The 144,179-nt window shown below is 35.2% G+C and overlaps 3 protein-coding genes and 1 non-coding gene across 4 annotated transcripts; 2 read left to right on the forward strand and 2 right to left on the reverse strand.

Moving 5' to 3' along the window:
* The first annotated feature begins 5,107 nt into the window (after nt 1-5,107).
* Trnav-aac (transfer RNA valine (anticodon AAC)) lies at nt 5,108-5,180 on the forward strand. The gene has a single exon. It is a non-coding gene; the product is annotated as a tRNA-Val (tRNA).
* Nucleotides 5,181-7,711: 2,531 nt separating this feature from the next.
* On the reverse strand, nt 7,712-59,029 carry LOC132554467 (glutamyl aminopeptidase-like). The gene is made up of 21 exons (XM_060218785.1): nt 58,131-59,029; nt 25,326-25,435; nt 24,669-24,838; nt 19,034-19,154; nt 18,378-18,532; nt 17,405-17,518; nt 16,332-16,469; nt 15,496-15,561; nt 14,873-14,938; nt 14,270-14,433; nt 13,752-13,840; nt 12,976-13,100; nt 12,304-12,359; nt 11,752-11,899; nt 11,346-11,419; nt 11,041-11,145; nt 10,114-10,281; nt 9,842-9,982; nt 9,271-9,352; nt 8,333-8,406; nt 7,712-7,909 (listed from the first exon to the last, which is right to left on the reverse strand). The coding sequence occupies exons 1-21, from the start codon at nt 58,961-58,963 to the stop codon at nt 7,831-7,833; spliced, it is 3,078 nt and encodes a 1,025-aa protein (XP_060074768.1). The 5' UTR covers nt 58,964-59,029; the 3' UTR covers nt 7,712-7,830.
* Nucleotides 59,030-102,682: 43,653 nt separating this feature from the next.
* LOC132554469 (uncharacterized) lies at nt 102,683-109,802 on the forward strand. Its single transcript, XM_060218787.1, has 6 exons — nt 102,683-102,770; nt 103,539-103,634; nt 105,573-105,662; nt 105,988-106,116; nt 106,233-106,541; nt 107,014-109,802. Exons 1-6 carry the CDS (start codon nt 102,719-102,721, stop codon nt 107,316-107,318), a joined length of 981 nt encoding a protein of 326 aa, XP_060074770.1. The 5' UTR covers nt 102,683-102,718; the 3' UTR covers nt 107,319-109,802.
* A 4,555-nt stretch (nt 109,803-114,357) lies between these two features.
* On the reverse strand, nt 114,358-118,293 carry LOC132554452 (sterile alpha motif domain-containing protein 9-like). Its single transcript, XM_060218769.1, has one exon. The coding sequence runs from the start codon at nt 118,291-118,293 to the stop codon at nt 114,358-114,360; it is 3,936 nt and encodes a 1,311-aa protein (XP_060074752.1).
* Between the last annotated feature and the right edge of the window lie 25,886 nt (nt 118,294-144,179).

The following is a 144,179-nucleotide window of genomic DNA, read 5'->3' on the forward strand; positions in this document are numbered from 1 at the left end:
CGTCACCTTCATCTTATAATACAACCAGTAGAAGGTTAGAGTGTGACGTCACCTTCATCTTATAACACAACCAGTAGAAGGTTAGAGTGTGACGTCACCTTCATCTTATAACACAACCAGTAGAAGATTAGAGTGTGACGTCACCTTCATCTTATAACACATTCATCTTATAACACAACCAGTAGAAGATTAGTGTGATGTTTCGATGACTACATGGTCACCTTCATCTTATAACACAACCAGTAGAAGATTAGAGTGTGACGTTTCTGTGACTACATGGTCACCTTCATCTTATAACACAACCAGTAGAAGATAAGAGTGTGATGTTTCGATGACTACACGGTAACCTTCATCTTATAACACAACCAGTAGAAGATTAGAGTGTGATGTCACGATGACAACACTGTCACCTTCATCTTATAACACAACCAGTAGAAGATTAGAGTGTGACGTTTCGATGACTACACGGTCACCTTCATCTTATAATACAACCAGTAGAAGATTAGAGTGTGACGTTTCGATGACTACACGGTCACCTTCATCTTATAATACAATCAGTAGAAGATTAGAGTGTGACGTTTTGATGACTACACGGTCACCTTCATCTTATAACACAACCAGTAGAAGATTAGAGTGTGACGTTTTGATGACTACACGGTCACCTTCATCTTATAACACAACCAGTAGAAGATTAGAGTGTGACGTTTTGATGACTACAGGATCATCTTCATCTTATAACACAACCAGTAGAAGATTAGAGTGTGACGTTCTGATGACTACAGGATCACCTTCATCTTATAACACAACCAGTAGAAGATTAGAGTGTGACGTTTCTGTGACTACACGGTCACCTTCATCTTATAACACAACCAGTAGAAGATTAGAGTGTGACGTTTCGATGACTACACGGTCACCTTCATCTTATAATACAACCAGTAGAAGATTAGAGTGTGACGTTTTGATGACTACACGGTCACCTTCATCTTATAATACAACCAGTAGAAGATTAGAGTGTGACGTTTCGATGACTACACGGTCACCTTCATCTTATAACACAACCAGTAGAAGATTAGAGTGACGTTTTGATGACTACACGATCACCTTCATCTTATAACACAACCAGTAGAAGATTAGAGTGACGTTTTGATGACTACACGATCACCTTCATCTTATAATACAACCAGTAGAAGATTAGAGTGTGACGTTTCGATGACTACACGGTCACCTTCATCTTATAACACAACCAGTAGAAGATTAGAGTGTGACAATGACTACACGGTCACCTTCATCTTATAACACAACCAGTAGAAGATTAGAGTGTGACGTTTCGATGACTACACGGTCACCTTCATCTTATAACACAACCAGTAGAAGATTAGAGTGTGACGTTTCGATGTCTACACGATCACCTTCATCTTATAACACAACCAGTAGAAGATTAGAGTGTGACGTTTCGATGACTACACGGTCACCTTCATCTTATAATACAACCAGTAGAAGATTAGAGTGTGACGTTTCGATGACTACACGGTCACCTACATCTTACAACACAACCAGTAGAAGGTTAGAGTGTGACGTTTCTATGACTACATGGTCACCTTCATCTTATAACACAACCAGTAGAAGATTAGAGTGTGATGTCACGATGACAACACTGTCACCTTCATCTTATAACACAACCAGTAGAAGATTAGAGTGTGACGTTTCGATGACTACACGGTCACCTTCATCTTATAACACAACCAGTAGAAGATTAGAGTGTGACGTTTTGATGACTACAGGATCATCTTCATCTTATAATACAATCAGTAGAAGATTAGAGTGTGACGTTTTGATGACTACACGGCCACCTTCATCTTAAAAAACAACCAGTAGAAGATTAGAGTGTGACGTTTTGATGACTACAGGATCACCTTCATCTTATAACACAACCAGTAGAAGATTAGAGTGTGACGTTTCTGTGACTACATGGTCACCTTCATCTTATAACACAACCAGTAGAAGATTAGAGTGTGACGTTTCGATGACTACACGGTCACCATATCTTATAATACAACCAGTAGAAGATTAGAGTGTGACGTTTTGATGACTACACGATCACCTTCATCTTATAACACAATCAGTAGAAGATTAGAGTGTGACGTTTTGATGACTACAGGATCATCTTCATCTTATAATACAATCAGTAGAAGATTAGAGTGTGACGTTTTGATGACTACACGGCCACCTTCATCTTACAACACAACCAGTAGAAGATTAGAGTGTGACGTTTTGATGACTACAGGATCATCTTCATCTTATAACACAACCAGTAGAAGATTAGAGTGTGACGTTTTTATGACTACACGGTCACCTTCATCTTACAACATAACCAGTAGAAGATTAGAGTGTGACGTTTTGATGACTACACGATCACCTTCATCTTATAACACAACCAGTAGAAGATTAGAGTGTGACGTTTCGATAACTACACGATCACCTTCATCTTATAATACAACCAGTAGAAGATTAGAGTGACGTTTTGATGACTACACGGTCACCTTTATCAGACAAATGACCAGTGTGGAGCTTACTTGCACTGACGTACGTAGTGTACGAGATGGTACGGAATCGACCAACTATAATCCTATGTACACTCAAGCAGAAAATAGTGTGACGAGATGGTAAACAGATTATAGACCAAAATAATACACCATATGGTAACAATGTACTGTAGTCAAATCGGCTACTCTTTGTTTAACACTTGGTCTTAGATATGCGAGAGTCTGTGACCCTCTCATCCCTATCAAGTATTGGCCTACTGCGGCGTTTCCAGACGGCTTCCTTAACCAATCGTCTGAAATGATTGTTTTTCCGGCCGATTATTTTGGATTTTTCCCAGTCAATGATATGCATTTGCTGTGTGGAATGATCTGTAGGTACAGATTTATTGATCTGGAACTGTAACCGATAAATACTTTAATAGAACCGTCTTCTTTCTTTACTATGAGGGTGTCAAGGAATGACATAACGCCATCGATTTCTTCCTCGCAGATAAGTTTTATGCTGTTGGTGGTATCTACGGAAATAATACACTCATTCAAATCTTTGGTGTATAATGTATAATAAGGTTACTGTTTTGATAATGACACGTACAAACATCATATCAAAAGATAACATTTGTTCTGTTTTACATTTTAAAAAGCAATTTATTATTGGACATGATCTTGCACGTGCAAGATGTTTTATCACGCTGCAGGTAGGTTGATATGTAACATATACCGAATGAGGTACGATACTGGCGAGCCGTGCTGTATGTTTATAATTGAGATATTTTGAAGAGGCGTGTGTTAGACTCAATTTCAAAGCGCACATTATATATACATTATGATATGTGATACTATGAGGAAAAAGAAATGCAACGATGATTGCAATGTTTTAACCCATATGAACATATAGTTATAAGCATCACCATTATAGAGGTCATCTGGCCCCACTTGTATAAAACATCTCAACTTGAGATTTCCTCAAGCCCAGATTTTCCTCTGGTCTTCTTAAAAGTTAATAAAAATACTCGTATTTGTTGTTGCGACCTATCATAGAAATTCATTTCGTGAACAAGTAACCCGAACTTTAATGCAGTCGTAATACTGGGTTAAATTAGTCCGTATCAGTATTCTGAATATGTTTGAATAATATTTCAATAGATGACCCATATCGGGCCACAAAAATGCCGCAGATTCTCGAATTAACCGGGGATTTTTGTGTAAAAATAGAAGAAAGTTTTTCACACATAGCTATTCTACAAATCCAAGTTGTGACACTTACTGAAGTTGTCACCGCATGCCATCCTATAAAGGATATTTGCAGATGTAAGATCAGCTTCGGTTGGCGAACTTATAGAAGGACGACGGATAAGGTAACATCTGGCCATTTCTGGATAGTCACATAAGTTCTGCTCTCTATTTAAGATGGCTCGTTAGATGTCGTCCCAAAGATCGATGAGTTCTTTGTTATCTACATACTCTCATTTCCACTTTTCAAACTTTTTGAAAAACGAACAAAACAGATTGTTTCGCCATGTATGATATTGCCATATATCTTAATGGTTACTCTCGTGTTTTATATCACCGACTTTCTTACCTTCAGCACTGTTGTTTGTAAGTTAAAACTCTTCATTTGTGGGACTGTTATCCTTTGAATTTTTTTATTCAAATATCTCTGGTTTCCTTTCCTAAGGAATAACATTTATCTTTATTTTGAAATGTTACTGGTTTGCTTGATGTCAATTAAATGTAAGATAAGGTGTCCTGCTGGGGGCATTTGACAGTAGTACACAACCATACACTCCATACATCGCGTACAATTGGAGGCAGTCCTTCAATGACAATATCACTTCTTCAATGCTGAACTGCGGAACGTTACATGATGTCGTTCGGAACTTACACACTTTTAATGTTAACATAGATGTGTTGTTAATCGTGAAATAAATATAGCACAATATTAAGCTGATGAAGTTGACAAAAAACTTAATATTTCGGCTTTTATTATTTGGCTTCTACGCAATCATTAAAATAAGTGAAACATCGTTACACGAACAAAAAACAGCAGAATGTTTTGGACATACACCGTGGAAACGTCTGATTACTTCTAGATTTTACGGACAGTTATTGACATTTCCTGTAAACACGATGTTTCTCTCTATAGTTGTGAACGGCTGTCTATTGATCTGATAAATAAACCACGTGGTCTGCTAGCTGCTGGAACATGATACTGTACATATGTATAGCATTACCTTATAACTTACAAACAAACGATTTGTCGAGTTGTAGACATAAAGCCGGTATGTTATCAAGTTTTATCGGAACTAATATAGGTCATTTGGCCTGATGGATTACTATGACCGAATACTTATCAAGAAAGTTGGAGCATTGTTACACAGCAAGTTCGATTTAACAATCATCAAATCTGACGACAGCTGAATGGCTCTATCGTATATAATCCTTATTTGTATTACATGGTGCTATTCTTTTCTGTGTTTTTTTGTAAAATCCTTACTTTCGGTTTACATACATAATACACATCACCTTAATGCAGATGATGTTGTATTCCATAGTGACGTAAGTAAGGTTCCGTGGTGTAGTGGTTATCACGTCTGCTTAACACGCAGAAGGTCACGAGTTCGAAACTCGTCGGAACCTTGGTTATTTTTTTGGCACCATAACGACTGTTTCGACTAGCTATGATATAGATTTTTTTCTGTTCATTGTTTTTTTTTGTGTTTTTGTACACAGGTTGCGTTTTTGACAGTTAACGCGTTTAGCAAACTATGATGATTTGCCTTTTTCATATGCAAACATATACTGGTGTGTAGTTTTTGACACAAATGTCTCAATATGCATTTGTCTAGATATCAGAGCTACGTCATCCTAGATACAAAATGTGACAAGTTATATGTAATTTACACATTTAAAATGTTAATAATGTTATATATATATGACAAAGCATTCAATATATGTCCTTTATATACAATTGTTTTGAATGTTGTCCAGATCTTGAATGTATGAGAATTGTCACATAACGTAAGTTGACCTCTTAGGGGTCAAATGGATGTTTATATTCCGGAAATAATACAGAACGTGATATTTTGTTGTGTTTTATTGATTACTTTGATAACACAAACAAGTAGTACAAAACGTTAAACTTTACATAATATGATATTTGTTTACATGATCTTGCCATATTTAATATATAAACAAAATATACATATAACTTTGCACTTAACAGCCACAACGTATTTAACAACAAATGTATTCACAAAGCTTAGGGCGACAGCCCTGTCTCTTGAATCATTATTAATTTAGACCGGATAACATAATATAACTCTAAAATGATAATTCTTTTATAAATTACATGTTTGTTTAAATTGTTGTATACATATATACACTTTTATTAATAACGTAATGATACCGATTCATCAAAATGGTTTCCTCAACATAAACTTCATATTGAATCGAAATCATATTTAATGACAAAGTGGAGACATACTTCACATGAACATATAACAAATATGAAATAAAAGTTACAAAAAATAGACAATCTGACAAGTTAGTCCGATTGTATTATTTTTTTGCTGGTGTTTATATCTGATTCTAATACGGCTAGCCTAACACAACAGAAGAAAATAGCAAGAAATGTGGACATTTAGCTAAATATAGATTTACTTAGTATCATGTTTTTACGATCGAAATCCCTTTATTGGCGCATGACACATTTAAGTCCACGTGAAATAAAATAAGACAATGTCGGGAAATCCCTCCACATCCTAGAATATTAAATGTCTGTTTTCGTCAGACTTGACTGATCAGCCAGACTACAACCATGATCACATGCAGGTCTATAGTTTTGACATATTGAGTCCTTTCTCGACAGCAATACCAGGTTGGTTGAAAAAATTGTGAAATGACATATCATAAACAAATGTGACGTTACAAATCAATATTGTTATTAGCTTCCATGAATTTTAAACAAGTTACTGAAATTGGATAAATCTTAATTCAAGTTTGACCTTAAAATTATTTCTTTATTATATAAATAAGTGATTAAGATAATGAAACTATAGATTAGACAATACATGGATTATATTTCCGCATTGATCAAGTCAATGTTACGTTAAATTAACATCAACATTACAGTTTCTGTGAATATCACCTTATATAAGTTTCATACACATATCAAATGTATTTACATCAACCTGTACATAAAGAAAGTAAAATAGATGTTATAATGTTGGCAGAGAGGTTTCCTGTTTCCGGAAATGGCACCTGGTTATATAAAATATTGTTTTCTTATTAGTTGTAACACTTTGCTCGGCATGAAATTAAATGCCGGTTTTCTCCCCGTCTCAGATTCTTGCCAATAAGATAAAAACGATATAACAGAAAAATACATTTATGTTTAATTACATTTCATAAACAAATCCAAGCCATGAGGAGACGGTGTCATCCATATTATCAGATATGATTCTGGTTATATTATAAGTGTAACATTTCCCGAGACATGGACCAAACTTTTCAAACTTCGGAGTCCTTATTGTACATACTGAATGGGGAATTAAAAAAAACTTAAAACGATAACATTTTTTTAACAAAATAATTAAAAGGAATGAAAAACAAACATGGTGCTAATATCCAAAACAACTTTTTGTACATCTAAAAAACGACGTGATAGATATCACTATACAGTAAAAATTCACTCGGAATACAGTAAGATGATGGGGACAGCTGTATGTCGGGAACATACTGAAATTATTAAAATCATTTTAACACGAAAATTCATATCAATGAATATGCGTTTGTGAATTGTTCCTGAACTGAATAAAAATTGCCGGAGTTACCAATGTTTTAAGTAAACAAATAAAGATGTTCAACATTGTACGTATGATGTATTACTGTGAAGCTTATTCTTATTACACTAAGTGTTTCACAAAATATATTCACATACACGTAAGAATATAGCTAATAAGGTATGCTACGTCACAAACGATAAATCAATATACTGTATATCCTCTCTAGAACATCGTATTTATCAATGTATACATTACAGTGTTTTTACCACATTTATTTACACTGACTTACAATAATCATATGAATATATTAATATATTTTATATCTATTTTTTATATTTCATAATAGTTAGATCAATTACATAGTAATTTATATCAATCGGTATGACTTATCTGTAATAAACAAAATATACAACATTATATTATGTACAATTGTTTCTGTTTTGTGACTTTTAATTATATAATAAAAATAAATTTAAATATGATTATATACCTATGTGTGTTATTTATAGCATTCCGACCACGTGAAGACGCAGCCAATCCGATATTGTCTGGTAGTTTGCCTTCATCCATTTGATGTTTCCTCTGAAATAAAAAAAATGGTTTATTTTTATCGATAGAAACAGAAGCAACAACATCCGCCATATAAACCTCGGTCAAATAAGTAATTGAAATAAGACACTTCACATGTAAGAGTTGCTTCCCTTGAAATGGTTAGGCCGTGATATGCCGTTATTATTGACAATACAAGCATGCAGTGCAAATACTATGCATGTTATCAATCTATCAGCTGATGCCATTTATAGACCCATAAAACAGCTGTGACACTATTTTGAAAAAAAACAGATATGTTACAGTCAAGATTTATATGTATTCATAGGGAAAATTATTTTTGAATGTATATAAAAGGTTAATATTATCAAAAGTGTGCTTGATGTAACAATGACTTGAGAAAAATAACCCACATATTTTCAAAAGAATAATAAATCAAATTTAAGATGTTGTAACCTTATCAACTCTAACGAGTTCCTCGTTTCTCTAAATGCTACTGCAGGCATCTTTGCGCTGAATAACGTCGCCAGCTGAAATATTAATTTTAGATAGTTAAACCAACATTTAGTCATTCCATTCGCGGGATCAATGGCAGTCCTATTTCAATTTTATATACAAACTGATTTAAACTTTTGGAATATGAAAACAAATATATAAACCGAGGCCTTTAGTAATTAAAGATATATATGTACTGCAAAATCATAAGTTTTCGTGGGATATTTATTTTCATTGATTTGGTCTGTATTCCTAATCCACGAATTCATATATCCAAGACCTGTTGCAACTTGTACAATTATGTTTATATGGCTTTATTTATCCACCAAATATATTGTCTACGAAATTGTTTTTTTTTCATATCGCAAAAATCTAGCCCACGAAAATATGTGATTTTACGGTATATCATGTAAATGAAAGACATGCGCGTTACCGTTGTGCTGTTCGACTTGCCTAGTTGTTATCATCATAATTTTTCAAAAATCCAAAAGTTGAAGATGAAATCGATAAAAATATTATAAGCATACTTAAAACTGAATAATTGAAAACATCCAAAGTGATAAAATTATACGATCTGTTATTTGAATACAAATATGACTGTTTGCAGATATTTGGGAAATAGGTGACAAAACATGCTAAACATTTAAATCATGACTGCAGCGAATTACTTGTTGCTGGATGTGGAACAGCGATACAATATCTTGACCTGATGAAAATTCGCAGTTAATCTACCCTGTACTTTTCAAGGAATGTGAAACGATAAAAATTCTACGTTTCCTTGATTTTGACTACAAATGCATCCATTGATATTGTAGTAATACATCGGTATCGTTTTTCGTTAAATGACCATACTTCCACGTTTCTATCTATCAAACTGACATCTGACAAAAAAGTTGTACCTGGTCCAATTCGAATTCCGTGTTGACAAATTGAGTCACTTCCGCAATTGTTTCTCTTAAAAGAAAACCATCCGCTCCGAATCTAAAAATTCAAATTACCAAACAACAATAAAATAAAAGATCAGGGATATAGAGTGTTGTCATTAAATTGATCATAATTTTAGACTAGCATTTACATTGCCATTGGAAACCAAAAGCACGTGTCGTCTTATAAATAACACAACATGTATATTTATATATCCAAACTTGTCAAATGTACATGTATATTTTTGCACTTTTCAATACTAGTTTACATGTAAAACCAGATGTCATTGTCTCGTATATCTTTTGATTTTGGAGCTCACAAACGGAAATGTCATTAATTTCTGACTATCGCATACGTTGCACCGGTGAAGTGTATGTAGACCATCCTCGTTCGTGACGTCATGACATTTACGGTCCGTTTATTATCACGAACAAATTCCAGTTTAGTACAAAATATTCTATATTTGGATGTATGTTGTAGCATTTAATTACTGACGAATATCTTCAATAAAACATCGATTTTCCACGTGATACAAAGACGACTTACTGTTCATTGAGCTGTTCCCATTTATTCATAAGAAGATGAAGTGCAATCATACGTCCCAGCGGGTTCTTGGCGAAGTAGCTCACAACCAATCGTACGTCTTGTCGCTTTATTTTTGTCTCGTCAAAAATCCAATTTGCATATCTGCAAGATGGAAAACGGAAGACGGAATGAAAAATATATCGCAAGACAGACATTACAAGGTAAAATATTGTTCAATATAAACACTAAATCAATTGCTAGTTATTCTCAAACCATCAGTAGATGATGTTTACCTCCATAGCAGCCAAGGCTTTTGCGTCTGCGCAAGCGCCTCCATAAGCATTTGCCGTTCCGCTGCGACGTTCGAGACCTGTGAACGATTCCAAACATGATCCCATTCTTCAACACTACCCTCCCGTACACCCACCGAGTAGATCGTCAGGGAGAAGTGAGACGGAGGTCTGAAATGTAGACATGAAATGTCTTTGTATTCCATAAATGTTTTAAATTTTTAAATGATTGCTAATACATTAGTATAACCAAACTCAATATTTATTGTTTCTCCGTTGATTGACTATAGAAAAAAGTGCGCACATGTCATGCCTTACCCAAATTTCAATTAACACAGAACTATGTTTGCAAAGTTCAAACAAATATATCTCTATCAAAGTATGAAAGGACGGTATTACAAAAACATAGGCAAGTTGGTTCTGTTGACAGAGTTGGCCATTTTATAGAGGCTGGTAGATTTTGGCGTTGATAATATATAAAAGATCCCTATATTAAAACAGAGTTTTAGTCATCTTTATACTGAAAAAAGCATAAAAAAGGAACATAGGTGTTTATGACTAAATTTAGTATGATGTCGTGGTGTACCTTTAACAAACAGTATAATGAAATATCACACAACGATTAAAGCGCTCACAAATTTTTAGAATATTTGAGATATTCCATTTACTTGTGGGTCTTTTATACAATCTTCGAGATAGCAAGCGGTAGGATAAGCTGGAGTTCTTAAGATTTACAACAACCTGCATGTAACATCTAAACTGATTCCAATTACACGTGACGTTCTTACCAAATATATAGAAATACTAAATTAATAGAATTATGGGGCTAGTGCAAAATTTAGGCCCTTAGCATTACTTAAATAAAGTTTACCTGGCTATAAGGACCAGTTATGATCACCATGGTAACCTTTATACATTATATATACTCACTGAACTCCATCTTCCTTCCACTGCCGGAACTTCTCCTTGGCGTAGTCTATAGCCTTGGTGACACCTACGTCACAGGCTGTAGTTAGTATGACCTCTCGGAGGTACCTAGTTGAGGATATAAACTCAATCAAAACATGTTTCCTTCTATTTTGTTTGTATATAAAATGATTCGGTCTAGAAAATTGATTTGACCGATATGTACAACTTTGCCCCGCTTAGGTTTACACCATTTCTTCACATTTCTATCTCAAACATGCATTTGCTTTTCATTCGATGATTGGTAATTATTAATAAAGCATTCATACTTCTCAGGCAAGATTCCGCCTGGTGACGTCCCGACCTTGTCATATACCGGGGCCACAAGGTCATGCAAGTATTGCTGAAAAAGGATATCAAAAACATTTTTTGTACAATATTAATCTGAATTGAAGGTAGTTTTCCTAACTTTATTTTTATAATCAACTGTGTGGGTTAATTATTGCAATTTATGTTCTTTCTCCACGCATAGATAAACTTGAGATTGAAAAATCTCAAAACTCTAATTTAAGATCGGGGATTCTTTTATTTCTATCGCATTAAGGACATGCATTCTTTCAGTTAATATTTGTATAAAAAGGTAAAACTCGTATCTTTATCTATATCAAATTCTAAAATTTAAAGATTACAATATCTTCCTCTTTCCTTTATAGATAAAGCAATAATTGAACTTACACGTAAAAGTATGTACGCTCCCTGCTTTGATAGCATGCCTTTGATGAACCTGATAGACTCAAGCATAGCCTCCCAAGGGACGTAACGCTCCTCCTTATTTAGATATGTCGTCATATTGAATGCCACGTCATAATCCAGTAGCTTGGCCCTAGTGCCAAAGGGAAACATATAACTCATTTTACTTAATGCATAGAAAGAAAATGAAGGTCTAAGTTCATGTAAGTAATAACCTCTATATCATATTACGGAATTCACATTGAACTGATTAATGAAAGTATTATATTTTTGTTTGATGAAATATTCATGCAATGAACGCCACAGTCTTTTATTTAAATGCTAGAAGATTTATATTAAAATGGTCGATGTTTAGTCGAAGTGTTATTTGGCTTGAATGCCACGGAGTAATTTTTCTTTGCAATAACGTTATCTCTATACATAATCACAGTCTTCAAATGCATGTACATGTAAAAACAAAATTGTAAATTAAGCTCTAAATAGGTAAAATCCTGATATACACTGTTAGGTTATAAATATGAGAACGAGCTGTTATACCTTGCTAAGTTGAAGGCATCACCGATCAACCCCGCTCTGTTTGCTTCAGCAAAAACCTGCACAAAAATTTCATTAAATAAAATGATATAATGTCATGTTCATCATGACCAATGGTCGTGAAATTAGACCTTAATGGTATTTCGATATTGTCCGTTTCTACAGTCATATACATTTTAATCAAATACCTCGACAATGCTGTATATGTCTATAATTCTACCCGTATTCTTTTCGACTGAACAGTGTTTCATTTTACATCAAAAACATTTGCTTGAGTAAAGGGACGTTACTCTTTGAAGTTTAAAAATACTCTATATTAACTGTTAATGCTATTCCTTACTTGTACCGCTTGTTTGCAATTATCTACAAAACAATGTTTTGATAGTTTACCATTCTCAGACACACCTCTAGAGTATTGATATAAATTACTATTTTGTAAAAAGTGTAATGTTTCCTCGTTTTACCGACAAAGTACCCAGCACTTTATTATTGAATCCTATACTGGGTAGGTAGAAGTCAAAGACAAATGAACGAATCTTGATATGTTTGTATATTGGTTAACGTCCTGTTAAGATTTTTATTGGCTGCGCTATAATTTTGATAGTGCGGAACTGATGCTGACTATATAGTTCTTCACATCGAAATGATATTAAAATAAGAGAAATTGTTTATTACCGTGTGATCTTCGTTAAGTTGTTCAGCCAGAGATCGCCACATGCTGAGCTCGTAATTAACCCGATAGAAACCAATGTAATCCACGTTACCCAGAATCCACTGATTTTCACCTTTCGGTATCCGCGCTAAAACAGTAACAAATGATTCCTTTTGTCAAGAATAAATGCTAATAGTTGTTATTGTGTTCCTGAATCTTATTCAGACATAGTATTACACAGTATCATGATAATATTATTCCCTCTTATCCTCTTCCGTCAATATCACGGTTAGTGTATTTCAATATTCTTTCTCAGTGAACCAATAGGACAAGAAATTGTTACCATTTTTAGAATCACATATAAACTTTATACATTTTACAAAATTAGCAAAACAAGCTTTGAGCTGATATTGATCAATCTTGTTGGACCTGATGGAAGCAAGCGGAGGTTGTACAGTATCTTCTCTCGTACATTGATGTCTCTTTTATACTGTAAGTATATTTCATAAATCCCCCTCCATCCACTAATGCTTAAATGTATATCTCCTTTTAATGCTAATTTGAATACTTCCATTGTAGATGATCAACATTGTTCTCATACGTGTAATAATCCAAATCAAATCTTCAAATATAGGTCCCGGAATTGAATTACCAGTGGCCAAAGCAACGGAGAGATTTAAAACCCCTCGCACACGTTTACAATATTTCAATCTTCAAATTACAAAATTATCCAACAATAATTTAATTACTACGTGTGATTTGACATTTAATCACTTAATTAATGAAAAATCGTTTTTACCTGAATCCATGTTCAACCATACTATCTTCCGGTTGTTAATATCTGGTTCCGCTTCAGTTACGTAAGTAAACGGAATATGCCATTTGTACCTGAAAAGTACATGACATTTTCATGGTCATGTTCATTAACGTTGTCGTCCGAGGGGCACCATAAATACATATTTTAAACACTTTTATTCATACATTGACACTGTCATGATGTCTTTGTTATAGTTCGTGCCAAAAATATTTCTGATAAACGATTGTATAAAAGACGGATAACCGACTTATTTTCGTTCTTAAACGTAAATCATGCTATTCGACAGAGACAATTTGCAACAAGAATTAGACTACGAAACGACAGTGTTAAGATAGAATGAATAACACAAAATAAGCCATACCTTAAATTGATTTGATAAAACTGAATAGCCAAGCGCAATTGAAACGTGGCCATAGACGATTGTTGCTGAAGGCAGTCATATTCAAAATAGAACCATTTGTAAAATAGCTGAAATGAGAATCAAAACATTCAATACTTACTCATATGGACTTGGATCGCCCATGCTGGAGTTGCCATCGAGAAGGAAACGGTCCTGGTCAAGAATATAATGATCGCCGTCAGATCTGAGGGTCACCACGGGATACCCCATTTGTCGTGTCCACGTATCCATAATCTCGCCTATCACGAATTTGTTCTCAACAGCCTGTAAAACGGGACGTCACAGTGAATGTAGCCACTAGGAATCACTGAACGAGCTTTTCCAACGCAGGTAAAATATACGAGATTTCAGACCCTTTACATGTTTTACCTATCATTACGATTTAACGGACTCCGGTTTTTCTTTTAACTGAGTGAAATCATATCCACGCGTGTCATTACAACAAGAGCACAATCTTTTCTATACAATAATAAATCCAATATTCCAATTTCAAGTGTTTCTGTTATTATATTGCCTTCATTATATTGATCTTCGGTTTGAGTTAAAATATTGTAAGGCATTGTTTTATGTTGGTTCTAAATATTTAAAGTGTTAGAGTGCCTCCTCTTGATAAATTACTTCCTGACCTTCTTACTTTATACGTGTAGATGGGTTAGAGTAGCATATAGAATTGTCGAGTTACAAACAATACCAGCTAACTCACCTCGGAGAATGTCTGCCACAGCTGTTCCATAACGGCATTCTTGAATTTGTACCTTGTTACATACACCTGTATAAGTAAAACAGCAAACGGTATAAAAGCTATAGCCTGGAAGATAATACGTGTCTCCATGACAACCGTTTCTAGGTAAAATATATGTCCTTTGTACAAATACATAATTAAAATTACAGTATCGATTATTCCTTAAACGACTTTTAATTGTCTCTGTTATTCATATTTTTAATGTTGCGATATGTTTTTGTCATGGAAATCAGCTACTGAAACGATGTTCTTTTTCATGCTCTTCCTTCTCATTTTCCGTAGTAATTTTACAAATGGAGACTTTATTGCTCAGCTAATGTCAATGAACCCAAACAAATAGTCTCAAAAAATACTTTCAAGGTTAATCTAGCTTTATCTTAGTGGATCCTCCATTGGAAAGCTATGTTACATTGGCATCGAAAATCTTCCTGTTAAAATTACAAAAATGAAGACTTCGAGTCAATATCTAATATGAATCATGACTACCTATCGCACAAAAAACCAGTGAAGTGATTACACTAAACGTATGTTTAGACAAGAAGATCAATCTTACTTAACCCATAGAACACTACAATATAACATACCTGTAAACCGGTTCTGAACTCTTCCCATCCAACAAAGCCCAGCAACATTCTTAAGACCGCCATTCCCTAGAAATTTGATTGATTATATAAGAAAATAATTTTTATAATTAGTGTGTCTGTTTGTGCATTGATTGAGATGAAGTAAACAATTTAAAACACATTCAATATGAATTAGTCGTTAAATATTTCAGTATAATAATTTTACATTATTCCTATGAGTGAAAAATTAAGAGACCACGCAAATGATGCCAGCATTTTAAAGAAAGTCTTTGCCGTTCGACCGAATAGGGAAAAAAGTGTACACCTAAATGCCTTTCACCCATACACAGTACAACACTGCATAGTAAGCGTTATTTTTTCGTTGATTTATGACTATAAACAAAAATTAAGAATGCAAACATAGCGAATAATACTTAAGATAAATGAGCTGTGCATATATAGGATCTAAAATGATTTTTTTTATTTCTTTATTGGACTTTTGTGAGCACAAATTAAAACATGGGGATGAATTATTTTTAAATCGCAAACTAAACAGAAAACATCTTTCCGATAGAAGTTTATCACATATCTGAGAAGAGGTACATTTGGCATGTTTTAAAGTCAAATGAGCATAACAAAATCCAAATTATTTTTGCGCCATTTTCAATTCTTTACGTAACGTCATTTTCCATGTTATCTCAATCGGTTTATGACTGAAATGGCTAATGAAAAACATGTTTTACGGCAAGCAAGAAAGGTTTCACTCTCGAAATTAGGACTTGTATTCAATCAAAATTGAAAGTGCCGTTTATATGATTCTCATTCTGAATCAATATTTATCAAACGTTACAATTTACCTTACTATAGGAAATGGCATCAAATGATTGTGTGATATCATCAGGTGTAAGAATAGGTGTTGAAACAGGATGTGACGTAGTAAGAGCATCCCGAACCATGACTGGAAACACTTCCTTCACAACTACATGCAGAGTAAACTATAAAGAAAAGAATTTTATCTCTAATGTTAAGACATTCAATATATCAATAAAATCTTTAAAATATAGCGGAAAATTGTTGTAAGTAATGCTATTAAGTGATTTAATGATTTTGTCCTTTGAGACAAAGCAAATCACCATTATAAAACTAAATATAAAAAGGAAAATATCCGTGTTCATTGAAATTGTGTATTGATTTGCGCGGAACAACATGTTAGTCTTGACAATAAACTCGGGATATTGCGTAATACTAATGGACACTTTGATTAGTAAACCAATCCGTTAAATGTACCATTCATGAAATGTGTTTCATTCTGCTGACCATGGAAATGTCCAAACAATTACATAAACCACTTACAAATCAGGTATCGCACTAAACTCTACTTTCTATTTATAGTTGATTCAACATATATTCCATTTTTATGTTGCAAAGATTAGTTTTAAATCTAGCTCTCATGAATACGAATGATGACACATGTCGCCACTTAGTACTAACTTGATTAATAAGAATGGATTCGTGAAACTTCACTTGTAGCACTGAATGGTCTGTAGTTTCTTCTTAATATCAGTTTATTCACGGAATTAAGAAGTAACGTCTTTTGAACTATCAATTTCTATACTATAACTGACATGTTGCTTGCTAAGCTGTCGTAAATGACATACATATACAAACCAGAACAAAATCGGTAGCTATACACTTACAGTATATTGGACTTCATATATCAGCATTGTTTTGTAAGCTAAATGACTTCCAGCAACCGGAAGACAGTACAAACTGTGCGATGACTGAAATTAATATTCTACATAAATATATAATAGGTTTTCATATCCAAAAGTATCGCCTTAAAAACCTTCAGAAGGGGTATAATATGCATCTTGTCATGTACACATGGTAGGCTACTGATATAACTTGTGCGAAACTATGCCATACTAACCACTTCCCATTCCGGAAACACGTGATCCATGGCGAAGTACATCAGCAGACTCGCGAATCCTTCATTCAACCAGAGATCATCCCACCACCTCATGGTTACCATGTTACCGAACCACTGATAAAGTGAAAATAGTAATCATCGGTCAATATCCTTTCCTAGGTTTATATAACCAGGTATTGACCTCCATAAGAGTCAATAACTGATAGCCATCATCATTTCACTGTCAATTTTGTTTAATGGATTCAAATCTTCGTGATTTTGTCAAACATTTGAAGAAAATGGATTCATTTTTCAGAGAGATTATTAAACGGATTTTTGTTTATATATTTTTTTCATTTTATCATCTTTTCTATTTCAATACATCATCAAAAAACATCCTTTGAAAACAACAACCTTTACAGTTATCTCTTAGAAACAGTGATCTTTTATGTCAAGGCCGTCAAAACTTGTGAGAGTTAAAAGGTTGTTCATGGTAATGGCATCAATACAGGACACATATGAAAGTCTCCGAGGTTTGTCGTAACCTATATGCCACATTATATTTCATTTGAGTAGTGACATGGTACAGATTATACATATTTACTTGACGTTGTTCTGAAATCATCAGATACAACCGAGCTTAATTAAATTATTAAAAGTGCACTTTCCCATATAATTTTGATGGTTTTTTTCGATACCTTTCGATTTTTCCTCAGTCGCCTGCTAGGCTTCAAACGTTAGGCGAATTATTGAGAACTGCCATTGTAAATATCAACATCATTGTCCACGACGCGAAAGAACGTATATCATCGGAACATTAAATAATGATACAACAATTGTGTCCTCGATTATCCAGTCTGTGTCAAATAACAAACATAGTCATACTCTTGGTTTTGATTTGCGAGTCTCCGGAATGTGACTTATAAACAGCGATAATAGATCTCAGTCACAGAGAAACAGTTGTAGAAAACATTTATATTGATATACTGCGTACCGTGTGTGCGATCTCATGTGCAATGATCAATGTAACCATCAACTGATTCTCACTAGAAGAGACATCCGGGTCAAACAAAAGGGCAGTCTCACGATAAATCACGAGACCCCAGTTCTCCATAGCACCTCCGCTAAAATCAGGCACGGCTACATGATCTAGAAAGAGAACAGAAAGGACACGCTAAAAATACAGTCTCTGAAAGGAAAATATGGTCTCCGTAATATACGTTAGATAATCTTTTCAATAATGATTATTATTTATTAGAAGAGACATATCATTCGAAAATGCATTAAAATATTGATATAACAATTTTACATAGTTCTCCTCCAGATATATAAAACTGCCAAATTATAATGAAAACAAATTGTGCATTAAACCAGAAAACGTTAACTTGTTAAGACAGATTGGTAAAATTATATGATTTCATCAACCGTGTTAATGAATGTTTTGGCTAAAATCCTGTCAAAATAGCATTTATTCATAGTAAAATTAGACATTTGTTACTGTGTATTTCGTTAGGTATTAGTGATTAATAGATAAATAATTTCTCTGGAACCAATAAAAATATTTGTTATATTCAGTGCTGTGATCCTAATACGTGCCAATTTACTGTTTGGACAAAATCTGATTGGCCAATCAAAAATGTCGTTACTAACCGGCCTTCGGTACGACGTCTGTGATCTGGAAGTAGTTGGTAAAGTAATCGTACAGCTGTATTCCAATATCGAGAGCATAAAGCGTCTGGTTTATCTTGTTCGGCTGGGACCAGATCCGTAACTGAAACAATATCACATGAATGTTTAAAACTTAGGATCAATGTCAATAACAGTTTTTGTTAGTCAGTTATCAAACCATAACGCAATGACGTCATAAAATATTAATCGAGCTGGCAGAGCAGTAGAAAGCCTGAGGGAAACGAAGACACCCCAAGGACAATACTGTCCAACCTTTCTATCATTAAGCAAAAATGTTACCGAAGTAATTTGACAAATTTTGTTTAGAAAATAATCTAATCTAATCACATCAAATATATGTTTTCATACAAGAAGTTTACGAAGTCAAAGGAAGTTGATGTGAAAATATCATATGAACTAACCTGACTGCAGATATGATATGAGCTTCTATATACAAAAATAAACTGTGTGAAACCTTATTATCTCGAAGTCGATGGGACCTTAGGAAACTTCGAGTTATCCGATTATCCGATCTAATGATATAGAATGTTAAATGTGAAGTTTTGAAGGACTGACGAAATACATTGTACTTCGAATTATATAGGGTCTTCGAGACCGAAAAAAAGAGGTCTTACTGTAGTTCTATATCTTATGTAAACAAAATATATTATTTACAAAATAGTCTGTAGATTTCTTCCCATAATTTATTTAGGAACAGATAGACGTATTTAAGCTTAGGACGATAAAAAACGACGCCAATAGGTTCTTAGCTGGTAATATCCCTCCGTTAGCATTTACTTTGGTTTTATAAGAGTGAAATACTACTTAAAGCCTCCCTATGTATGTGAGGTGAGGGCATGTGATGAAACTGTATTTTTGGCGAAAATGCAATACATACAATACAAGTCTTATGATAGTTTGGAATAGAAATCGACTTTATAGTGTAATCATACGGAAGTATACTGCTGACAGCCATCTCCTTCCCAACACCATATCCGAACGCATTGATAGTAAGGAAGAACCATTGAATATCATTGACTCAAGTTAGATAATATAGCATTGTTTTATTGCCTACAGACACGTTTCCGCTGCTGTATTAGATCCTTATTATGAAAATGACACGAAAACGATCTTCACGTCATTAATTTATTCTGCAAATGCTAATGACGAATATATAAGTTAGATGTGACAGAATGGCTGCTAGCAATTATGATTTGTTTTTACGGTTGCTTTCAAAAGAAGAGATCTATCTCTAATCTGAAGTTATTTATAAACTATTGTATATATTTATTTTGTTTTAAATCTAATCAAACATGGAAAAATAAGTTAAACAAAGGATATTTAATGAGTTTGTAGCAAAAAGCCATCAGAAATTTACTACATGAACCCGTGCACATTTTACAGTCAATATTCGGATAGTTTTCAAATATAGCAGAATGACCTTTGTCTTCAGATTCTTGAATTTAGCTTTTTTCTCTCTGTCCAGTATTTCAGACCACGGAAATGATTGATGATTGTTGGGAAAAGGTCAGGGACTGCCAGTCATTCTTCATACGTCAGAACTTATATCAATGTATGCATGCTTGGTCGATATTTGTCTCAGGAGAGCTCCGAAAATGCTCTACTGACGCATAATTTCCTATTAGATATGTCGGTTAATTACGTAATACTATTGAACGATGAAATCCTGGTTAAAATCGATCTATATTCTATTTCATTAAGCAATATGGAGCTGGATGTGTCTGATGCTCGTTTCTTTACCTATTGGTTCTGTTGTTATTTTCAGTGTTCTCTTTTGAGAACAGGACACTGGACAACTGGTTACTTGGAGTGACCAGGATTTACATGGTAGGCGTTGTGGTGTTATCCGATAGAGCAGAAGGCGTTTACTCTTCCGGAACACCTGGTTTTATTTTCCCTGTACATTGTTTCCCGTAAAAACATTTTTTGTTGTTTAAATTTTGCCTTGATTTTATTGAATTTGAGTTCGGAATATGGCTCTGTTCACATATTAGTATTTTCTTTTTGTTATAAAATACGACAAGGGATGATCAATTTCTGTTCCTAACTTTAATTAAAGAAATGTCTGCACATTATAGAAAAAAGATGACAATTTCTTGTGGAGAAGCGATAATGGTCATCACATTGCGGTCCAAATATAATAGAATTTCGCGCACTACTGATATAAGGAATCGCTGCAACAATGAAACATGTGGAGTGTTGTGATACTGTGAATACATAGATACCAAACCTACTGAGCGGTACAAAAGATACAGCATTGCTTTAGGACGAGTTGCAATATACTGGACGGACAAGGAAAACCCAATACTCCGCCCTATAAAGTGGTGGGGACATAAATGATATATTGCCTTGAACGATCAAATATACTTTTAACAAACAACGGGTTATATTGTGCATTATCAAATTTCAATTATCAGATCCATGATTCGCAGTTGTTTAGCCTGGACGAAACAATGTCGGTCTGTTTTCCGCATCACGGAGTCAATTGATTACATGTTTGTTTGCATTGGCGGAAAGTGTTATGACCTTCATGCATGTGAGGGAGCTGTGACGTTGCCTATATCAATTACCGTTCTGTAAGCGGGGGAGGTTGTTCCAGTCTGTATACGTTCATTACAACAGATGTATATCTGTCTGCTACACATGTATACTTCTGAATCTACGGCCATTACATTAAATACTGTACAACTATACCAGCCCCTCGTGGTTAAAAGTGATGTTAGCTTAACCCTCCTGTTTATGCATTGTTAGGGTTATAACCACACAATGATATATTTATGTCGAATCGTTTATCTCCTTTTATTGTTAAATAAAGTATACACAGATGTAACATTTCAAATAATAGACGTTTTTATAAGACAATCAGCAATAGGCAGAGGTTTCGTACTGATAACAAAATTTAGACTTTATTTTAGCAACATATTCAGGGAAATGCTAAAGAGAATGTTCAATTTCGTTTCAAAATATATTGTATAAAAAAGATATGGAACAAATTATGTAGACATTTACATATTAAACGTTCGAATATGTAATCTTTTTTATCATATTGCAGCATGACTGTTTTAATTCGTTTCAATGACTATTAAAACTAGATATATGTTTATAAGTTTCAGCTGGGTTATCTTCTTACTGTCAAAACATCTTCTGCATTTTGCGTTCAACATAGACTTATCAGTTTAAAAGATATCTTTCAACAGTAATGAATGGCGTATAAAGATCATTCGGATCTCTCTAGTTTATTCATAACAGGCTTGCTCAGGCATATCTTGTCCATTTCAGACTCTAGTGATGTTAGCAATCATAATATTTATATACAGTGTCTCGATAAACCTGCCTTATATAAATATTACTGCCGAAATCAAATAAAAAAGATAATCTCAAACTTCCGCTTTCAAATTTCGAGATGTTCGGGATGTATCAATGGAAAGTTCAGGCACTACATATTTCAAGCATGAAACGTACCGAGACTCTTTAAACGGCTATCAAATACTATACTGAGAGGAAAAAGAAACGCAATTAGCAGAAAGTTGATACTGTAAATTAAATCCTTGACGTACACCCTTGAAACTTGACAAATGTGTGCATTTGAGTTAGGTCCCTATGGTACCGTATTAAAATCACTGATGCATAACTAAACTGCGCACGCCGCTTGTACAAAAGAATAAGAGACAAAACCACGATATCTCAAACCCAGTATAAAGGATAGGTTCAAAATTTGTGTGTGCGAATCTACAGACACATCTGTCTTGATTTCCCACATTTTAAGCATAAACAGTTCACCGTAAAAAATGTCACGACTGTCCGAAGTTGACAGGGGTCGTGCCATTGCACTTCTTATGCAAGGTACCCCGCAAAATCAGGTCGCTAATCAATTTGGAGTCCATCCATCGAAATTTGCCGTCTCATCCAAAGACTACAGGCCCCGGAAGGGTTGCAGACCGTCCCCGAAGCAGACGCAAGCGCTTTCTGACGGCCACGGAAACAGCAAGGAACACTCTTTACCGGGCAGACGGCCGACGTCGTGTTTATAGACGTACCCACGTGCGCTATGCATATGCTTGCGTGATAGAGAATGACCGCTTCGGAGGAGGATCGGTCATGGTATGGGATGGGATTGCACATGGTATCAAGACTCCTCTGGTCGTTATTCAGGGAAATCTCTCGGCCGTCCGCCATAGAGATAGCTGCATATTGTTCCTCTAGTACAGCAGCGTCAACTGACGTTTCAGCAGGACAACCCCCGGCCGTATGTAGCGAGGGTTTGCCGTGGTTATCTCGCAGCAAACAATGTCCCCACCCTAGACTGGCCACATACAGCCCTGACCTCTCCCCAATAGAACATTTATGGGACAAGTTGGACAGAAAGATAAGACTTAGGCCGAATCCTCCAATCAACGTCGCTCAGATGGCGTTGGCGCTGGATGAGGAATGGTATCGTATACCAATGAGGAGGGTTAATACCCCGATCAATTCAATGCACAAAAGAGTTCGTGCAGTTACTGCAGCTCGCGGGGGGCACACACGATATTGATGGGTCCTGAACGCACTTCATTTGGAGTGGGGTACTCTTGAATCAACGTCAAATTTGAAAGGTTTACTTAACGTACACGAATGAAATTCTCGTAGATGACAGAGTGGTCAACTATCTTCCAGAGACATCATAATAACATTCTAAAACCCTTTTCTATTTCCCGTAGTTGACCTGGACATTCCTATTTGCGTTTCTTTTTCCTCTCAGCATATATTCGTTCTGGTAAGTCCTATAGTAATTACAGACAAAATGAGTGTGAATATATAATATATTCCGAATATATTTGCAAATGTACATTTAAATACCAACTTCATAGAACTAGAAATGTACCAACGAAATCCCAGGAGATGCATCTGGAGTCTTAAGTTGAGATTTAGGAAAACGGGGGAGTAGTGTAATAGGAATGGGTTTGTGTGACTTGTATATAGTGTTAAATGCGGTCTCTGTCACTCGGCTGACGTAGGGTGCTTCTTTGGCTCAGTTGGTAGAACTGGTCGATAATCACGCCAGAGATCTGGGATTGATTCCTGGTCGGAGCAATCGAGAGAAATTTGAATATTCCCTATCCTTTGACAGAAGTAATTGTACTTTGCATTCTTATGACCAATATAACACATCTAAATTTACATATAACTATGTTTTTTCTCACAACTACTTAATTAAGGAAACATGTTGTTTTATATGATATCAATGCGAACATTTTATCAATAAGTCTGAACATGACATTATAGTGTCATCATACTGGAATGTATCGACATGTATGTACATGACATTATATTGTCATCACACTCGAATGTATCGATAAGTCTGCACATGACATCATAGTGTCATCACACTGGAATGTATCGGGTAGTATGTGCATGAAATTATAGTGTCATCACACTGGAATGTATTGATAAATATGAACATTATAGGCGTACAGTCTGGAAAGGCGTAATCTGGAGACGTTAGCAAGACACACTCATAAAAACAATGAAGTAATTGCTTATGAAATCGATGATCTATTTTCTAATGTGACCCTTACCCACATAACAAATCCTGGTGTAAGTCCAATAATAATCTTACCTGATAATTCCCATCAAGGATGGCCTCTTTGTACACGAAGTCGGACACCACAATAGCCAGTAAATAGGTCGACATAATCGGAGTTTCATGGAAGTTTACTCGCAGCCATCCCGGTTCTGTCGAAAGGTATTGTTCCGACTCCACTGGCATGTTGCTAAGGGCAGTGTAACCTACCGAAAACCAACATCGCGAAAGTAACGGAATTGTATAGAACTTTGCATGTCGAAAGGATGGAAGAGACGAGAGGTATTGGATATGCTTAACATAAGTAGGATGTGAAAAATTTAAAGGAGAGGAATCATCATGGTTGAAATAAACGGTTTGAAAGTTTGTTTTGTAATTATGATGAAACACATTTGAAGCCGTTCATGTCTTTTAGTCGCGCGACACTTTTATACCCAATTTTCTTGGGTAAAATCGATACAGTATCTGTTAAGTTAAAATAATAAAAGATAGTGAACATTAACCATTTGTATTATTCACGGCTGAAAAACATATATTTTTTTGACAAATCGGTTTCTTAACAAAGACAGATTCTTAATGCCAAAGTTTATCTTTTAATGGGTTATTGAATCAGAAGTTTCCTAAAAACAAATTTTGTGTCATGTCTTTGTCAAGATATCGGAATAAACAGAAAAAAATAGTATAGAATCAAACCTTCCTCGTGTTGTATGGTTAGTTTGAAAGTGGCTTTCATATCGGGTTCGTCAAAACAAGGGAACACTTTACGAGCGTCGGTGGACTGTAGCTGTGTGGCTGCCAAGTATCTGTAAATATAGATATTTAATCAAATATTAAATTCAGTCCTCCAGAATATCAACCTTAAGATAACACAATGAAAATGTAAGTAGTGAATTATATGTTTTAGTTTTGTTTTTATATTGTTTAACGTCATATCAACAACAATGGTCATTTCAGTGCACTTTCCCGGTGTATGTGAGTTAGGTGCACGTGTTGAATGCGTGTGATAAGTGTCCTTGTGATAGTTCTGCCACACTGAAGTATGTACTCTACAGAAGACCTCCAGACCGACACCCAGCCTAGTTATAATACAGTGACAACGGGTGAAGGAGTCGCTATTCCAATACAATAATGAGCGTTAAAAGACTGGTATGTGTCGGTAAGTGGGCAGAACACAAACACGTCCGTATAGTAACGAACGTTCAACTTTTGGTTAAACTTGAAAATGAGAGAAAAGATATCGTATTCCAAAACTTATATCCTCCTAAATGTATCACTCAGTAGGGCAATAGTGAACATTTTATTGCATACTTTGATGACTGTGATATACCATGTCCTCGGGACGAAATCTAAAGCCCTTTCATCATGGGCAAACGTTATACGATATTACTGAAAGAAGGCAATATTTAGGAATCTCTAAGTGGTTGTTTGGGTAGAGGCAATGAGTAGATACAAATATCAAGTCTTGTTTCCTCTTACGACCGTGTAAATAAGACAGCAGGTACCGACGCAAGACCTGCAGAAAGGTCTTATCGTAGAAAACATTCGGTATAGATAAGTGCAAAACATATATGTAAGTTAGTTTCTATGTTGTTAAACACTCATAGAAACGTGTGTTAAACGACAGCCCTTTTCCCCCAATCCGATAAAATGTTCACTGCTGGTTTCATGTATATCAGAAAAGGATTAGTTATTTAACATGGTTATGTCCTGTTTGGTGATAGATTTTACTGGTCTAATTTTCTGATACTACGAGTCAATTTTCACATAATTTTCTTAAATGGCATTTTAAGTAAATTTCTATCAGAAGATTGAAAACATCGATGAATTAAGAACAAGGGTAACATTCAAACTGTATATGAATTAAGAATTTCAAAAGATGTTTCTTCCCTTCAAATATCTGCAATATCGTCAGATCATAATAATTAAACATGTTTTATTGAATTGTTGACTTTAAATAACATTTTGTACACCTATATATACAGTTTCACCTCTCTGTATGTGTTAGCAACATACAACTTTGTTTGTATTGTATCATATCACATTCATCAATGTGTCATGTTTACATACCGTAGTAGGAATAACAATTCAGTTCAAATTAATCGGGTCACACTTATAAAAAATCTACATAAAAATATTCTTCTATTTTTTCATCTATATATAATATATGATAATCAAAATTAATTTAAAACGAAAAGACTAATTAATAACTGAGCATTTAAACCCGTCCGTTAAATACGCTTTATTTCTCTATAATAATCAATGTGAAAAAAATCACTCCCATGCATATCTTTTTAATACATTGAAATCCGTGCCTTTTTCATTGTTATTGCGCAAGTGCCCCATTCAGGTCTGCCAGATTTACTTTCCCTCTACGTCACCCCGTCGTAACCTTGGCAGGCCCGGGGGCCAAACATGATCCAATCTGTGAGATTTCTATTCAACTACGGTATCTTTAGGATTAGTCCATGTCCTTAATAAAAGTCCCATACAAAACAAAAACAAAACAAAAAACAAAAAAAAATCATGTTTGAAATATGAAGTGTACCAAAAACTCTTTATTAAACATTAATTTCCAAATACTTTCTTGGCCACTAGTATCCTTTTTCGACCAGGTGGTATCTCATTTCTGTTCCAATTACAACCGAATATGATATTATGCAAAATATCGACTGACTTTAATCCTATAGCAGCTTGATGAGGTCAACCTACTTTTTTTGATAATATGACAATATCGACCGAGGCTGTAGTTTGAGATCAATGTTTAAATTCTGATTTCGTTTTATTCTGTATAAGATAGCATCCATTGTAATCATTAGTATTATGTTGTTCATGTCAAACTGTATATCGGTTTATTAGTAAAAAAAATTAGTTAGAATGATGCAACAGTGTATCCTGTTTAAAGGACATGAATTACAGCAGGCTCACTATTAGATAGAAACAGCAGACATTCACCTTTGATCGACAGATATATTAAATCCAAAATCAGACGTGATAATGAGATTTGTTATTCTAATTTTGAAAATATACTTTATCTGGGTTATCTCCTCTTCACAGCAAGACACAGTTATCTCCCCTGATAAGAAGAGTTGTCTAATCTTGCCTTGTCATTTAGTAGGTACAAGATGTATAGAGTTGGACACGTGTTATCAAACAGATAGAAATATCCCACTATTTCCAAGTGAATGTGTAATAAGTTATCTGTGAAGGCAAGGAGCTAAATATATCAACGAATACAAAATAAATAATAGCCTGTCAGACAACAGTGACGTCAGCTGTGTCCTGAAATCGTACATTATAAACTCGTATCAAGTCAAGTGTTGATAAGAACAAAATTTAACAGTCGGAAGTAGGGGTAGATAACTGCAATCTACTTTGCATTTTGATATATTACACCATCTTGTACTTTAACGATGTTTAAGTAACTTTTTTCAAAGATAAGTAAATTTTATTTGTTTTATACAAACAAACACAATGTATCAATGTTTTATACAAACAAACACATTGTATCAATGTTTTATACAAACAAACACATTGTATCAATGTTTTATACAAACAAACACATTGTATCAATGTTTTATACAAACAAACACATTGTATCAATGTTTTATACAAACAAACACATTGTAACAATGTTTTATACAAACAAACACAATGTATCAATGCTTTATACAAACAAACACATTGTATCAATGTTTTATACAAACAAACACATTGTATCAATGTTTTATACAAACAAACACATTCATGTAATTATTTTAATCTGACACTCATGCTTTCACATACATTTAACTGTCCCGAAGTATACACTTTAAACAATTTACAAATCAAAACAGAAAATAAGCATTTTATGTATTTTACAACAATTGCAAAAAAAAACTTTCACCTCTTTTTGAATTTGATAAAAGCGCGCGAGAGGCCTCACAATAGGAGGAAACCGGAGTACCCGGGAAAAAAACCCAAATAGTTGGGCAGGTGACTCCACACCTTTTCACGTCTGATCAGGGGATCGAACTCCGGAAGCCTAGGTTAAAGGCATGTACGTTACCACTACGTCACTCGATCACCCATTTACAAATAACAAATATCACTGCTTTAACCCGTTCCATGTTTTGCGATTTTCGCCATTCGGTTTCTGTATTTCAACATTAGCCCTAAAAAGATGAAACAGCCGTATGTTCCACAAAAATGCCGCGAAGCCGTAAGATAATTGTTCACATGTTTACCTGAATGCTATGAAAAGCAACACATTTACCGTTAGAGATTGAGCACTAGCTTACACTGCGTGCCATACTGTAAATGGGAATTTCACGAGAACTCGTTATCGCGAGAATGGAAAAGAAAAACAGCAAAAAAAAAAAAAAAAAATGAATGAATTAATAAATAAATGAAGAAGAATTAAAAACAAACACACACGTTGAAAATAAAACGTACAAACCTTTTGTCCCAACCCGTGGTAGAGCCATAAATATATATGTACCATAAAAACAAAACACACAAGCAAATAAAAAAAAAAAAAAAAAAAAAAAAAATAAAATAAAAAAACAACCCAAAATCAAATTCCACCGACAAACAAAATAAAACCCGTGAATAATGCTGACGTTTCAGTATATACATTTCGCTTTCAACACACCATCCATCAATACATTCCGACTTTGAAACAATACAAATAAGAAACAAGACAAAATAAAATGTAAGAACGTCATTGCTAGATTTTCCACATAATATACATAATACAAGGTCACATTCAAAACTGAATGAATATTTCACGTCTCTATTAAATCCCACTTTCAATGTATGCAAATTTTGCCTCGTACTTAACTCAAACATGAGGTGGGTTCCCAGGACGGCATATGAACGGCTTCAGAATTGCTAGAAATATGCGAAATCCTGATAGGTAGTAACATTTAAAACATTATATTCTCTCAGGTGACTTTAAGACTCGCGTGCTATAAATACAAAGTAAATATATATATCTATCTATTTCGTCATCTAGGTAATTTTGTACGAAGCTGCGGCTGTTCTATTTTAAACGAATTAGAACGACCTTTTTAGAAAGCAATGACCTTCCACGGATAAGTGGTAAAGACAATATCAGATCTGCAGACAGATATTAGAATTCTGTGTGTAATTCGCTTGTGAGATTTGAGGAAATTGTATTACTTTGAGTTTATAAAACCATTACAATAGTTATTTATTCAATAAAACTCTTATGCAACCCTTATCTTCAACAAACAATTCTATTCTGTTTAGCTAATGTATCAGGTGATGCGAACTGACAGTAATTCTGAAATACATTTCAAATTTTCTTTCAAAGGTTTCAGGATAATTTTGTTATTTTGAGTAAACATATCATGTCTATGAAATTATGAAACTACAGTGCGAGCCGTGGTGTGTCATGATGGATTCGAGTATGCATTTGCAAACTACACATTTAGTCTACGAACTTTGGAAATATCTTTTCGTTTTATTAATTGTCGGTACTTTTATCACTATAATTGCCATGCCATTTTGAATATATATATGGAACAAATTCATCTTTCAATTTTAAAAAGTTTTGCCAAATCACTGCTTCAGGTATAAAGATAAGCATTAACTATCGAACCTCCGTTGCCTGTGGGGCGGGGCCAAAAAGGGATTTTTTCCTAGTTCTTTAAAATCCTATCTCTTCCGAACGAATAAATGAGTAACTCCCAAATTTTGTCTGAAGCATTTTTAGGTGACAGCAAATCAATTTGGTATATACATTTGGTCTTGGACCCCTCATGCGAGAGGGGCGGAACCCAATAGCGGCCAATATGGTGGTTTCTTTTAAATCCGGCTTTTCGCGTAAAAATTAATTGATATCGGCCAAATTTGGTCTGAAGTTTCCTTAGGTGATAGGCATTAGGTCTGAGCCAAAAGGGGAAATATATTTTTTGAAATCCTTCTTCTCCTGTAGTAATGAATGGTTATTGTCTAAATTTGGTCTGAAACATTCTTGAGTAAAGAAGAATCAATCGTGCGTATTCATTTTGGTCTTGGCGCCCTGGGACGAGAAGGGCGGGACCCAATACGGACAAATAGAGTAAATTCTATAAAATGCTACTCCTCCTGTGGGAATGAATGGACATAACCCATATTTTGTCTTAAGGATAATGGAGAATCTATCTTGTACGGATGTAGGTCTCGGACCCCTGGGGCTTGAGTGACGGGGTCCAACACGTGTAATAAAAAAGACACTCCCTTTGTAGGAACGTTTGGATTTTGCCTAAATTTCGTCTGACGCAGTCCTGGTGGAAGAGGAACCATTTGTATAAATCTTCGTTCTCAGTTCCCAGGGGATAGAGGTGCAGGGTCCAAAAGGAGAAATTTTTGTATGTGTTTATAATCCCTTCGAATCCCCGGCCGGCTAGGTGAAAGGCGAGTGCGTTACCACTGCGCCACCCGACCAACCAAGTTTGTGTAAGGATTGGTTCATCCTTCGAGCAGGGACCCAAAAGGGGGAATTTTGCTCTAAAATCCTACTCCCTCTAATGCATGAAATAAATGGATTTTGTCCAAATCTGGTCTGAAGTATTTTTGGATGAAGGAGAATACGCTCTGTATAAACTGCAACCCGTCTACCCAGGGTGGGAGTGGTGGGCACAATTGGAGAAACGTTAGTTCTTCAAACTCCTTCTTCCATACAATGTTGCTGTTTTGTCTAAAGTGTTTTTATGAATAGTGAATCTTTTGACAACAAAGGCAGGACCCAACAGGGCATTACCTCAGAAATTGTTTGTCATCTTTGGAATTCTTTGTCAAATGGTTGAATAGCTCAATTAACCAGGTGAGCGATTCAGGCCACTTTGGCCTCTTGCTTATCATGTATGATTTTTGAAATTCGGTATTGTTTACGAGAAACAAGTAGAACTTTTTTACCAGAACATCATATATACATAAACTGCATTTAACTTATCAGACTTCGCCAAACATGAAAGTTGGCAATATTGCACCACAGCATGAGCACACATACCATGGAAAACCCGTATCGCAAATTAACCCGGAAAAGAATATAGCGTAATATTCTTCCAACACCGAAATCGATATACTTCTGTTTAAATCCGACACGTGCGAAATGCTAAACGGTTGTCTAAGGATTTGATTGGATAATGAATAACATTGTGTCTTACCAGAAACCACACGCATCTTCGAGGGAGATATCATTAATCAGTAATGACACAGCTAACACGAAAAATAATGAGACCTCCCTCTGCTATTTTCTGACGCAGGACCATGCTTGAGTTTTATTTATCCTAACCGATTGCCCACATGTATCTAGAACGAAATGTCCCTTGGAGAACGTGCTGTGATGGCGCGTGCCAGAAACGTAGCTAATCCATTTACTTTTATGTCACAAAGACAGAACGAAAACATAAATCAAATTAAATAACGTAGTAATGGCCTTGAAAGATCAAATGAAGGAGAGATGAGGGACAAAAACAGTAAACAAGAATATCACAGTAAAGAACGATATTTTACCTATCCATATCACAAACGAATACATATTTGTATCAAAATCAATATATATATATATGGAAATTAACCAATAATTATCTTTTAAAATATGTTAATGTATATACTGAAAATATATTTTGAAAAAAAGTGGAAGAGAATCGACACATAAAGCCGATAAACACATCATGAAATGATTACATAACTATTCCAAAACATGCTCAGTCAAGATGACACACGGAGAACAAGTGCTAAACCTACTGAAGACAAAAAAAGGAGTTAAATCGTTAGATCGGTCGAAAACTGATAGATAACGTGTTTTAAGCAAGATTAAAAGGGAACAACTCTTTGAATGAGACCATACACCGATTTTTTATTCTTAAAAATAATTTGGAAAAAAATGGAACGCCATACCGATTAGTTAAATGCTTACAATACTGTACTGTGACGAAAAAGATATTTATAAAAATAAAACAAACAAGCAACAACAAGTCATTTGTGTTTCTGCATTAATGCATCGAGTGCATCTTTTAAAAATTAAAACTGGCATTTTCGCGAAAAAAATATGCTTATCAGAGGGCATAATTTTGTCCGTATATCGTCTGTAATGCACATATAGAGATTAAAGAATTTGATTTCCACCAATACTTCATCGTAATGACTTGAACCATAATAACACAGTTTTATTGTTGGGCCATGTATCCTACAGACACGTGTAACACAGGGTCTGACTGTTGATTTGATTTCTTCCTTATAGAACTGCTGTCATACTAGATAATAAAAATAATCCAAATAATGGCAACATCATGCTGACGACTAAAAGGATCGCAATATCAACGATGATATCTTATAGCCACATTCATAACGATAGAAATTTCTCTTTTTCCTGTCGTGTCCTTAATTCGAAAATGACAGTAGATAGTCCCGAGATCGCAGTAATGACCAGCGTCATAGAAGCATAAATATGTCTGACTACTGGGTACGTGTCCGGTGTCCGATACGCAAATTGCCTTTGTTATTCAAATACACCTCGTAAAACATAATCTTGTCTTACAATAGACGCTTTCGTTCCGCCATTTACGATCGTATGTTATTCCGATAAATGCTATCAACTTCAAGCACCTGAGTGAATTAGATGTATGGAGCACATTGATAATGGTTCGAATTCTCGTTGACAAATTACGTTGTATTATCTCGTTTTAGTCATTATAAAATGGAACCCTTTATCTTTATAGCTGTTTTTATTCCGACGTCAAATATACGAGTATTATGTTATATATTTCCAGCAAGGGAGACAATCGTCATTAAAATAATAACAAGGTCACCTTGTAGACGATATTATATTTACTACTTCCCGAGTTCCCGACGGATATTTCTGTATAACTAAGAAACTTGTATATATCTGTTAGCCATGAATAAACTAGACTGTTCCGACCGGTAGGATATTTTGGGGGCATATCTATATCTTTTAAGTGTAAACTGCATGATGAAAAGGATATGTGGCAAAAACAATTATCGTTTTGTTTCCCATCAATAATTATATCAATGTAATTTCAGCATGTTAATTGGTCTCACGTGAGGATGTCTTATTTTTATGACCATTTCTTGTTTGCAAATATCTTCCTAAAGTGCCATAAACCTTATCGTCAAATGGCATGAAATATTCGAAACTTGGAATTCCATTTAGTGTACATTCCAATAAAAACACATTTAAAACACACTGGAACAATATATTATGTGGATATGTTGGTGAACACAATACACACTTTGAGTATTTTGTTGTATACAATATATTCGTTATAATGCTTTTGCTGTTCACATTGATCATCTCTAGGTTTTAGATGTACTTTAAGCAATACTTTCGTACAGAGATTTCTACAAATCAACCCCTACCCTTCACATTTATCACTCTGAGCAGGACACTTCACGTTGAGAAGTAAGAGTTTAGCAAGTACATAACTCGACATTTCTGACTTCTGACGCGCCAATTCGGCACCTGTTACCCAACCTCGTATTAGGGCGGTCGATGGTGGTCTGAACTCTCACATCTACTTCTCAATCAACAGGTGTATTTCTCTAGAGATAAACAAGTCTTATATATGTCTGATAATTTATTTACACAGTTTCTGTAACTGTCCTTTTCATTCCATTTTTATTTCCCCTTTTTGTCCGTCTGGTGCTGCAGAATGTCCATCGTTCACATTCTGTTGGTTTTATGTAATGTACTATGCGTCTGAAATTAAAATTCCTGAGTACATATGTAAGAATCCACTGATTTGGGGATTGGCCCACGTCATACGGCATTTCATTAATATCTGGAATCTAACTAGGTTTAATGGAACGCGATATAGCGAGACCACGAGACCGCGAAGTGAGGCGACGATACCCGACAGCAAGACCTTAACCGTAACCATACTCACTTCGCGGTATCGCGTCTCGCAATATCGCGTTCTATTAAACAATGCGATATTACGATGCCCTAAATCAGCCATCGTAGGAACCAAACATAGATTTACGTATAGCTGGTCATCTTCAGGGGTAAGATTTTCGCAGTTTTCTATTAAAACGGTCGAATTAGATATAAGAGTTTTTGCTTAGTGATTATTATTCAACATGTCAACTATGTTAGTATAAATGTATATCTATACCACTGGGATCACAAACTATAAACGGTTCTCTGTGTCTAGGTATAAGTTCTGGTATTACTGTTGGTCCCGTTGTTGTATATCGTGTTCTTCTTTGACAATGTGACATTACTCACTTAGATTGACCAAAATTTACATGGCCAGTGTCGTAAATAATGCAGAAGACGCTTACTCTTCCGGAACACATAGTCTTATATTCCCTGCACTTTCAATGAGTCTACTTGTACTTTCCTATGTACATATTGTGCTCTATTTTCATCGAAATTGTGTTTGAATTGAGACTCCATTAACATGTGATTATTTTCTTTTCAGTCCGGTTGACAGAATTATTCGATGTTTTGAGGATCAAATTTCTAAAAATAAAAAAAAGACGGGCAGATCTTAAGAATGATGTTTATTGACACGAGAAACACAGAACCTCTCAGGTCAACCTGGCAGTATTATCAGATTGTATAAAATGTACAAATACAATATCATTTAGCAATACTTACCCTTCCAAATTACCTCGTTCAATACTCCTGATATAACTGTTCCGGGGTCGAAGCGTATTGTCTCATACTTTTTATCCAAGTTCCATCGCATTTTAGTTAGAAATTTACTTAATGTAGTTTTATAAGATATACTCAATCATCAATCGACATTTTTACTTTTTTTTATAAAAATCTGTTTAGCTCCGAGTTTTGATAGTACAGTGAGCTTGGACTATAATTTTTTTTCTTATGGAGGGGTTGAAATGAAACAATTAGTTTTAGTTACTTCATATGTACGTTACTCAAAAACTACAACAAAGAATTTAAAATTGACGTTTAAACATTTGTGGTTGTTACATAATAAGGGATACCTATGTGACAGTGATTCTTTGTCGAATTAAGAAGCCATTGCTATCAAATGTCAACTATAAGAATCACTAAGATGGCGTGTGACCATAGAAAACTTTCGGTGAGCATAGTAACAAAGTTGTGCACAACAAATTCAAGTCTATTCCTTATCGACCCTTTTTATAAATCTTCACGTTCATGCTATCTCACTGAGATAAAGCAGGTATTTCGGATAACAGAGACTTTCTCTGACCTAGAAAATAACAATAAAATTACATTAATCCACTCACCTCCTCAACAACACTTAAGTAGTATCATATTTCGACTCGTCCGGCCTCCTGGAAGTTAGGATATCAATACTGGAAGAAGAACTAACCATTTATCTTCAGACTTCCGTTGCCAATACACTAGAGGTCAAGCCGCTAGACATAAAATAAACATGATTTTGTACACAGACAAAATCTTAATTTTCGGGTTAAAGAGGAAGTGTTTGTTTTAAATTATCATTTCAAAGATACCTTCGAATGCAATAAATAAAAAAAATATACAATTTTATAAATAATGTAAATTTCATCACAAATTTTTCACCTCAAATTTGTCTTTCATCCTAAATAGCTTTCCCAATTATTTTTGTTGTACATATGGTACAGTTTACTGTGACCGGCTGAGATATCCTGCTGGGGCCTGTGGCAATGTATTTCAGTGTGATAACACTACAACTCAATCTTCAGCACCGCGCTATCACTAGGAGGCTTACATGGACATATCGGAGCCTCGCGATAGTACTAACCTCGCATTGATATAGAGATCGTTGTTAATTAGCCATATACGTTTAAGAAATATAATGAATATTTAACAAGCTAAAGAAACTCATGGTTCATTATACAGCTGTAAGAAAATAAACTAACATAATATGAATGTGTGAAAATGATAAATACAAGATATGTAACAATAATAATTTCATTTCCAACTTTTATCGAAAAAGTTACACATATGCACACAATTGGCCTTTTTCATAGTGCTTGCGTAAACAACAAAATTGTGTTTTTGACCTGGTGACCCTTCATATAGTATAGGGACTGTGTTGCCCTAGTACCATTGTTCGTTAGATTGTAATATTCTACTCCATCCAAATTAAGCCGACCCAGCACAGATCGATGAAGGGGGAGGGTCTAATGAAGAATAGTTTAGACATTGAAATAATCAGTGTTGGTAAAGCATCTTATTTCACTATCTTTTAAAAAAACCAAAGTTGTAATTAAGCTTTCAGCTTTTGAAAAATGCCTCCTTGATTACCACCTATGATTTCGTGCTTGTCGTGATTTCTGAACGGCTGATTGTATTTTTCGGTGTAAGCGCAACATACAAAAAAGGAATGCGTCAAACGTTCCATGCTGAATTGCCATCCCTCAATTTCGTACGCGTTTATTTTTTTGCAGGAGAGGTATTGTAGGAAAACCTTTGTCATTTGAATAAAAACGTATTTGTGAAATCCTATTTCTGAAAGTATTGAAGTCAAGGAAAAACATAAATAGTCACTACCTGATGCCCAATACCTTTGTCATATAAGATTTGTTAACAAAATTGTTCGAAATTGAAATTGAACCGTGCTCTTTTGATGCGCATGTCAATTTATGAAGAAGCCAAATGGTGATTTCATTTGGGGCGTACTACGTCATATCCGATATTTCCATAGGGAACAATTTTCGCGACTTACGCAAAAATACCACATCCGCATAGAAACGGGCTGATGAAGGTGCAAACCACGCCATTGTATAATGTGCCTCTCATCGAGGTGGTATATTTTTAGTTGGGTACATAATAACTCTCTACTATTATAAATTAGGAGAAGTTCGTCACTTACAGATAACTCCTGAAATAATATTTCAGTTTTAATATTTCCCCGTTTTTAAGCTATTGTCAAGAACTTAGTTATAGAAGTATCACCCCTAACGGTTCTCTAGTGCATTCTTCTTCCCGGAACTAATCTTTCTTGACATTGATTCGGGTCGACGCGTGTTATTACCACTCGCTGTTACTTTTGCCAAGTAAGTCTGATTCATCCCAGTGCTACCACACCGAACCTAGTACTAACACGCGTTAGAAGTGCTCATGTTAGAATATTCTCTATCTGATTTCGTTCATATCAAGTTATAAATACCATTCCCTTCGTCATTCTATACAAAAACAAAGGGTCAGGTACGAATTATATTACATTTTGGTTTGATAAAACGGACGTTTGTCCGCATCACTGCAATCTAACTTGGATGAGCGATTCTTTCAGCAAACATTGAAACTATTACGGAAGTTTCAAATTTTAAAAAGATGGAAATTTTGAGACGTAGTATATATTGATGACCGATTGTCCTTAGATTCTCGATAGTCATTATTTATTAATAATGCAATGTTGTTTTCATAAACAAAACTGATTACATATTCTATATGTTTGATGACCTATAGCTGTAGTAATGACACAAATGTCCCCTCTGGCAACAGAAGTTACATTTCAAACGGTTAGTGTTAATGGCTTTGTGGTGGGACGTACACGTTAATCAAGAAAATTACCATTTAATCCTGTCTGTGTAGAATTAAGGCAATATTTTAAAAATAAATTTTTAATTCTTATTTTTCATTTTTTTAAAAGTTACGTCGGCAGATTTTCTAAATATTCTCTTGAGTTAATCAAGGCCTCTCATCGTTTTTGCGATTATTCAAACTAAAGTTCAAAAAGATAAATTGTTAAAAATCTAGCAAATATCCATAACTAGATAATGAAACCAAGACATGACCTTAAATTGTTATAGTACAACTACAAACTCGTTCTATCTCCGTATCCGTTAAAGGGTAAAGGAATGAAAACGACGTTATGACGGGAAAACGGACAAAGGGGCGTAAAAATGGACAGTGAGTAAATGATATTAATCATCCCTGTTATTTATTTTGTAAATTGTATTAGGCAGTTAATTTACAACAAGTTGAAATTGGCAAGTTCTATTGAATTTTTATGAGTTTTACATTCTAATAATCTTCAATCGAAGTGTATATTAGGTTTGAAGCATCATCTAATTTTCTTCCATTTACCGATTATAAGTCTGTATACTCTGGGGATACAGTAGAGTGTGAGAATCGCACCTGTTGGTCCCAATTTATGATTCGTAAAGAAGACTAATTTTTGTTTTAATCTGAACTTTCTTCTCCTGGAATATTGTCCTAATGTTTCACGTGCGACCTTTTCTTTGCCTCTCTGAGGAAAGCTTTGGGTATTGTTTGTCTTTAAGAATTGAAGTGAATACTCGATTGTCCGTTGTCAGTTTAATGTACCTCCATCAGTACAAGTCAGTGTGATAACACTATAAAATCGGCTTCACTTTCCCACAATAAAACAAGGCAGCTTTAACGAATATATCATAGCCTCCCTACATACACATTCAACGCCTTCCTTAAATGCGCCTAGAATTATATAGGCCGTTCAGTGATATAAAACCAAACCAATATAAACTCTATTTGGAATCGATCACGTGTCAAAAGCGACTCAATTGCCACACCCCTCGGGGAAATAACATTTTCAATGACATTAAAAAATCTACAGTTTCTGGTTTGTGTAGTGCAATTTTGTTCTTTTTGAAATTTATATTCATTGTTTTCTTCTTTGGAAAATCAATACAACAGATATGTATAGGTAATGTTTCGCGTATATATATATATACATTTCATATTATGACGAAATCCCAAAACAATTTTGTTGAAATAACATATAACGATTATTCATAATTCACATGCCCCTCGATATGAATATATATATCCTCATAAATACACTAGTATAGAATTAAAAAAGATTTTTTTTTTTTTCTTTTCCAAATACATTTTATTATTCATTTTTGTATTGGCGTCTTCGGTAATGCAACAAGCACCGGAGCAGTATATGGTTTTAGAAACTCCAGCTCCACGAAAGTTGACAATGACGTTGATGCCATATGTGCTGTTTGGGTTCAGTACATGTAGGAATCCTTATTAGGAACATACAGTTAATACAGGACTGCTTTTAGCAACGGACTTGAAATTCCCAAAAAAACTATTTAATATTATCATAACCAGTGCCCATATCGTTTTGAATTGACCACGGCTAAATTAAAGAGCATTGTCATTTTCTGGTAAAGCAACACTACGATTGCTATATAAACATAATTCATTTATAAGTTTTAGTGGAATATTTTCAGCGCGAAAAGCGCTAGAATAGAAATACCACCCAAATGTGTACGTTAACAGTTAAAACTGTCCTCGTTTATATATAGAAACCTCTTAATATCACACGTCTGGTTTAAACACGTAGACAACAAAATTCGATATACTGCGTGGTTATTTTCATTATACTGTCAGCAAAGCATTTTTTTTGTTTCGTTAAATTCTTCTTTTATCTGTCCGTAACGATATACCTATTATCCCTCCTATAACGGGAACATTTCGCTGGCTTGTATGCTAGCACCATAATGAAGTTTGTATATATAATAAGTGTGTCATAAAAACAAAGACAATGGACGAGTGTATATTGTTCTCCTGACAAAGGTTTACTAGCAAGCATTTACGGTCAACCCATAAAAAACGCAATACATTAACTTTAGTGTCTACGATTTTTCTTTCCTTCTACTTTCATTATCGAGAAAATAATAAATTTGCCTCATTTATAAACCACATGTGTATGTCGTTAAATACAATCTGCGCATGCGCAATCTATCAACCTGATTTAATTTCCGGTCGACTCGATAACGATGAAACGCAGTATGTTTCCGTACAGTTGTAATGTTGATTGGTTTTATCTATTACAGTCAACAATAACTATACCATTTTGTATATTATGGTCGTTGTCACTCTAACACTTCCATAAGGCATGGAGAAAAACCGGAAACCGGAAAGAGCACAGTATATATTTTCAGTCAACGCTATGAAAATCCGTACATTGAATTATAGTTATCACATAATGTTTACCCCAAATTTCATATATATGTATATGTATCTAATTCATTTAAATTCTGAACTTCAATGTTAATGGAACCGTATAGAGAATATTCTCTCATCCTACTGAATCAACAGCTCAACGGTACGAATAGATGTCACTTACTTCCTGGTTCTACCGCCAATTTCATACAAACAACACTCGGATGGTACAGGAACTCTGCATTGTACTGCATATATATGGGTTACATTTATGCTTGACTCGGAGATTGTTTTAAACTCAGTTGTAACTGGTTTGATTTTCATGGAATGGAAAGGGAACAGCAGGCCGGGAAACGTATTCGATGCCAGACATTGATCTATTCGAAAAACCTGATTTGTTTTTCATTTATGTGTTTCGTTCCGGATGTTTTGGTATTGCTACGCATCGAATTTCATGATCTCCTATTCTTTTATCCCTGAAGAACGACGTCAAATTTATATTTGTCATGTTTGGGGACCAAAATAGTACTGTTCTGTGTGACATGCGACGGGACTCCCATATGTTGTTCAGTGAGGTAGCAATCAGTTACTACAAGGAGATACCACTCTGACTGTTCACGAGACGTTAAAACGTTTATACAAACAAGATAAAATGGAAGTAAAACACTCCATCAGTTTGTATTTCGCTTATACATACTATAGACCATTACATATTGCAAACAAGATGAATATGTCATTCAGTCGCCGAATCTTATGATGTTTATATTAACACACGAGAAGAAGATTTAAAAACATATGACCAATCGATTGTATTTACATAATCAAATTCAAGTTATCAGGACAGAAGAACGAAATTGATATGTGATTCTTTTAATGATATAAAAAATTCCTTTTCAGGCCAGGTTTGATTTTAAACAATCGATACTCAGTGTAACAAGATGTCACTAATGGAATTGGATATTTTTGAACTTGGGTTTAATTAGTAAATGCTGCAATTAGCGACAGTTTGGATGGATATTGATTTTGGAAAATTTAGATTTTTCTGATGTAACAAAGAAAATACCAACATATTGACAGAATCTTTATTCAAACACAAATTCGATGGAACTATGGCAAAATTGTGACAAAATAGAGATAAACACGGATACAAGGAGAATAATACAAGATGTTCCAGAAGAGTTAGCATCTTCTGCCTCACTGATAACACCCGCCAAATAAGTAGTGTCACGTTTCCAATTGAGAACATAGTAAACAACAATGAGCATCAAACAGAATATTTCTAGATGATATCATAATGTTGACCGCATGTTTTCACAATATTCATCAGCCTGCATCAGTTAACGCCAAATCGTGTAATGGTTTTGTTCTACTTCTATTTCTGTCCATGGTGAGACCTGCCAGTTCATTAAAAAAATATTCCATTTTATTGCAAATGTATATTTTTGAAAAAATAGAAAATTCTTTAATCATACAAAACAAGAAATGTTGTAAACTGTAAAAATAATGTTTTTGAAGTATACACCAAGATCTAGACACAACAATTGAATTACCAGAAAAAAGGAAATATTCCCTGATACAAAAACATATCAAAGTGTCTGGAAATTATTCCGAGAACATTCTGTTACGATTCAGGTATTCATATAAAAATATCAATTATCTTTTATTTTATTTCGTTCGTTTTTTTTTAATACAACTCCCTGTCAGAAAAGAGAACAGGCAGAGAAGGCCAGGATGTTTCATATCAAGTGAACTGTTATCCATAAGGATGTTTTATGATCAATATGTCTGTTTTATTGTACAATCAATGTTGTCATTCTAATTATGGGGACAATCCGGAAACACAAATATCTCCCACGCTTTTTATTTGTTTACTCTGTTACGAACGCAGTTTGAACTCGTCTTTATTGGATCTAAGTTCATTCAAGGACGTTCATCCCAATTAGAAGAGGTCATGGTTCAAAACGATATCCAGCTAAAAATAATAAAAGTACAGTTAACTGATAATCCTTTGCATTACACAATTTTACTGAGAAGAAAAAAATCATATTGTAAATTCGTCTGTAAACATATCGTGCACAATTCTTGCAGCATTTGATTGAAGATCTACCAAGGCCAAGGGAGATAATTAATAGGGTTACAACCCATGGTTCACCACGACAAAAGAACGGTAAGTAAGCCAACATTTCACGAAAGCAAAGGAGAGGAAACAGTGACATTAACAGGAACAGGAAACTGATGATACGCCAAAATAGAGGAGAATAAACTGATGGTTACGTTAGAATAAGTTAGATCAACCTGTTGTATAACAAAAATTCAGGAAAATTATCTAGTTTTAAGCTGAAACAAGACAACCCTATCCGATTGCATACGAAAGAAAGGGGATATTATCTGGTTACATGCCAAAACATAGAAAATGTAAAAATACGTGCGGTACACCAAAAGAAAAAAAAATGGAAATAAGACAAGGGCTTGTATTTAATTAAGGTTTAAGTCAAATTATCATTCTTACTTCTAACAGTATGTATATCTATTTGAATGTTTCTGGTCGTTATGTTGTAAAATATGCAATATACATAAATACCGTCATGATTTCTGATGAGCAACTATGTACAGATTTGTCAATACCACTATGCCTTTGTCATTGCTATAATCGTATGAAGCACTTGAACATTAATTTCTACTGCAAATAAATAAATTTATTTTCTTTTACATTTAAGCGGATTAGAATTTCCATGATATGTTCAAGGTAGGGGATGGGGGATTCCCTCTCGGGACAATAGGACGACGTCACATCCAAATTATTTACGTCGACAAGGTCAAGCATTGTGATCGCGCAAGAATATATGTGTAGCAGTCCTAAAGTGCAAGGGGAAAAATAAACATTCACTCCCTTCAGGGTGATATTGGATGACCTCAATCATCAGGAAAAGGTTATTCAGTTGACAAACACTACGAAAGCCTCGAGTTTGCCAACTGAGTAGTCTCTGACCTCTGACCTCGGGTTGAAATCACCTTAATTCACAAGTGGACGATACTTCTGATCACATTCATGAATTTATGTGTTAATCTGAGTACAAACTACAATTAAAGATTTTGCATTCTAAAAACAAAAACAAAAAAACAAAAAAAAAAAAAAAATACACATTACTCCATAACATAACGTCCCTCTAGCCTTCCATCCAATGCTATGTAACTCTGTTCCTGTGCTTAGTTTTCCATTAAATATAAACGTCTTCCATGCAGTGATCTTATAATATATCTTCTTCCAATAAACGCTTTATGTATAGTGCTTTCTCCTGCAAGAGAAATCTTTTACGACAGTTTTAGTACATGACAGTGACGTAGGCAAATCATGTGCTCAATTACAGATTGTGCTATCTTTATCACCAGAACAGATTGTCGATAATTTAGCTACATAATACCTTTTTGTAAACAGTTTCTGCGATAGGAAAAAACATATCCAGGTTAAGGATTTGTATTAGAGAGATAGAAACGTAAACTGCAGTTAGAAATAAATATTTTCTTAAGGGAAGGAAATGGGATGGATTATTACTCAGTGCATGACCTGCTATATAAATGAACCGAGTCTGTTCACATCTATTAAGCTAACATTGATTACATAACAAACAAAGATGTAAATAATTGAATATTTTGGCCAATAATTTACAAATGATGTGACAATTTACATCAGAAAACTGTAACATCAAGTACCAGGGAATACAATATTGGACATTCAGAAACGAAAAAAAAAAAAAAAAGATTTCAGTTAATAAGCTTTTGGATACTTAAGGGATATGTCTTTTACAAACGGATGAACTGTTTAGTAAAACGACATAAACGTCATATATAAGTGTTCATTTTACAGTGAATGACGTCATACTCTGAGGTTCATTTATAGTATATACACAAATGACGTCATACTCTGAGGTTCATTTATAGTATATACACATATGACGTCATACTCTGAGATTCATTTATAGTATATACACAAATGACGTCATACTCTGAGGTTCATTTATAGTATATACACATATGACGTCATACTCTGAGGTTCATTTATAGTATATACACAAATGACGTCATACTCTGAGGTTCATTTATAGTATATACACAAATGACGTCATACTCTGAGAGTTTATTTATAGTATATACACAAATGATGTCATACTCTGAAGTTCATTTATAATATATACACATATGAAATCATACTTTGAGTTCATTTATAGTATATAAACATACACATATTACGTATTGAAGTTTCATTTATATTTATAGTATATTCATTTATAGTATATACACATATGACGTCATACTCTGAGGTTCATTTATAGTATATACACAAATGACGTCATACTCTGAGGTTCCCTTTACAGCATATACACATATGACGTCATACTGTGAAGTTTATTTCACAATGTAAACACGAATGATGTCATACTCAGAAGTTTACTTTACGATATATAAACATATGAAATTATACTTTGAAGTTCATTAACATTACACATGTTACGTATTAGTCTGAAGTTTACTTTAAAGTACCTACACAAATGACGTCATACGGTGATATAATCGTTACATTATATACACGAATGATGTCATACGGTGATATAATCGTTACAGTATATACACGAATGATGTCATACGGTGATATAATCGTTACATTATATACACGAATGATGTCATACGGTGATATAATCGTTACAGTATATACACGAATGACGTCATACGGTGATATAATCGTTACAGTATATACACGAATGACGTCATACGGTGATATAATCGTTACAGTATATACACGAATGACGTCATACGGTGATATAATCGTTACAGTATATACACGAATGACGTCATACGGTGATATAATCGTTACAGTATATACACGAATGACGTCATACGGTGATATAATCGTTACAGTATATACACGAATGACGTCATACGGTGATATAATCGTTACAGTATATACACGAATGATGTCATACGGTGAGGCTCACTGTACAGTTTTACGTCACTGATTGAAGTTGATTGTAATGAAATACACAACTGACGACTCTAACGTCATAGATTGATATTACTTTTTCCATATGTTACAATAAACGATATTTCGATTTCAAACGACGATGTTGACAAACACTTGATACAAAATAATTGAAAGCACTGACCTTGCCGAAAACCTGTTTTTAGAAAAAATCAAAATGAAATATGTCTGATTCGAAATTGATTGGATTCCGTACGTTCTGTACGACTGCTTAACACAATATAAGATTTGTTATACATTGTTTAACCCAACAGTGAGTGCCCGCAGCCTGTATAGAAATTCAATTTATCGGATAATGCGTTGTACATTTCAGCACTTGTATTAATTTCATTTTCTGATCAGAATGCAGACACAGACCTTTGTCTTCTTTAAATAAACTCGATATCTGTTAGCAATAGTACAGTTTTAGTGGTAAAATTATCCTGGCACTCTAGTTCCTTGGTCCATTTTGAAGCAGAAGTGAGGCTAAAGTTGAAACATTCCGCCTATGTTGATTCTTTGTTTTTTCATGAACGTTATTTCTCCTCAGTAATGAAGCATGCTCTTCTTCAAAGTTATGAAAAAGGTCATTTATCTTCAGACGGTCAAAATTTCAGCCGTTTTTTTAAAGCTAGGTGAGAAAAAAATGTATTTTTCCGTTAAGTCGAGAAATTTTGCTTTCTTTACAGATTCTATTTTCACGGTATCATTTTCACGGTATCATTTTCACGGTATCATTTTCGCGGTTTTAATCTTCCTTTGAAAACGGCGAAAAAGATACCCATACATAAACATATACTCAATCAAAAATTAACGTTTACAATCCTATACAAGCTGCCCAGAGATGCAAAAAGTGTATATTATTTAAATGAGCATGTCGGAAGGTCAACTGCATGTAAGTTTTGCATGTCAATATGCAAGGCAATCAAAGTTAGTCCTGCGTTAGATAATTGTATACATACACACACAGCCTACGAAATTAATTTCACATTATTGTTCGAACCTCCAAGAGTGTACAAACTTGAGTTTTTCTAAATCAGGTAGTTCTGTTTATGTTTGTTCGGGACTTGTGACTGTAGAATTTATTTGTGAAGGATTTGGTAGTAACGTTATCTGTGTAGAAAATCGAGAACATTTCATTGATCAAGAGGCTAAGATACTGCTGATGTTTGCCTACATCCTATAATTATACATGTAGTTTAGTGGAGATCTTATCTTAGCGGTTTTTGAACTGAAAGTATTGCGCTAGAAATTATTGTGCTGGTTCCAGTTTATGTATATTGTTTGAATAACAATTTTGTGAAATTTCGTTTCCTTTTTCTGACTTGACGGACAGTGAAGATGATTAAGTCTTCTAAATCGCCTTTTAGATTTCCACACTGAAATTTGCTCGTATCACCGACACGTCATAATCGTACTGAAAAAGAAGTATAATGTAGTATTGAAGAGGTTCAGCAACACAGTAGTTCTAAGAGCAGCATATTGTCTTGTCGACTTTATTTACTGTTCTGTAAGAATAAAGATCATGTCACGTTCTCCCACAAACCTAATCGTGATACGTTACTTTAATATTGATAAATAGTACATTGTAACATCGTGGCTGGTAAATTTCATGTAAACACTATGGAATGGAAGTGCAAATAGTTTTCACTGTAGATAAAACGAAATTCATTTTCTTGCAAAGGAAGAAATACGACATAATATATAGGACACAAGACAGTCAAGAAAGAGGCAAAAGAATGTTTTTTTCCCGTTATATTATCGTATAATTTACGATAAATTTGGTAAGTCGATGTTAATATGTATCACATAATCAGCCTGTCATGCTCGTATCTAATGCTGGAGCGTTTTTCGTTGGCTCCGCGAGTGCGAAGGCGATTGTGATGTCATACTATGCACAATGACGTTTCGTCACGGGCTGTAAATGGCACAACAAAATGGCTGCATCTATTTGATGTTTAACATTCTTACTTTAAAATCTTCCAAAATTAAACTTAATGAGTTACCTATGTAAAATAAATTGTATATTTAAGTTGTTTTCAATTCATATGAAATTTTATGCTATATTTTTTCTCTCTTAAGACTCGTAAAAATGAAAACTTCGTCTTAGACTCGTTTCATTAAACTTCATACGGAATGAAATTTCTTTAAAGATCCTATGTGTGTGTCTTTTGTACTCTCCTTTCAACGATATTACGAGGAGGTTTTAATAATCGGAGAAAGCAATAACATAATTGGGTGTACGGGTTGTCATGGTATTAAAGACAGCGGTTTATGAACTCGAGAGGTCTATAGTTAAAAGCTATTGATATTGTCGGTGCAAGTTAATACTGGGAAGGTAATCCCGATTTACTGACATGCCTTTATCAATTTCTAAGAGGCTATTCATAAATCTCCGATAAGTCTTGTTTGTGCAGAAGATAAGACCAGAATTCTGATATGTCAAATTGCATGATGGCAGCCTGTGGTTAGTCTGATATATGTATATTTACAGATGCAAGTAAATCAAGAATGTAAACATTGTACATTGTATAATGACAGCAAATTCCTTCATTTATTGCCTGGGAATTTATTGATATCATCCAATAATTTGAAAGTGGCGTCTTTCGTATCTTACTGTTAAATGGCAAACCCATCTGTATAGGGATGAGTCCATTTAAGAACATGAGAAAGTATTTGATGTGTTCATGTAGGTTAAACGGCAAGCCATCGGCTGAGATTAAAAAAAACAATGGACTGATGTCCTATTAATAAATAAACTTTACATGAATTATAAATGTTCATTTTTCAGGAACAGACTATATTTTAGAAAATATTGGTAATTATGAACCTTTTAATTTGATAGGTGTTAAGAAGTAGCACAAGGATGACTACTCCTTGAATGTCATATTTATACCGGATCTTTGACTGCTCGGAAAAAAAACAACAATTACTTATCAACGAAAACAAACTTAAAGACATCAAGTAAATCGAAAACGTGCAATGAGAATCATGTCAGGCGTACAGGAACAGCGGGCATCGGCTTCTTCATCGAAACACTCGAAGTAATTTAAAACTTATATCTCGTCAACCAAAACTTAAACCAAAATATCAATGTCAACATAGTGATAATCCAAACTAAAACCAGGACAACTTATGAACAAAAGAAATATTTACACGGAGACTCCTGGAATACTACAAGGAGTATATGAGCAGGTGCTCCGAAGGAGTAAACGTTGTCTGCCTATGTATTCCGGATCACTGATAACAGTTTGAAATTCAAGGAATATTGAATATAAATAATTTAATATAATTCATGAAAAAGAGAAGGTCTCCCCATGAGATCATGTTTGAATCACCACCCCCCCCCCCCACCAAGGATAATCCCGTAGGAAGCCTGGAGTTTGTTTCCAGATCTTAGTTTCTTTTAAGACAAAATGGAACTGAAACTGTGGGTTTGATTCCTGACCCGATTTAAGATAAGATCATGCGCATTGGATTTTTCGTTTTGTCATCATAAATGTTTTTTTCTTTAAAGGAACTAGGAACAAACTACAGGCTCCCAACCTCATGTAACTTTTGTTTCAGCATTTTTGCATTACATTAAAATTACCTGTGACTTGTGTTTATAACGTGATAGATTGTTTGATATTAACATTACCACATTTGCAGTATTTCTATATAACTCGACATTATCTTGCACGAGTGATATCATTCATTTACCGGTTTCAATACATAATGGTATAAAGTACCTGTGTTTACGTGATATTGTTTTCTGTGCCAATTCCTTTTCTTTTTAGATTCGATAAACTTTTATTTCATCTATTACCTTTTGGCGGACATATTTGTTTTAGTTTCAACCTTTATTGCACTTAAACACAGGAACTTAACCCATGTCATTTCTTATATAACATATTTGATAAATGCAAGCTTTCATACAAAGTCTGTTCTTAATTAATATAAGAAAAGCCACATTTTCGGCAAATCTCCAACTGCCCAGTAAACGATGCCTAAAAGGCAACTGATAAGGGAATTTCCTAGGTAAATTAGCTAGACAAGATAGATAGCAACGGTCAAGTTAAACGGTTCGTTATTACATAATGTCCAGGAAAAAAATCTGTTGTTATTAACGAACAAAGCATATTTCATTCGTGGCGGTTCAGAAAAAATGGTCTCATGTGTATCCTTCTCCGTGTGTCATTGGTATAATGACATTTTCAATACAAATCTAGAATCAGATACTTAATCAGAGCTTAAGGATGATAGCACATCATACTGTGGTTTTATTCCTTCTAGGACTGGTTAGTGATGTTTGGGGCTTAAAATGTCTGAAGGTGACTTTGGGAAGATCAAAATTTATCAAAGTCATTTTCAAAATTTGTACAGGGACGAACACAATGTATAACGGTCCTATAGACTTAGGTGAAATGTACAACATGGTATATTATAACATAGATCAAGCGAAATTTGAGCAGTTGTCTCAATCGTTTCCTCTTCTCAGACCAGGGCTATCACTGACGATTGTGGGGTTGGAGCAGCTCATGAAAAGAGTTATAAATGTAATTGTACTTTAAACAAAAATGTGTTACTATATGGTGCTTTCTGTTGGTATTTTTATCACAGTCATCTAAGCGCTCTTGACAAACTGAGTTTTTCTCCTGCGAAAGATATTGAAAAAGAAATTTCGCAGTGTCAACATCTGTAATTAGCAAACTATTAAGGCCAAGTTGACATTTAATTATTGTTTTTTTAACCATTCCTACTTAACTACTGTGTTGTCGAGGACAAAATCGTGTTTTAAATGATCAGAAAGACAAAATTTCTACCCTACACAATAAATAAAACTTGAACCCTCAGCTTCATCCCAGTCTATACCCTGAAACCCCTTCCCTTTTTCTGCACATGCGTTGATAAAGCGGAAAAATTGAACACAGGAACAGAATATCTAGAGATTGTTTAAGCGGAATCATTGAACACAGAAACAAAAAAACATCTAAAAGTTGTAAAGCGGAACCATTGAACACAGAAACAAAAAAACATCTAAAAGTTGTAAAGCGGAACCATTGAACACAGAAACAAAAAAACATCTAAAAGTTGTAAAGCGGAACCATTGAACACAGAAACAAAAAAACATCTAAAAGTTGTAAAGCGGAACCATTGAACACAGAAACAAAAAAACATCTAAAAATTGTAAAGCGGAACCATTGAACACAGAAACAAAAAAACATCTAAAAGTTGTAAAGCGGAACCATTGAACACAGAAACAAAAAAACATCTAAAAGTTGTAAAGCGGAACCATTGAACACAGAAACAAAAAAACATCTAAAAGTTGTAAAGCGGAACCATTAAACACAGAAACAAAAAACACCTTATACTCCTTTACTAATCAACACCTACCGAAACTACAGCAGTTAGGCTGCAAAGGCCGATGGCCGATAGGGTGTCTATAAATAGACCTGGTATCAACACTGAATGATTTCTATCAACAAACGCGTTAACGAGATACACTAACATAGCGCTTCTGATATAGAGCAATATGACGTGCTTTTATAAAATCCCCATCAGATTGTGTCTGTTTCTCTAAGTAGGGTAAGTGAATGGCTTTAGTTTATAAAACAAGCTATCACATCCGGAATAGGTTGATACAAAAGAGATCTGGTTACTCTGATTTCAGATTTAACATTTAAAAGAGAAATAAAATTGAGACAGAAAAAAACAGAAAACAAAAAAACAAAAAATATAATCAGATTGATAATTCTTTGTTTTCGATTTTGTACTTTTCTGTTTAAATAAATTTCCTCTTTTACTTTCCAATTTTTGGTTTCCAATATTTATGAGACGAGTCTTAGAAGTACATTTTATCTTATCCTCTGGATAAGTAAAATCAACACGAATAGTTTCGTTTACTTCATTAAAAAAACAAATGCAAGATTCTGTTTATCTTTAGTAATCATTCGATAAAAGCAACATTTTATTAGACTGATGAAAATATAATATAATAATATTCTCACTCTATTTCTCTTTCTTTGAAGACGTCACAATTCATATGACGTTATGAAGTTTTGATGTCACGATGAAAACAATTGGAACCCTCAGCCAATCTCGGCTACGCTACATCATATTACACCTGTGCGAAAGCAAACATTGATGTACTGTTACCGCACAAATCAAATGGTAACTTGTGTATGTATGTTCGGCATATTTTTTCGGTTGCATTTTGTTATAATAACTATGATTATCAAGTCCCTGTGATCAGGACAGGTCTATAATAACTTACTATTATCATGTCCCTGTGATTAGGACAGGTCTATAATAACTATGATTATCAGGTCCCTGTGATATCGATCAGGACATGTCTATAATAACTATGATTATCAGGTCCCTGTGATCAGGACAGGTCTATAATAACTATGATTATCAGGTCCCTGTGATATCGATCAGGACATGTCTATAATAACTATGATTATCAGGTCCCTGTGATCAGGACAGGTCTATAATAACTTATGATTATCAGGTCCCTGTGATCAGGACAGGTCTATGATAATTTATGATTATCAGGTCCCTGTGATCAGGACAGGTCTATAATAACTATGATTATCAGGTCCTTGTGATCAGGACAGGTCTGTAATAACTTACTATTATCAGGTCCCTGTGATCAGGACAGGTCTATAATAACTTATGATTGTCAGGTCCCTGTGATATCGATCAGGACAGGTCTATAATAACTATGATTATCAGGTCCCTGTGATCAGGACAGGTCTATAATAACTTATGATTATCAGGTCCCTGTGATATCGATCAGGACAGGTCTATAATAACTATGATTATCAGGTCCCTGTGATCAGGACATGTCTATAATAACTATGATTATCAGGTCCCTGTGATCAGGACGTCTATAATAACTATGATTATTAGGTCCCTGTGATCAGGACAGGTCTATAATAACTTACTATTATCATGTCCCTGTGATCAGGACAGGTTTGTAATAACTATGATTATCAGGTCCCTTTGATCAGGACAGGTCTATTATAACTTATGATTATCAGGTCCCTGTGATCAGGACAGGTTTGTAATAACTATGATTATCAGGTCCCTGTGATATCGATCAGGAGATGTCTATAATAACTATGATTATCAGGTCCCTGTGCTCAGGACAGGTCTATAATAACTTATGATTATCAGGTCCCTGTGATCAGGACAGGTTTGTAATAACTATGATTATCAGGTCCCTGTGATCAGGACAGGTCTATAATAACTATGATTATCAGGTCCCTGTGATCAGGACAGGTTTGTAATAACTATGATTATCAGGTCCCTGTGATCAGGACAGGTCTATTATAACTTATGATTATCAGGTCCCTGTGATCAGGACAGGTCGGTAATAACTTGTGATTATCAGGTCCCTGTGATAGGGACTATGTCTCTATACACCTAGACCGTAACTGATTCTCGTGTCCCTGTGGTACAGATGATTACTTTTAAGAGATGATAAAAACATGGAATCTGACACATTAATACATTCCACGGAATATTAGTTTCAGAAAATCAAATCCATTTTAGAAAATAAAGATAATGATATCTAGTATAGACCCATTAAAATTTTGTGAAATGTATTTTCTATTTGCTTCTAACCCTACACATAGGTGATTTCGGTAATTTTGGCGTGATTGTACCTGCTGTTTGAAACTATCTATGATGTGAGACGACCGGTGCATGATTCCCATGTAAAATTTGGGAATGACTTGTGTTCTCTCTACTTAGGAAAACGAAAGCAGCCACAATAAACCCTCACGCTCTCTCTGATATATAGTTTATATGTAATGATGCAATATTTCAGTGACTTAAACTATTCCTCCTCATACCTTCACTTGAAAATACACATGAACCTCTCTTTTAATCTTTTTTTTTTGTGAATCAAACTTAGCGAAAACAGATAATGCAGTTCACTTCACATTTTCGGCATATTATTATGACGTCATTGATATTGTGACGTGAAATACACAGAAAAGGTTTTTATAGTGAATCAAAATCTATGTAAATATAAGTTGTTATACGTGAGTTGGTTACAACATATAGATATGTGCGGAATTTAGTACACGTGAACTAATTCAGCCCGGGACATCCGCGAAATATATCAACCATTATTTTTTTTATTCGATGTAAAAATCGTTTCTGTGTACAGCATTTCGCGGTATTTTTAATGACCGCGAACATATCAAAATTAAAAACCAGCGAATATTACCAACTATGCAGTATTAAAACGGTTTAAGGAAAATCTCATACCCGTAGTTCGTAAACAAGAGAGACAACTGGCAATACACATATAACGTTCCCAGTTGTCATACTGATGACGTAACAGTATGAATGACGTCATAATCACATGTCAATAATGGCATTGCATCACCACTGTAATCAATAACCCAAAACATGATTAAAAAGATGTTCACCTTAGACAATGAAATCACCTACATTTGGGATATCAACACATGTAAATTTAATACGTGTGAAAATATCAGACACGCGAAATTAAATTACTATACAATACAATCACAAAATATTTTATAATATCTGTGACCTTGTAACCGGAAAACAAACAACATTTGTTTTTTATAACAGAAATTTGGTATTTAAAAATGAAAGATCAAACTTCCCTGTTTCAAATCGTTTTACTGTCAAAAAAATCTAATCATGCCAGTTTACAAGAAAAAAGATACAGAATTCTCTCTTTGAAATCCATGTGATATCAGATTGAAAAGTTAATTGCCTTCTGCACATTATGATTACTTATATATACAGACTACATACTTCACCTATCTATATGTATTACGTATACAGGCACAATCGAAAACATGAAAGGAGAGCGATGAAATGAAGGGGAGATAAGCACGTCTCTCTGTTACATAAACGCTATTCGGTAAAGCCTTGTCAGCTTAACCATCACTTAAGTTAAATTTGATCATTTTCTTGTTTGTTACTTACTCCTACTGTGTCATCTAATTCTGTGTTCTGTTGTTTGTATTAACAAAAACAAAATGAATGAAGTGTCTGACAGTTTTGATACAGTTGTGGCAATTTTTTTTGTTTTGTTTTATTTGTTTTTATGTTTTCAGCCTTTGACTTGTTTCGTTTTCAATTTTGTGTTTTTATTTCGTCGTGGTTCTCAAGGTAAATCAAGAAACCATGATCGATGTAAAATTAGAAAGGTTATGGCTTGTTAGCTTAACTTTGAATGTAAAATATTTCATCATTTGAAATGCACGCTTTAACACCCCGTTAAGATACTGGCGGGAATTATCTCTTGTTTAGGTAGATCAGTACTCACAGGACATCTACTGCAGGTACGGAACCGATTTACGACCAACAGATAATTCAATTGTATCGAATTACGAACAAATATCCTCTGGGCGTATTGAGTGTTTCAACTAAATTATCTGGGTATAAAATAAATTGTGAAACAAACATTTTCATCTATAAATCAGGTTTGTATTCTATAAACAGGTTCCAAGTCGAAAGGTTCATTCATATAACAGTACCTGTCTATAAAGACCACCTGTTTATATAAAAAACCTGTCTATAAAAGGTCGCCTCTACATAAAAAATATGTATGTAAAAAGACATATCTATGTTACAAACACGGTTATAAAGACAATCGCTATATAAAAATCACTTGTCTATAACGGTCACCTACGTATATCAATGATCTGTCTATTAGGACCATGTATATGTACATATGTATAGAATCTAGTAAGTAATATCGACGGTATTGTTCAATATTGGTACTGGATCCTAACAAACAAATGTTCGTTGGATGCGTATTACTGGGATAGATGTATGATCAATGAAGTAATAGCAACAGTACGGACAAGTGAATTGTCAAATTTTCGAGGCAACCTGCCCTTTATCAAGACACAAATATTACATAAATAACATCACATACATAGAACTTAAAACAAATACACCGTTATAAATCTAAATCTGGATCTGTGTAAAATTAGGTGTCTCAATAATCCCATCGGCAGATGGACGCCGAAGGCCCTTTATAGCGGAGAAAGATGATGATTAATATATATATATGTGTGTGATTATAAGGAGAATCACAATGTAACAAACTGGTTTATAAAAGTAACCTGTATAAAAGTTTAAGAGGTCACATGTGTTAACCAATCATCAGTTATAAAGGAACCTTGTATATACATGTATAAGAAAACGTATGGTTATAATAAACACCTTCTGTAACGATCACTTGTATATAAAAATACCTGTTTATAAAGGCAATAAGTGTGTTCCAAAAACAGTTCTACTATGTCATAGAGGTCAACTGTACATAACAAATACCTGCTCATAAAGGCCAATATGTATTATAACTGTTGTTGAATGTTACCTTTTATATCATAAATACGTATCTAGCAAAGCTACATGTATGTAACAAGTACCTGTTTATAAATGTCATCTTATACAACAAGTACCTGTTTATAAAGGTTATCTTACAACAAGTACCTGTTTAAAAAGGTAACCTGTATGTAGCAAATACCTGTCTATAAAGGTCACCACTGTTTGCCAATTAGCTGTATATAAAGGACACCAGAGTATGTCTAGTACCTGTCTTTAAATGTTATCTGTATATAACAAATACCTGCCTATGAAGGTCACATGTTAATAACAAATACCTGTCTATATAGGTCACCTGTATATCACAAATACCTGCCTATGAAGGTCACATGTATATACCAAAAACCCTGTCTATAAAGGCCACCTGTTATAATAATTTACTAGTCCATGTGTACCTACGGTCACATTGCTGTAAGGAAAAGCAATAGGGCTGTAGATTTATACACTAAAATAACACGTATAAGTCTATTAGGTGGTGATTCGTTGATGATAAATACCCACATGTTGTTAATGGTTTTATTCTCACATGTATACTTCTGACAGTTAATTGGTGTGTTCGCCCGTTATCTACAATTATTTATCTTTGTACAACATTAAATTAAGTGTTATCAATTACGTAACGCCAGACTTGAAATGTAAATATCTCCAGTGAGGAGCCATCTTGTAAACATATGAAACATCAATTCAATATTTGTACGGTACTTTCTCTTCTATCGATGAGATATATATATTCTTGAAGAAATACCAAATTTCAAATTAATTTTGTGAAGTTGTGATGCTTGGGATTATTTAAGAGAATATTTGAGGTGAAAATTTACATTAAAATTTTATATTGCTGTTGTAAATCTATTAAGATGCAATGAGATGTAAAACGCACATTAATGTACAAGGATGTGAAGTAAATCCTGGAAAAGTTTCAAAATACATCTTTAAATTTACATTGTGAAATTCATTAAAGATGTAAAGATTATAGAACGGAAAACTTGTCGTGAAAATTTGTATTAAAAGCGTAAATGCAGATCGATGATGAGTTTTTATTCAAGATATACAGATACACTGTTAATGTTCGTAAAAAAACATCGAAATGTTAAGTTTAGGATTTTTAATGTATTGTGATTTTTATTTTTTGGGAAAAGAGTATATAGGTCAATTGTCTACAACCTAGGATGTATTGAGATGGTGTTTTATAAAACATATTCACGTTGACATCTTTAAACTGCAGGTGTACTTGAAGGTTAAGCTGACAAACAATGACCGAGACTTAACATTTCAAGGTATGGAGATCAAAGGAATTAAACTGTTAAAGTGAGAGGGTTTTACGATGTAAATAATTTTTAGATTAGTAAAAATATTTCTTTTTATGTAAAAGACAATGTTTTCAAGTGCTAAAATAATAAAAACGCGTTAGTCTTCATGTGATTGTGGCACCATGGAAAACCGATAATGTAATAGTCCGTTTGGGTAAGCAATAAATGAACAAAAAATGATATATCTGGTATCATTTCCTCATCAAATGTATAAAAAGAAACTGGGGAGAATTGAGAAGATACGCTTGTCTTAACATCACCTTAAAATTGGATGTGTGTTAGGTTGTATCAATTGACATAAGTAGTGCCTACAATAAGACCATACAAAAGTATCATGAGCTCAGTTATAAAATCATTATTTCGTAAAACTGATACTTATCAAATCAAAGAGAGAGAGAGAGCGAGCAGAACATTGCTTGCTTTCTGGTAATGTATACTGAGTGACTTTATTTGAATGATTAAGGAAATCAAATTTTCTGGTTCAAAATTAAATAGGAGTTTTGTAATTATCCTTCGTTCGGAATGTCATCGTTACATTCAGTATAATAACGTTAATTTAAATTTGTTATTATATTTCGAAATATTTCTAACCCCGCTGTCATTGTCTTGATACGTGAATAACACATCTCAGATCTAATAATAGTATGCATAACAATATTGAAGTGACGTCGTTAATTTGATCATGGTATGTAACTGTAATTAATTTCGATGTCGGCGTTACCAAGGACGAGACAAAATCGTCTCTTGCAATTTCAATGACTATATAAAAACAGTTACCATGATTAAACTCAACGTCCTCCCGGAAATTGCAAGACCAATTTTCCTGGCTCGAGATTTTTATTTTTTTCTTCATATCGTTTGTTGAACACAACATCCTTCAAACAGAAAGCTGAATTTGAGTTTCGTTTCGTTTTTAAATGATATTTTAAAATTGTACTTACCTTGTGCCGGTTGATGATTCGTACGAACTGAGATAAAGTCCCCTTAAATCCGTATACATTGTTCCTTTAAAGGTTCCGATTTCAATGACGTAATATCCGCTTAATTTAAGTTCTTCTTCGAGAATTATTACCCAGAATTGCGTTTTCCATACCTGGAATTGTAACTTAATTTTATACATTTTACTGCCATCCAGGGATCTCACTTTCACAGAATCTTTCACAATCCACAAAATATTTATATGCAACAGCAACACTTTCTTTGGAGCCGACGTTTTTACCGTTATATTGACATTCCCTTTAAAAGTTCTATTATCTAAATCAATCCTGAGAAATATGTCATATCTTTCCGGAAGTATATCACGTGGTAATCGGATTTTGTCCCAAGGTCTTTCTTTTCTCACCGGAACCATAACTTCAGTTATATTTACTTTTTCCGGAATCGTCGTATTATCAGTCGCATTTTCAACTCGAGTTAAGTTCTCAGCTGAAACAGAACTTGTTTCATTTTGAACACTGTCCGACTCCACGGATATGCTGGAAGTTGTGTAATTAATTTCCTGATTGCAGGTTTGCAACGCTCCAGGTGACGAAACATGAATTATTTGTTCTTTCCTCACAAAAGTCAAAAGAAGCACTACCAAAATAATTGATAAAGCAAATGCCACGGTAAAAATTGCGACTTGCACGCGCGTGAAATAACATCCCTTCCGGTTCTGACGTAACGTTACCATAGTATCCTGGGTAACGGGTATGGTAGCGACCTGTCCATCGGTAACACCCGGTGGAAGAACACTACCATTTCCTATCGCTGTAAGGTTGCCATTTTCCTCCATGGCTACTTGCCGAGTTAAACTAAAACCTAGCTCGACAGTTATTAGCGTTGACAGTGCATAGTCGTTGACAGTAATTGGCGCTATGTGGCTTATCCTATTGTCCCAAGCTTGCACCGTCCATTCCAGTTTACAACTGTCGGGCCCCGAACGGCGCACACACTCCAGCGGCCTTAAGCGCTCCGCCGACAATTGACTTCGACAATGCTAGCAGGTCTCTACATAACAATTTGTACACAGGCTACATCCAACCTCTTCAAACGTTAGAAGGAATTAGACCAAGAAACATTCAACAATTTCTAGTGTAACCCAGTAAAGTACAGTTTCAATCTCGTCAAATATGACGTAGCTGCGTTTTTAAACCACTTCTTGTAATGTTACTGTATTAGCTCTTCAAAAGGCAAGCGGGAATATGCCAAGACAGATTATGAATACTTTTAAACTCACTTCTAGGCTCCCTTAGTACTGTATGGAATTATGCTAAAAAACAATATATTTCCACTGTTAGAATCTAGATTTTAACTAACCTAAAGATGATCAGTGGAATTGTGAGCGGAGCCCTTATCTGGTATTTTCCCGGCTTTCGCCGTATCTGACGTTGATCAAGTGTGTTAAATATCGATTGATATAAATTAGATTATTTGTGTCTATAGATTAATGTAGGTATAACATTTTCATTCCCTGACGATCAGACATTTGTCGAATTAATATCTCAACGAATTAAAACTTTGAAATAAAGAGAATTTTCACAATAAACAATTCTGATTGATGTGAAATCATCGGGCTGTAAATCAAAAAATGTATTTAATTGAAAGAAAAGCGAAAATGTTTATAAAGATTATAGATCTGATACCAGACCGAACTTTAAATGAAAAATGAAAAAAAAACTAATTATTAAATTTTATTTAATTTGGGTCACGTTTGTGAGAAACGAGAAAAAAATTGTTGTTTGTTTTGTCAGGATAGTAATACAAAGCCAAATCGATGAAAAATATTCAATATCTCACAGCAAGTATACGGCGTTTGATTAAAATGGAGGATTGTATCAAATATATATACCTCAGTACGTAAGATGCACAGTATATTGTGTAACATCAAAAGATATTGAAGAACGAGAGATTCTCCCAATGACGCTCATGTACCCATGTAAGTGGTAGCATTCCTAAAGGATATCAATATTCATCATCGGTAGAAAAAAAAACCCACAAAAAACCCAACCTACATATAAAAGTGAAATAAAACGATATTTAAATCTCCACGTACAGTTTCAACTCAAAAACGTAAATCTCTCTTAAAAAAGCAGATCCATTCTCAATATCAAGATGTTTTATGTCCTTCAGATGTAAATGTTTACAAGCAATTGTCGAGTTTAGATATCTGTCGGAACAGCCATACACTGGAAGTTGTTTAAATTTGTAGACGGCACAGCTATAAGCAGTTTTTTTTATCGTTTTGTTAAAGATTTGTGATGTATTAGCTAATATATTATTAATCCGTAAACTCCCAAACACAGTGAAAAACTGTTGTAAGCCATACACAGAAAGTTAATCTCCTAAAGATGCCAGTCTGTTCAAGCTTGAGACACGTTTAACGATCTCTGTGAGTACACTTGAATTTTAACGATATTGCGATTTACGTTATCGTCAGTAGAAAATATCCAATATATTACCTAGAAGTAGATTCAAAATCCCGAAAGCTTTCCTTCTTCTGTAGTTTAATATCTTAGCTAATAGCAGCCATCTGTATTCTGTAAAAACTTCAGAATTTGAATCCATGAACGTTCTACTTTAGACTTCAAACAACCATAAGCGCGTAGACCTGACAGCCAAGCATCGAATTCTTTACAGATTTCCAAGTTCCTCGGAAGAATAAATTGGGAAGATCGGAAACTCAATGATCAACTTCACTGTAACAAATTCCAAGCACAGTTTTTTTTTCAATAAATATTACGAATTATATTTCCAAAACAGAATCCGGCTTATTGTGGAGATCTGAATCATTGAAATGCAGAACGGCTCATCTTGTCAATATGGTCGATTTGTGTTTTATAATCACTTCCTCGACATAAGCTGTTTTCATCCGCGGCGTCACTGCAATATATAACACCATATAAATATACAGATCCATAATTATGTGCCATTTAGAAATAAAAAAATCTTTTCATGTCTCATGCTTTTAAGTACATGCCAATGAATAGGGTCACGGTACATTTGTTCCCTAACTGATCCACCTGGTTAACTAACGTAATGAGAAATGCCGTTAAATATCAATAACACTATGTGTGTCATTTAGCAGAAATACTTAACGTACGTCTGGGTAAATTTGTGTCATTTTTATCATCAGAATCAGACTTTTAAATATTTTTTTCACGGCCGATTCAGTTTCTGATATAAAGGGGTTATACATGTATAGATAAATTAACAAATAAAAAAGGACGAGGTCATAAGTTGAACTCTGGACGATTATATCGCCTAAATATTCCTGATTATTAAACCTTTTTTCTTCCTTACTGTTCTGTCAATTCAAAGAGTTAAATAAATAAATAAAATGAATTTCCATCTGATCAAATCAGTACTAACATGTTAAGATTATTATCAACACATTCAAATCACACAATTTACAATTCAGTTTCTCAATATATGTAATTTGATATACACGAAATATTTGCATATGTAAATATATACGTAACTATAAAGGTTATATAAAATATAGCGATGTTCTTGAAGACATCCTTATATTTTTTACAAATTAAACTATTTACGATTTCTCTGCAGTCTCCTATTATATTTGAACCCATTCCTTTAAATTCATACGTCATAAGCACGTGCAGTGTCAAAACAGATATAGGGAATTTATCCATAGGCAGTCTAGAAATCCCTCCATGTACCGATAACACAGGTTGGGCGCTAACTCCTTACCTCAGTTTTATCTGACATTCTGTTCTTTAAAGAAACGCGTCCGAAATCTTATGCAGTTTGTTCTATTTCACAAGCAGATATCTATCTTTCCTTTCAGATAAATGGAATCCAAATCTTGTTAAGCTTGTTCTAGTTATCTAAGTCTGTTTTCCTCTAAAATTAGAACGAAAATTTAAACTGAAGCATGCCTGTTACACGTACAGTTGTGTGTACTGAGCCAAACAATTTGTTCTGTTCTTTGACGTTTATCGGTTTCTTTTGACTTCTTATCGGTTATTCTTATCTTTTCATCGTTTATTTTATGATGCATTATCTAATAACGTTCCAATATTTCGTGATAAGTAGTTTTAATACCCGACAAGATATAAAACACTTATCTGATAAATACGGTGCCGGATTTGTTGTTACTTCGCCTCGCAGAAGATAATTGATATATTAATATATTAATTAAACACAGGGATATATTTGAACGCATAAACTGATGTTGTAAAATTACGAATAATTGCTTCAAATCTGATAACGTCACAACTAATACAGAAAACCGTAGATACAAGAAATATATCCGGAACTAGGAGATAAAATCTTTGTTGGAACAGAAAACATGAAACGAAAGTCATCAACACGATTTATGGTAAATGTTGAAACTAATATACGAAACGGAGTGCGAAAATGAAAATTTTACTTAAGCCTGAAAAAAAATGAAAATGAAGAATTACTCTGAAAAAAATGAATTGAATAGAAAAAAATGAAGCGATACTTACATACTAAACTATTCGATGTACACGGCCTAGGAACTGATTAATAAAATATGGCTGTTATACAGAAAGCGATACAATCAACCATCAGAGAGATATCACATACGGGTTCCATAAATATTAACACCCACAAGGGAGGACTGTGAACATTTGTACACGTATCAGTAATTAAAAACTCACGAAAAGCCAGACCAGTTCTATAGCGACAGTGTTCTGTTGTACACGTTAACGATGGTGTCGACAGATAAAACCAGAACATTAGTCGAAGGTCACCGAAAATGAAACTCATATACAATATGTAGTTTTACTAGTATCAGTAAATTCTCTAAATGAAGCTTTTCTTTATGTTAAAATCATCTTGAAGTATTCATTTTTTACAAGGCAGTGGAAAAACTTACTTGTTTATTTCTTTTTTTTATGATTAAAAAACACCGTATATCTCAACTGATATGATAAGACTCGATTTTCAAATATTCAATATGGCTTCAAACTGTTGTATCGAGGAATTGCGAAGTTGGTTACTTCTAGCATACAAATGTCGTATTTTATTATCTTGTACTTGAAACGAACTGCATCGTTAGCGCATTTAGTGTAACAGATATCACAAGTGCCCGCGTTATCTTTGCTTGGGCTAAGTGGCCCTCCTCGTCATCACATAAGGTGTCATAAAACCGTGACGTAGAGCGCTTGTTCCCATGGAAACTGCCGTTATATCTCCATGTTTTATGACAATGTTTTTGTTACTTAACCTGGCAAAGATAAATTAGGAATTCGTAACAACTGGATTCAGAACTCGATATTTTTTTCCGGGTTAGGGCGTCTTGAAATGTGTGATGGGAGTGTTTGATTCAGATAAGGCATTATCAGATGCAGTTTCGATAGAGTATCATTTTTTCGAACTTTTCCAGCGTAATAAGATTGAACATCATCGAAAGATAAAATTGATCAGTTTCTTTTTGAGTAGATATAAAACATAATAGTAATCGTATCGTTTTATCCTAATTTCTTCGCGCTTGAAATATATGGTATATAATGACTTACCACTTTATAACGTCAGAAATTTGTTGGCAGCATAACCAGAATTAACAACCAGGATACGAGATTAATAAAACCAAGCAAACAAACACAAAATGAATAAAGAAACAAAAAATTAATTAATCAATTAATTAACAAACAAGAAACACAAACAATAAACAAAGGGCACATGATACCTGTACGTATGTATAAAACCCTGACCTAAGTTAATGGATGTGATACAAAATATCTACAATAGGTATCTCAATTGCAAAGATGAAACATGAAAAAAAACTACGATTTAATTAAACCTCGATATAATGGCAGGGTTAGCATTAGTCTTTTCCCTTCCCGCAAACACCTAATCCAGTGGACATCCGGGCATCTTAACTTAAGTACTTAAGCCCTTATTATCGTTGAAATTTTTACTGTGGGGATTTTGGAAATGTACGAAAACTTTATAGTACACACAAATTCTAAAAGTGGACGAACCCATTAATGTAGTACCAAAGTCGACTAGAAGGCATTGTATTGAATATCCCGAAAAAAGTACACGTACTTTGTTAACTGCTCCGTACAGAAAAGGCTAAAACAAACGATAAACTAATTGACCTGTCTGAAAGAGTCTACAAATGTCAATTTTATTAGTACATGTAGGATGTTTTTTATCGACTACATGTATAATGGTTCCAAACTATCACGTGATCTGATAGTCAGAATCGTTATATGAGCCATCAACAACAGACGTTTCTTTACAAAACGTTTGGCCTCTATTGAGACCCCTGCACGTGCTGTATGTTGACCTATCACGTGCACTCATTACGTCTCATTACCCCAGTTACACTTTGTTTCATTAAACAAGCAGAGCAGACGTTGTTGGTAGTATCTTTCATCTGCCAGATCCGCGTGACTGTGAATGTAGACTTCAATTCTATTTATATACATTACGGTAGCGTCGGAACACCGACGTGGTAAATCAATGATCGTACCGTAGGGGCTGGGATCGGGTTGTGTTGGGGTGTAGGGGACCGGGTTATGTTGAGGTGTAGGAGACCGGGTTGTGTGGGGTGAAGGGGATCGGGTTGTGTTGGGGTGTAGGGGGTTGGGTTGTGTTGGGGTGTAGGAGACCGGGTTGTGTTGGGGTGTAGGAGACCGGGTTGTGTTGGGGTGTAGGAGACCGGGTTGTGTTGGGGTGTAGGGGATCGGGTTGTGTTGGGGTGTAGGAGACCGGGTTGTGTTGGGGTGTAGGAGACCGGGTTGTATGGGGGTGAAGGGGGTCGGGTTGTGTGAGGTTGTAGGAGACCGGGTTGTGTTGGGGTGTAGGAGACCGGGTTGTGTGAGGTTGTAGGAGATCGGGTTGTATTGGGGTGTAGGGGACCGGGTTGTATTTGGGTGTAGGAGACCGGGTTGTGTTGGAGTGTAGGAGACCGGGTTATGTTGGGGTGTAGGGGGTCGGGTTGTGTTAGGGTGTAGGAGACCGGGTTGTGTTGGGTGTAGGGGGTCGGGTTGTGTTGGGGTGTAGGGGGTCGGGTTGTGTTGGGGTGTAGGGGGTCGGGTTGTGTTGGGGTGTAGGGGACCGGGTTGTGTTTGGGTGTAGGAGACCGGGTTGTGTTGAGGTGTAGGAGACCGGGTTGTGTTGGGGTGTAGGAGACCGGGTTGTGTTGGGGTGTAGGGGACCGGGTTGTGTTGGGGTGTGTGTTTGGGTGTAGGAGACCGGGCTGTGTTGGAGTGTAGGAGACCGGGTTATGTTGGGCTGTAGGGGGACCGGGTTGTGTGGGGGTGTAGGGGGTCGGGTTGTGTTGGGTGTAGGGGGTCGGGTTGTGTTGGGGTGTAGGGGGTCGGGTTGTGTTGGGTGTAGGGGGTCGGGTTGTGTGGGGCGGGTTGTGTTGGGTGTAGGGGGTCGGGTTGTGTTGGGTGTAGGGGGTCAGGTTTGTGGGTTAGGGGGCTGTAGGGGGTCGGGTTGTGTTGGGCTGTAGGGGGTCGGGTTGTGTTGGTTGTAGGGGGTCGGGTTGTGTTGGGTGTAGGGGGTCAGGTTGTGTTGGGCTGTAGGGGGTCGGGTTGTGTTGGGTGTAGGAGACCGGGTTATGTAGGGGGTCGGGTTGTGTTGGGCTGTGTTGGGGGGGGACCGGGTTGTGTGGGGTGTGTAGGGGGTCGGGTTGTGTGTGGGGTCGGGTTGTGTTGGGGTGTAGGGGGTCGGGGGTTGTGTTCGGGGGTGTAGGGGGTCGGGTTGTGTTGGGGTGTAGGGGGTCGGGTTGTGTTGGGGTGTAGGGGGTCGGGTTGTGTTGGGGTGTAGGGGACCGGGTTGTGTTGGGTGTAGGAGACCGGGTTGTGTTGGGGTGTAGGGGACCGGGATGTGTTTGGGTGTAGGGGGTCGGGTTGTGTTGGGGTGTGTCGGGTTGGGGTGTAGGGGACCGGGATGTGTTGGGTGTAGGGGACCGGGTTGTGTTTGGGTGTAGGAGACCGGGTTGTGTTGGGGTGTAGGGGACCGGGATGTGTTTGGGTGTAGGGGACCGGGTTGTGTTGGGGTGTAGGGGGTCGGGTTGTGTTGGGTGTAGGGGACCGGGATGTGTTTGGGTGTAGGGGACCGGGTTGTGTGGGGTGTAGGGGACCGGGATGTGTTTGGGTGGTAACCAAAAAAAGTGTTTGTTTATTTATCTGTTGTTACTTTTACGTCATACCAAGAGCCATGTTCACACAAGGACGCGCCAGTTTTGGGTGGTGGAAGAAAACGGGAGTTTCTGGAGAAAACAACACCGACGACAGTCCCATGAAGGCATCGAACTCGTGACTCAATGGTGACAGGCTACTGGGTATGATGGACAAAGGGATCAAATAGTGAACATTGCCAGATGTGATATATATGATATTGGAAGGGAACGACAAAATAGAGGGGGAGTGGGGGTGGGGGGCACAAATGGACGATATAGAAGTCGGGGGGGGGGGGGGGCAGAGGAAGGGGCGATATGAGATAGAGTGACAAAAAATGAGACGGTGCTGGAAGTAACGACATGTAATTGAGTGACAATTGGAAAGGACAATATGTGAAAGGACACCATGGGAGGGACAATTTTTTGTACGAGGGGATGTTGACTGGATAAATGTATATAGATAATTGAACATAAAAAGATAGGAAAGCTAGTAAAATATGATGAGAAGAGAACAAAGAGAGGAGGAGAGAGAATAAGGCAGGATATAAAGGAAGGAAGGAGGGGGCGGTCATAAGGCAAGATATAGAGGAAGGAAGGAGGGGGCGGTCATAAGGCAGGATATAGAGGAAGGAAGGAGGGGGCGGTCATAAGGCAGGGTATAGAGGAGGGAAGGAGGGGGCAGACATTAGGCAGGATATAGAGGAGGAGGCGGACATAAGGCAGGATATAGAGGCGGTAAGGAGGGGTGGACATAAGGCAGGAGGTAGAGGAGGGAAGGAGGGGCAGACATAAGGCAGGAGGGGCAGACATAAGGCAGGAGGTAGAGGAGGAGGGGCGGACATAAGGCAGGATATAGAGGAGGGAAGGAGGGGCAGACATAAGGCAGGGTAGGCGGACAGAGAGAGAGAGAGAGAAAGGCAGGATATAGAGGAGGGAAGGAGGGGCAGACATAAGGCAGGAGGTAGAGGAGGGAAGGAGGGGCAGACATAAGGCAGGATATAGAGGAGGGAAGGAGGGGCAGACGTAAGGCAGGATATAGAGGAGGGAAGAAGGGGATGGACATAAGGCAGGATATAGAGGAGGGGGCGGACATAAGGCGGGAGATAAAGGAGGGAAGGAGGGGGCGGACATAAGGCAGGATATAGAGGAGGGAAGGAGGGGCGGACATAAGGCAGGGTATAGAGGAGGGAAGAAGGGCGGACATAAGACAGGAGATAAAGGAGGGAAGGAGGGGCGGACATAAGGCAGGATATAAAGGAGGGGGCGGACATAAGGCGGGAGATAAAGGAGGGAAGGATGGGGCGGACATAAGGCAGGATATAGAGGAGGAAAGGAAGGGGTGGACATAGGACTGGTAGACGAAAGGTGAATATAGTAAAGGATAAAGAAAAAGAGAAATAAATAAATTGATAAAATGTCGGAGGATAGAGAAAAAGTAAAAAGTGGTGAAAACTACGGTGTTATTAGAATGTATTGAATATTTTTTATTGGGATCTAAATTGGCAATACATATATAGCGTCCGTAACATTCTCGGTTTTCGTTATTTAAACTTCCAGACTGAAATTAAAATCAAAGCGAAATGCCTCCAGATGGTATATATACATTACATTAGGGCTCTGTAGTAATAACCACCACTACAACTGTCTATCAAGCGACATCTTTTCATCACGTGACCTATTCTACACAACGTAGATTTCTGATGTCGCGTTTCTTTGTGATAAGTCCAATCGTTTCTGGCAGAACCATACATTTCCATTACAGAAACCTTTCAAGGCTAATGAACTCTGATAACTGACCTTGAACTTCGACAGGCTTTTACTCTCTTGGTTCATATAAGTCTCGTGCATCTACACTCAAATACTTTTTAGATATATGTACTACGTATATCTAGCCGAGCAGTTAACGGTGTCACGGGAGTTGAGTAAGTATTTCCTAACACTCCGGTAAGGTGATATTCCTGGTAGTGAGTAATGTGATATTTTCAGTGTAATTTTATCATTCCCCCATATTTTATCTATGTATGAATTTATTTCCCAAAAAGGATTTAGTTTTTTTATGAATGCTACCTCTGCGTCTAGATTATCAAATGTAAACTTTATTTTACAAAAAAATACGAAATGAAATTACCAGTATATATCAATCACTATTGTTGTCCCGGAGGGAAGCGGGCGAGGGACCTCACTGTTGGAGGGTACCCGGGAAACCCCCAAGATCGGGTATATCTTTTCACGTCCGATCGGGGAATCGAACGCTGGTCGACTATGTGAAAAACTAGTGTCAACTCATACCATACATCTTCTATAAAGAAGTGAAACCGTCGTGATACAGTTTAAATCAATATTTCGCTCTGATGGATCTTGTTTTAAATAATTTTGATATATATATATATCATATGAATGTATTAAATATCGCCGACATCCTTTGAACTTTCTGTGTAGAATTAAGTAATCTGAGAACATTATACCGGAACCGGAAGTGGATCGATGTATTCGATGGTACATGAAGTTCATTATGTATATTATTTTGCTTTACGTCCTATTAACAGCCAGTGTCATTTGAGGACGTGACAGGTTTGGGTGGCGGATGATAGCTGATGATCCAGGAGAAAGAAGCACCGACTTACGGACAGTACCTAACGACTGTCCCACATAAATCTCGATCCCGTGACCCAGACCCGGAGGGCTAGTGATAAAGCCGGCCAGATGACTTCACTTCTCGTATTCGCGGCCCCTTATGGTATATGGATACACGCATAACAACAATTATAAAAACAGTTTACGGAACCCATTGTACGGAAGCGTATTCCGGCCACGTTGTTTTATTTTATCTCGAAATTTTGAGATATCAACCCGATATTTCGAGATAGCAAAGCGAAATTTTGAAATAGAATCTCGACATTTTGAAATAGAAACTCAAAATTTCGAGTTAGTAATCCGAAATGTTGAGTTAGTAAATCGAACCCGAAATTTCGAGATACTAACTCAAAATTTCGAGTTGCTATCTCGAAATTTCGAGTTAAAATGAAACACAACGTGGCCGGAATACGTTTCCGTACAATTGAGTTCGAATATGTCATAAAAATGATAATTTGGGGAAGATCGATTTTTAAACTTTGAACATGGTGCTCCGTCAATAGATACACACTTGTGGACTCTTGGAATATGTCTCCAAAATGAATACTGTATAACTAAAGCTGGGAAGTTTTACCTGCATGCTATGTTCCGATTCAATTATTCCTTTATTAACAAGACCGGAGGTGTGAATCGTTTGGTAAGTTTCTGTCAATATGAATTCCGTCTAGATTTGACATTTCAATGTGGAAGTTCTATATACTGAAAACCGATTCCTTATATATTTGAAAAATGGATCGGAACTCGACAAAGGTAATGGTACTGACGTGTAAAAAACGGTCTCTCTTTTATTACAACCAAACCTTATCTTACAAAATCCTTCTTTGTCTAAGTTTCTCGTTAAAAAATATTTATTGCGTTTTTGAAGACGGAAATTAACAGATTAATGGAGTTCTATTTGATATAGGAACGATTTGTGCGAACTTTACGATATCTGCAAAAAGTTAAAAACATATGATAGCAATGCAAATTAAAATTTGTATATTGTTATATAACAAGCAAGCCAAAGAAAAACAATCTTAATATTGAACATCTGATCTCAACTAATATTTATACTTACCACAAATAAATCTGCTCGACATCCACGCCAGTAAAGTCGAGGTTACTGCCTTCTCACTACACAGTGAAATAGCCTAGTTTCCAAAGGAAGATTAACTCACTTACAGTCTCTCTGTCATTTATCACTAGAAAAGTAGAGAGCTACTCGATAGTTCCCATCACTCAAACGCTTAACTTACGTAAGATCTCAAACGCTTTACAAGCCGCAATGTGAAGCAGACTCTTCTACACATCTGCCTAATGATTCCATTTAACTTTTGTCTTCCGTAGGCCCTCTATACAAGTACAGCAGACACTAGGGTCTTTGGCGCGAGCGCACGTGAATCGTAATTAACATTATAAATTGTTAAAACCGCTTGCTGTCTAATTTCGTCTGTAACCATCGGCTGAGTTAAAATAAGTGTTGTGTTACTGTGTGGTTAGAATAAAAATCTGCACAGCACAAATCAGAGGAATAATATCAATCAGTCATATGAAGTGATTGATTAGTCCGATCACAACTTCCGTAAACACTGATTTATGAGATTCCGCCATGCAAGAAAATCCTGTATCTACTCGTTCAAATCCTACAAGAATACAAAACACTTATTTTTGACAAGTAAATGCCAACCCCGTTTATCGTGGTATGTAATTATGGTACACATTCGCGCGTGTTTTTGTTCAACACTAATTCGTAGTGACATTTAACCTAGAACGTGCAACTCACGTGCACATTTCATACGACGCCACGGGGAATTGGTGAACACCTCACAACACACAGATGCACTTTCTCTAGTCTAGTTATACTACTGCGGTGTTTTCAGCGTGGAGTAGAAAATAGGGTTCTAATTGTAGAAAGCAATCAATATCTACTGGAGACATAAGAACGTATGAAATCGAAACTATTGTACGGTGTGAATGTCGCCAGTTAAACTTCTATAGGGTCGAACAATTGTCACGCTCATAAAACGACAGTCGGTCAGTCTTATCACTGTTCCACGCTATGCATATAATTTTTTTCTCAAATCTTTTTACAGTTTAAAAATTACCTATGGGTATAATAATTTATAAGTATTTGTATTGTAATGTGAAGGCTGTGCCAATTATCTGTTCAGTAGAACTGACGGGCAGTATACTGGCTCGTATCGTCATGTGTATTGACTTTTAACACTGTCGTATATACATCTCTTGTACAGTGCCCCATGCAAAGAAATATATTATAATAGAATAAGTGTGGTTTGGTTCAGGTCACGCGCACATACATTTAAAAAACACTCTGAGCACCGTCGTGGTTTTCGTATTTATTTGTTGCTTTTTTGTTTTTGTTTTTTTTATGTTTATTTGATTCTGTACCAATATGGACTCAGGATGTTCCTTTGAATGCCGACTGCATAATAACACCACATCCGGGAAATTGTTATGATATCATAACCAACACTGGACTTTGACCTTTGAACTTTATGCATTGATTGCGTGCGTCACTTGTCGTCAGTATAGAATCATTTCATTTAAGGATATATGCCACACTACTGAGTAGCGCATCTTTTGTCTACAAGATCTAAACAGTTAAAAACAAAGAAGCATTAATATTACAGACATTGGATGTGAAGATTTGAATTTCAGTTTAAGAAATAAACATTGAGCACGTTTTATTACAATACGATATAAATTAAAACTAAAGATTATTAAGTCAAAACGACATAAATTCAAGGTAAGTATATATTCTCTTAAAGACAGATTTATGTTTCTCATGAAGCCTGAGTCAGGAATTTACCTTTAGTGTGTTGGTTGTGTTCATGGACAAGGTACTGTTGTAGCATTGGATCGCATGTGCCGGTCCTCCCGAATAGTATTCATATAGGAAGTCATTAACTACGGGGAGTAGATTTCCATGGCTGTTGTTGGGCGAAAAATTCACAAAATAAATAAACGTGAAAGCGTTACAAGTAACAAACACGTGCCCGGCGAATTAATCGAGTTTCCTCGTCCTAAATTCGAATCTTATTTATCAAGATATTGAATTTCTGCCTGAAAAGAAACGAAAACCACCTACCCACACAGCACACTAGTTTAACGTACCTGCATGCACTTGGCTTAAAATCTTCACAAAATGAAAAGTTTAATATACAACGCCTCATTGAATTATTACGTCATGTATATAAGCAGTGTATTTACGCCCGTATCGTATGACTAATTATCAATTGAGAGCAGGTTGGAATTATAAATGGAATTCCCCGCGTATTCACTGATAATCCTATCTCAGAAGTAATACCCCTGAAAAAGATTTAACTTTTGAGGACAGACGAGGTGTACCTGTATTAACGAGCTAAGAAAAGAGTGACATCATTGCACGCGCTACAGAAATTGATACGTATTAAGGAGTTACAGCTTGTAGTAGACTTTATGTATTCTCATTTGTAAATATGAATAAATCCCTGATGTATTTCAGGACATGTTTCAAAGTATAAACTAAGCGGGGGTCTTTAAGACGTGTTTCAATATTTGAGGTCACGGGGTCACACAATTCTCATCGGCAGACAAACATTAAATTCGATCTGATATTGTGGCCCGGATGTATATCTTTGGATCGTTTGGTTCATTCACATAGTCGGCGTTGTATATATAGGTACGTGGTTTAAAGTAAACGTAAAGAACGGGATAAGTTTGAGTTGAGATAAAATAACACGGACCACTGACTCTAGGGTACACGTGACCTTGTAATAATCTCTTGGTATATTAGTGTAATATCCAAGCTGACGGAGACACGTATGGGAAGGTATGGGTGTGACAACACCTCAAGGAGACAGTCATGATTATTTATGCAAGATTTTACTCGAATAGTGTGTATATTACATTGTGTACTTCGTCAAAATAGATAAATTTCACACACAGACGTTAATTATTTTTTCATCAATACTTTAAAAGAAACGAAATACATGGAGGTACTCCATAAACCCGTGTAATGTATAAAAATCGAGTAAAAATCAATAAAATCTTAATGTTATGGTAAAAGCTTTCAACAGATGTGTCATTTTGTTTTATTCAAGTGCGTTTAAAACAGAAACATTTTAATACTACAGTTCGTAGATAAACCATGTAAGATAAGACAACATGCATATCTTGTTTCATATTCAATCATAAATTGAAAAAAAATCTATAATTTTTGTTTTTATGTCCCGGGAATATCCGATCACCTGGTGTCTAAGATCGCGCGCCAAATCAAAATCAGCGAAAATCTTGAATATGAATGCCGATATGTCCGTTACATTCAAACTTAACATCCACGGACAGATTTACACGGGAACCCTTCAACTGAAAATTGGAGTAAAGTCGTTTTACCTGTTTTTTTTTCTTTTATAAAGATACAAACATGATTGCGATTAATGAAACTGGAATACCCTTTAGATTTAGGATATCTAAAGATAGAATGTTACTTTCCGGTGTACTATGGATCAAAACGAAAGAAAGAAAAACAGGTAAATTCAATCATATTTGATAAGTAAGAAAACAACAAACAACAGATATAAATAGATAAAACTGTAAACATATATTTGTAATATTGTGTCTTGCTTTATTATACTTCACATAAAGGTTATCTTTCGGTCTTCATTACTAAGAATTTCTTGAATGTTGTCAAACTCGATGGTCGCTAAGCAGACAGTCACTAAACAGTTAACTGATACATTATCCTGTCGTGTAACAGGAGTAATCACTGTTGCTAAGATATTGTTATCAAATGTCACGCGATTGAGATAGACAACAGAGACTCGGCAATATATGAAAAGATTAACCCTATCTATTACAGGATAACACTCTGACGATCATAGATTAAAAGTGTAATTAAGTACAAAGGGCAATAACTCTTATTTAAAGTAAGCGATGTTTATGACAATGAATAAAGATGAAATGCAATAAGGTAAAGACCACGTGACAATCTCTGCACCATTGCTTCGGTTTGTAAATTTGTTTTCTTTAATTCAAACTATTTTTAGTCTGAGGTATGACGCATGTTCGAATTTGAAAATGAAAAGAATGCTATAAAAAGCGTACATGCATATACGTTTTTTTACAAAAAAATATGCTGACTTTTATCATGAAATATGTTATTTCCAAAACGTTTGTGAAGATCTATAGAAATAAAGTTTCTGTCGTTTTCAGCACTTTAGTTTATGTTTGCTGTTTAAGACTGACCTGTGCTTCTCAACAGAATTATCCCCATTTGTCATTTTTAATTATGTTCACGATTTTGGCTCGTGTCCGGTTATTACTTTGACAAACACTCGTCTTGATCTTAATTTCGTTTGAAGTAGTAATACATAAACGCGTTCAAAGCGTTCCAGTGACCACATTCTGGCAGGCGAAGATGCTCATTACCTCTTTGTAAAGTGCACGTTTGTCACGTTTCTTCCAATTAGAGTCTGGATTACTATTTAGAGCTACACAAAACTCGTGTTAATGTTTCTTCAATTACGTTTCTAATTGTGATAATTTGATGATACATTTTGTGACCAGATTACATCAAGACATTTCTAACACTATTATGGATTGTATGCTCGTCTTTATCTATCATACTAGGTGTCTGTTTCTCCTCCCCCCCCCTCCCACCCCCCTCACCCACCTCTCAACAAACCCCGCCCACCATACAATCTGCCGTTGTCTTTTTTATTTCCATCTCTCTCTGTACTTTTACGTCTACTTCAGCACACTCTTTGTCCACCCTCTCTTATTGTCACCTCTCTATTCCTATACCTCCCCCTGCCTCTGTCTCTCCCCTCCCTCCCCACTCTCTCTTACTCTCTGTTCTGTTTTCCCCTTTTGTCTGTCTTTACCTCACTCTCTAAGTCCCCGTTTCTTTTTCTCTACCTCTGCCAGCCTCTTTTTGTTTATCTCCATCTCGCTTTCTGTCACTCCTATCTCTGTCTCTCCACCTCACCTGGTCTTGCGGTCACTTTTATCTCTCCGTCCCTCTCTTTTGTCTTTCCCCTTCTCTGTTTCTCTCTATCTCTGTATGTATATCTATCTTTGTCTCCATTTTCTTTATATGTCTCTCCGCTCTTTCATCAATGTGTTTGTCTACCTCTCTGTTTTCCTGTCTGTCTGCCTGCCTGCCTGCCTGCCTGTCTGTCTGTCTGTCTGTCCGTCGAGCCGTCCGTCCGTCCGCCTGTCTGCCTGCCTGTCTGCCTGCCTGCCTGTTTGTCTGTCTGCCTGCCTGCCTGCCTGCCTGCCTATCTGTCTGTCATTATCTATTTTTGATTATATCGGATTCCTGATATTACACCTAGTGAAGTAAACGTACTAGAGAGTTGTGAAGGTGTTGTCTCCTTTATTTTTATAACCCGGTGAATTTCTCACCGAACAACGTGCATGAGGCCGCATGATTTCCAGTCATTTCGATGTCAAGTCTTACCTAATGATACACTTACAGTAGCACATAGGGATGGGTATCGTGATAATTTCCGTATCGAGATATATCGCGATACTTGATTAGCGTATCGTGATACGTATCATGATATTTCACTGTAAGAAGAAATCCATCTATTTTCTTTACGCGAAACAATAATGCAGATTATACAATAAAACCAAATGCAAAACAACTGTAAAATGAATCTTTAATTATTTAATAACTTCTTTTAAATATTAGATATCCAAACTCAAACTCATATCATGTCGTAATTCCGGATTTTTAGTACTAGTAGTAACACTACATCATGATGATGATGGAACACTCGTCGGGTGATGGCGTCTTAAGTGAGTCGTAAGATTAGTTGTTCCGCCGCTACACTTAACTACACCTCTACAAATATTGCACCCAGCAACGTTTTCTTCGCTTCCAGCTTCCCACTTCCGAAGTGCTTCCAAACATCAGCCTTTCCCTTCGGGTTTTCCACTATGCCTCTGAAGGCCGCCATTTTGGATACGTTACTAAGCACTCGACGATGGATTCATCAATTCTTATCGTCTCAAAAACACCATAAGTTCGAATGAATTATCACAGTATTCGGGATTTACGCATAAAAATTAAAGTATAAATGATTTTAATCATTTATATTCAAAATTTCCATTACTAAACAAACTTTTCACGGACTTACGATGATTCCCGAGAGGCTCCGAGTGAACCGATACATCTAAGTCGTACCGCGATACGTATCTTTTTAATGATGAACCTTGATATACCGGTATACCGATAATACCTCACACCCCTAGTAGCACAGAACAATATGTGGTCCAGCTTTCAGATGAAGTACAAACCGCACGGGTAGAGATCGAAACACACACCTCGAATCATCACTGAAAGTTGAAGGGAAAAAAAACCAACGTTCAACTGGCTGGCCAATTATAGTCTCTTTATCCTAACTGCTATTTCGCTATTTTACGGTACAGACAGACAAAAATGTTAAATTTCCTGTATTTCTCGTGGTAAATTACACCACGAGGCATTATGCGGACTGACCATCCCTTTATGTTGTATTTGGATTCCAATTTTATTTATAGCTCATTGATGTAATAATGTCTCCGATTGTTTCAGATGGCAAGACAGTAGAACGTGTCAGGCTTCCTACTTCACATGGCATTCCCAGCAGATCTTGGTTCCAGTGTTCATAGTTAGTTTTAGTAGAAAAATGTGCAACGGCCAACGAAAAAACAAAACTTACAAAAAAATTCTTCTTTATTCTGGTATAGATACAAATGTCAAAAACTCATTGTATTTGAAACGTTGCGTTTCGTACAATGAAAACAAATGTTTGATCCGTATTTTACAATTAGAATTGTATGCAGAAAACTTGCTGCAATACTAATTACTGTGAGGGTTTACAAGGGCTCAAACCCTGAAGCCCTTTATCTGTGACTAAAGGACATTTTATCTTCAAGCTCACATACATGGAGATCCGAGATTTGGTGCGAGGCTTCCTTCCTCTCTTTCGGGAAGCAGATTGAGTCCTTGTGCAAAATATTTTATCCTTGTTGTTTTAAATAGCAATGTGGCTCCTTTTTGTAGTATATGGTGGTTATCTCGTTGAAAAACATACGGGAGGGCTGCCATCCTGAGCAATAGATGTCTTGCTAAAGAACACCACCACGACAGCATAAACCGATTCCCGTTTCTCAGCTTCTCGAGAAACACAAACGCGTCGAACTAGGCACCTCGGATCTACACCTGAGGTTAAGTCAGCCAACTATTTTATCAACTCGATTGAGAGCTATCGTAGCCCCGTCAGTTGGTGGGTTGTAACAGTTAAAAAAAACTAACAATAATCAAGCGCACGAGCAATGGATTTTTTTTCTGCACAAGCTCTGCGTTCCAGAATAACACAATCCTTTCAGATAAAAAGACCAATTGTTTTCAATCTCTCTAACAATACTCAGAATTAACGTTAGAAGTTACCTAATTACATCGACAAAGACTCCACACAAAGAGAAAATCAATTGAAATTAAAGCAGATCTAGACAAAAGGCGACTCAGCGTTTCATCTTTTTATCTTAGACGAAAAGCTAATTACTTAATGTATTGTTAGAAAATTAAATCGGAAATGACGAGCGTTGAAATATTGATAATTACGGTGAATGTTCGTTTTATGCTCCTGAATTAATATGTCAGTAACATTAGTATATACTTTAAACAGAATATAATATGTATTTGTTTTCTACATACATTTTTTGTTTATGCAAGATTCACGTGGGACTTTCAGAACATTGAACTCTATTGATTTAGGTAGAGAAAACGAAATACTAGGAGAATGTTGAAAATGTGTCAGGGCCAATGAAGGAAAACAAAACAGTAGAAGATACATAAAAACAATAACTTTGAATGCAACAAAACACGAACTTTTTATGAAATATTTTCATTTTGAAAAAAAAAAAAAAAAATCATAGCATAGCGGTCGACTTGTCACGAGGACAGTGTTGCTGGTGTGATTGATTAAAACGAAAATCAAACTTTAGGTTATTGACCGCTTTCTACCGACAATGCCGAAGAAATATTCTCTTCATATAACTGGCAGGTACTGGCTTAGTAAACATGATGCTCCAGTTCCGGCCCCTCGCGCATCCCGGAAGTAGACAGAAAAAGTTGTATTAGAATTAACATGAATGTAATCTGATCTCTAGAGAGACTTTCCTTTGTTTCACTTACTTGACAGCCGATAGGGACGTCATTAACCCTCTATTTCAATTAGAAATGATAATTGTTTGGCATCTCCATTCATGTATCGTCTTGTTATCTAAGAACAGTTGAATAATTCATTCTAGAGAAACATTTTAATCTAATGTACATGCAACAGTCAACTATCTGCTTTGTAAGGACAGAACGTAGAAGTGTACCCGTTGTGCAGGAGCGACTATTTTAATAAACAGGTTTTGCTTTCCAAACGCCAGACTTTGACGTACTTCGCCAAAGTGCCTTACCTGTGGGATAACATAAAACTGTAGTTAACAGGTGGTCAGTCTATGGATCGATCAGTTTGGTTTTTTCACAATCGCCGACTAGGCTTCAAAATTTTATGAGCATGGCATCGTTGACGAGTCCAAGAAGGACTCCATAGCTGTATGATACTGTTCAATTAATTCTTTTGCCCAGCTGTGTTTAATATGTCAGTTGACCTTGTTTTGTTGCTAAATTAGGTTCTTTAGTATATTTCGAAGAAATTTATTTACATTAGAAATGGATGCGAATTTCAGACATCTTTTAATCGTTCATTTCACTGAATTGCCTCTTTACCTTGGAAGATACAATTAACCACATTTTTTTATTATCTCCCCTTACACGGTACCATATACATGACTCTATTCCGCCCATTGTCAGTATCAGGTGACCGTATTAACGTTATGACGATTCAGTGTGATTACACTATAAAATCGTCCGTCAGTGCCACATGATCCTTGGTCATCGTTTCAATCAAAGAAATATGATCGAATTGTAATTTTACAATTATGAAGCAAGTTATTCAAACTTATATTTATCATTCTAGTCGACATGAATAGAAGCCTATGAGGTGTCTTACTGTGAGAAAAGACCGGATTTCCTCGAGAAAAGTCACGTGGTCGGGCAGGTGAACCTTAACCTTTACAGGTGTGTTCGGGGAATTGAACCAAGGACACAGTAGCCGAAACTTAAGATAGTTTCAATCATTTGACCGTTGCATTTTTCAGCTAACATCAATTTGACAGAGATAATAAATCTAGATAGATGGATTTTAGAAGAGAAAATCAAATGGAGCGAAATGGATATCTTAAGTGGATTTGTTGATAAATGCTGATATCAAATGGACAGAATTTAGTTTTCTAAACTATTGAGGACGAATCACTGGTGGGACAGACGAGATTGTCCCGTCCAATTCCTTATAAGGAAGTGCCTTCGTCATTGCATATTTGCGTCTATAAGTTAGGTGGCGCACTAATACGGTAAATAGGCACATAGCGACGCTAGTGTCAAACACAATCAAGATTACGACTCTTTACCAATATCAGCCGCTCATGTTATTGATCAAAATGAGAAAATGGCGGAACGAAATCGTATGTTTTATTCACTTAAAGAATTTCTCGGGGGGAAATAGGAAGGAAGTGACGCTATACAGATGCGTTTCCGGAGAAATACGATCGCCATATGTCGTAACTTCGGGTCAAGATGTCTGTAGATGATGGATGTCGCTATCGGAGAGTTATCCACGTGATATTTCCAGACCGCTCTGGATCCTCCGTGTCACAGGATACTGTGTGCAATGACAAAGCGCTTATGCAAAACGTTCCAATTTACGATTAGCTGATTATGCGGAAAGTAGCTTGTTTTGTAGATTAGACTTTCAGATCCGTAGTGTTTTTTTCATATTATTAAGCATCATATGAAAGTAAATTCACAATGGTTACAGTAAGATTTACATAATATTCGAAAACGATTTGTAAGTAAAATCGAACTATTAAAAAGTTAATCGCAATAGGTGACGTCAAATTTATATCATGACGTCATCATCACTATGACGAGGAAGGACGGAAGTTCCTTTGATATACAATACACACTTTATTCACAGATATTGTAGCATGACGTAACCGCGTTTGCTTAACTTTGGATACAAAAACCTAGATTAAGATATCGATTTTAGCCGTGTATTTAATGCATCACATACACTACAACAGAGTCCTTGGCACTTGGCGTTGTATCAGATTTTGTCCAAATTACTGGTAATTTAAAAATATGATTACATATTTCCTGATCATAACGAAGTTTTTTTCATTTAGTTTTACAGTCTCCGTATATCTATATAAACAGATATTATCGATATAGAATTATATACAATAGAGTTAAACAATGAAATTAACTACATCATGTTTCTTCCTTCTAGGACTCTTTTGTGATTCTTCTTCATGCAGCTGTTTCGTCCTTTTACGACTCGTCAGTGATACTACATCATACCGCTGTTTCGTCCTTTTACGACTCGTCAGTGATACTACATCATACCGCTGTTTCGTCCTTCTAGGATTCGTCAGTGATGGTATATCATACAGCTATTTCGTCCTTCAGGCATCCGTCCGTGATGCTATATCATGCAGTTGTTTCGTCCATCTAGGAATCGTCAGTGATGCTACATTATACAGCTATTTCGTCCTTCAAGAACCCGTCAGTGATGCTACATCATGCAGCTGTTTCGTCCTTTTACGACTCGTCAGTGATACTACATCATACCGCTGTTTCGTCCTTCTAGGATTCGTCAGTGATGGTATATCATACAGCTATTTCGTCCTTCAAAGACCCGTCAGTGATGCTACAACACACAGCTATTTCGTCCATCTAGGAATCGTCAGTGATGCTACATTATACAGCTATTTCGTCCTTCAAGAACCCGTCAGTGATGCTACATCATGCAGCTGTTTCGTCCTTCTACGACTCGTCAGTGATACTACATCATACCGCTGTTACGTCCTTCTAGGATTCGTCAGTGATGGTATATCATACAGCTATTTCGTCCTTCAAAGACCCGTCAGTGATGCTACAACACACAGCTGTTTCGTCCATCTAGGAATCGTCAGTGATGCTACATTATACAGCTATTTCGTCCTTCAAGAACCCGTCAGTGATGCTACATCATGCAGCTGTTTCGTCCTTCTACGACTCGTCAGTGATACTACATCATACCGCTGTTTCGTCCTTCTAGGATTCGTCAGTGAGGGTATATCATACAGCTATTTCGTCCTTCAAAGACCCGTCAGTGATGCTACAACACACAGCTGTTTCGTCCATCTAGGACCTGTTAGTGATGCTACATCACTGAGCTGTTTCGTCCATCGAGGACTCGTCAGTGATGCTACATCAAACAGATGTTTCGTCCATCTAGGACTCGTCAGTGATGCTACATCATGCAGCTGTTTCTTCCATCTAGGACTCTTCAGTGATGCTACATCATACAGCTGTTTCTCCCTTCTAGGACTCGTCAGTGATACTACATCATACAGCTGTTTCGTCCTTGAAGAACCCGTCAGTGATGCTATATCATACAGCTGTTTCGTCCTTCTAGGACTCGTCAGTGATGCTACATCATACAGCTGTTTCTCCCTTCTAGGACTCGTCAGTGATACTACATCATACAGCTGTTTCGTCCTTCAAGAACCCGTCAGTGATGCTACATCATATAGCTGTTTCGTCCAGCAAAGGCCCGTCATTGATGCTACATCATGGAGCTGTTTCGTCCATCTAGGATTCGTCAGTGATGCTACATCGCAAAACTGTTTCGTCCTTCTAAGACTCGTCAGTGATGCTACATCATGCAGCGGTATCGTCCATCTAGGACTCTTCAGTGATGCTACATCATACAGCTGTTTCTCCCTTCTATAACACGTCAGTGATGCTACATCATACAGCTGTTTCTCCCTTCTGGGACACGTCAGTGATGTTACATCATACATCTGTTTCGTCCTTCTAGGACTCGTCAGTGATACTACATCATACAGCTGTTTCGTCCTTCAAGAACCCGTCAGTGATGCTACTTGATATAGCTGTTTCGTCCATCAAGGGCCCGTCATTAATGCTACATCATGGGGCTGTTTCTCCCTTCTAGGACTCGTTAGTGATGCTCAGGACTTACATTGTTGAAATTAGGAGGCTATTGAAGACGTTTAGAATTTCGTTAAAACAAATGTTAAAAAACATATTTGGCCCTAAAACTCAAATAAATGACATATATATCAATATTGAATGATTTTAAAAGGACGTGAAGTACACGTGTATGTTATTAGCCGTAATGACACTCTTAAGAATGACTGTATAACAGGGACATAATGATACGTCTCCAAAATTTGGATAAAATATATCGACCTTGAAGAACAATGCCGAAGACTAACATATTTTTTTATTTAATGTTTTTCGTTTTGCTATGTATGTGGAAAAAATCAATTCCACGGAACCGGGAGCCAGATCACAAAGAACATTTCGTGACTGTCGCGGGTTTGTATTTACACATTGTATATAACCCTCGGTGTCATTACGAATCAGCGACAGATTTACATGTTCTTATTAACGAGGACAGGCCGTTAATCCTTTACTTGTTATCCCGGGACACGGATAACATTAACCGTCGTACAAGACTGCAGAAAATTTAGTAGTCCATAAGTGACATCCTAATCAAATATTCTTTGTGGAACAATTTTTGTTTAAAAACTGCTTTAAGATATATGTTCTTGGGATATTAAACATACAGAAAGATCTTTTCCAAAAAATAATTAACCCAAGGGTTTGATTTTATTCAATCAGCTTTAAAAATAATTAGATTATGTGAATAACATTAAATCGATGCAATCGAAATCATATTATTTGGCGTCAGCCTGCACGCATGAATGCAAATACATTTCAAGACAAAGATCGTGTTTGACGTTTTTGACGTGTTTGACCAACATTTCTCCTTAAAGTTTACAAATTGTAGGTAGGAGTGATGCAGAGGCTGCATTTTTCGAAGGTCCAATTTTTGCCGGATTTTGTTTAATTTTGTTCGTATCGTTTAACGTCCTAGCAACAACAATGTTCATTTAAGGTAACCTTCCCGGAGTACAGTTCTAATATAAAATTGACTGTCATTGATATTTGATTATGTTATTTTAATGACAGACAGCTTTCACATGTAATCAGTTTTGATATGACTCCGCACTAACTTATTTTACATGACATACGTGACATTGTGACGTCATAATAGAGGCCATACATCAGAGCCGAGATGATTTCGTATTTAGCAAGGCACATCGTTTTCCTGTAACATTTTGATCACGATATCAAATCTCGTCATCTTTTTCTTTTCTTTTTTTTTCATTACCCTCAAATAAGAGATTCTTAGAATCGTTTCATGTACCTTACATGAAATCGAAATTTATGTAAGATTTACTATATATATATATATTGTGATGACGTTTTAATTCAATTTCATTGCTTGACATTTGTTTCGATGATGCTTCTACAACTCACAAACGCGGGTTATAAATATCGGATGAACAGCGTATGTGATAGGTTGTGAAGCCCACAATAAGAGTGAAATCTTAGTAAATCTGAAGGCCATGACAAGATGTAGATCAGTTTGATGTCACACTGACATCGTTCTATCCGTTCTCCTTGAACAAAGAATATGAAGTGAAACCTTAGAATAGACGAGAGGCCCATTTCCATGTGCAGACGTACACAGATTATACCAAGCATATTCCGCTGACTTCACCATAATTACAGCACCCATAATGGTTCTGCCATATGTAATCATTGTCAAATATGGTTTACTCGTCTCTCATCACGAAACGAAATTCCCCGGGAATTCTCGCGTGGTCTAGAAAAATTCTCGCGTGACAAGACTCAACTAAGTCAAGACATTTTGTCTCGGGGATAATTTTGACTTCCTCTTTTTCACCAATTTTCTTTGCACGATACAAACATATTATTACATGTAATGAGCTGTGCAAGTCCTAGATTTTGAGTAGTCGTAACCATCCGAAAGAAACAATCCGACTTGCATAGTTTGTATAACCACGAGTTTTACACAGAACCAGGAAAATGAATCATCCTTCGATACACCGAACTCTAATAAAACGAAGGACCCAATTATCCCAAAGTGTTTATCCGGTACCAGCTAAACCTTCCCACTCTTAATCTTCGTTATGTCGGTGATCCCGTCGACTTCGAGTTAGCGAAGGTTGACTGAACCGATCCATAGTAATTTTGATGTGAGGAATATACACTCATACTGCAGTAATACCTCGATATACCATCATCACTCAAAAAATACTGGTGTGAAAAGTGACAATATATCGAAATAATTGTGCATACATTTAGAAATTGAGAGGAACGAAGACAAAGACGAATGTCAATTACTGACACAAAACTACAACACATATGTGCTAATATTTAATTAATTATTTCTGTGCTCTCTATTGCAGTATGGGGACACATCGGTTACGCACAGAGGAAGATATAGTATTTGTTCCAAATGTCACGAGCGAGGTTCTCTCACTTGAAAATGTATATATGGTGTTGATAAGTTAAGAATTATGACGTCACAGCGGTCAAGTGTTCCCAATTAAATTTCCTCGATCTTCGTAACTAGAATAACTTTCTTTGTTAAGTCGAGCTTTATCATGTTCCATGAAAGTGAAGACCTAGCGATGAACTATCAATCTACTGAAAAATAAGAGTCATATTTCCCTATAAAACGGTCTATTCTTCAGAAACACAATATGACAAATTATAAAGCCTAGCTCGGTATTATCTCCTTCATCCGATCGGATATTGTATATTATGTACATATCCATTCATTTTTACTTGAAAGACCCCGAACTTATGATCATTAGCATGGACGAGATGGAAACACAACATTCTAAATCATATCCACGTATTTAAACCACTTGACTGTAAGCGTACATGTTTTGGTGTACTTACTTACTTACTCAATCTTTAATTTTTGCCAGTTTTACTAAAATATAAAATAAAAAAGTTGTTTTTTCACAGAAATTTCGTAACACGTGTTTAACAAGTCGGAAATAAACTCCGCTCAGTGGTAAAAAAACCCCGCCTATCGCCTACGCGCCCGGGGTTCGACTCCCGGAACGGACGTGAAAATCACGTCGCCTGCCTGACCACGTGGGTTTAGTGAGATACCAACACTCAGGTTTATATGAGGACGGGTGTGTAGTGAGATACCAACAATCAGGGTTATCTGTGGACGGGTGTGTATTGATACACCAACAGTCAGGGTTATATGAGGACGAATGTGTATTGATACACCAACAGTCAGGGTTATATGAGGACGGATGAGTGTGAGATACCAACAGTCAGGGTCAGATGAGGACGGGTGTGTAGTGAGATACCAACAGTCAGGGTTATGTGAGGACGGGTGTGTAGTGATACACCAACAGTCAGGGTTATATGAGGACGGATGTGTAGTGAGACACCAACAGTCAGGGTTATATGAGGACGGGTGTGTATTGATACACCAACAGTCAGGGTTATATGAGGACGGGTGTTTAGTGATACACCAACAGTCAGGGTTATATGAGGAGGGGTGTGTATTGATACACCAACAGTCAGGGTTATATGAGGACGAGTGTGTAGTGAGATACCAAGAGTCAGGGTCATATGAGGACGGGTGTGTAGTGAGATACCAACAGTCAGGGTTATATGAGGACGGGTGTGTAGTGAGACACCAACAGTCAGGGTTATATGAGGACTGGTGTGTAGTGAGACACCAATAGTCAGGGTTATATAAAGACGGGTGTGTAGTGATACACTAACAGTCAGGGTTATATGAGGACGGGTGTGTAGTGAGACACCAACAGTCAGGGTTATATGAGGACTGGTGTGTAGTGAAATACCAACAGTCAGGGTGATATGAGGACTGGTGTGTAGTGAGATACCAACAGTTAGGGTTATATGAGGACGGGTGTCTAGTGAGACACCAACAGTCAGGGTTATATAAGGACTGTTGTGTAGTGATACACCAACAGTCAGGGTTATATGAGGACGGGTGTGTATTGATACACCAACAGTCAGGGTTATATGAGGACGGGTGTGTATTGATACACCAACAGTCAGGGTTATATGAGGACGGGTGTGTAGTGAGACACCAACAGTCAGGGTTATATGAGGACTGGTGTGTAGTGAGACACCAACAGTCTTGGTTATATGAGGACGGGTGAGTGTGAGATACCAACAGTCAGGGTTATATGAGGACGGGTGTGTAGAGAGACACCAACAGTCAGGGTTATATGAGGACGGGTGTGTAGTGATACACCAACAGTCAGGGTTATATGAGGACGGGTGTGTAGAGAGACACCAACAGTCAGGGTTATATAAGGACTGGTGTGTAGTGATACACCAACAGTCAGGGTTATATGAGGACGGGTGTGTAGTGAGATACCAATAGTCAGGGTTATATGAGGACTGGTGTGTATTGATACATCAACAGTCAGGGTTATATGAGGACGGATGAGTGTGAGATACCAACAGTCAGGGTCATATGAGGACGGGTGTGTAGTGATACACCAACAGTCAGGGTTTTATGAGGACGGGTGTGTAGTGAGATACCAACAGTCAGGGTTTTATGAGGACTGGTGTGTAGTGATACACCAACAGTCAGGGTTATATGAGGACTGGTGTGTAGTGAGACACCAACAGTCATGGTTATATGAGGACGGGTGAGTGTGAGATACCAACAGTCAGGGTTATATGAGGACTGGTGTGTAGTGATACCAAGAATCAGGGTAATATGAGGACGGGTGTGTAGTGAGATACCAACAGTCAGGGTTATATGAGGACGGGTGTGTAGTGAGATACCAATAGTCAGGGTTATATGAGGACTGGTGTGTATTGATACACCAACAGTCAGGGTTATATGAGGACGGGTGAGTGTGAGATACCAACAGTCAGGGTTATATGAGGACTGGTGTGTAGTGATACACCAACAGTCAGGGTTTTATGAGGACGGGTGTGTAGTGAGATACCAACAGTCAGGGTTTTATGAGGACTGGTGTGTAGTGAGATACCAACAGTCAGGGTTTTATGAGGACTGGTGTGTAGTGATACACCAACAGTCAGGGTTTTATGAGGACTGGTGTGTAGTAAAATACCAGCAGTTAGGGTTATATGAGGACCGGTGTGTAGTGAGATATTAACAGGTAGGGTGATATGAGGACGGGTGTGTAGTGAGATACCAACAGTCAGGGTTATATGAGGACGGGTGTGTAGTGAGACACCAACAGTCAGGGTTATATGAGGACTGGTGTGTAGTGAGACACCAACAGTCAGGGTTATATGAGGACGGGTGTGTAGTGAGATACCAACAGTCAGGGTTATATGAGGACGGGTGTGTATTGATACACCAACAGTCAGGGTTATATGAGGACTGGTGTGTAGTGATACACCAACAGTCAGGGTTATATGAGGACGGATGAGTGTGAGATACCAACAGTCAGGGTTATATGAGGACGGGTGTGTAGTGAGATTCCAACAGTCAGGGTTATATGAGGACGGGTGTGTAGTGAGATACCAACAGTCAGGGTTATATGAGGACTGGTGTGTATTGATACACCAACAGTCAGGGTTATATGAGGACGGATGAGTGTGAGATACCAACAGTCAGGGTTATATGAGGACGGGTGTGTAGTGAGATTCCAACAGTCAGGGTTATATGAGGACGGGTGTGTAGTGAGATACCAACAGTCAGGGTTATATGAGGACTGGTGTGTATTGATACACCAACAGTCAGGGTTATATGAGGACGGATGAGTGTGAGATACCAACAGTCAGGGTTATATGAGGACGGGTGTGTAGTGAGATACCAACAGTCAGGGTTATATGAGGACGGGTGAGTAAGAGATACCAACAGTCAGGGTTATATGAGGACGGATGTGTAGTGATACACCAACAGTCAGGGTTATATGAGGACGGATGAGTGTGAGATACCAACAGTCAGGGTTATATGAGGACGGGTGTGTAGTGAGATTCCAACAGTCAGGGTTATATGAGGACGGGTGAGTAAGAGATACCAACAGTCAGGGTTATATGAGGACGGATGTGTAGTGATACACCAACAGTCAGGGTTTTATGAGGACTGGTGTGTAGTGATACATCAACAGTCAGGGTTTTATGAGGACTGGTGTGTAGTAAAATACCAGCAGTTAGGGTTATATGAGGACCGGTGTGTAGTGAGATATTAACAGGTAGGGTGATATGAGGACGGTTGTGTATTGATACACCAACAGTCAGGGTTATATGAGGACGGATGAGTGTGAGACACCAACAATCAGGGTAATACGAGGACGGATGTGTAGTGAGATACCAACAGTCAGGGTTATATGAGGACTGGTGTTTAAAAAGAATTAAAAAAAACCTCAAAGTGTTACAATGAGGACAGCGGGTTTATGCATTGTCCTATTGAGAGAAAGCAAATACGTTAGTCCTCGGCGCTGTAGAATGCTCGTTCCAGTGGATGGACTGTTGACAGATTCTCCTAATTAATAAGTTTTTTTTTTTATTTTCTCGGAAAAGTATAAAATAGACGAGTACTTTCGTTCCGGCTCTAGGTTTTTCTTGTCTTTCATTATTACGCTATTCTGTCTTCTCAGTTTATCCATCTGTTTTCTAAATCTTTCCTCAGTTTCTGTTTCCGTGGTGCTGTTTTTTACAATAAAGTTTTACCACTAAAGTTTAGAGTACATCTGAATTAAGATTCGGGATAATTCCTAACTTCCCGTAAACTAGAATGTCTCTATGAAGAATGAAGCTTTGATACAAGTATGATACGAAACTTCAATAGGTTATCACAATGTATATTGTATATATATATAAAGTATGATTCTTTAAATTAATCCTATTCGAATGTTTATGATCATCCTTAAAACTGACGTGTAGATTATTTCAGTAAAACATTATACAGATGGTTCAAGCTTAAATATATCCGATACATGATTGATCTTATTGCTGTCGATTTTAGACCGTGATAATTTCGTTTGTATCACACTATGGTTTAGCTAAGATCCCAATTGTGTACAATGGTCTTTCAAACCGGAAATCGCGTAAATCCATCCGGTAGGTAAAGATATATGTATGCTGACTGTATCCACGGTTTTCCAGAAAGGATAACTTTGTATGGAACCCCTCCAGAATCGAGTTTATGTTTTACACTCCTCTTTGAAGACATGGAACAGACAACACCTGTGGTCGTTTACTGTGCATTTTCTTCTCCTGGTTTTGACTGTTCTGAGGGAGTAACACCATAACTATTTAAACAGAAAACTTGATATACATGTGTACCAAATTCTCATTTACAAGCCATTTAATTGGTACTTTACTTCTAGATTTACGTAATACTGCAAAAAGCTTACCGATTAACGTCAACATCATGCAAGTATTATTTTTACTTTGACAAAGTGTCTTTGAAAGTTGTTTTTAGGATATTATTGATAATTTTGTTATTTATCAAAATCCTAAGTTGAAAACTTCATCGTTTTTCGTTAAAATGTCAGAGCTATTGTTTGAAACGTCCACACTATTGTGTGAAATGTCCACACTATTGTATGAAACGTCAGCAATCTTGTATAAAACGTCAGCAATATTGTATGAAACGTCAGCAATATTGTATGAAACGTCAGCACTTTTCCTCAAGTCAGAATAATGGTAAATTAATGCAGGAATAATGGTGTTTTGTTAAGTCAACAACAGATTCTAGCACCTACATGTGTGACAACCACCCATTCCCAGTCGTTATTAGCCAGTCCAGACTAATTTTAAACGTTCCTACCAAACAGAGGCTCACACCTTGATACTCCATGTCGGCCCGTTTGTCATTTAGTCAGACGTCCACAGGTGTCGCATGTCTAGAAAAACGCCATGCCACGTGGCCTGCTGGGAAAATCCTCATGCATTTCAAATTTCCCAAGAAAATTACAGAGTAATAAATATTCGTCAGTGTTAAAGCTGATGAATGTGAACAATACACGCCTCTCAATCACTGACTTGTGAAAATCGATACCCTTTAAGTGGCAAACACGCAACAGTGATTTATCTACAAAACAGACAAATAACAGTCGCATTCATCACGCAGGGGTTCCGTCAACGCTGGGAATTGATTGTGTAGTTACTATGGTAAGTTTAAGATAAAAACTGTGCAGATAACATTTTCAAACGACCTTTCTTAAATCAGTGTTATATTGACGATGGAACCCTGGTGATACAGTTCCGGATAAAAATGTTTTCTGCTTCAAAACTGATTTTGTCCAAATTAGTTTCGAAATACTCCAATTTGCATGATCTTTTTCAAAACTTGATTTGGAGGTTTTCAAACACAAGTTGGAAATTGTCACAAAACGTAAAGCAGGGACATAGGTTTTCATTTATACGTCGAAATAAGGAATATGACCATATATGTACTATGATGACGATGTAAACAACTATTAGATAATGTTATATTGATAATGTTATATTGATAAAGTTATATTGATAAAGTTACATTGATAAAGTGATATTGATAAAGTTACATTGAAAAAGTGATATTGATAATGTTATATTGATATTGATAAAGTGATATTGATAATGTTATATTGATAAAGTGATATTGATAAAATTAAAGTTATGTTGATAATGTTATATTGATAAAGTGATATTGATAAAGTTACGTTGATAAAGTGATATTGAAATAGTTTTATTGATAAAGTGATATTGAAAAAGTTATATTGATAAAGTGATATTGATAAAGTTACATAGATTAAGTTAAAGTGATATTGATAAAGTTAAAGTGATATTGATAAAGTTAAAGTGATATTGATAAAGTTACGTTGATAAAGTGATATTGATATAGTTTTATTGATAAAGTGATATTGATAATGTTATATTGATAAAGTTTTATTGATAGAGTTACATAGATTAAGTTAAAGTGATATTGATAAAGTTAAAGTGATATTGATAAAGTTACATTGAATACGTGATATTGATAATGTTATATTGATAAAGTTTTATTGATAAAGTTACATCGATAAAGTGATATTGGTTAAGTGATATTGATAAAGTTACATTGATATTGATAAAGTTAGATTGATTGTTACATTGTTATATTGCTATAAATCCTGATAAATGATGATAAGAGAAATGAAATAAGAATAAAGAAAGTATTGGTTTCCTTCAACACTTGAAAAAGTCTTTCTAAGTAAGGTAAGATTTTCCCGATTTGAAAATTTGTGAAGAAGTATGTTATGTTCATGAAATGTACTATATCAATTAAAGGAGGAGTGCCATTTTGGTCCTTCTGGTGGCCATGACGAATACTTTTTTATTTTTTGTCTATTAAAACCTTGAGGTCAGGTGGTAATGACATAACATTAATCTAAGGTCAGCTCAATGCCGTTCAGTTGTTATACGGGGGATGAGTGGGGGATCAAATTCATAATTATTGCAATAATTATCAAACTAAAATATTTTTTTTAGTTTTTTTCTCTTAAATGTCATTTGATGATATATTTCAAAACCTTCATTAGCAAAAGTGACCAAAAATTATGCCATTGTTGAAAAGTAGGTCACGGTAATTAAGTGCCCTAATTACTGATTAAGTCACACTTGAGCACCGTTTTTTGTCTTAATGCATCTATAAACAATACGTTTATGGATGATATTAAAATGGAAAAAAATGATTTAGCACCGGGTTTCACAGGATCATAAATTGCCTTTGTCTATTACTTTCGGGATTGTATTTTTGTTTACTGCTTTAATAAGGGGAATGGTGGTGTTGGGATATTCGTTTAGGAGTCACGGTCGCTGTCACAATCTGACCAGTTCTCCACCGTCATTGCGTCATCAACACAACTAAGGAAACTTGAGGAGGCATAAGAAAGATACCATAGGACAGATGCAATGTGGGCACAGCAGCCGACTACTCTGGCCTCAACCTTACATTGACAATACCAGCCTGATATTGGGGTCAGTCCATTAGAATATTCAATCCAAAGATTGTACACCTTTTTTCATCTCTGGACTTTCCGCAAACGAAACATCGCGATTCAGTAAGCGTAGCTCGTGGGATATCAAGTTTGATTTTTTTAGAGTCAGGTGTCTCATTCTGATGGTCTAAACCACTGTGATAATGCTCTACTGGTTCATGGTGTTTGTAGAATCTCCCTCTGCATTTCATACATACAGGGTTACCTAAACATAAATATTTATTGATGTTATCTTTCAAGAAAGACGGAACATCTGCCTGATTCAGACAATATATTCTGACTTTATAATCTGCTTTGCATTAAGCACACTGCTTGTGTACCGGCATTTTACAAAAATAACAAAAAGTGTATAAAAACTAAACAAAATACTATAATACTATTATATATATGTCACACTTGTATGAATGAAATTATATTTCACATTTTAGTGATACACAAGATATGTGCATAAGTCAATGCATGTACGAACTGACCAGAACAAAGTATACTTATATATCTGGATATACCATGTGTTACATACACTGCATTGTAGATTACTGAAGTTTACTGGTGTTTGAAACAAGACCATTAACAGGGTATACATCAGGGAGATGTCATGATGTCATACTATTGTATGTTAAAGCTCTGGTGTCAAACCATTTTATGTTAAAGCTCAAGAATACAACTAATGCACGGATGAATTATTATACTGTGAAATTTATTTGAAATAATTTTTCATACAGTATAATTCAATATTCATTTTCATTAACCGGAATAAGATAGTGACTTGTGCTCTTGCGCTTTAAATTGTAACTAGTCTATTTAGATGGCATGCCTCTCTTACCCTGACTGTAACTTCTTCATTGCTCTAATTCATGCAAAATATTTCAAATAAATACACTGCACGTGATAAACGTATTGTAACGTTATTGTATCTCTTTATTTTCGTTTCTTGTTTTTGTTGTTTTTATATCAATATATCGATTTTTTACGATTATATACCGTTCTAGAAGAAAGCGACGAATTTGATCCACGGAAAATGACAAACTTCACAGTGTTTATATTCGGGATGGGATAAAAAAAACACTGTTAATTAAATAGAAATACTGTCTTGTGAAGATATTGTGAGTTAAAACATGTCTATTGCACACTTATTGACAGAACAAATAGGTGTCGATGTGTCAACATCACGTCAACGGTTAATGCAATACGGTATATAGGATATTGAAGACCTCCTACCACAAAGATAGTCATACTAAAATCTTATCTAAAACATCACCAAATACTTTAAACAAAACGTCCCATTGCATTATTATCATTCCATTACATTAAACACTGAGAGATTGGTCCCCGTTCGAGCTGATTCTAGCGCTGTAGCGTTACAGTAAAGATATCTGTTGCAGCATTCAGCTTGTTGAATTTTGTCCTAGGGGTGTCATTTCGTGAGGCCAATATCCATTATTAACAACAGTGAGTGTTAAAGAAGCATTTTGATAATAGCAATTCAACTCTGTGCCGTGAAATGCCTCTTTTGTTATCCCCAAGGGCGAAACAATTTCAATATTATAGAGTTTTTGCCTTCTTCAGACTCAGGATCAACATGTTAATCTTTATAATCAAGCAAACAAAAAATGTTTGATGATATTTGTTTTCGTTGTAAGAATAACTTTTATTTTATTATCAAAAAATCGGTACTATATTTTTTAAATCAAGCAAAGACTGTCAATTTGTTATCCTCTTTCAAACTAAAAACCAAAAAATACGGGCAAAGTAGTAAATGGCGAAATGAAATCGCGAAACGTCTTCATTTACATCATACCTTATTCTCTAAAACATAATAACATATACAGATTGTACAACAGATACACTAGTGAATGAAACCTATTAATGCAAAGGTGGGGTTAACATTTGGCCCTCACATAGATTTTTATTATTTTTTCGCCATGTGTAGATACATGACAATAACCTACAACCGCGTAAAAGATAAGTCATTATAACTACTTATAGTCATACTGGTCCTTGTATAACACCAGGTTGAGTGACAAAGGTACCCTTACATAATGACAAATACTTGCTACATGATAATTTGAAATGGAAATATCTTTATACCAGTCTGAAGTACTTAAAATGTCCGTTATTGTCATACCACATATGTTATATTGGCATAACAAATGTAACCATATTGATAACTTTGATTTAAAAAAAAAATGCAAAATTTGCACAAAATAAAGAATATATCAAAATTTGTTAAGTTTATTTTGTATAGGTGCAGTCTTAGTCTATATTTCATAACTCTTAAAGCACTTTCTACGTGTATATGCTGTCTATTAAATGATTTATAAGTGATTCCGAAACCGGTAAAATATCTTTTCAGCAATTTAAACATGCTTATTGCATAATTTGCCATAACCATGAAGATTTAATTTTTGTTGTTTTTTGTGCCAAATACTGTTATATTTTCCAGTTTTGTAGTACCAAAGCACATTAAGTATTTTGTATTTGTTTCAAAATTAAATTCAGTCAGTATAACTTAACATGGTGTTTTCTACACCAGAAATATATCCTCTAAAGAACAACTGACAGTTTAATTTGTATCATAAAAACTTGATTAAATAATCAGTATTACTGATAACATGTTATCGTCATTCGACTTTTCTTCGTTTCTTCGTTTATCATTAAACATAACAATAATGGATATAAATTAGTTAGATATTCTAATTAATAAGTGAGGACAGAAATGATAACCTTGTCTGACATCTGCATGTGCAACTGAGTTAATTTCCTGAAACATATAAAGGTATTACTAAAATGTATTCATACCATTTTTGCTAAGTATCTATAGACAATTACAAAGACAAAGTTACACTTATGTCAGACATTCTGTATTAAATTCAAATTACTGTGAATCTCCCATCAAGTTTACTAATAATCAAGTCAGACGTGTGCATAGGTCGTGGTTGCAAAACCAGGTTGAACGATTTGTTTAAAGGAGCTCGAGCTCAAGTAAGATATGTATATTTACCCCAGTATAACTGGCTGCACCAGCTGCTGACTGCTGAGATCATTAGCATAACAGAAGAAGGCATATTAAGTGGAAAGTGCTACAAGCGGTACCTCAAGCAAATGCCATTGCAGTCTGAATTGTGTGAACCTTCTGGTATGAGCACTCGAGATGACGAATGATACAGATGATGCTTCCACTGTTTTCATGTCATCCAGCCAACTACCGCTAATCTCTGTTGAGAAATTATTTTATGGTGGCAATTCACATAGAAGATGTGTCATGTGTAAAAAAGAGGGCACTGGTCTATGCACTATACCCTAGCGTGCCAGGACAAACTTGCTATTTTTCCATTTTCTATGGTGTCCCCCTGATGCTCGTGTTTGCAATGACCATGTAATTGGTGACTTTCTGAATCCTCCTTTGCCACTAGATCTGCAAACAAGGGAATCGTTAGCTCTTCATCTTTAAGAAAGAGCTAATCAGGTTATCAATGACCTTCTTGAACTAAGCCATTTCCTTTGTGCAAAAGCATAGACTGGTTACACACTTGAACAAATGCAGCGAATCCATATCATTTGCTCTTTACACATCAATAGAGGATCATGCTTTGTTTCTTTTCTGAGTTAAACTGAAGACCAATATTTCTTGGTCTCAACTTGGTGTCTTGTGTGGTCTGACAAAAAGCAGTATGTGTCTCACACATTTCATAGTGTCTTAAAAACCTTGAGCCAGACCATTGTGCCCCGTTTTCTTGGTCCAAGACACATTATTCGCGAGGACGCTAAGTGCCACAACACTGCCTTTACAAGATGTTTCTACGGGGACAAAGTAACTGTAATCCTTGATGGTACCTACAATTATGTCCAAAAAGTGCTTATCACCCCTTCAAAGATGCTCATGCTGTGGGCAAAAGAAGCACAATTATGTTAAATTCATGAGCATTGTCTTTTCAGATGATTATCTACTAGACACTATTGGGCCTTTTTATGGCAATGAAAATGATGCAAATAATTGACAAAACTTCTTGGAACAGTTGAGAACCTGACTTTGTGGCTAAGTGACGATGACAATTTTAATGTTGACCGGGGGTTTAGGGATGTGTTGGAGCTGCTGCGAGGTTCGGGATTTTCTGTGTACTTGCCTTCATATCTTCTGTCAGGTCAGACACAGCATGATGCACTTACTGCCAACGAGGACCGCCAGTGTAATAAGTGAAGATGGGTTGTGGAGAGCTACCATGGTCGACTGAAACAGTGGAAACTGTTCAGAGAACAACTCAGCTAACACTACTTCCTTAGTGTCATAGAGGAAATGGTCAAAGTAACTACTGCTTCATTGAATGTTGCACGTGGACCAATTATGTTTTCACACCAGAGAGGGACTTGAGGGACCGTCGCCTTGCTGAGCAAAAGTAATCCCCTTTTGCTCTGCCCAACACCTTGGCATCAAGGGTTGCAGATGAACCTTACCTTTCTAGGCGCAACAAGGCCAACTGGTTGTAACTTGATGCCTGTTTAATAGAGTTTCCAGTACTGGATATTAAATATTTAGAAACAATAACTAGCGGATCATACCAGTTGAAAGTAGCACGCACACAGATATATTGCTGAGCATCTTACTCCTGCTTGAGACTTTGAAATTCGGGTCTATCAGCATGATGAAAATCTCCTCCAAGGCCAAATCCATTCATGACACAAATCATGGTCAAAATACAATGTTTGGATTGCGTTTGACAGAAATGATCAAGATGACCCTGTCAAAGATTACTATTGTGTCTGTCAAGCGGGCAAGCGAACCATTGGAATGTTTGTACATGTTGCGTGCATTTTGTATTTCTTGGGCCATGGTCAGCATCAAGATCAAACTAACCTCAACACAGTTCACTTGAGTAGTTCTGCTATACTAAAATGCAATGTAATGTGCTGCAAACTGCAACTGTTCTATCTCATATTAGCTTCTTAAAGTGCCACAAATTATGGATCGGAACTGACAAAATGCAAAACCCGTCACTATTACTGTACCTAATCTATCTAATAAGGTAACTTTATTGGGCTTCATCGAAAGATTTGTAAAAAAAGCTGCTAACTAAATCTTCAAATTGTGAAACTTGCACAAAAAAGTATTCATTTTAACTAAATGGCATTTGTGTGACCTTGAATAGAGGTCAAGTTCAGCAATGTTAACCAAACCGATACAAATTGACATGAACAACCACCTTATGAAATAGCAAGACCTACAGACTTTTGGTTATTAAGCTGTCACTATTTGACGAAAATGAAAAAAAAATCAGTGTTTCTTGTTTTTTTTATGCAAGTGTGTAAAATGACAAACTTACTTGTTTTCATTTTTCCAAGAATCCTCCTTTTGAAAGATATCATCCATGGCCAGCTTTTAAGCAAGTATGAAAAATAGACTGTTTTCGGAAATATGAAAATTGAAGTGTCCAAAACAGTACTTTTCTCAAAAGTAATGAAGTAATGGCTTTTTATATGATTTTTGGCTGCATTTTTCAACATAAAACCAACATTTCTCCTGAAATAGTGTGATATGTGGTATCAAAATGTTGGTTGGTATAATGTGCACACATTAATGACATAATTGTATTGGAATTGACTCATAATAATGCACTAAAAGGAATTTCATAATAACTACTTTAACACCCACCAAGGTGTTAATCAAGGAGCTCCCATTTTATAAGAAATCAATTCCGAGACTAACTTTTCCGTATTTAAGCTTCTCATACCCATATTTGTTTATGGTTATCATATTTTGAAATTCCAAGTTGGGGCCGATGCTAATGTTAAATTCCCATATATGTTGACCCCACCTTAACATGTATTTACAGTATGCTACATCATACAACGTTTATGTACTTCTAGGAAACGTCAATGATGCTACATCACACAGTTCTGTTGTTACTCTAGGACACGCCCTAAATGTTACATCATACAGCTGTTCCGTCTTTCTAGGACTCGTCAGTAATGCTACATCATACAGTTGTTTCGTCCTTTCAAGGACTTGTCACTAATGCAACATCATACAGCTGTTTCGTCCTTTTATGACTCGTCAGTAATGTTACATCATACAGCTGTTTCGTCCTTTTAGGACTCGCCAGTAATGTTACATCATACAGCTGATTCGTCCTTTTACATCATATAGGTTTTTCGACCTTGCAGGGCACGTTAGTGATGCTACATTATACAGCTGTTTCGTCCGTCTAGGACCCGTCAGAAACGCTACATTATACAGATGTTTCGTCCGTCTAGGACCCGTCAGAAACGCTACATCATACAGCTATTTCGTCTTTCTAGGACTTGCAGTGTTGCTAAAGTTCTAAATTGTTGAAATCAAAGGACAACCAAGGAGTTTCCATGCTGGTCAAAATTAATGTTAAAAAGACATAGGCAAATGCACATGATTTTGTTAGATAGAATGATTTACAAATACGTAAAGTTCCCTAATACATTCGAAATTGTGGCACGATTTCACCTTCGATCAAGAGTAAGGTGTCCTGACAGCTCTATATGACTTCTACTCTTGTCATCGGTTAGGGTGTCCTGGCCGCTATATCTGATATATACACCGATCATAGAGTAAGGTATCCTGAGAGCTGTATCTGACATATACACCTGTCTTAGAGTAAGGCGTCACATTTAACACTGGCATTACCGTGAAATTATCTATTTGATTCATGTACATATTACTTTTCTCCATTCTTTCTTAGATGTTTGTTTAATTGTTATTTTTTTTTTTTACATTTCTGGCCGTTCTGTGTACTTATTACGTTGTTTCTAACTTTACACAACTATACACATCTGTGTGTACACACAGGGTTATATACTAGTGCATGTATCAGCGATCCTCATAACTAGGTCATACAACAAAATACGTCCCACATAGACATATGCGGTATGCAAAATGTGTACGCATATCTACAATGTATGTGGGATTTTTGTATAACCATTAAAAATTACGATAAATAGATCATAATAAAAATTAAGTGTTGCGACAGTTATGTGCCTTAAAGACATTAACATATACTGAACACACTCGTACAGCACATGTGTGTTAACATACTTCCGGAAATTGTACATGTGACGGAATACCTAATTGCACAAATCTGGTTTATCCGTGAATATCTTAGACACCTGTACTTAATTTATGGAGTGGAAACCAAATTTCCCTGGTAAGTGAGAACCTTATATGGGTACGTACAAAACTATATTAACCTTTTCAGAAAAAAAAACTATTCAACTTTCTCAGCATCTCATAGATTCTTTGTAAGGCATTATAGTGAAAATCTAATGTCACTGGTCAGACTTCAGAAACAAAGGACAAATGAACATTAATTTGGTAGTTATCATGTATCTAATTAAGGTATCGACCGCACATTGTTGGTTTCGGAATACGGAAGAACGTTATATTTCTCGTGGGACAGAAATTGCTTCCTTTATGATTTTTTGGACTTTGTACTTTCGTTATTAGCTTACTAAGAATTAGACAAGAGATCATTTTCTAACATAGTAGTGAATATAACCTGTCATCACTCTGGTGCTTAAACCAACTGTTACTTTATCCTGCGAGTAAAATAATGAACTGGATAATGAAATAAAACTAAACGCAAGCAATTTACTCTCATTTATCGCAAGTTGTGTTGTTAGCGTATTTTGTACACAGCCACATACTTGGTTTATTATGAAGCAAGTCGAGCAGATCACATCAATGATCACGTGACAATATCAAGTTTTTTTTCAGGGATTACTAGTAATGTTTAATTGCCAGCAGAGCCTCGTGAAGATAAAAATTCGAAGCTCTATTTTTGAAATAATTAATGGGTCTTTTGCATATGTTTTTCATACAACCTTTCTTTAATTGTCATTGAATTGCTGGTTTTTACATTCTGACCCCTTTAGGAAAGGAAACAAATGTAATCATGCTCTATCGGGTCTAACACCTTGCGCTTGTTCTTCAGTGTACCTCACTTCAGTGCTTCAGCGCAGAGAAAACACTCCATTTAGAAAAGTAAAAAAAAACATATTTAACAATACTCATATCGTTATTAAAGTATAGAGAGGTTTAAAAAAAACTAAATAAAACTGAACACAACAAAAAAATCATTCATCATGTTTTGTAGGAATGTATGGTATGTGTGAGGAACTCGTCCTGTAGACAACAAAATAAGCCTATAATAGGGCGATTCACGCTTTTATGTGGTCAGCTGTGCTGTTAACGTACATGATATTTTAGAATATATTGTCATACCACATCACTACTAGATATGCCATAAATGTATGCTTTACTATAGATTGCGGTAGGGTAAGACAATTTAAGTGAAGGTTGGTAGACGCGACATGGTCATCCGGTAATTAACTTTGTGTTAATCTTGATTAATCAAGTCATTTTGGCTTGGTACTATTTTCCTAATTCGGGAATATAATACAACTATCACCTAATCATATATATCATTTACGGCCATTCACCAAACATCGTTTAATAAAATTGAAATGTTGTCGACTCTTTATACTGAAAACGACGTACACACCTCCAAAGTTAAAAACTTGCAGTTAAATGGCGTCCAGATATATTTTAAGCAAAATTGGTCAAGTTCAAGGAACTCGTTCACAACACTTTTCTACATCCATTGGTATATTTTCTCTGGTGATTATTTTTATAAATGTTTATCTTCAAACTGGTAAGTAGAAACTATAAATATCATTATTATCACTGTATTTATAAAAGTTCTACTTTATCTAATTTTACTGAATTGAAAGACAGCGAGTATATGTAACGTGCAGCCTAGCTTTGCACACGGTGGGTAAGTCTCTGATTCCTTGCAGAGATACTAGCTAACAAATGCCGATATATACATATAGCGTGGAACAGCAAACTCTACCTGAGTTAACAATAAAACTAACGAACTAACTAGTATTCACATGGACTGCTGTCCCAACACAGACTGTTCTGACTAGTATGTGAGCGTGAGTGCAAGCTCGACACCCAGTGACTTCACCTAACCCTAGTTCCAACTACTGAACTAGTCGCCGAGCAATACCACTTAGTCTGTCCTGACTAAGCACTAGGTTGTCCTACCAACTAAGTCAACCCTTGCTCGTGTCCCAAGCTCGGGTTCTAACCTAACCCTATAGCTAGCTACCCACAGTCAAAAGTCCAAGCTTCGGTGAGAACTAAACAGCCCTCGCACCAGCTTGACAGGCGGTTTCGGAAAAGCCACTGTTTCAGACTTTTACCCACCACCTGTTACAGATAACTGTGTTACAACTCTGTAAGAAGTCTTTCGTCGTCTGTGTATCTCTGAAAGCTTCACCAACAGTCAGTATAACAGTGTTTTTAATCATTCAAAGTAATTTCTATTTACATGTATAATAAACTCTTTCATTTACCTTACTACAGAATTATAAACATTTGTATTAATCGACAAAATTCATTAGATGAACAAATTAACCAATATGTAATTAGCAACAAGTCATATTCAAGGGACAATAATTCTTATACTTCAATTTCCATTACACAAGTCATATTCAAGGGACATAACTCTTATACTTCAATTTCCATTACATATACACCATATTTAATAACTTACTCATAAAATGCAGCAGCACTTGTCAAAAAGTCCAATAGTGAAAAACCAAAAATCGTCAGTATTGTATATATTCAGCAATTTTCACACATGTCATTTTGAAGTTTTGAAAGCCAAACAATTAATTAATCCTCTAGATTTGGAGTTTTGAACACATTTCATAATCTTTACTTCGAATATTGGGTTGTTTGAAACATAGGTGCAAATTATAGAAAATGACGAAGGACATTTCAAATCACGGTTGTTGGAAAAATCATTCTTTCCTTTTTGATAGTGTCACACAATATCAGTAATATAAGCTTGATATGATAGTGCTCCGTTACTAAACTTTTTTTTATTTCAGACACAAGTATTTTTTTGATAAAAGTTGGAGCTGCTGACTTAATCGAAGTCTGTAACTAAAATATCGATTTGTAGGGGACAAAAAGATTAACAAAAATATTTCATGTCAGGGACAGCATCATGATTTTAAAACAGAAATATCTATTTGAAGAAATGTTCACATTTATTTGAAAGAGTTTTATGTTGTCTGTACGATTAATCGAGATGTTATAAATGTTTTATGATGTTACAAAGCTCGTACAAAAGACATATTGCATAATATGTAATATAAAAAAGACATTTCAGGTTCTATATATAAACAGGCTCTACATATATTCTCTATACAGACACTTATTTGATTCAATCTTACACGTGTTCGTTATTTCACCCCATCTCCGCTATGATAAATCGAAGTCTTTTCGAAGCAAACATGAACATATTTTTATGAAGCCCGGCACAATGAAGTTTACTTGCCCTATCTTTTCTATGACGAATGTTTGCTTGAATTTACTTGAATATCAAAATCTTATATATTTTGGGTTTGTAAGTTTAGAAAATCTTTTATGCACTTATCTATCGCAGTTTTCCGAAGTAACTACATTCTGGTAACTTTCCAGTTTGAATCACATTTAAATTCATATTCCTCATTGTAAGATTTTGCAATAGAAGTTGATGGAAATGAAATATCAGACATAAATTCAAGACGTGCAGGATGTTGTATGTATCATAAAGCTTGACGTGTTCGATGTTAGATTAAATGTTGATTAGTTCCCGTGTCTCTACTCTATTTCTCCTTCGATACACTATTTTCACTTAAATTTATAAACCTGAATACGTAGTTATATAAAAGTGTTCTTTTTCAGACGATGAGCACATGAAAGGGCCTGATGAAAAGGATAGTGACAAGTTGATTATGGCAGACGATGTCGCTATATCCGTTTGTACAATGAAACCTGCAGTTGGCGGTACATTAGGCGAATCATCTTAAATCTAGATATCAAAGATAGTTCATATGCTGAGACACATATGACCAGTACATCTGGATACTTCTAATCGTTATTTTGTTCCTGAATTTACGGTTTTACTAAAGCTAAAGTCATAGACAAACTTTGTCCTGGGATATAGGGGGACATTCAATAACATTAATTAATCAGGCTTCTATATGTTCTGTTTTTGCCCTCTCGAACAGAATTATTGCATAAATAAAACACTCTCCGACAACAAATATCTCTAAGAATTGAAAATAAATCCCACTTTGTATCTCAAGGAATTGAAAATAAATCCCACTTTGCCTAAAAATTATAAACCTTTGTACAGATTGTATTATTAAAATAAAAACGCATTATTCTATCCTTTAAACAGTGTCTTCCGTTAAGTTTTAATAACAATCTATTGTGAAATCTTGACTCTGTATAGATGTCATATCCTCATTTATGTCTATCAATTAAAATGATACTTGGTCGAGAGTGGTAACAGATCGTTGTATTAAGTAATTATATGATAGAACATGTGCAATGCATACAATATTGGTTATTTCATTACACAAATATGAACAGTTTCTATTTATGAATGTATATTAACGGAAATCTTTAAACAATGTTTAATTGTTTGCAGGATCGGTCGAGTAACATGTGAACTAACTTTATAATCAAAGAAATTGTCCATACATCTCTTGTTCTCATTGGGGAGAGAGATTACCTTCTAGTCATTTCATTTAATATTCTATATTTCAGAAGCTGGCCAGAAGGCAGGTTCAAATGAGTTGGAACTCGAAAAGTTGAATTTGACAGAAGGTTCTGCTATATCCGAAAACATGGTGATGATTAAAGGTTAGGTATTTCCACTTCTCATAGTTAGTTATGAAAATAATGTTTTGTCCGTTGTTCATACACTAACCGATAGTAGTATCTGAATAATGCACTTCGTCTCTTTGCTAACGAGACCTACGTCTTTGAAAAATCGAAGGCCATTTGGAGACTTTGTCTTTGATATTGTGTCAGTATAAGACGGTATGATAGTATCATGCCTGCGTAGCCAATTCTGATGCGCGCGAAAACTGTACACAATATAGGACGGTTTCTTTAAGTCTGCATTCTCCAGTTATTTCCTTACTCTACAATATATGTTATTTAAACAAGAAAAATATTGCATCAAATATGGATATAACGTTAGGATCGCACATTTTGTGCGGTTTGGTATAAATGGTAACATCACGGATTAAAAATTAAACGGAAAATTCGTAAAGTTATTACTAAATAGCGAACACATGAACAAAATGATTGATCGATGATCATAAGAGACATATTTTGTAATTGACATCTTTCGAAATAACGCTGGACCTGCATTAATCAGTCTTATCGTATATAGTTTCACACCTCAGAAAGTGGTGAGTGGTGGTGCCTCGGGCATCAAAAGTTTATCAGTATACGGGTATGCACGTCCGGATCCGTACCAGCTGGGTCATCCATGTAACAAACACAACACTTACGAACCACCTGAGCATATATTTTTGAATGAAATTAATACAGAAGTAATGAAAATACAATTTCCTTTCAGACGGTATGAGATGTTAAATGATTCATTGCTGTGACATAATGAGACGTCAATTTAATGTTTACATAAATTGTGTATATAATGTGTGGCCGTATACTAAAGCTGGTCACGTGTGGCTGTTTGTAAACAAAATATTTGAAAATAAGAGTGGATCTTACTATTTAGTTTTTATCTGATATATCTACAAGTGTTGTATTCTAATACATTTAGAAAATACAAAACCCTATTACACACTTATTTATAAGTAATTTCTAAATTTATATCAATCACGATAGAATCGCACAACAACGCGCGTAGTACATACATCTTGCGCACATCATGCAGACATCGAGCGCACATCGCACGTCGTGTAAATTTGATAGCATAGACCTAATCTTGAAATAAATCATTTTTTGCTTATCTTCGAAATACCGGTAAGGGACCTATAGACTGACAAAGTTCATTTATTATATACACTTGGCTGCAATGATTTTAAAACTAGCTTTTCCTTTTGTAAATAACTTTTCCAACACTTCGCAGTGTCTCCTTTTGTATTGGTGTTGTATGTCGCCAGGCTATACCCAAACTTAACGAAAACCCCGGATGAAACTTGGATATACCGTAATTTAACAAAACACGAGTTTGTTTTCCCACCTACTGCAGTGTGTTACTGGCTAACCCTACTCGAGCACATATTGTATTTGAAAATAGCACGTGGAAAATTGATATTAAGATTCTGGAATGGTTCAAGGTAATAGGAGATACAGGCAAGTGACGTAAACATTCGCGCTAGCCGATGTACCGGCAACATAAGTTTGAACAAAAGGCGACTTCGGTCATCGCAACACTGCAAAAGGCACATGATAACCGAACATGACATATAAGGTCTTGGCGAAGAGAAGTACCTTAACCTGTGATCTGCCTATCCTAATGGATGACAATGTCAAACCACACAGAACCCGACTCGTGCAGGATAATACTATCTTAATAAGAAGTGATATAGACGCTCCTATGGCCTGCAAGGTCATCAGGCATTAACCCAACTGACCAATGTATTGGACTACCATGATGACAGGAACATAAGAATTGGTCGACATCAATGTCTTCAACAGGCTGGATGTTGCATTACCCCAAAATTAATTATAATGATGACTAAGTATTTTGAGTAATTTAATATTGAAAATATATAATTAAACAGGGTGTAAATGAATATCACATCGTATATTATTTTATAGGAAAGAAGCAGCAGCTGATTTTTCAACATACGGGTCCTGTAATCATAGGTGATCATACCAAAGTGATTGTAAATAACGTAGGATGTTCAGGTAACAACAAGGACAGGTGATAATACTCATATCATTCGTTTATCAGCTGACGATATTTGAACAAAGAATGATAGGCAAAATTCAAGTACCCGTCACATTTGTGATATATGTAATGATACAAACTTTATATAAACAACAGCGAATTCAAATTGTATCATACACATTTTAAACCTTTTTGACTTTTCAATAATGCAAGATAATTCAATTTTGGAAATCACACAGTCATGAAATTTTGTTTGTTTTAAAGAGAAACTATTACTTTAAATGATGTTTACTTTTATTTGCGACAACTCATATACTTAACCTCATGGTGATATTTTCACAGGTAAGGGAGAAGATATCAGGCAGGAGCAACATGTCAAGGAAACCCTGACAAAAGACGATGCTAGAGACAAATTGAAGAAGAAAAGAAGAAACCATGATTATCAGGGATCTTGCTCTGGGCAACAAAATGGTACCACGTGAAACATACTGATACTGCTAGGTTTCTAAATTTGCTCTGTATATAAATACCGTAAAAATGCATAAAACTGTAGCTCAGTGTGTTGACGAAATTGTTTTGTTTTGCAGAGAAGACGAAAGATCTCCCAGATAGAGTACCGACTCCAAAAGAGATTGGTAGAGTTTCTAAATACATTGGGTTTTCCTACCAACTCTTTTTTGTCGAACTTAACTGCCCATGTATCGTTATAGAGCAGGAGATGGAAGAATATCGCCACCTTTCATTTAGATCCCGTATCACGAAGATTTTTCTTCGATTGCTTAAAACAGAAGAGGATATTACATTTATAGACGTAGCTAATGCAATGCAGAAACATGGAATGGATCCCTCGAGTCTGCATAATATTATCGACTGTAACAGTGATGTCATTTTCAGAGGTAACATATTTAATTTTCATTTTTTTATTCATTTCTCTGTAATGCTATGGTAAGTAATTATCAGCGAGTATTAGGTACATTCAGTCATTTGTGACTACCACATACATATAACGTATGGCCATTTTCTTGCATAATCATGAAGAGATAAAATCCCGCAATACTTTCTTGCAGTATATCAACAGAATCGAAAACGTCAATGTTATCAGTGTCAGTGTAACGTTTAAAATAAGCGTTTAATTTCGTTATAGTACTATGTTATACAATGGCGGTAATGTATAGAAGACACAAAAAAAAAGAAAAGTTTTCAATTACAATTTAAAATGTTTACCACAGTAGAGCCGTCTAATGAGTAAAAGAGCATCGTACGACTCTTTCGTCCCTCCGAGCCTCGACGGTAAGGTTAGTTCATTATAATTATGATCATAAACCAGGTCATTACTATGTCCATTCTCTCTATTTTGGTTCCTTTCAGATGAAAGACTGGCGGACAGCGTGCTACATAATGCCGTGTCTCTCCAAGACATTCCTATAGTTGCAGAATATTTGGAGGTCAAATCATATGTTAATTTTTTTCTTGAGGTTGGATTCCTGCCAAAGACCATTGACGAGTTTGATGATAAGTTCAAAACTAAGAAAACTTATATGAAGATTAATGCCATGTTGAATACCTTTCTTAACGAGACCAATCCCAGACCAACATTGAATACCATTCTGTTGGCAATCGAAACATGCGAAATGGACACCATCTCTCTCATCAGCGCTCTAAATCTTATATAAGCATTACCTGCGCTGGATTTACTCATTGAATATCAAACTCTGAATTGAAACATTTGTTCGCACTTGTTGGCGTTTTCTAAAGTCCCTCAAATTCCTATTCGGATAATAGGTTCTATATACTAACTACATCAGGTTAGTGCTATGATTACGATGACGACTTTTTGATGGTTGTTTATGTTAATGTTTGATGATTTTTCCTATTTTGTGACTGAGTTTTTTTTAAATGTTGCTGATAAGAAAGATTACGATGATATATTTTAAACGTTTTTACACGATTACATTTTCGGTAATAATAAAAATATACTCTATTTAAAGAGGATAATACATGTTTATCCAAAGGCTAATCTACCACATGATCCCCAAGTTAGTAAAATATTACATTCGTTAGTAAAACATGATATCACAATCAGATACTAGAATACATACAAAAATTATGATAGTGACAGACATTATAACACAGTCAGTATTAATTAAGATTATCACAGATAGCACAAACACATATTTTTGCTAATTTGATTTGTCAATTAAATGGCTTAAAGCCGTATATACATATATGCTAAAATAGCAAAAAAGTAAAAATTACCAGGATATATACTAATATAGCAGATTAAAAAGTAAAATATGCATTAAAAAGAACAGTTAAGAATTTCAAAAGTAATGAACTAGTTGGTTTCTAAAATAATTAAAATTTGAATGTCTTTTAACAGGGTAGACTATTCCAGTCCTGAGTACCAAACATAAAAAATCGTTTTGAGTAAAATATAGTTCTGTGCCTTGGAACAATAACATTATTTGCCACGGAGACATATTCTGTGTTCATCATTAGCAAGTTTGATATTGTGACTAAATTAATATTGCACCAATCCATGATTACATTTGTAAAACATACATATTCTCTTGAATTTGAAATATTTTTCAATCGGAAACCATTCTAAAACATAAAACATATCAGAGGAAGGTGTATCATATGGCACATCAAGTATAACTCTTGCTGCCGGTTTCTGGGCTTTATATAATTTACCCATATGATTTGCATCATATCCAGACCATATAGTACAGCGGTAAATAACATGGGGATATACAGGAGTTGTAAAACTTCATTCTACTTTGAATTTGAAGATAGGAACGTATACGCCTGAACAAATCTGAGTATTTTCTAATTTTAGACACTGCTTTGTCAACATGGCATGTCTATGATAAACAATAATCCAGATGTACACCTAAAAGTTTTTCATTTTCTACTTGTTCTAATTCAGTGTCACTAAGTGTAAGGCTAAGTTTGCAAGCTGTAGTCCTGGAGAGTTTCTGTTTGGAAGCAACAATCATACATTTTGTTTTATGTGCATTTAGTATCATTTTGTTTTCATTACATCAATTTGTTACATTTTCTAAATCTGTCTGCAAAACACTGTATATTTTCTAAGGATTTACTGGCATAATGGAAACTGGAATCGTCAGCATACATTTCGGTATTTGTATCAACGGATAAAGATAAAACATTTATAAATGTCAAAAATAGTAACGGGCCTAAGATTGAACCTTGTGGTACACCATGTGTAACGTTATATGTTTCCGACAGAGTACCAGACAAACAGACTTTTTGTGTTCTATCTGAAAGATATGATTCAAACCATGATAATGAACTTTCATCACATCCATATAATTTAAGCTTTTCTAACAAAACAGAATGATTAACCATATCAAAGGCCTTCTTAAAATCTACAAAAATTACACCTGGAAAAAGTCCATCATCAATATTTTTGGCCCAAGAGTTAACAATATTTAACATGGCTGTTGCACACGAATGTTTTTCTGTTAACCAAACTGTGATGAGACAATGAGCTTGTGTTCATTTAAAAAGTTGTAAAAATAAGTAAGTACATGCCTTTCCAGTATCTTAGATAAAATGGGTGAAACAAAGATTGGCATATAATTATTAAAATCAGTAGACTTACCACTTTTATACAAAGGAATTACTTTGGCCATTTCCCTCTGGTCAGGAAATTTACATGTCCTTATACTAAGATTTATAATATATGTCAGTGAAGGTGCTACCTGATTATGAACAAGCTTCAGCAACTTAGCATTAACAACGTCAGCACCTACAGCCTTCTTTTCGTCTATGAATTTCAGGAAATTACTCACAAATTCAACTGAAACATCTGTGATAGAAAATTTGTTACTTGTCAATTTTGCTGACACATATTGCTATGTACTCTTGTATATCTATAAACTAAATCTCAATTACTTGTGTAGAATATGACTATTCTGCAATTTGTTTGATATGGTTCACTGGATTCATTAAGTGAGATACAACAGGTTTTGATGTCTTCAATAAGATCTGGATAGATAATTAATTAAGTCAATATTTCGATAGATATTTGTAAATATTTTGACTACAAATCGAAACATTCATATACTGAACAATACATAACTTGTATCAGAACTACAAGAAAGAAATAAAATCAATATCAAAACCATCGATTTATATGTAAAATTCATTATTTAATCTAACATCGTAATGGAAAGCATAACCAATGTTAAGTTTTCTGATACCGACAACATGCATATCCAAATCTATTTTCATTGATGATAACAAATGCAGCCCATGACTTACCCGATAATACTAGTGACGTCATATTTGAAAGTGCGAGAGGCATGGTAAAATAATATTTCAATGTTCAATGTATCCTTTCAATCTTAAAAACGTCACATAGAAAGAGTAATTCGTATACTGACTTCGTAATACCGACATCGACATACACGGAAAAACTACTACCGTGAACATGACCTACATGGTTTATCTTAAGATACGGTGACTCCGAATGTATTTCACCTGTTGTCATGAGTCGTGTACTAATAGGTACCCCAGCTCTTTACACATTTCATTGCAAAGCACAGGAAGTTATTGTGACAATAGACAGATCGATTCTGATTGCCTAACGTGCTTACTTGAAAACTATGGCAATATGTGTTTTCTACCCAAGTATCATATTAATGATGATGTCCCCAGGTTCCGTTAGATTTCAGTTCAGTCTTCCCAAATTCACTGTGCGTACCGGAATTAATTGCTTAACGTCAATATGTTGTTTCTATTGTCATTTCTATTATAGCAAACTAAAATCATCATTTCAATGACATCGTTAAAGTTCTTTTATCATCAATTCTCTTTTTCTTCTATCAAATTTAACCGATAATGATACTGCCAATAAAGGGAAATAACTCGCACGCATAACGTAAAATGTCTCATGGTATAGTCAGTCCAACACATAAATCTAGTACGCAGTCAAAAATAATGCTGAAGATCGTCATCAAGGCTGTGAATCTGTTCTTAAAATATGTTTTCAATATTTATACGTCATCCGTATGGCACATAAATAATGATATCATTCCATCTACATTATTTATTCCTTTTGAAATTAAACAACACAAAAGAAATAGTGAATTCAACTCATTTTATTGATAAAGCCAATATATAGGTTTTTTTATCATGACAGGTATTTAGCTCAAATAATTAAATAATTTTCAGTGCAAAATATTTTCTTCAATACATGCACTGACATCTAAATAAGAACATTCCTAGCTTAAGTGTGATACAATCACAAAGACTGGAATGCCATACTATACCGTAATCTTTTCTCTCACAACCAGCTTAATACATACATATATCCTTTCTTATTTTTCATGCATGTAAATTACACCTATGCAATTTATTATAATACATGTTTTATTATATACGTAAATTATCAAATATGTAATACTTCAACTATTGTCATGAGCACAATGTTTACATCGCCATAAATATTGTGTTATGTTTAGTTATGGCATGACAGAACGAGTCTAAAATATCAGCCCTACCGCAATAACGATTTTAAGGGCTTATAAAGGATGCGATATCCAAATATAATATTCTTTCTATCATACATTTTGGAAACAACCATCTAACATACAAATAAAAAAAATCACAACAACACAAAACAACAATGTTTTATGCTATTATATTATGTATCCACTACAGATCGACTTTCTACAACCTCATGAATGTTAAGTATAGGTGTACCAAGTTTCTCTACTGTTCTCTTAAATTGTGTACAAAAGCTCAAACACTCTATTACTAATTGAAATTTTAAAGAAATGTCTACTTACTATTAAGGACTTAATCCGAATGTTTATGCTAATGGCCATACAATGCCTATACAACAAACCAAAATATCAGATTATCAGGATACACACTTATATAGTATAGCTGCAAAAAGTACGTATATGAATACAAAAAAAAATATATATTTTTTTTTGTATCGAAATGTTTGTCTTGTACTAAGCTGGACTTATCATATATGATGTAATGATAAAAGCGATTGACAGATACAACACATCCAAGATCACATCGTTTTTAATAAGATCACAATTTCTATTCACTGGACTGTGTACGATTTGGAATCGAACATGGAAAATAGAAGGTCAGTGTCTTAAAATATAAACTGCATTTTAGCGATGGTGAAGAAAGCCGAAAAGGGTGATCCTCTGACCATATATTCTATTTTATCCTGCGACACTGAAAATTTAGACGATTGAAATTCCAACAATTTGTTGGTCAATCAGTTTACCTGACGTTCGCATTACGCTGGATTTTATGCCAAAATAATTGCTCCGCGTGCAGAAATAGCGTTTGTAATTTAAACGGACTTAACAACAATTTTATGAATTTTCGAAATGAATACATTTATTACAGCAGATAAAAGAACATCATCTCAACATTTCCTATTTTGTTTTCTTATATTAATATACAAGTAAATCAAAATCAAAGTTCTAAACTAATGCATATACTGAAATGCAGGTGTATCACGTCATTGCCAATTACATCAAATACATGTGGCAGATGTAATGTGACAGTGGCAGCGTTATATTATCATAAATGATATAACGCAAGCAAACTTAAGCTTATCATCCCCTTTTTCGTAAATTAACGCCTCACAAATAATTACTTCATAATCAACGTGTAGAAAATGCAAATACCATAATAATATCTTAACACGTAAGTTAAACAAAAACGAAATATTATTTTTGATGAAGCATACGTCGCCATTTGCTTTTTTCGAGTAAATACATTGCATAAAGATTTCCATAATATTTACTGGTATACATGCTATCTTATCCAATGTATCCTGAAAATATAAGGTTTTGTATTTAAATGCTGAACATGAAAGCAAGCAGACGTATTCTTCATATCGTGTTATTTTCGGATCATTTAATACATGAACAAGTGACACACTTGTCAATATGAGGAAATAGTGTTACATCCTTATCAAAACAACTGCTTGCCAACATACACTGATGTATGGAAGTTAAAAAGTACCTTAAATAGATCCCATTGTGATTTTGTCAAACTGTTTTAAAAGGTTTTAAATAGCTATAAACAGATTTGTTACTGACCATATTGGAATTGGATCATCCGTATTCAGTATTAACAAAGCCCATTACAAACTTTTTTATTGTTTATTGTGTAAAACATGTAATATGAACCGAGATTAGTTTTCACTGAAACTTAATTGCGTGTCTTATACTTTTGTTTATATATCTATATGGTATTTTTCACACGAGACTTTCCAGACATTCGGAAGCCAGTGATCAATTTTATCATTCACATTCGAAATAGGAGATATGTAACATCGTTGTATGGAAGCATGGAAAATTATGTCAACGTGACCTCAGATGACATATCCTCATTCTATTATAAAAAATATCAGCCAATCCAAAGGTAAACAAGATAATACTAACAATGAAAAGTAACCATGTTAAAAGTAAGAAATATATACATTTGTTACCGTTTACATAAACAATCTAAAAACAACGTTGTTTATTATAATATACATAAACATATACCTATATATCCGAATGAAATAACCTGGATATTGCCAATGCTGAGCAATAGTGTACAGAGTAACACAAAAGAAGTAAGAAATATGCAAAAAAAAAAAAAAAAAAATTAAATAAATAAATCAACAAATCAAAAACTAGTATACATGTGACTATGTACAACAATATTCAAATGTTCCCAAACTCAGGAAATGCTTGTTGACGTTTAGAATAAACAGATAAATCTATATTCTAAAATGGTTGTTCTGTATGTTCTGTAGCGCATTTTATTAGATATTTTTATGGCCACCGTCATACTCAAGAATAGCAAAAACGTTGCCATGACAATCGTTCTGACGCTAGCCCGAACATGGCAACTATATTTAATATTCAGGAAATTTTTCATAACGACATGGCATGATCTGACATCGAATTGTCCGCCGGAGGGAACGATCATGAATTTACTCCAATGGAATTATTTTGCGGTTCAACTAGGCTAATAGGTGGATAATATCTGAATGTCAAGACATATAAATGAACAAATCTTGGCTAAAGTCTTCATCCACTCTGTCAACTACATGTAATATTTTCAACTGTCACTTGGTATGATGTCCTTTATCAGAAAATTCTATAGAAGATGATGAACAAAAATACATTTGAAACGTGCTACTAACGTTCATGATTCTTTCGTCGAATGTAAACACAGAAGCTGCTCCAAGATACACATCAATTGTATTAATACATCTGAAATATCACGAGAGGGGGTTCCACTGGGTCGTACACCATTTGTTTCGCGAAAATCTCTTCATAATAAAATGTTCTTGATTCAACTCGTGTTCCCTCAAAGAACTTCCAAGCGAAACAATCAAATTCTGGAAATGCGAAGCAAGATACATTTTATAATAATTGAGTGTTGACATCAAGGGATTGGCTAACTTCCGGAAAAAAACGCCATACAAGCTCATATCAAGTCCATTTACATAATCCCAATGCTTTAATAATGCCTCCTATAAAACTCCATATTTCATGTTTTTTGTTTTGCCTTCCAAGGCTCTCTAATTTGCATAACCAGCTACCTGCAACATGGCTACATGAACCCAATTAATATTTATAAGACTGTCTATTCAAACAATATAAGTAGCAATTTGCAAATCCTAGCGAGAATCTGAACATATGCTCAAACTTATTGATACTCATCTAGGTCTCCATGTTCATAACTTCTCTCGTTGAGAGTTTGTTTCGAAAACGCGAACTGGTTTTCAACTTTGTTTTTGCAAGTGCATATTTCATATTTTTGTACACTTACAATCTCTACCTTCTCACCGCACGTTTTGCATGTAGATTTCTTCAGCAGTTTCACGTTGTATGCATTAAGACCTGAACGCAGTGTGAATGCGAGAACGAACTCGACTCGAGATCCTGCATATTTTTCTCCAATAAGCTTTTCATTTGTTTTAAATGGGCAGAAGGAGACATGAAATGGAACGTTAACATTACCCTCCACAGACATTTTGATGGAACCGTATTGTCGAAGATTGTTTGGTGGTTTGATCGTTCCTTTGAAGACAGCAAGGACGAAGCTTCTTTCCTCATCTGTATGCGTCATTCGATCGATATTGCTATCGAAGGTGTATCCCTGTATCAGACACCTGATTCCATGTTCTTTTCCTAACCATTCTCTCGGATGGAAAGGAGTATTTACCTGTTTTCCAATCTTTTTCACATCGATTGCTTCTTTCTTGATATCCATTGCCTGTTTTAGAATTTCTTTATCAAAAGGTTTGTTTGGATCAAGCGCTACTGCAAACAATAGAACGAGGAGGTAGAAATGAGAGTAAGGACTTTTCAGTCGTTCGTTCCAGAAACGGACATTAGTCAAGACATCTTCCAACGAATAAAATTTTCTTTGCTGAGGATGACGAATTGCATAAATCCAGTCTAGGAACGAAAAATCAATATCCATATTGGAATGTTTTGAACTTCTCTTGATGTCCTCGATGTTTTGTTCTATAAGTGATAAAGCTTGTTTGATATCTCTTTCTTCCTTGATATCACTGACCGTTCCAAACATATCCCCCTTTCCGTATTTCAGTTTAATTCCTGCAATTTTTTGATATCTAGTATCGAATGATTCAGGGATAGTGATGGTATCTATGTAGTTTGGTGGGGACATACCGCTGAATAGCGCTTGATACCGTGCGACATTCCGGTTAAATTCTCTGTGAATTCGAGAAAAGTCAACAATGTTAAAACATTTCATGATTAGTTGCTGAATTTGTGTAATGCTTTCCACGACATAATCAGTAATCTGAGAGTTTTTAGAACTCTCATGAAGGTCTTTGGTTGTTCCAAATTTATAATGGCTTTTAAGTAACTCACAAATGCACAAACGTACGTTCATGTCTCCTGTACACCCTAATGACTCTCGAGAACCTGCAACACCACATCGACGGCATTCTGAAAATGCTTCACATGCTAATTTTGCTAAAGTTAGTATAGTAACAACTGCTCTCTGAAATTCCATTTCAGAATGATGTGTTTTGCGACAGTTTGATATATTTGCTTGAATCTGTCGCAAGTAGAACATTCCGTACATGTGATACACGAAGCTCAGCTCAACGTTGTGATCGTCCGTTCCGGAATCAAATTGAACTTCTCCAGCTTGGCAACACGCTATTGCTTTTTCAAAATACTGTTCAGTTTTCTTATGTTTTGTAGGGCAAAGCAAAGAATATGCTCTCCCGAGGTGTGCCCACAGAAGTGGACTACTAGGAAATGAATCTGCTAGAGTTTCAATAACCTGAAGACGTTCAAAAAAAGGTGGCTCTGATGGTATACTTTCTATCAGTCGTGAAAAGCGTCTCTTTCTTTGCTGAGTGTCATCAGCTTCTTCACGATAAATGAAAGTCTGTATTACAATATTAAGGACTGTTTTGGACTTGTGATGTATTTGCTCTTGACGACTTTTCAAATCGTTTATGAACTCTAGAACAAATGTATGCAGGTGGGATTTAGCCAAATGACTCAAATCAGAGCCAAAACGTTCAACGGAATGTTTTGATAAAAGCTGTTCTAAGATTTCCCCTGCTATCAAAAAATGACAGATCCTCATTTTATTGCTGTTTGATCCTGACCCAACAGGCACTGTGAATTCTTTTATGATACTTGGAAAACCCTCATATGTTAACTTGTAATCTGCAGACTTTCCCAAAACTGTTCCAAACATCTGGCAAGGCATGATTCCTTCGCCAAAAAAATGAACTAGTGACAGATAACCCAGAACTCTCTGCGCTTTACTTAACTCACTCCTGGTTTTCCCATCTTTTAAGTACTCAGAAACATACGAAGTCACTCCCCTGAACTCCTCAAGATGTATGACTAAGCCGAATTCGATAAGGTGATGATTAATCCCCTTTTTAACCTCATCAACAAGCGTTTGGAGCTGGTCCTTCTTCCTGATATCATCATTACAATGCCGCAAAAATGTCGGTCCTATACGACAAGCTTCCTCAGGAGACAAATGCCCTTTTAGAAAATACTCGTTTTTTCCGAGGTCACCTTTGATCTCAGAAACACGTTTTAAATGTATGAAAACTACAATATCGTGATTCACTTGCTGTTGAATCTGTTGAAAGGTGTTGTCGTCTGTTTCATCGCACAGAACGACGATAGGGCAATGGGTTTCTTTGTAAAGGTCAGAAATATTTTGAGAGATGTCTCCAGGTTTTGCGAAAGATTCTGTTCTTATCTGAATACATGGTGTGATTTTATGTAATTTCCAAATCAGATTTTGACCTAGAGTAGTTCCCCCTGCTCCAGGGGCATGGAATACTTTGATGCATCCTGGTTCAGATTTAGCAATGAAATTCACACTTATGTCTTGTTTGATAGTTGAAAAGAGATCTCTCGGAGCGTAAAAGTGCTTTGGACCGTTTTTATAGTATAATTGCCAACTTAAGGTACCGCCTTTAAAAAAGAGTTTTTCTTCCTCCTCGGACGCAGAAAGATCGAAGCTGTTTGGATATGGATTGTCAAGATATAGAATGTCCATATTTTCCCTGAAAGAGGCTGCTTTGATATCATCGATTTGTGTGTTGTTGCATCCGTCATCTGTTGGTAATCTGTATTTAAATGCCTCCGGTTGCTGTTGTGGACCAAGATTTGTTGCCAAATCATGATATACGTGCTCAAATTTTTCTGTAAGGAAATAATCTGGAGAAATCATTTTAATGAGGGTACTGTCTACATCTGACGGATTACCAACGACGACAACTTTAGGTGGAGGGCTAATGGACTCATTTAGCACAGAAATAATCTTTTGAAATTTCATACCTGTTACGGTATCATCTGGCCAAAATGCAACAACAGTTAATAGTTCTACAGTATCTAGCATATTGATAATCTGGTTGATATGTTTCTCAAACTTGGATTTTATATGTGGGTACCACATTTTGAACTCGTCTGGTGTTTTACTTTCGGGTTCGTCTGTTACCCCTGAAATGAAACACCACTCTGTCCCGATTTTTGGAATATTAGGGGGTTCAGTCCAAGTGCGAGGGTAAAGTACACTCCAATTTCTCCTGAATACATCTTCAACTCTTGAGAATAATCCATTTTCACGACTATTAACATCAAAATCAAAAACACAGCACCAATTGATATTTGCAAGAGAGTCTACGTGTTTTTTATAATCCATTTTTGAAATCAAAAGCAAATTTCTTCCTTCCCGAAAATGTTTCACAAATTCCAAGAAGTCTTTAAATTCTGAACATTTGTTTGGAGTGTGTTCTCTTTCCTCTTTAAAAGCTAACTTTGGGCGTGTTAAAGGGTGAACATTTGATGTATTTTGATCTTGTTTCGGGCCTTTTTTAGCTGATTTGTTTGTGCCAGTATCTGTGGAATTACTCTGCGGTGTTGTTTCAAAACTCTCATTAGATTCCTGAGTTTGGGAACAAGGTTTAGGTGCTTTCATGTGGACGTACCATTGACTGGCTGCTTGTGTTAAAATGAAAATATCGGGAGCTTGTTCAAGGAATTTTAACAATGTTATTTCTTTTTCTTTTTGAAAACTCTCACCATACCTTTTACGATAACACGATTCAAGCGTCTGTAGTTTCATGGTGTTTCTCTTTTTGTCTCCTCCAACAGCTCCATTTCGTTGCATAATATCATGAAGCTTACTCCTTAGATTGTCGTTACCTGCATTATACAAAAGGTGATAACCGTCGTGAAGCATTTCAATAATATAATTTCAGTAAGTCTATTTAAACCTTTGTTCAAAAAATACCTGCACTATGTTTTCATATAACCATATTTTGATTCATTTGCGAATTATACTCATGGACATTACAAATGATGGGTTTATTTCCTTTTTTGTATCGGCGCCATTTGTAAATTTGTATAGTAATACTAATGGTCATATTACGAAACATTTGGGTTTTGAAGACTAAAACAGCAGAAAAATTCTCGTAAACACTCGTAAATAAGATTGGAGAGAAGATAAACGTAAAAACCACATATCTGCACACATTTTGATTGATAAATAACATCCAGATAATGGATTAAACAGCACCGTGTGTCCATTTCACTGTTTTAGGACTCACACGTGATATTGAAGGCATATTTTGCAAGTCTAGGGGGCGTCCGAGGAAAATAAAATTTGATCGAATTATATATCACAAATCATACTGGGAGATGCACTGACCTGCCTGAGTTTAAATAAATTTCATTATTATTAATATAGAATGATTGGCCTTAACGAAAACTATATAATTCGGGATCAACTGCTTTTCATCGCCTACATGTTGACATTTCATTCGACCTAGGTATCAATCCTAAAGGCCTTGGTATTACTGACGAGTCCTAGAAGAACGAAACAGCTATATGATACAGCATTATTGATTTTTATCTCTACTCTTCCTTAGGCCTTTAATGACGCTACCTGCAGATGACGGTTTTTCATCACTTTTTATCACCACATTGTTGTCTCCAACAACCAAAGTTCCTCCGGGCATATAAATGTTCGTCGAGTGACCGGTATCTGTAAGCACAAGACGAGTTCGAAATCATGTTAAATGTGTCTAGTTTCTGAACTTTTGACAAAGATCAATATGTGATCTCGTTTGCCTCCGCCGATTACATTCCTTATTACGTTTAATGTTGCTACGCAGTACATATAAATGGATACTAATTCCACAACCCAGTACCACGTTATCAAGGCTAAGGGATTAACTCGCCAATTTATCAAAGTTACGTCTGTAAATAAAATGAAAGCAAAACACAGTTCAGTGTTCCTGGTGCCTAATGCTAAATCCAGACTTTAAAAATTTACGTGACAGATCTTATATTGTGCCTCCGGACAAGGCGCCCAATATTTTGATCCTTGTTCGCAGATGCTTTTTTTTCGTGCATACAATAGAACTAGGTTTGCTTGATAGTGAGGGAAATCCCTCCTATACATTATACAATATTGAAAAGAATAATACTGGCTAATTCTGCTTCAGTATTCAAATAATTTGAATTACCCATTAAGGATCCGGCCTCCTCAGCTTATATTGGATTTACAACTTCACAGTAATCTTTATCATAAGTGTGTATTGCCAATTCACAGAATTATTCGAATAAACCTTTGCCCAAATTTCCTACTTCTACTACTATTCTTATTACTATCGAATTTGGACTACAGTTTTAATGGGATACTGATTGTTCAAGAGTTGGAATTGCTAGTATATGGATATAAAAGACATCCAAAAATATTTTGACCAATCTTCAATGTCGTCTTCTGAAAAGCTTCCTTCTTTGAAAGTATTTTAACATTCTACACAATAAGTTTTAACTCTGTACACAATCATGCCACATACTAGTATAAAAGAACGTTTTCGTTCTGCTGTTTTGAGAGTTTTTTCCAAGGAAAGTGAACCATACCAAAACGTATTTCGTGACAAATATGTCTAAGTTACAGTAGAAACATTAGGGGTTTCTGACTGACAATATTTCGTCGAGTTTGCTGTCAGGATCCTTCAACAAACTATTGACATACCTGGGATATAACCGTGCACCTCACGTGGTTTTGTTTTTATACAAAGCTGAACTTATCAAAGAGCTATTCAAAACAGGTCAAAAAGACTCTGCAAAGTCCTTCATATTCAATTTCAGATATACCGGTAACGCCTTGTTCTTAGATAAAAATATATTTTATGACCACGGTCGTGACGATACTGTTCTACATCAGCCGTATATATCACTCTTTCCTACAACAAAAGCCAACACGGACAGTTTTCCACTAAGCTGTGTGATAAGTCTGATGATTTCAATTTTCCTGTTGTAAATTTTCCATTTCTGAACAGCAACTTCCCTGCGTCCTCATTATATGGTGTTTACACGTCGCAGTAAAACCTTTATTCAACGGTTTGTTTCATGCAAGATGTGTTATCCGACCGACAAACGCACAACAAAGGTCTTCATCAGATGCAAGCTGATGTTTTTGATGCTCCTTTGTTTTCCTGTTACTTTGTTGTTTACCTTGTTCTTATTTGAACCTAAAATACTTTACATGTATTAATCAACACTTACATCGCTGGTGTATTCGATTAAGCAGAAGGCGTTTATATTTCCTTAACACATGGTCTTATTTTCTTTGTACTTTTTCATGAGTCCCTTTGTTAATCTCTCTTTTGTTCATGTTTTGCCACAATATAAACGGAGTTTGGTTTAGATTATGTTCATATCTATTGCCTTGTTGATTTACGCAAATGCAACGTAGATTACTCTGTATCATATAGCATCAATGACGAGTCCGGAAAGGACGAAAATCTGTATTTTGCAGTTTAATTTGTTGTTTTATTTCAGTTTACTTATTATGATAGTTGATGTCCACTTTTGTGTCTATGGTATAGTCAATTCAGTAGGGGCATCTTGTTTACAGTACATTCTCAATAAAAAATGAATGAACATTGGTCAATGCTACCGACAAAATGAAATAATCGTCATCTTACTGCAATCTAGCAAATCCTAACGGTTAAACCACAAACCATTTATTAACTGTAAAAATTATTATTTTCGTGTTTTTTATAATGTCAACGATTTCCTATCCACTCTACACTGTTTCATGATCACGTTTATCTACAAATGTCACTGTATTTCAAATCATTATATTATATGAATGTCAAGATACCATGTCAAAACTGATCAGAAGTGTACTTCACGTACTCTAATACCAGAAATAAGAAAGTTCCATATATGAGTCATAATCTCTAAAATTCATTTTATATAATAACTATTATCATTATTATTATTAAAGGCCTTTACATTTGTCTATTTGATATGAATACAAAGTAACAAACATAGTCATGACGAATGATAAATGAATGAAAATCACGTGAATGATAAATTGCAAATGCTGCTGCCGTTGCCGGGATACAGCTACCACATATATTTATGCTGTACTTAGCAGTGACAGAAATAATCTATATTTTTATCACGTGCATTAATTCGAGATTTAATTTTTTATTTACTAATGTCTTATTCGAAATACAATTAAATGTTGAAATGGGCGTTTTTGCTTGTGTAGTAACAAACAGACTTATTTATAAAAATTAATGAAATTGTGTTTTCTATCCATTGAAATTTGAAACTATATCTACACGCGGAGCTACTTCTTTGACGTGCACAATCAGGCGTAATTCAGCGTTACGGCGCCGTCATTAAAACAATGATAGGATAGTCTTAACAAACTGTTTGGATACTTTCAATTATGAATATATTTTGCAGGATAAATAGAATACCTGGTTAGAATGTTAAAGTATGAACTGCATTTCTACTGTGGACAGATAGACAAAAGTTGCTCGCTAAAATGCTCAATCGTCTTACCTTGTATTTTTTTTTGCCTTCTGTCTTTCTTTTTCTTTTGTTTCGATTTGCTTCTTCCTGAAATGTGTTTATTTAAAAATAAAGATACAAATTGAAAATGGCATGGGAATTATTGTGTAATAGTTATATCTATGTATAAAGGAAAACTGATATCAAATCTATCAGAAAAGATAAGTAATTTAAACACTGTCAAGCAAATTTAAAAACATGAAGCTTAGCTCATTAACAAGGAAATCTTCCAAAGTGCCATGAATTAGAAAGAATGGAAACGAAATCGTGATAACTGGTGTGATGTGCATTTATATTTTAACATACCGTCCTCTTGTTGACGTTCGTATGTAAAATCAATGTTTTGTAACTCTTCTATAAAATCTTCCCAGATACCATCAGAATGTTTTTCAGGAGCGACTGAAAAAAGAATGAAAATTGAAATGATAAAATAACATCCGCTTACTTTTATTTTTTTGCTTCTCTTTTATTTTCCAAACATCTATGCAAAGACATAAATATTACAAAATAACTGGTGATTATCGTACTCCCTAGCACTCACTTTCAATTTTCATACACTTGTGATAGTGTTGATTTTATCGTGTATTTTATTATATTTACAATATTATAATGTTTATATTTCATCTATTTTTATACGCGTCCGTTTGCCGTTCGATCCATTTGAATTTTTATCCCGCGCATTGTGAGTGAGTATGCTAGTGAGTGTCGTATATAAGAGTCACGTGGTGTAGTGTAAACCTGTTTGGCTAGGTCACGTGATTGGCTATTTTTATTTGTGGTCATTGTTTAAGTTAGTTTTGGCGCGAGCTGGGCAGTGTTAGTCAGCGCGGTCGTAACGACCGGACGTGTTCTTGGGTCTTGGTACTTTCAGTCGTGGTAGACCTTAGAATTTAACGTAAGTACCCGTTTAAAATATTAGTTTTTGATATGATAATCCATATAAGAAAAGTAATATTTTTAATTGGGATAATATAAATTCTGGGATAATCCTATTTCCTTGAGTAAAAGTTGCATTTTTTGGCTTAATATTTCAATTATAAAGTTAATTCAAATTTTATAATTTGTTTTCGATAGGACACAGTATTGAAAGACGGTTCTAACCTCACGTATATGTACCACTAGATGTCTGTTGTACGTTACATCTGTGTGTGGAAACCCTCTTATTTTTTTTAGTTTTATTATATATTGTATATTAACGAATGTCATTAATTTAGTAATTTTATGTGATTCATTGTCAGATGTGAAACTGTTAAATTCTTTTGGATTGTTAGAATTATGATAACAGCTAAATGTAACCTGTTTAATATTTTGTAATAGTTTATACGGCAGAACGTGTAATCGTTAATTACAGTGTGAATATAAAGGTATTAATTCATGTATATGTTATTATGGAATTGTATTTTAATCCTATGTAATATGTTTCATGTTTTAGGGTTTTTTCATCCCTTCGCTAAATAAACATGATATGATTGAGAACCTTGAGTTGTGTGGTTGATCCCCCCGGAAACACGACTATTACACACTCACTCACTGATTTTTTTCCATATGAAAAACACAGATTTATATAGGAAAAGCAAAGATTTCTGTAGGAAAAGCAAAGTGACCGGAAGACAGACAAGTAGACAGAAGAAACTGATTGACATTTCATTTTTGTTATTTTCAAAATTTTATTCTGAACAAGACACTTTCGTCAAAATGAAGAATATAAATTAAATGTATAGAGAAAGGTTGAGAGAGAGAGAATAAGTTGGGATCCACGGTGAGTGTGTAGTTAAGTAACATCAGAATAAGAACAAAACAAAATCATTAATTACTTGTATTGTATGTATACACAAATGGGTATCAATAATTTATCATGAATATCTATATTATAATGTTTCTGTTGACAATAAGTATCTGCATAAGGATTAAGGAGATATTTAGAAGATTTTGCCATTTCCCCCCGTCTTTTTGAACATTATGTTTACATTTACACCTTTTCCATTTGACACATATTTTTGTATTTCATCTGATTCTTTTATTGAGTATATAAGACCAGTTAAGGATAGTGGTTTTTGAAAGCATTCCGTTTTATACATATAATATTTCATTATCAGGATAATATGATTATCTACATTGAATCGGATTCGATTTTCTTCAAGTATACCAAATATAAATGTATCTTTATTAAAAGAAAAAATGATAAACAATGAATCTAACAAGGTTTCAAAGTTTGTTAACAGGTTTTGCATCTGAATGCATTCCCATATTGCATGTTCAATTGTTTCTATTTCTGACTTAAAAAAAATTACAATATGGATTATCTACTAATCCAGCTCTATGTATAGATAAGTTAGTCGTAAAGATGTACTGATTAATTCTGTATTGGAACCACTGTAATTTTGTATCTTTTGTTACTGGAAATGGCATTTTATAAATATTTCTCCAGATATTATCAGTAAAGTCAAAGTATTTCCACCTCTTTCTACCTGTTGACACAGTATCATTTTTACGAAGTCAACTATAAAAACCTTTTGTCCCTTTCTTGTGTTTTAAAAATATTTGTATATTGCTGGGTATAAAATGATAACATTTTCTAATTCTTGAGACAGATGTCTCTTAATAGCAGAAATCAGACATTGATACTGAAGAAAGTTTGTTTCAATGTTAAAAATTTGTCTGAATTCTTGTGAAGTGTAAACTAAGTTGGTGTTATTCCCACTCATAAGATCATTCAATATGATTATTCCTTTCCTGTACCAGTTTCCATAGAAAACACTGTTATTACTAATTTTGAAAGATTTGTTGTACATTTTTGCATTGGAGTTATCTCCCTTGAATTGATTCTTGCTTACTTTGACTAATTTGTTTTATACATTAAATACATCTGTCTAAAATAGGGACCTTAAATGTATCATTTTTAACCCAACATCTATATAATTCTTTATTTCTATGTCCCTTTTAGTTTTATCTACCTTGCTTTTCCATAAGAAGTTGAGTAATTCTGTGTTAAGGTGTTTAAGAAAATACTTATCTGGATTTGGTAATGCAATAAATAGGTGATTTAAAATTACCAAATAAGCAATTCTACCTATTGGTGTAGTAATTCTCCTAAACCAAGTATTGATAAGTGCCTTTATTTTTACAAATCGTTTTATCATAATTCAGTCTAGGGATAAAGTGTAAATCTACCTGAAAGTTGATGCCAAGAACATTAAATTATTTAATTCCACAATGTAATTTCCATTCTGGATATAGAATTCCCTCTCTATTTTTTTTACTCCCTATCCATATAGCCTGAGATTTTGATATATTAATTTGCAAACCTGAGATTTTTGCGAATGTATTTAATTCATTTAATGCTTCTTTCAGAGGAATTTCTGTTCCATCTATAATTAAAGAGATATCATCAGCATACTGAATACATATTAAAATAGGACCATTATTTATACGACTACTTTACTTTTTTATCATTTCTTATTCTTATTTCTAGTACCTCTGCACACATTATAAATATATATGGAGCTATAAAATCTCCTTGATGACAGCCCCTTTCTATTTAAAAAAAAAAATCTGATAATTTCCCCCCTTGATTTATTGCTGACAGTGCACTTGTATGTAAAACTTGAATCCACTTTTTAATATCTTTCCCAAATCTAAAGTAGTTTAATCATTCATTAATAAATTTTCAAGTCAAAAGCTTTCTCAAAATCAATAAGCATTAACATTCCTGGTATTTACTTTTATTCTATTTTCAGAAACAAATAATGCTATGGAAATATAGTGTACCGATACAGCTAGTAATAATATTGTTAACTGATATACTTTAGGGGAATATTTGAACTCTTTCTGTTTCCCGTGCTGTAATATTATTTCATTGACATTTCCTGTCGTTTTTTAATACTCTTGACTACATTTCAGTTTTACCAAATTTAACACCACATTAATGAACATAGCAGTAATTGTATATGAAAAGACAAATGAAAAATAATTAGATTATGAAAAGTGACATGTATAGAAGAATTCAGCATATGTATAAGTTCTAACCAGATCCAACTGTGATATTTAAAATATATGATGGAAATGTACATACCATTGTTGAAATATTTATCAAGAAGATCATTTCGTTTAATTTCAGCCAACGCACTGAAGATTATGTATTGGTGCTTGAGAGTATGCAGGCCTATGACGTACAACCATTTTTCCATCAATGAAAGATAATGAAGAATACTGTCCTGTCCTCTATCTTCTTTGAGTTCTAATTGTTTTTCCTTGAATCCAATTTTTAGCGCAAAACTTGGAAAATCATTCCCCAGTTCCACAGGCAAGTTCGATATCCACTTGTTTGTTTTGGAGACTAAAATGCAACATATTGCCAGCGGAGTGAAGATATGGTCAAAGGTTAAGCATTTTGCATATGCATGTGCAATCTATGAATATAGATAAACCCGCAGAAACGACACGACCGCTGTACATATGCAGTAACAATGGGTATAAATCGCTATATTGTTTGTTCGTTTGTTCGTATTTTGCGAAAAACTCACATTCACATGAATATGAATTGAAAGGTGAATATTTAAAATATTATGGAGCTTTTTACTGTTTACTGAATGTAGATGACAATTTGTCCTCGTCATTTTTAGCTTTGTTCCTTCAGTGTATAAAACGTCCAATGAATGACATTTATTAATCTGATTAATTTTTTGAACAAGCGCGCAAAACAAATCTCCAAATGTTAATATAAGAAATAATTTGCCGTTTACTGGTGTATGCGCTGCATTTTATAAAGATATTCAAACATGACGCTTCATTCTAAAATACATGTTCACCTACAAAAGAGATTTATTTCTTAGATAATATTTACCTTCAGGACTACCTCTGCTCTTAATAAAACTCTCTCGAAGTTCTCCACCACATGCCATCTCTCACCACGCGAGTTAATATCTACCAAAGAAATATTTCGTTAAAATGAAATAAGTCACAAAATTGAGGTCGATCATTAATGTAGTAAATAGGAAAGCATTACTTATATATTTAAGCAATGCGTTTATGCATGAATGAAGCACATGGCATGGAAAAATCGCTTTAATACGTTTTTGCCTGAAAATATTCGGTTAAAAAAGAAGAAACCAATATGTCAACAGAATCATAATTCACAATAAAATGCAATGAAATATGGAAAAATATAAACAGAACAAATGATTACACGATGACTGAAAAAAGGAGAATAAGACCAGGTGGTTCAGAAAATAAATGGTCTTCTGTTACATCCACGACACCCGCCACCTGTATCTTGATCAATTTTAGAAAGCAATATTGCGTTCCCAAACAAGGTAGGAAACAAGGAAATCAATAGGTTTACTAACGAGCATAAAACACACCAAACGCCTTATCGTATAAGGAGATAACATACTTCCCAATAAGATCATTATGGCAACTGTTCACCTTTACTATCATTGTCATCAACCTGCATCCCTCGAAAGCCTGTGTTGAGAATTTGTCTACATTTTGCTATAATTGTGATATTCAAAACAATAATTTGGATGTGTTATGAACTGCAGCAAGTGAATGTTGCTCACCAGAAATGGAACGTTCACATTAAGGAAATTGAAATAATATCGCTTATCATACAGCTTGGTAAAATATTTCCCTGTTGATTTCGTTATAGAGAAAGTCCGAAGTAAACAGCTGATGTAGAATATACTGTCGTGTTCTTGAAATTCAGATGGGTATATACAATGGACATAAGAAGTTTTTTGTTGTCAAAAGTCAAGACATTTTCGATATAACTGAAAGTGAAACTGAAAGATTTCGCAATGTGTTTGTGATCTGTTTGTTGAACTTCTCTTTGAATACGGTCTCGTATCAAACTCACCAGTATTCTTTATAAAGCTACTGTATTAAACTGGCATTTCACGGCTTCTCTTTCCCCATAACTGCAATATACCAAATCAATATATTTTGAAATGTGTTAAATGGTTCTTTCATAAATGCATTAGAAGATAAAGTGAAATATACATACAGAATAGGCAGAGTATTTTATGAGACAATGAAATAGATCATTTTTCTTTAAAATAGATGTTTTTTCCTGAGGCTTTAAGACATATACCTGGGTATTACAGATTATTCACGATACTGCAGTTCTTGTGGTAAATGCTAATGTGTATTTGTCTACTTTGATAAGAAAAAAAAAAAACAAAAATCAGGACATGGAATGTACATTGACATCAATATTTCATATCTTGAGTCTATGAACGGGGGCCTGTGTCTTAACTCTCTGAAGATACAGAGTATTTAATTAGGATGTTTCCAGAAGTCATAACGCAGTACACATAATGTAAGACAAACTGAAAGTGCATAGCGATTATGCATTTTCAAGAAACTACATAAATGAATACAATAGTAAAATTTCACAACAAAATTAAGGAAATAATTAGGAGACGAAAAATTATATTTAATTGAAAATGGCCTTAACGAACCCCTGACATAATCCTTATTTTCAAAAGAACAACTAAGCTTTAAGTGATAAATGAATCTTTTTTGTATTGTTTACATGTTCTGATATAACTTATTCAGAAAAAGAAATGGAATCATTTCCTTTGTTTAGCTCACTATGAAAAAGAATGTACTGGTATGTTTTTTCTTCACGTTAACCCCACGAAACCTGATAAGATTTTAACCGTATTGTTTTCTTATTTTAAACAGGACATGTTGGAGGTACCGAGCTCCAAATAGGGTTTAATCCTTAACGCTTAAGGATGAGAGTTAATTAGAAAACCGAACATATATTTTTTGTTCAGAAATCCTCCATATTAGTTAATAGTTATATGTATGCGTATCTCTGTAAATGACACGGCACCCCGTTAAATGTAGCTGTACATAATGACCTACATTGAAATTTCCAACAGTTGCATGCTGTTCGGGAACCGTCATTTGTATCGGCTATTTTTGTAACTATAGATTATCGATATTGATTGATATCCTCAATTTCCGCCATTATTATGTTGATACTGAGATCCCATTTATCGCGTACGTGTATTACAGTATATACATATGTATAGTGTCTCTTTATATAGGTATATTGTGACGTTATCACGTTTGAGTATGTGTGCGAGATTGTGTTATGATCTGTTTGACCTGTCACTTGACTAATTTTAAACTCCGATCACGTTACAACAGATAAGCTTACAAGCGATGCACTTTAAATAATTTGCATTCATTTAGCCAAATCTGAAAGCGATCGTGTATTTTGTATATGTGTAACTCCCAATGAGTATACACATGAATAGTTTCATTTTTAACAGGACAATATTTATTAGTGTTGAAAGATTGACTCACTTGCTAAAAACATTTTTGCGTTATATATAAGCGAAAGTGAAAGTAGAAATAAAATTCCAAGTACTGGTTCAATCATTTTGTGAAAACAAACACCTCTGTGTTTGTTTTTATATCAGCCTAGCAACGTTATCTCAATCAACGCACATTTTTAAAAATGACAACAAAAGAAATAGATAAATTATGAATACTTTGCAGACATTTAAGCGTGCCTGACATAGGTTTGGAGTTATATTCATTTCAACTCTGTAAGGAGATACTATTTCTACACCAATATATATCGAGATAGTACAAATTTGTACAAAAATGTCTAAATACAAATATATACATAAAGAATTGAATATTTTGCATGGATGTATTGTCTACTATCGTGAATAAATACGTCAAATATAAATATTTCAAACATAGTTACACCCTAACATGCTATGGTATCTGATTTCTACGAATGCTACATGACCCAGCTCAGTAAATAATAAAAATGAGTACATGCCTGTGATAAAAGAATGTCCAGAAATGACATCTTGTTTTGGTGCCGTCAATGGATTTCTACAAAAGACTTATCAGTGTTAGTTATGTTATTTTAATGTCAGGATTTAAAACAATATTTGTAATGCAGGTGGTACATTCATGTACCTGCAATCTTCATAATTATATCAAATATTGTGTTTGTATTGGACACTTGACGACACTGAAAAATGGAGAATATATTTTGTACCGAAATAGATATTATATGTTCATACTGAATAAGCAAATGATCAGTTATATAGTTATATAATTTAGATATCACATGAAACATTGACTTGTGTAAATCTTCAGCTGACAAGACAACCTTACAAAGGAACAACATGGCCGAAAACCTATATATAGAACATTCTAAATCAGTATTAGATTTTCACAAATTTGATTATGTTTATCGAATATTCACACTTCTTTTTCGATGCTAGTTACTTACTTTGAATTTAGTAACAGTGTTTGTGTCTTACCGTGAGCGTTAGATCGACGTTAGGGTGGGTTTACTGTAGTCAGTTCAAATAGGTAGCGTTCACGGTGTATATACTCATTGAAGGTCAAATCCTAACAAAAATGTGTTATTACGTAATATTAAGGATACTCTACCCATGAATAGGTGTTGTCACTGTATGAATGCTAATACTTGGATTTCTACCTTGTTTTTTCATACTGAAACTGTAGCATTTCACGTCGTTTAATCCAACAAGCTATCGTTATCCCTTAATAGTGTTATTTCACTGAAATAGCAAAGGTGTTGACATGGAGTCCCTCAAGGTCTGTTAAACCAATACCGACGGACTTGGTAGGGGTTGATCTAAAATATGTAATAGGGTCGGTTTTTAGCTAATTTTGGCCGCCGTTGTTTAGCGTCGCGTCGTTTGAATTTTCGCGTCGTCTGTTATCGTTAAGATGTATGTATATATGTTGCGTCTATATGTCCAGTTAACCTATGTGACGTAGTGTGTCTTCGTATGTCCAGTTATTGTTTCGTTTTCGTTCTTTGGTGTTTGTCTGTATTTGGCGGGTTTTTTAGTGGACAAAGGGGACGTTGACCAGTACGGACGTTTCAAACCTCCGTTCGACATTTGAGGCGTTTGTCCCGTAAATTGTAAGTTATATGTTTATATATTGCTTTGAAAGATCGATAATGGTGTTATATATCTTGTGTAACATCATTTGTAATGATGTTGATAATTATTTATCAAAATCCGCGTGTATTGTGTACGCCAATAATATCGTCGATCTTGTGTAGTTTTATGCAAAACAAATATTCAATGACCCGTACTGTTTAATTACTTATACATGCGTTGTTTTTATTACAGTTGATCGTCTACGATCCTGATGATATTCATGTGATTAATGAGCCCTATGTTACTTTAGGACCCTTGACCCATTGTTGGGGTAGGTTTTCACTCTGCATATTGTTTGTAGCATAACGTTCTATTAAATGCAGTTTAATAATGTATAACGTACGTGGCAATAGCGCATCGCTATATTCCTTTTTTATATTTACAAAGTATTACCCGTTTGTATCCATATACTACAAGTAGATATACATTGTGTATAGTAAACTCCCTTTTGAGATAATGACAGCTGTGATATGATCTATAATGTACATTATGTGTGATATTTAATGTATTGATATGTATTATAAGGGATCGTGCTTATGTGCTTTATGTGTGCTATGTTGTAGGGTCTTTATAATTAGATAAACCGAATAAACAACTGGAACCGGAACCGGTGTTCGCCCTCGTTATTTCAACACCTATCAAATTTACAAATATATCCTAGATATCGGCGTTGAACAGTGTATAAGATAAAACAAAACAAAAACGAAACAAAAATACACATGTATCTTTTCTCTAATATTTTGGATTTTTTGATTAAAATCTATGCATTAGGATGGCAACTGGTCCGTATTTATACCGCTCCATTGGTGACCTGAACATTTGCGTCATAGATATAGTGCAAAGAATGAAATCTCGCCAATATTCAGTGGTGTATTAAACTATGAGCGTACGTATTGTGCCTCATACTATTTACACCAGATAGAAATCACGACCTCCCCAATCCACAGTTGTCTAGATAAATTGTTTACATCTTTATTGAAGATAAGATAGATGAATTGGTCAAAGCTAAATGATATATGCACAGATGCTCAGTTTAATTTTCGTTTTGGCCAAAGCTATTTTTGGTTTACATTCATTAATTGAAGATATAAGATATCATTGCTGTTTTGTTGATTTTAAAAAGGCATTTCACTTTGCTAATTGGATTTATCTATGGTTTAAATTGTCAAAATTAAGTGTTAGAGGCAGGTTCTTGCTGGTTATCATATAAGAATGCATCGTCTTGTGTTAGAAGTAACAATAATTGTTTTTTTTTCCCATAAGACAAATTGTGTATTAAAACACAAGTGCGGCTATTAAAGGAAACACAAATATTTGGTGTTGTGAGACCTAAAAATATATTCCGGAATTGGCGATGGTTATCTCCCCTGCGGCCGTAGCCATCTGTTTCCGGTTTAGCAGGCGGGCGATACAGAAAACATCTTCTCAACTTCATAAGTATCAGATATATTTTTTTGAAGCAAAATTTCCATAAAAAACCTTGTATATCATTTAACCATATGCTATTGTAAGCATGCACACTATTTTTTGGGGTTTAATGGTTTATAAAGAATATGATTTATTACGATTGTGAATTTTCGGTTTGGGGGATTCTAACCGGCATACACGTTGTTCGTCATCTTGACATTATATTTGTAAATTACAGTCACATATTAGCATCTATGGCGTTGAACTATTGCCACAATATATTAGGCATGGTCGTTGTACGGTGCTCTTCGGTGGTACAAGTAAGCTTGGGCACTAGTGCCCGTCCGGAAATTAGTTCGACGTTACAGTAGCCACCCTCCCAAGCTCAGATTTTAAAAATACATTTGGCTTGTCTTTTGGACAATACATCTGGGGATGATGGGGTTAATACTCATAAAATGTCCTTGGTGGATGGGGAACTGGTGGTTAGGCCCAAGAGAACGTCTAAAAAAATAACTGACATATCCCATTGGACTGACGCATTTCTCATTTTCACTAGTATATACACATCAGTCGCATGGCATTCTAAAGTATATGCGCACTGTCCGATTAGGTGCCCAGAGGTCTGGGGGTCCAAACTGGAAATTGTATGGTGAAAAGTTTCGGCTGAGAAAGGCACGTAACCCAGAAAGTTCATGGGGAAAGCTGGATAATGAATTGTACTTACTCTACATGACCCCCAATCATCTCGCGGTAGGCAAAATGTTAGTGCTAACAATGGGAATGGGTCACAAAAGTGTTTTGACTTCAAATATAAGGGTAATTGTACCAGAGTAGTATGTACCTATTCACATCGGTGTCTACGGTGTAATGGTACCCACCCTAAGACCAGATGTTTTCAGAACAATGGGAATTCTTCATCCTTTCGAAATAAAACCGGAAACTCTTCAAACCAGTCGCTTGCCAAGCCAAAAAACCAATGTCCAATGGGGAGGTTTGTGAAGAGCTGGACATTCCTATAGCAGGGGAAAAAATCGAGGGCCCAAAAACAGTAATTGTTTCATTGGGGTTAGAAATTGACACTGAGCAAATGGTTGTAAGAATTCCTGATGAAAAACAGTTAGCACTTATAGGAGATAGAAACTTTTACTAAGGAATGCAAAGGTCACTTTAAAAATCGCTTAAGTCGTTAACATTTCAATGGAAGCCAACTGGTGCCCCAGTGATATTTTGGGTTTATTTACAGACAGTGCAGGTAGTAATGACTTTGGTTGTGGGGCGCTATTTGGATACAGGTGGTCAGTTTTTAAATGGTTGTGAACTTGGCAAAAAAGGCCAATTATGAAAGACATAACATTTATAGAGCTGGTTACCATTTTGTTAGCTGCACTAACATGGATATTGGAGTTCAGGCTTAAAAAGATTGTGTTCAATGTAGACAATGAGGCACTTGTTACCATTCTAAACATGAAAACCTCCAAATCCACTAGAGTCATGTCATTGTTGTGCCCATTGTTAATTTGCTGTATGAATAATAATATCTAGTTCAAGGCCATTCATGTGGCAGAGGTTAAAATTTAGGCAGCTGATGCATTGTCTCTATTTCAGTTTTCGAAGCTTCGAGAGAGTGTGCCGGGGGCAGACATGGAAACAGGTCAAATTCCCAAAGATATCTGTTATACATCTCAACAGTGAAGTTAACCGGCTGTTAGACAATTCGATGTCGGAAAACACACACTCAGTCTACTCCAGAGCTTTGACGAGTTTTGAGCAACTTCGGTGTGAATTTAATTTGGGGGTCAGTTGGCCTCCATCGGTTAAACATATAGTTCATTATATAGCATTTATGTCACTAGAGGGATTTGCCCACGCCACAGTTAGATGTTATATATCGGGTTTAAGTTTTCACTGTAAAATACAGGGTGGGGAGGACCCAACCGAACATTTCATTGTTAATAAGCTGATAGATGGTATGAGGAGAAGTCATGTACGTGTCGGAGATGTACGATTACCTAGTGTGGGAGAACGGTGACGCTACCTATACAAACAAGGAAGACAATCACGTACAATATTTACAATTTATTGACACAAATATACACCAATATACATTTGAATATAGCTCGTCTCTTGACCACACACACATTTACACTCCTCCTTATTAAAACTCTCACACCAATGCATATCTACAATATGGAGTTAAAGAAAATCCTATAACTAGAGTTCAATCTCCACGGCCTTCGAGTAAGAACACAGAACGAAACGTTCATCAATCATGTAGTCGTTGTCGTCGTCGTGGCTACCTATGTCCTTCAACCTGTGCGTGTAGTAAAGCTTAATACTTCACCGTGACGTAATGACGTTTATGGCGTCACAGCAGTAAGATCTACAACCCTGTCCTGCTCAGGATCGTCACCAACGACATCACTCAGAATTGTCGTCACTGCTTCCACAGATGATTCACAAGAAGTCACAATGAGATACTGAGGCCGCAGACACCCTTATCTGCGATCGTGTCGGCTGATTGGCGGTGAACAAGTCTGCACGTGATTGTTGGTCTTCTTCATATGGCATATTTCGCAGATAAGTTATTTTTAATCAGGTTTCGGACTATTTGTGGTATCTACCGAGAGTTGTCATAATTTAATTATTCAATCTTATTTAGTGCTACATGTCTATTTGACAGTATTATGGACATTTCATTTATTGTGATTTATATATAAACATTGATCTGTGTTTGATTGAATGCATGTGCAGCTTGATATTTGATAGCTGATTTTCAATTTGCTTGATAATTAACAGGGAGCTGATACCCAGAGTCTGTTAATCATTGATTAACAGGGAGTTGGTCACCCTCAATCCGTTAATCCTTTGATGCACACAATAATCAGAGGGGAGCTGTAACCAGAAACCGTTGATTAGTGATTTTGATTGTTGATTGTGGTCTTTCAAATTACACCCATATTGGCTTATTGGGTCGACGGCCGTTTAGAAAGGTGTGACCGATAAATCCAATCAAAACGTATTTCTTGTGTTTGTCATTGATAATGATACTTTTTCAATGTGCGTAAATGACTTTTAATATATTTCTTTTTTAATCTTGAAATTGTAATTGTCAGTATGAGGTCAGTTTGTTCTCAATGTTACACTTAGACGATCCAGCGTTATTCTCAACGACAGTGGCAAAACACAACGAAAATACAAACAAGGCAACATAGTCATAATTCAAACTCAAATTCCATAACACAAGGACAAAACATGAACAGATGAAATATTTACAAGGAGACTTCTGCAAAAATACAAGAAAAATCAGACAGGGTGTTCCGGAAGAGTAAGCGTATTTTGCTTCATATTAGAACTAGGTATACAACAACGAAACCACCAGGTAAATTAACGAGCAACAAATACGTCCAGCTTCATGTCACATAAGAAATATAATATTTCTCAATGAGATACTATGGCGCTTATTAAACCACAGTCAAATTGGCATTGACTGCTATTTTCATGAATTCTTTCAAAAACTTTAATGGGTGCATGCTTTCATTCAAAGTTTGTCCGAACTTCCCTTATATTGTTGGTTGATTTGTAACTTTTATTCCTCCGACTCCTGTCAGCACTTGTGATAGATGTAATATAACAGCCTTTTCATGAATCGCGAAATCCAATACCCATGCCACTTTACAGAACCGCAAAAGACTGCACACAGGTACATTTACTATATATGTGCAAACCGTATTTACACCGGTAGTTAAAGGTACGCTATACATAATGATCCAAAAGTAAAGTCCTAAAGTCCACGATCCATTAAACAAATATAATCATAGCAATAACTGAATATATTCAATACTTTACAAAGAAATTTAAATCGTAAACATACAGCATGTTGAAATTTACACACCGTATATAGAAGTTATATTTCCGTTGTATAAATTACGATAGCTTCACTATCGAATGCGTTGATTAGTGCTGTTAATTCTAACTTTCGATATTTAGAATGTAAATGCCATTCGTTTCATGGAGAAACTTTAAACAAAGATCTGAAAACTTTTTTTAGCATGTATATTTGGCTTAACGCCATTACATGCAACCAAAGTGTTACGGTGTCATACTCTCGTGAGATCTGTTCAAAAAGTGGCTGAACTTGGCATCGTAAGGTGTAAATATGAAGCTTTCAACTTTCAAACCATCTATTTGACGAATATTACTTATCATAAATCGGTCAATTTTCTTAATATCAAACTAAAAAATGGTTCATACAACAGTACTTGTAACTCGACTTCGTTTGGCTACCCTTGAATGCTAAATCTGATCATTATCACGTGTAATACTGTCTCGTAATACTGTCTCGTTATTACGTGTAAAATTGTCTCGTTATTACGTGTAATACTGTCTCGTTATTACGTGTAAACTGTCTCGTCATTACGTGTAATACTGTCATGTTATTACGTGTAATACTGTCTCGTTATTACATGTAATACTGTCTCGTTATTACGTGTAATACTGTCTCGTTATTACGTGTAAACTGTCTCGTTATTACGTGTAATACTGTCATGTTATTACGTGTAATACTGTCATGTTATTACCTGTAATACTGTCTCGTCATTACGTGTAATACTGTCTCGTTATTACGTGTAAACTGTCTCGTTATTACGTGTAATACTGTCTCGTTATTACGAGTAAAATTGTCTCGTTATTACGTGTAAACTGTCTCGTTATTACGTGTAATACTGTCTCGTTATTACGAGTAAAATTGTCTCGTTATTACATGTAATACTGTCTCATTATTACGTGTAATACTGTCCCGTTATAACATGTAAACTGTCTCGTTATTACATGTAAACTGTTTCGTAATTACGTGTAATACTGTCTCGTTATTACGTGTAATACTGTCTCGTTATTACATGTAATACTGTCTCGTTATTACGTGTAATACTGTCTCTTTATTACGTGTAAACTGTCTCGTTATTACGTGTAATACTGTCTCGTTATTACGTGTAATACTGTCTCTTTATTACATGTAATACTGTCTCTTTATTACGTGTAATACTGTCTCGTTATTACGTGTAATACTGTCTCGTTATTACGTGTAATACTGTCTCGTTATTACGTGTAATACTGTCTCGTTATTACGTGTAATACTGTCTCGTCATTACGTGTAATACTGTCTCGTTATTACGTGTAATACTGTCTCTTTATTACGTGTAATACTGTCTCGTTATTACGTGTAATACTGTCTCGTTATTACATGTAATACTGTCTCGTTATTACATGTAAACTGTCTCGTTATTACATGTAATACTGTCATGTTATTACTTGTAAAACTGTCTCATTATTACATGTAAACTGTCTCGTTATTACGTGTAATACTGTCTCGTTATTACGTGTAATACTGTCTCGTTATTACGTGTAAACTGTCTCGTTATTACGTGTAAAACTGTCTCGTTATTACATGTAATACTGTCTCTTTATTACGTGTAATACTGTCTCGTTATTACGTGTAAAACTGTCTCGTTATTGCGTGTAATACTGTCTCGTTATTACGTGTAATACTGTCATGTTATTACGTGTAAACTTGTCTCGTTATTACGTGTAATACTGTCTCGTTATTACGTGTAATACTGTCCCGTTATTACGTGTAAACTGTCTCGTCATTACGTGTAATACTGTCTCGTTATTACGTGTAAACTGTCGCGTTATTACGTGTAATACTGTCATGTTATTACGTGTAATACTGTCTCGTCATTACATGTAAAACTGTCTCGTTATTACGTGTAATACTGTCTCGTTATTACGTGTCTCGTTATTAAGGGCTGGCTAGCTATCTCTTTTGTACAAAGTCCACGAAATTCAGAGAAGACATTATACATTTAATGAAGTACATGAATCAGTTACAATAACGTAATGCTATTAATAAGTAATCATAATGAAGTAACGTCACAAAAAACTGAATATAAACCTCCTTTTACATATATCATTAAAACATTGATTACTAATTAAAACGGTAGCAAACAATGTTTGTATACTTAACTTCTTTTTAACAGCCAAGGTAATGTATAGATGTGACGTATGTGAGATGGTGGCTGTACGATATAGCATTTTCCTTCTTACGATAGCGGGACTCTCATGGCGGCTATACACAATGATACCGTATTCCACCCGGTCACATTTTGGTGACAATAAGTGTGTCAAATGCTGCATTTACACTAAATGCTAAACTTTCAACAGGGAATAAACACTAGAGTTTACAGGACATTGCTATTTGATTTATCACGTGGGTGAATGTACAATACCAAGGTCAAAACTTGAATTTTTTCAATGAAATTTACATATACATAAGTTAGTGTTTGTATCTCATAAAGATAGATATTTTTCTTCAAAATCGGGTATGGATTCGGTCTGCAACTTCAGGAAATTCACCCAAATAAGACTACATTACACAAAATATATCAAAATATCGTTTGGTCGGACACGGACTCGTAACCTAATTAATTGAAAATTTCCTTATTTTAGAAATGAAGTGAAATAACAGACCCATACCTCATTTTAAAGAAAAATATTCATGTTTTCGTGTTACTGACATTAAAACTGACACGCCTTAAAAACGACGATTGCGGAGTTATTTGTAACTGTCATATTATTTTCCTCTACATACACTACTACATGTACACTGTTTACATTATACAAGTCAATGGTACCAGCATTCTCCGTGTACTGTAGGCTGTTCATATACAAAAGGGAAATTATAACGCATCACCAAATAATAGTAATTACATAATTTACTTTAATTTTTAATATCATTAACAATGATATTGATTAAAAGTTCTGGCATATACATAATAACTACAATATATACAATATGTACAATATAGCCTAGCCTTTAGCCATATCATGATGGCTTCCATTGATATGATATGTTTACAAAAGCAAATCATACTTTAAGTACAGCTTTTACACTATTAAAATTTTAGTATTTAAAATAACGTACCGCTCTAACGAGCATACCTGCTATGGTAACCACTAGTTTTCAATCCATATAGAATATTACACAACTTAATACAGTTCATTTGTATACACATGTCTCTAGATCTGTTTCATGTCAATATGCATGCACACTTCCCACGTGCAGACCCAGTATAGTTTGATTTCATCTATATAAACCTTCACACCTCCTACCTACTACCCTGGGAGCGTTTAAGTACTTAATTTTATGCTAAAGAGCTGTTTTTATTGAATCTTCGTAACTAAATGAAGGCGATCCGAAACATTAAGGGACCGTCTACAAATTAAAATTACTGCTTGTTTTCTGTGCAGCTTCATATTGTGTTATCTACCCATTTATTTATTTCATCAGTGTCTCAAAAAAAAAAGTATTTAGTTATACAATCGAGTTCTTACGTGGTTCATATATATTCCCAAGTAATCGACATATGTTAATTCCTGAATTTCTGACCCGCTTTTCGAGTTGCGTTTTTCCGAACCCCTATCTTGAATTTCAAGCGTCCCAGGCACTTGAATCATGATGAGTCACTTTCATTTCCTTATCTTGTGAACATGTGCGTAATTGAAAGCTCTGTAAGTATGTATGTGTTTATGATTGTTTTTCGGTGTATGTCCTGTTTTCTTCATAGAGCAATGCTCAATTGGTGTTTAGATATATTGTCTGGAGAACTGAACAGCTGGATGATCACCCAAACCCACCCAGTCCCCACCTTTTTGATTGACAATGGTTAATGCTGATTTCGAGTGGTTTAAACCAGATATCTGGCTGATTCAAAGTTTATTTAAAGTATTTAGTGCACGTCTTGGCTTTCACAACACCATTATTTTAGTTGATGATAGGCTTGTATATTTTAATAATCTGTCGTTTTCTCTAATTTCACATTTAATTGTCTTAGCGCTGTGCTATGATGTCGAAAGTAACCCGGGTCCAGAACAGAATGTAAATCTAGTTCATTTAAATGTAAGATCTCTCAGAAACAAAACAGCCCTGATAGAAGCAGAACTTGAAGATAATGATGTTATTTGTATAACTGAATCCCACTTAAACCCATTAATTTCTGACCTTGATATCCAAATCCACTCTTTTAATTCCAATCCTCATAGAAAAGATAGAACTACAGGTCGCGGTGGTGGGATTGTAGTTTATTATAAGGATACTGTTGTTATGAATAGGAGAAGAGATTTGGAAAGGGATGATATTGAACTATTATGGTCTGAAGTATTAATTCATAATCACATTTCTACTTGGTTGTCTATACCGACCAGAAAGTAATATTGGTTATTGGACTAAATCAGATGATACACTGACCAGAGCTACAGATACTTCAATGGATATTGTACTGACAGGTGATATAAACATTGACAGGTTACATATACCTTTAAATGGTCATTTATTAAGGCTTCTCATTAAACATAACTTATCTAGTCTTATAAATGAACCCACAAGAATAACATCTGACAGTGCAACTTCCATTGCTGTTATCTTCACTAATAACCAAAATATAGTTAAAGATACTCATGTGTCTCCACCATTTTGTAGTGACCATTCCTCAGTACATGCTTCCATTTCTTATTCCGTATTCAAAAAGGTAAGCGATAAAAAAAACTATTCTAAGATATGAAGAAGCAGACTTTGATAGCATGCTCTTAATAATATAGATTGGTTGAACCTGTCATTAAACCAGGACCCAAACACATTCAGTGGTACTATAGTCTGTATCATTAAACATTATCTCAAACTAGTGCATAAAAATAGAATTAAAGACTAGATTCTAAGAACGAAACTTTACTTGTTTTTGTTTTAAAAGATAACAATTTTTGATCTTGTATTTCTGAGATGTAATCTACAGTGCAAAAAAGTTACGAAAGCCTCATTATAATATCCTTGCAGCAAATTCTTATCTTGCACTTTTTGAATACATTCACTGCTTTAAAAAATGGGACAATTGCAAACAAATAACGAGCGTTATTTTTTCTGTAATTCTGTTGTGTTTTATAGAATTAAACAGAGTGCTGCTTAATGGTTATTATGATATATTTCAGTCTCAATAAAGGTTGTAATCTTGAAAACACGGAGTTTATGCTTTACAAGCAGTTATCTCCCTTGGTATGTTTCGTTTCTTTTCGAAATTAATTGTAAAAAAAAACTTGTTTGCGGGATCATTTGCACGTTAAAAGAAACTGAATTTCTTTTCTTATATATAATGTCTTTTTGCTAAAGGAATACATAAATGCGTTGCGAATCAGTAACTCAAGACAATCAGGAAGGGTATGCATTGATTAAAATAAATTAGACCTATCTCAGGAGATCTGCTGATGTTATTGGTTTTGCTGTTGTTACTTTTGTTTTCATTTCTGAACATGACATTACTTACCTAGATTAACCAAAGGTTTTACATGGCGGGTGTCGTCGATGAAGCAGATAATGTTTACTCTTCCGGACACCTGGTCTTACTCTCCTAAGATTATTTTGTCACAAATATCTCCATATAAATCTTTCTTTTTAATATTACCTCCTAGTTTTATTGAAATTGTGTTTGAGGTATGATTTCATTAAAATGTCAATATTTTCTTTGTTAATTTTATTGATATTGTAGATGTCGTCCATGAAGCAGAAAACGCTTTCCCTTCAGAACCAACCTTGTATTTTTCAAGTTGTACATTGTATATAATGTAAATGTTTGTTAATATATACCCTTGTATTTCCGGGTTTGATTTTGTCTTATATTACGTAAATTTGCCGGTATGTCTAGTTGCTGTGATAATCAACAATTCAATACTGAGATCGGAGAAATTGAATATCAACACATATATTAACAGAATATGTTAAAATACATAAAATACATCACTGACAGAATGCTAAGTTGACTGATATACCCTACTGCATAGATCGAAGGACTCGTCTATCAAAGCACCATGAATGTATTAACTAAACGTGTGAAATTAACAATTTAAGAATATTTATTCACATATTTTGAACAATAAACATTTATTTACTAATTAGCTCATGACAACCGTTTGGTTTACATTTGATCTTTAACAGAGTTTCATTAGGGACATATCATACGGTCGTTCTGAAAACCATGCCACGCAGTAATTACAATAAAGCTTGTAATTTTCACGGGTCATTTTTTCGCAATATTCTGTGAAATGTATTCTAATATTTATGATAATTATAGTCAGAATGAATAGTATTACTGGTAGCTCAATTCTAAATCAAAGGAAAAAAGTATGAGATGTTGTTTAAGATGGCCTTACGTTAATCACTGTAGTTACTTTTCCTTAAATGTATACTTACTTTTGCACGTCAGAATAGAAAACTTTAACTTAAATTTCAATTATATTATTAAACTTTATTTTACACCAATTGGAAAATGAATTATCCATCTTAAATTTACCATTCCGGTTTGCCATTCTCGGGGTCGTACTGTCTTACAGTTTCAAATGCACATAATGTCAAGGATTCATTACATACCAGTATCACTAGTGTTAAGAATAGCCATAATCAAGTGAAGAAAGGTGTTCAGGCTAAAAACATATCCATAACTGATAATATTGATCTAGGCCTGTTCTGTGGGATGGGCCAATCAAAAGACCACCAGAGTAATTCTATATTAATCCTTTTCTTTACAAAATGGGTAGCTACCTTATCATACCCGGACAAAAAAAAACAGCCAACAAAAAAGGTAGAACAGCACACAATATACCATCAATAAACACTCTTCAAACACCACAATCTGAACATTATTTCATCACATCAAAGCCGTGTTTAAGGCACGATGGGTGTGGAATGTATATATTTAAAATAAAACTAACTGGTAAATTCAATCAGCCGAAAAATCAATCAACATATTGAAGAGTTTTTCATCCTGTCTAATAAACAGAAAGATCGTATAACTTTTATATTTAAAGGTACTCTTAAGATTATAGATAAATAAATGAATAAATTAATCTGTCGGTATACGCAGTAAAGGCATTTGTGACTATATCTGACCACTGGAATGTAATGTAGATACATATATCTCAAGGATAATTATACCCAGTAAAATAAACAATACTTTTATCATTTCTGGTCTTACTATGTAGCCTTCAAAGATTGTACAAAAGATAAATGAATGATAAAAGTCGTTATCAGACGGACAACTCATAACACAGGGTTTCAAATGATGCAGCATGATGAAAAATATGGGGAAGTTTTACGGTCGTCATAGTGATTAAGAAATACTGTATTTCCTTGTGTGATATGAAGCTGGACGTGTTTGATGCTCGTTAGTTTGCCTGTTGGTGCATTTGTTGTATGCCTTGTTCTCATTTGGGAACGTGACATTACTTACTTTGATTGACCAAGGTTTACATGGCGGTATCGTCGATGAAGCAGAAGATGCTTACTGTCCCGGAACACCTGGTCTTGTACTTTCTCATGAGTCTCTGTATAAATCTTTAATTCATATCTTGCCCTAATTTCTGGAATTTGAGTTTGGATTACGATTATTTTGACTTGTCGGTGTGTTCCTGATGTCTTTCATATGATAATATAGATATCTTATCACAATGCCCAAATAAGATGTTTATTTTAAGACGTAATCCATATTATTTAAATACTATTATATTTACTTACTGCCGTCTGTATTATACATGTCTTTAAATTCACCAATTGAAAATAATTGGTAAATATATAATATAATACGTAATTTATTGAATTATGGGCTGGTGCGCCACCCTATATCTAGATTTTGACATTTTTGTTGATCACTTTGGATTGTCCTCATTC

Source organism: Ylistrum balloti, unplaced genomic scaffold (genome assembly GCF_031769215.1).
Source record: "Ylistrum balloti isolate Yb309-2 unplaced genomic scaffold, AGI_CSIRO_Ybal_v1 Utg370406, whole genome shotgun sequence".
Classification (NCBI taxonomy): domain Eukaryota; kingdom Metazoa; phylum Mollusca; class Bivalvia; order Pectinida; family Pectinidae; genus Ylistrum; species Ylistrum balloti.

Bases quoted from the DNA above. Each gene is read 5' to 3' on its own strand.
- LOC132554467 (XM_060218785.1), bottom strand. From the start codon at position 58,963: ATGGAGGAAAATGGCAACCTTACAGCGATAGGAAATGGTAGTGTTCTT. The intron at 11,900-12,303 runs GTATAACAGCTC...CTTTGGCACTAG, and splicing joins GATGCCTTCAACTTAGCAAG to GGCCAAGCTACTGGATTATG. The intron at 9,983-10,113 runs GTAAACATCATC...TCCATCTTGCAG, and splicing joins AAGCCTTGGCTGCTATGGAG to ATATGCAAATTGGATTTTTG.
- LOC132554469 (XM_060218787.1), top strand. From the start codon at position 102,719: ATGGCAGACGATGTCGCTATATCCGTTTGTACAATGAAACCTGCAGTT. The intron at 103,635-105,572 runs GTTAGGTATTTC...ATTATTTTATAG, and splicing joins AAACATGGTGATGATTAAAG to GAAAGAAGCAGCAGCTGATT. The intron at 106,542-107,013 runs GTAACATATTTA...GGTTCCTTTCAG, and splicing joins CAGTGATGTCATTTTCAGAG to ATGAAAGACTGGCGGACAGC.
- LOC132554452 (XM_060218769.1), bottom strand. From the start codon at position 118,293: ATGAAACTACAGACGCTTGAATCGTGTTATCGTAAAAGGTATGGTGAG.